General features: G+C 45.9%; 18 protein-coding genes and 4 pseudogenes across 28 annotated transcripts; 5 read left to right on the top strand and 17 right to left on the bottom strand.

Annotated features, from left to right (window-relative positions):
* Positions 1-2,917: 2,917 nt before the first annotated feature.
* On the top strand, positions 2,918-11,821 carry LOC4348694 (serine/threonine-protein kinase EDR1). The gene is made up of 13 exons (XM_015759138.3): positions 2,918-3,430; positions 5,535-5,951; positions 6,761-6,864; positions 7,027-8,225; positions 8,479-8,519; positions 8,676-8,744; positions 8,851-8,951; positions 9,312-9,390; positions 9,464-9,562; positions 9,629-9,697; positions 9,799-9,848; positions 10,991-11,167; positions 11,312-11,821. Exons 1-13 carry the CDS (start codon positions 3,047-3,049, stop codon positions 11,439-11,441), a joined length of 2,919 nt encoding a protein of 972 aa, XP_015614624.1. The 5' UTR covers positions 2,918-3,046; the 3' UTR covers positions 11,442-11,821.
* Positions 11,822-12,730: 909 nt separating this feature from the next.
* Positions 12,731-15,499, bottom strand: LOC4348693 (uncharacterized). The gene is made up of 7 exons (XM_015757382.3): positions 15,360-15,499; positions 15,220-15,264; positions 15,002-15,119; positions 13,957-14,016; positions 13,647-13,755; positions 13,341-13,566; positions 12,731-13,264 (listed from the first exon to the last, which is right to left on the bottom strand). The coding sequence occupies exons 1-7, from the start codon at positions 15,414-15,416 to the stop codon at positions 13,082-13,084; spliced, it is 798 nt and encodes a 265-aa protein (XP_015612868.1). The 5' UTR covers positions 15,417-15,499; the 3' UTR covers positions 12,731-13,081.
* A 2,077-nt stretch (positions 15,500-17,576) lies between these two features.
* On the bottom strand, positions 17,577-23,079 carry LOC4348692 (uncharacterized). 9 transcript variants are annotated; one of them, XM_015757588.3, is made up of 7 exons: positions 22,910-23,079; positions 22,752-22,840; positions 22,549-22,666; positions 19,604-19,660; positions 18,482-18,590; positions 18,176-18,401; positions 17,577-18,017 (listed from the first exon to the last, which is right to left on the bottom strand). In XM_015757588.3, exons 3-7 carry the CDS (start codon positions 22,658-22,660, stop codon positions 17,823-17,825), a joined length of 699 nt encoding a protein of 232 aa, XP_015613074.1. In that variant the 5' UTR covers positions 22,661-22,666; positions 22,752-22,840; positions 22,910-23,079; the 3' UTR covers positions 17,577-17,822. The 9 variants fall into 9 exon arrangements, with proteins under 9 accessions (XP_015613074.1, XP_015613075.1, XP_015613071.1 ...); XM_015757589.3 differs by having other exon boundaries at positions 22,768-22,840; XM_015757585.3 differs by having other exon boundaries at positions 22,963-23,079.
* Positions 23,080-23,368: 289 nt separating this feature from the next.
* On the bottom strand, positions 23,369-27,027 carry LOC4348691 (uncharacterized). Its single transcript, XM_015757843.3, has 7 exons — positions 26,909-27,027; positions 26,746-26,793; positions 26,532-26,652; positions 25,409-25,465; positions 24,321-24,429; positions 24,015-24,240; positions 23,369-23,930 (listed from the first exon to the last, which is right to left on the bottom strand). The coding sequence occupies exons 1-7, from the start codon at positions 26,948-26,950 to the stop codon at positions 23,748-23,750; spliced, it is 786 nt and encodes a 261-aa protein (XP_015613329.1). The 5' UTR covers positions 26,951-27,027; the 3' UTR covers positions 23,369-23,747.
* Positions 27,028-28,171: 1,144 nt separating this feature from the next.
* On the bottom strand, positions 28,172-29,245 carry LOC107279098 (BTB/POZ and MATH domain-containing protein 1-like). The gene has a single exon (XM_015758189.1). It carries the CDS (start codon positions 29,243-29,245, stop codon positions 28,172-28,174), a length of 1,074 nt encoding a protein of 357 aa, XP_015613675.1.
* A 15,159-nt stretch (positions 29,246-44,404) lies between these two features.
* LOC4348690 (probable cinnamyl alcohol dehydrogenase 3) lies at positions 44,405-49,803 on the top strand. The gene is made up of 4 exons (NM_001404019.1): positions 44,405-44,711; positions 48,189-48,302; positions 48,577-49,244; positions 49,329-49,803. Exons 1-4 carry the CDS (start codon positions 44,605-44,607, stop codon positions 49,538-49,540), a joined length of 1,101 nt encoding a protein of 366 aa, NP_001390948.1. The 5' UTR covers positions 44,405-44,604; the 3' UTR covers positions 49,541-49,803.
* Positions 49,804-58,529: 8,726 nt separating this feature from the next.
* On the bottom strand, positions 58,530-59,681 carry LOC136353547 (BTB/POZ and MATH domain-containing protein 1-like). Its single transcript, XM_066304555.1, has 3 exons — positions 59,587-59,681; positions 59,211-59,237; positions 58,530-59,046 (listed from the first exon to the last, which is right to left on the bottom strand). Exons 1-3 carry the CDS (start codon positions 59,679-59,681, stop codon positions 58,530-58,532), a joined length of 639 nt encoding a protein of 212 aa, XP_066160652.1.
* Positions 59,682-65,364: 5,683 nt separating this feature from the next.
* On the bottom strand, positions 65,365-72,147 carry LOC112936578 (BTB/POZ and MATH domain-containing protein 2). The gene is given in 3 exon segments (XM_066304597.1): positions 65,365-65,921; positions 65,923-66,341; positions 71,566-72,147. Coding segments are annotated over 3 exon segments (1,275 nt in total). The 5' UTR covers positions 72,028-72,147; the 3' UTR covers positions 65,365-65,527.
* Positions 72,148-72,569: 422 nt separating this feature from the next.
* Positions 72,570-73,775, top strand: LOC107275510 (BTB/POZ and MATH domain-containing protein 2). The gene has a single exon (XM_066304691.1). The coding sequence runs from the start codon at positions 72,570-72,572 to the stop codon at positions 73,773-73,775; it is 1,206 nt and encodes a 401-aa protein (XP_066160788.1).
* A 3,387-nt stretch (positions 73,776-77,162) lies between these two features.
* On the bottom strand, positions 77,163-79,272 carry LOC107275315 (uncharacterized). Its single transcript, XM_015758186.1, has 4 exons — positions 79,051-79,272; positions 78,564-78,875; positions 77,341-77,796; positions 77,163-77,231 (listed from the first exon to the last, which is right to left on the bottom strand). Exons 1-4 carry the CDS (start codon positions 79,270-79,272, stop codon positions 77,163-77,165), a joined length of 1,059 nt encoding a protein of 352 aa, XP_015613672.1.
* LOC9271421 (BTB/POZ and MATH domain-containing protein 1-like) lies at positions 78,564-82,181 on the bottom strand (annotated as a pseudogene).
* Positions 82,182-84,030: 1,849 nt separating this feature from the next.
* Positions 84,031-85,143, bottom strand: LOC4348686 (BTB/POZ and MATH domain-containing protein 2). The gene has a single exon (XM_066304592.1). It carries the CDS (start codon positions 85,141-85,143, stop codon positions 84,031-84,033), a length of 1,113 nt encoding a protein of 370 aa, XP_066160689.1.
* Positions 85,144-85,600: 457 nt separating this feature from the next.
* Positions 85,601-87,167, top strand: LOC107277148 (BTB/POZ and MATH domain-containing protein 2). The gene is made up of 3 exons (XM_066304554.1): positions 85,601-85,624; positions 86,117-86,641; positions 86,763-87,167. Exons 1-3 carry the CDS (start codon positions 85,601-85,603, stop codon positions 87,165-87,167), a joined length of 954 nt encoding a protein of 317 aa, XP_066160651.1.
* Positions 87,168-88,006: 839 nt separating this feature from the next.
* On the bottom strand, positions 88,007-89,096 carry LOC107279096 (BTB/POZ and MATH domain-containing protein 1-like; annotated as a pseudogene).
* Positions 89,097-93,110: 4,014 nt separating this feature from the next.
* On the bottom strand, positions 93,111-94,184 carry LOC107279165 (BTB/POZ and MATH domain-containing protein 1-like; annotated as a pseudogene).
* Positions 94,185-96,547: 2,363 nt separating this feature from the next.
* LOC4348685 (BTB/POZ and MATH domain-containing protein 1) lies at positions 96,548-97,849 on the bottom strand. The gene is made up of 2 exons (XM_066305034.1): positions 97,215-97,849; positions 96,548-97,052 (listed from the first exon to the last, which is right to left on the bottom strand). The coding sequence occupies exons 1-2, from the start codon at positions 97,847-97,849 to the stop codon at positions 96,560-96,562; spliced, it is 1,128 nt and encodes a 375-aa protein (XP_066161131.1). The 3' UTR covers positions 96,548-96,559.
* A 4,674-nt stretch (positions 97,850-102,523) lies between these two features.
* Positions 102,524-105,654, bottom strand: LOC136353494 (BTB/POZ and MATH domain-containing protein 1-like; annotated as a pseudogene).
* Positions 105,655-107,319: 1,665 nt separating this feature from the next.
* Positions 107,320-108,729, bottom strand: LOC4348684 (BTB/POZ and MATH domain-containing protein 1). The gene has a single exon (XM_015757791.3). The coding sequence runs from the start codon at positions 108,626-108,628 to the stop codon at positions 107,537-107,539; it is 1,092 nt and encodes a 363-aa protein (XP_015613277.1). The 5' UTR covers positions 108,629-108,729; the 3' UTR covers positions 107,320-107,536.
* Positions 108,730-112,759: 4,030 nt separating this feature from the next.
* On the bottom strand, positions 112,760-114,163 carry LOC107279153 (BTB/POZ and MATH domain-containing protein 1-like). The gene has a single exon (XM_015758450.3). The coding sequence runs from the start codon at positions 114,031-114,033 to the stop codon at positions 112,942-112,944; it is 1,092 nt and encodes a 363-aa protein (XP_015613936.1). The 5' UTR covers positions 114,034-114,163; the 3' UTR covers positions 112,760-112,941.
* A 4,973-nt stretch (positions 114,164-119,136) lies between these two features.
* Positions 119,137-124,264, top strand: LOC107275268 (LRR receptor-like serine/threonine-protein kinase FEI 1). 3 transcript variants are annotated; one of them, XM_066304862.1, is made up of 10 exons: positions 119,137-119,492; positions 119,586-119,851; positions 120,538-120,774; positions 120,868-121,003; positions 121,134-121,173; positions 121,284-121,344; positions 121,795-121,836; positions 123,076-123,283; positions 123,413-123,541; positions 123,968-124,264. In XM_066304862.1, the coding sequence occupies exons 3-7, from the start codon at positions 120,681-120,683 to the stop codon at positions 121,830-121,832; spliced, it is 369 nt and encodes a 122-aa protein (XP_066160959.1). In that variant the 5' UTR covers positions 119,137-119,492; positions 119,586-119,851; positions 120,538-120,680; the 3' UTR covers positions 121,833-121,836; positions 123,076-123,283; positions 123,413-123,541; positions 123,968-124,264. The 3 variants fall into 3 exon arrangements, with proteins under 3 accessions (XP_066160959.1, XP_066160958.1, XP_066160957.1); XM_066304861.1 differs by having other exon boundaries at positions 121,108-121,173; XM_066304860.1 differs by lacking the exons at positions 123,076-123,283; positions 123,413-123,541; positions 123,968-124,264 and having other exon boundaries at positions 121,108-121,173; positions 121,795-122,672.
* Positions 124,265-124,302: 38 nt separating this feature from the next.
* Positions 124,303-125,765, bottom strand: LOC107279094 (BTB/POZ and MATH domain-containing protein 1-like). The gene has a single exon (XM_015758179.3). The coding sequence runs from the start codon at positions 125,369-125,371 to the stop codon at positions 124,610-124,612; it is 762 nt and encodes a 253-aa protein (XP_015613665.2). The 5' UTR covers positions 125,372-125,765; the 3' UTR covers positions 124,303-124,609.
* Positions 125,766-132,697: 6,932 nt separating this feature from the next.
* Positions 132,698-135,477, bottom strand: LOC4348681 (BTB/POZ and MATH domain-containing protein 2-like). Its single transcript, XM_015757595.3, has one exon. The coding sequence runs from the start codon at positions 135,475-135,477 to the stop codon at positions 134,368-134,370; it is 1,110 nt and encodes a 369-aa protein (XP_015613081.1). The 3' UTR covers positions 132,698-134,367.
* Between the last annotated feature and the right edge of the window lie 2,672 nt (positions 135,478-138,149).

Here is a 138,149-nt window from a genome sequence, read left to right as displayed (position 1 = left end):
TTTAGTACCAAATTGCCGGTAGCCTGAGTCAGGTTTTGCATCAAGGAGGTATGGAGAATATGCAGGAACATATAGAGAATCGGATATGACAAGCGCAACTCAAGTACACAAGGATTTTTCACCCAAGTCTGAATATTTCAATCCTACTCTTCATTAAGGAACTCCAAGGAGCCGAATCTCGATTGATCCCAAGCCTCACCAAGCTATCAAATAGGCAGAAGCTTTAGCCTTAGTGCAATCACCAACGTTTAGCAAGTTTTCAAGCGACCACCAAGGTTCAAGCTTGGACAACAAGCACCCACCTCTTATAAAGTTTGCTCTACCAAGCAACCTCCTAGAAGCTAGTTCAATTTTCACATAATCTTACCTCTTTCCTTGTGAAGGTTAGATGAACCTTCACAAACATTCCCGGGCAATCCACACTATCGGATCCTCGCGGGTGACGCCTAGCTAGCTAGGTGGAGATCAACCAAGAGTAAAAAGTGTGATGACGATGGCCAGGTGTCGATCCTAAAGTGCTCTTACCCTAGCTCTCAAGCTCACTAGATCCAAAATCTTCTTACTCACAAGGTTTTTGCCTCAAGAATCCAAGTGGAGAAGGTTAGGAACCCTAGAGAAGATATGTGAGTAGGTCTAAAAGGTGTGATAGCCAATCCCTCAAAATGGGAGTTGGGGGGGGGGAGTTAAATACTCACCCATCCTCAAAACTAACCGTTACTCACAAATTCAAACTAGAAGTTTCGGTTGCAAATACCAAACCTCCCGGTTCAACACATAGGCTAGAAGTGGAAAGGGGGAGGGAGGGGAGGGTCACTTTCGTTCCAAAAGACCTAAACTTTGGGTTCGAGGTCTCTATCTTGGTCTAGGAAAAAGGACCAGAACTTCCAGTCTCAAAGACCGGAACTTCCAGTCATCCTTCCAAGTCTGAACGGAGACTTCTTACTTTAAGTTCCGATGAAAACTACCAGAACTTTTTGTGTGAGTTCATAGATTACCCATTTTTCCTTTGAGAGTGTGGTGCATTGTATATCTCTTTACAGGATCAAGGTGACTCTAGAGCAGTTAGACACGAGAAAATTGCAATATTGGGATTGCAAACATGGGGGCTTCGCTGTTTTGACACTCTGTTTGGATGACAAATGGGCCCATCTGTGTCTATGAAATGTGGGTCAAGTGTCATTATAGCAAAGGTTAATGTTTGCAGTGTCATAATTGCAAATCCCCCGTTAGACACAATGCTAGCCATTGACATGAGCCCCTAATGCGGCTTTCCTATGACTCAGATCCAAATAAAAATGAATTTAAACCGCCTTGAGTCAATGCACCACTTCTCATTGATTTGCAAGGGTCTCCATATCATAAGATTATCAACACATGAGCCTAATACCTGCGCTTATCTCATTTAAAGCGATTAGTCCCCTAATTGTCTTGTCATCTATCACCAAAACCTACTGGGGATCTAGGTGCACTTTCAGTAGTAAGTTCCTTGTGTATGTACCAATCCAGAAATACTCCTAGGTGAAAGTATCTTATAGGTATATTGTCTCTCTTACAACGGGAGTAACACGATTTGGTAATCAGAAGGGGAAAGTGAATAAAAAGGGTACACTACTCATTTTGATATGGTACTTAGAAACACATTGATCGGGATGAAGAAGGGATGAGCAACTCCACGAGTTACATACAAAAGGAACCCAACTTCTAAGGGACAAATGATGGAAGTGGTCAACTTTCGTAACAAATATAGAATTTTCTCGCCGAATAATGTTGTGTGCCACTTGCAATAGTAAAGTCTATTACGAATCATCATAAGATATCACAAGCTACATAATTACAACATTTCCTTCGAGTGTGTTCGAAAGAGGTGTTGTGAACATCACCACGCGCACGAAAAATGGGGTGGCTCATTAGCGCATGATTAATTAAATATTTAAAAAAAATGAAAAAGGATTAATATGACTTTCTACAACAACTTTCGTATGGATTTTTTTTTTCAAAAAACACACCGTTTAACAATTCAGGAAGTGTGTATGCAGAAAACGAGGGAGTAGGCGATGCGAACCATGACTTTCGAACACACCCTTATTCTCACTAATGGATTGCCTCATTTTTGAAGTGCCAAACAAAGTAGCAAAAGAAAAATAAACATATACGAGTGATGCATTGTCTATAAAAAGCATGTGCTACATTTCACTGAAATCTAATTTAAACTATCATCAGATGATGATATCGCTTGTAATCAACGAAACATAGCGAGCCTTTGTTTGTCACAGCTACCGAACAAATATAGTTGCCCTGTATAATTTTGGAAGTTAAGTCAACAAACGAACGAAAGCCATGTATACGTAATAAAGCCATATGATATTATAAGAGATATACTACGTAAATATTGTCTAAGGACAAAATTATCTGCCACGCTCCACTAAAATCAAATATGAACTATGATAAGATGACGTTTGTCACCAACAAAGGAGGCGCTACCTTCTATTCCTCACCGGCTCACCGCTATCCTCTCTCCCACCGATGGACTGCTCGGTGTTCTCTCTTGCGTCAATGGCCTGCTCGGTGCTCTCTCTTGCGTCGATGGCCTGCTCGGTTTTGGAACTAGCAAGTATGAACTAACCAGGGATGCAAAATCCATATCTAGATGAAGGCACATCTGTACCCCTGGACCTACCCCTATATATAGCACTCATGTTTGAGAGTAAAACCATTGCCTATCAAACAACAGAGTGTTTAAGTATCCTGGCATAAGCACAAGCAGGTCAGGAGGTACTTTGCACACTCTGTTCGCTGGTAAGCCGCGTTAGCGGGCGTTCGGTAGACAGTTTGTTTCTCTAATCACTTCCACAGCCTGTTTAGCACTCTAATCCCCGCCATTTTTGCTTAAACCCCCCTCCCTTTCCGCGTCTTCTCCGTTTCCACCCCATTTCGCTTCCCGATCACATCACCGAACGAGAGAGCTAGGAAGAGGAATAAGAGGAAGGGGAGGAAATTTTCGAAACGCGAACCCTAGGGTTCGCGGTCGCGGTCGCGGGCGCGGGCGATGAAGATCCCGTTCGTGACCAAGTGGTCGCACCGGTCGCACGAGCCCGCCGCGCCGTCGAATCCGGCGGCGCAGCAGCAGCCGCCCCCGCCGTCCCCGGCGGGGGTGTCATCGGCCGCGGCGGCTGCGGTGGTGGAGGAGGCGGAGATGGAGACGGGAGGGGATGACTTCATCACGCAGGAGGAGGAGTACCAGATACAGCTGGCAATGGCGCTGTCGGCGTCGGCGTCGGTGTCGGCACCGAGCGGCGGCGGGGGCTCGGGGGACACGGAGGGGGAGCAGATCAGGAAGGCGAAGCTGATGAGCCTCGGGAGGGGCGACCTGAGCGCCGCCGCCGATCGTGGCGTGGGCGACTCCGCGGAGGCGCTCTCCCGCCGATACCGGGTGAGCTACTGAGCCTAATGTTAATTTCGCTGCATTAGTAGCTGGGTTTACAGAATGCTTGTGGTCCTTAAGATTGTTAGGGTGGCCTCAGGCCATTTCGTGTTGTAAATAGCATTTTGTGGGCACACTTCGCCACTAGGATATGCCTATGATGCATGCACAACACAATGGCTTAATGCATGGTCATTAAGGATTTTAAGGTAGGGTTCAGCTAGTTCAATGCTTTATAAAAAAGTTTTAACACTTTGGTTGATAATCTCAACAATTGGAGTGAAAAATTGAGTAGTGTGGACTGTGGAGTAGTGATGATCTTGGCAAAATATGGAAAATAAGGTTGTAGCTGAACCACACACTCATTTGCTCAGATGCTTTCACAGTGAGTTCATGGATACTCTGTTCTAATTTTGGCATGCTGTTGGTTTCTAAATAAGGCTGTTCTAGCCCTGCAAAAGGATTCTTACCTTGTAAAGGTAGCAAGACTGACCTTTAAATAAATTAAAAGGTTAGGCCAATATAACTGTCTGTTTACACAGATGATTCAGATTTGCAAATCTAGGTTCTGACACATTTATAACCAGTTCCTATATTACTTCACCATACATATTTTAGCAATGAAGAACAGTTTCATGGTTGAACTTGCACAACAACATTTAAGAAATATGCTAGTGGATACCTGTCCATATTATATAATGTAAAGAGGACCAAAACTTCTTAATTAAGAGCATTCATTAGGAAACTATTGGTCGGAATAAGTGGAAACAATATAATGCCTGCCAGAAGAGATCAAGAAGTCAATCCTGCTGGCCTCCTGATATCCACATTAGGCTTCATCACCATGGAAGCAACAATTATTTGAAAGGGAAAGTCAGAAGTCTGCTATGTGAATTCAAGACTATCAGACTATGTTAAAGTGTTTCTAGTTTTGTTATTTTATTTTGCGTCAGTAGCTTTTTAATAGGAAAATCTGGTACTTTTCACATGGTAGGTTTTTAGTTGGATTTGATGATCTTTAATCAACAAAATCTGAATCAAATGGTAATAGATTTCTCGATGTTGTTGGCAAATATCTAACTAGAAGGCCTGGTCTGTAGTTATAGGGGAGGATGTAATGTTCATATGTATTTGAGTTTCAATTCATAAAACCTGTAAAAGGCTACTTGCCTATAACCACTCAAATGTGGAGTAATCACTAGAAAATTGCATAAATGGACACATCGACACACAATATGCATGCAGGGGTTTATTTGTATTCATGTTATCAGAAGTGCGTTGCAAACCACTAGGCAGTAATATCCTGACGATTCATTAACCGATACATTCATACAAGATATGAATATTATTGGTATTTGCAATAACTACCTTCTATTTAGGGTTTATGGAACTTATATGAAAAGTTATCGGATAATTTTCTATTCTAATTACATGTTCATATACAGTCCAATTCGCTATCTTTTGAATCATCAAGACCAAATTTGTGTATAGTAAAATATGCAGCCACGCACAGACCATTTACTATGTCTTCAATTAATTATTTCAAAATTTAGATAAATAAATATGCTACTTTCTGGAATTAGTAGTTTTGAAATCCAAAATTGTAGATAAAAAAATCCACCTGATATATTTTATGGTTTTTTTTGATCCTATAATTCTAAATTTCTGGATATATACCAAGCTGTACTTGGCATTGAGTATTAATTGACCGTTTCATTATTTAATAATTCCAAAATTCGGAATTAATAATTATCTATTGACTTCACTTGGAGTCTCATTTTTAGTATTCTATTGGTTTAATAATTTCGAAATTTGGGATTAAATGTCGCAGTCGGTTTGGAGTCTTAATTTTAGGACACTATTGGTTTACAATATCTGCGAGTTGTATCTGTCATGAACTCTTTGTTTAATCTAAAACATTATGATCTGGTCCCACGATTCTTGGATGGACAGATCCCTTTGTTGTTCTCCAACTAACGTGCTAATTTCTTGGGGATGCTTAATTAGGGTACTTTTGAATGGAGGTTGTCCACCTCTGATTTCTTTATGTTTTGGCACTAGCTATTGCGATCTATTTAGTCCTATATCTAATCTGTATTCTAACTTCCTTTAGGACTATAACTTTCTTGACTACAATGAGAAAGTTATAGATGGGTTCTATGACATATTTGGACTTTCCGGGGAGTCGGCCAGGCAGGGAAAGATGCCATCGCTTGCAGAACTTCAGACCAGCATTGGAGATCTTGGCTTTGAAGTGATTGTGGTCGACCATAAGTTTGATAGTGCCTTGCAGGAGATGATGGAAGTAGCACAATGCTGCATGTTGGGCTGTCCTGATACTACAGTATTGGTGCGACGAATAGCTGAAGTTGTTGCAGGACATATGGGTGGTCCTGTGATAGATGCAACTGAAATGTTTACGAAATGGTTGGGCAAAAGCATTGAGCAGAGGACATCACATCAGACAAGCCTGCTGCCTATAGGCCGCATTGACATAGGCTTGTCTCGGCATCGTGCCTTACTTTTCAAGGTCAGGTCTCTCCCTTTCCGCAGATGTGTGGAGTGGCAACTACCAACTTTTCAATTGATTTATTGGTTAACATGCCTATTCCACCAAAAAGAAAAATCTAAACCATATTTTTTGCATTGATGATCGGCAATTTGCTGAGGATGTGGAACACTATCTTATATACATATTTTTATCAACATATTGCATCATCTTATCAGTATGTTTGGATCTTGTAATCTGTTTACTGTCTTACCTGCTCTCATGTGTTGGTGCATCTTATGTATTCTGCCATACTGCCCAGTACAGTGGATTAGACTGTGAGACTGTCCCATCAATGCCCAAAATGCAGTATCAGTTCGTATGTTATAAGTAAAGTGCACTGTTGCTCTCTAAACTTACACATGAACTTTTGGGTCTTGAAACTCTAGGATTGCACATTTATGCCCTGATACTAAAGGCATTGATCTTTCTTAAGTGATAAACCTTTTGATGTGATACCTAGCATTGATCTTGGCAGTACTTGGCATAAGTGGGTCAATAAAGGTTCAGATCCTTCTTAAGTGATAATTATAGATGATGTGATACCTAGCATTGATCTTGGCAGTACTTTTCAAGCACTATGTAGACAGGCTTGTAAATATCTTGATGTTTAAAGCAATAATTATTTATCAATGCTTAGTATGATGTGTGAATGAAATTAACATTAGATAGCCAAATCTGACGAGAGAACATATAATGCTTTTGCATAATTATGAAATCCTTTCCACATGTCTTCGCAGTTAGCTTACAATCATAACATGCTCTCTCAGTTCTTATGCATTTTCATGCAGATTCTTGCTGACAGTGTTGGTATTCCATGCAAGCTGGTTAAAGGGAGCCATTACACTGGTGTTGAAGATGATGCTATTAACATTGTAAAGATGAATAACGAAAGGTATTTCCATGTCTAGGCATTATTAGTTGTTCATGGAATCACATTTCTACTATCTAATAATCTGTAAATTTCTTATTCATCCATTTTTACTTTAAATGTTATACTTCAATTTGTTTCTTACCCACTTTTTTTTTTAAATCTTTTTTCTGTGTTGTACTGTAGGGAATTTTTGGTTGATGTTATGGCTGCCCCAGGAACACTCATTCCAGCAGATGTCTTTATTTCAAAGGGTACTCCATTCAACTTGACTAAACCGTTGGTGCAGAATCAGGTGGTTGAATTGGCAAGTAACATTGAAAATGACCCAAGTGCAGCTCATTCTGAGCATGTAGGCAACCGATTGCATATGTTTGGCAATGGTAATTCGTTGTCAGAAAATCAATCAGGGTGTGAAAAAACCATGATAGCTGGAAGTGAGGTTAGTCAACTCTGGACATTGGCACCTCAGATGCAATCTGATCAACAATCAACTTCTGCTGGCGCACATTCAATGCAGAAAGAGGACTTGAAATTAACTCCAGACTCTCAAGAAAATGAAGAGTCTAAAAAGCAAATTTCAGAGACTGATTCTTTCAGGGGTATTGAACTGGGTAAAAGTTCATTGGCATTCAAGGGATTAAACAATAGAAATAATGAATATCAAAGGCATAGAGAGAATATAGCTCCAGCACCTGGAAGATCTCAACAACCATTGGTGATGAAAAACTGGTCAGCTTGTAATGACATTTCTAACAAGCAATACAATATTGCTGAGAGGTTAGTTCGTCGGAGAAACACTAGCGACAATGCTGCATCGTCATCTCAGTTGGCCTGGTCAACTGCAAAGCATTACAATCCCAATGGCAGAGAGCGTAATGATAGGTTATGTGCAGCACCAGGTCGTAATTATGACAATAGAAAAGTTGGTGCCTCAACTACGGCAACAGCTTCTGCCACTGGAGAACGCCTGGATAGACCAAACCTGGCACCTGTTCATTACTATGATGACAAACCGAATGGTATTTCTTCAGTGAATGCAGCTTCTACATCTGGAATCGTGAAGGTTGCAGAAAAGGGCCCTCATGATCTGGAAAAAGTTCCCATCTATTCTAGATTTGACAGTCAAATCTATAGTAGTATGCAAGGGTATTCTCCAGAAGTGAAGGAGAACAAGGAAAACTATGATAGGCATGACAACATGAGGTTACATCCTGATCCAAGAAGGTCCCCTCTAGACAGATTCATGGACACATCAAGGCAGAACTCAGAATCTGTTTCTCCACCCCAAGCTGGGTCAAGCACCGTTGACATGGTGTTGGGCGAAGTTTCTGAATGTGAAATCCTCTGGGAGGATCTTCTAATTGGTGAAAGGATTGGCCTAGGTACACAACTGTTCTTTTGTTTTATCTGTAATATACTAATTCACTCATTGAGCTGATTGTAGGTTGCACTATCCCTTGTCATAAAATGTAAGAAATATTCACTAGCATTACTGCAAAAAATAATTTTTAAAAAATTGCACTGTTATCCTATCATAAGCATGTGTTTTTGGAGTTTCTTTTGTGCATTAGGAGCTCTTGTGTTGCTATATCTTTAAATATATGACAATTAAAAGAGTTTCCTTGTAATTTGTAGGTTCGTATGGAGAAGTATACCATGCCGATTGGAATGGAACTGTAAGTGCACCTATGTCAAAGAATGGTCTATGTCTGTGATGTACTCTGGGATCCGCTATCAAATAATTTTGATGGAGCCCCTTCCTGATATTAAGAAAGTTCTTTTGATATCAACTGATCATTATAATTAAAATGTGACATTTTACTTATTTACAGGAAGTGGCTGTAAAGAAGTTTTTGGATCAAGAGTTCTATGGTGATGCTTTGGCTGAATTTCGTTGCGAGGTATGTGAACATTTTATGATTTTGATTTTTCACAAACTTAATGTTATATTATTACTGTTATTTCCGCTTGTAGTCCCTGAATCATTTGATAATTCTCTTTTAATAGGTGAGGATTATGCGCCGGCTTCGTCATCCAAATATTGTACTCTTTATGGGTGCAGTAACACGGCCTCCACACTTGTCCATTGTATCAGAATACCTTCCTAGGTATAGCAAGTTTGTGTTTTCAAATAAAGTAGGTCATAACATGTGTAGTCAGTCCAATATGACACCAGCTATAGCCGTACAGAACTACAGAAGTAGTAATGCAGTGTTGCATTCATGACTAAAACTAAATGAAAAGATGCTCATTATGATACCTGTATTAAACACGAGTTGTTATTGCTGACTAGCTTTAAAAAAATGGGGGCTATACTATATGAATGTTCAAATTTTCACAGACAAAGTGCTCTGTTAGGTTAGGCTAGACCTGTTAACATGAGTGTTATGGCATTTTTTTTTGTCAGTATTGGATCAAATGGTTCGTGTTTCAGCAATGACTTTAATCAAATTGTTATTTCTTTTTAGGGGAAGCTTGTATACGATTATTCATCGCCCTGATTGCCAAATTGATGAGAAGTGCAGGATTAAAATGGCCCTTGATGTGGTAATGGTTGGATTCTGTATTTTCAATTTTATCATCATGTGCATGCCCTTATTATGATTTATTCACTCTGCAGGCCAGAGGCATGAATTGTCTTCATACTAGTGTACCGACAATTGTTCATCGGGATCTAAAATCACCAAACTTGCTGGTTGACAATAATTGGACCGTTAAGGTATCTATCTGCTTTCGAGAACCAAAGCCTGAAAGCTTGTTGTTAGCTAACAAATTACATTTACAGGTCTGTGATTTTGGACTTTCACGTTTGAAGCACGGTACATTTTTGTCATCCAAATCCACTGCAGGGACTGTAAGTAATTGGCATTCCGACTAGAATGATTCTTTCCTCTTAAAGTTGTCGAAAGCTTCATGTACCCTGTCTTAAAATTTATGGCTTCCCCCTCTTAACAGCCTGAGTGGATGGCACCAGAGGTATTAAGGAATGAGCAGTCAAATGAGAAGTAAGTGATTTTTAACACCATTTTCAATTGTTTTTATTTGCTACTACCTCCATCCCAAAATATAAGAAGTTTTGGGGTTGGACACCGGTATTAAGAAAATAGGTGAAATTAAATAGGGGAATGTTGCGATTAATTGAAAAGAGGAAGTAGGTGGAGAAATTAAAAGATAAAATGTTGTTATTGGTTGAGAAGTGAATCTAGATGGAGAAGTTATGTTTTATGACAAATTTTAAATGCTAGAAGCTGTTATATTTTTGGATGGAGGGAATATTTTTCTGCTTAGGATTTACTGTAACAAATTTCCTGTACTTCATACATGTTTAGCCGAGCTTAAATTTCACTCTCTACCTAATGAGGTTTATTCTATAGACTAATGCAAGCAGTTATTTGACCTATATGGATAAGATACCTTGTCCGAGTAGATAAGCCATCACAGAAGTTAGGCTTAATTGAATATAATCTATTCTGCGATGTCTCTATGTGGAGCATTTTGTGGTTAATTGATAATTGATTATATTTTTTTTAGCTTCGTGTGACTTATCCTAGCTTCTAGAACCCGTACCATCTATGTCATTCATTTTCATTGAAATTGAAATAGGATATTGGCAACCTATACATAATACAAACTGGATAGAAATGTAATATGGCAGGCTTTGTGGATTATGCGGAGCTGCTAATAAGAATGACAACAATTTGAATTTTTAGTTTAATTACATCTACCATGGAATGTTCTGAAATTCATTTACTTCATCCCTGGTGCCTGTCATGTCAATGCCAAGGAGGGTGATGAATTTGAAATGTCATGCAACATGATTGTGCTCCATTTTTTCATACTGACTGAACCCTCTATCCAGATGGCTGAGGGTGCCATTGAATGGTGTGACTGCGGCACATGATTCTATTCCTGCTGCACATAGTAAAAACCATTACTAAATATCAATTACAAAACACCTTATATTGTCTTGTAGAGATCACATCTGTCCTATGCATTGGCATCATCTTTTTTTAGAGAAAAGACTCCATTGGCATTATCTTATTCTCTCTGAAGAATTCAAGTTGAATTTCTCTCCGGCCTTTATTTCTGTTGGCACACTAGACAACACATTGACAACTGCAGCTAATCGTCGTTGAGAGTTTTGCAGGTGTGATGTTTACAGCTTTGGTGTCATCTTATGGGAACTAGCAACACTACAAATGCCATGGAGTGGCATGAACCCCATGCAAGTTGTGGGTGCAGTTGGTTTCCAGGATAGACGGCTTGATATCCCCATGGAGGTTGATCCTCTAGTTGCATCTATTATACAGGACTGCTGGCAGAAGTGAGTTTTTATTAAAAAAAGACATGAAGGCTTATTTAAGTGTTTTGGTTAGGAGGGATATGAAGCCTTCTATTCTTTGTTGTTAACTTTACATTGCAGTTGTACTAATACATGATTTATCTCTGTTACCATTTTCACTTTCAGGGATCCAAACTTGCGCCCTTCTTTTAGCCAGCTAACTAGCTATCTGAATACATTGCAAAGGCTAGTAATCCCTTGTCATCAGGAGACAGCGGGCTCCTATGTACCGCAAGAAATATCGTTATACCGGTGAAACTCTACCCATGAGGTCGTCATACAGCAACTGTGAATAAAGAGCAATTGTGATTTTGCCGTTACATTTGGGCTCAATAGTCTGCAAAGGCATGGCTTGGTTTAGAGCCCCAGTTCCTGTCCAGATAGCAGTCATCCTGCTGTTGCAAGATAAAAAGGCTTGGCAGCGGAGTATGTGTACAGTATAGGTCGATCAGATAAACAGTCGGAGAAGAAAATCAAATGTCACCTGTTTCCTTTTTCTTTTTCATGTGCCCCCCATCCCCATTGTGTCGTCTGAACTGTGGAGAATCCCCAAAAAAAAAAATGAAAGAAGAAAAATGTGTAACTGTATGGACGAGTTTATCTTATAAAGAAGTTAATAGTCTGGAATATTGTGCATATCGCGTGCCTGATTGGTGGCGGCTATGTTTGAGAAATAGATGTTGCTAGTATATCCTTGGAGTAAATTGAATCGTCGGTACACGAACTTGTCAGATAGTGCAATCTAGTATATGAACTTGTAAAATGCTCACTTTGGTATATGAACTTGTCTAGTGCGTGCGGAGGAAGGCGAAAAGGACACTACATGGCTAATCTTATTGATTCAGAGGCCGATTAGGATACTATGTAAATATATATCTGAGAGAAGGTTGCTATTAGATATACACCTCTTCAATAAAATATGGCTAATCTTATTGATTTAGGGCTGATTAGGATATTATGTAAACATATATCTGAGAAGATTGCTATTAGACATACACCTCTTCAATAAAAAATAGAGTAGGATATAGCGATAGTAGAAAAAGATTAAAAAACCAAGCAATGATATAAGGGTTAGAAATATACCAAATTCATCTTTTCCATGATGAAAGATAAAACTAGAGACCAAATTTATAAATATTGCATGTCTTATGCATATTTACTACACGTATGCACGTCATATCTTAATCAACATCAGCTTCGTAAAATTAACATTGCCAAGTTATTTTTATCTTCGTTTGCACTAACTAGATAAGTTCGTTCGTGTACTGAAACAAGCATTTTACAAGTTTATGTACTAAATTACACCCAACTAACAAGTTTATGTACCACCAATACAATTTACTCATATCGTTCATTTACAGCAGGCCGAAAAGCGCTCGTATTTTATCGCCTTCTCAGAGTATAGCATCATGCTGCATGTCCAAGTTTCAGATGTTCATGTTTAATCAACACCTTGCCCTCACTGTCCCATGGTAATCACAGGGGCAATTTCTTGAACAGTTTTATATCGACCCATCCAGCATGAAGCATTTTTCAACCAGGAAAAGAACAAAGGTAAACACATGCTTCAGTTGAACTAGAAGGCTGTAATGCGTAAATGCACCAGCGCAGAACTGCAGACGGGCACATTAGGTTTCAGGCAATTTGCAACGATCAAATTGCAACCCCATATACACATGTTTTTGGAGAAGTTGAACGCTAAAATGCGCCAAACAGAAACTTCCCAGACATGGCAGAAACATCAAACATCCCTATGAAATTCATTTTGCTCGTGGACGCTGATATTCATCCCAGAAAACCTACTCCTATCGGTTGCCTGCGACTGGAAGTCCGATGGATAATCCTACCAGCATTCACAATTTCACACCTCTCAGTCTCTGATATATGTATCGCAAATCATTGGGCAGAAACTTTGTCAGTGTGTCGATGATGATGCCGGTGACTTCTTCTATGAGCTCGCACCTCCCTTCTCTTCACAATAGTACCCGTGTTCTCCGCAGACTTCTTGTTTTCTATGTCGCCGTCTGGAGAACCAAGTATACAAGCCAGTGGATCCTCCATGAGGTCTCCAAATGATCTCTGCAAACATAGACATGAAAAAAGTTTAATCATCTTGCAGGGAGTTACGAAAATTTGGATTCTGGACACAACTTACAGTGTTTGTAGTTCTGTGTCCAGAAATTGAACCAGACCCATTACTTGAGTTCTTAACTTCGATCTCCTTCACCCTTTCCATAAAAGTGCTGTCAACATAAGTATGGCGTAGACGCCACCTGAAAAGTGGCATATCTTGATACTGATCACTAAACAGATGCTCAGCAAAGAAGTGTTGTTTTACAGCTTCAACCAGTGTCTTTTCATCATTATGCTTAGTAAGTATTCTGTTAATGAAACAAGTAGTTAGTTGGAGCACCTGATACACTATCAAATCATATTATTTGATTTATTTCACAGCACATACATGTTAGCTAGCTCCATCTTCATGCGCTCTTCTCCACCTTCCAAAATGAAAATAGGACTTGCTTGCAAGGCGGTATAATATGCAAACTTTCCAACAATCCATGCACTGCCTGGAACATGACACCAGTAAATAAGCATTAACAACGGAGAATATAAAAATAGAACATAATACAAATAAAAAAGAGTCGATCCATCAAATATTTTTGTAGGTTGTGACCAAGGTTCATTCTGAGTTGATTTTACAATATATTGCAAGTTTAAATGTATAAACAAGAGTCACTACAAGATCCAAAAAAGGCCTTGAGATTTACCAGCAGCCATGCCAATTCTTGGTATCCGAGGAAGAGGTGGATTGCCTAATAATTTTGCTCCTGCACAACAGAATATAGGTAAGGAATCATGTGTTTTGTACCTAAAGCAAGCCCTTCAACTGCAAGGGTACTCAATAATGATAGTTTTTCAACTTTAATTTTTATGAAATTGATTCTATTCAAACTTTTTCAACTTTAATTTTTATGAAATTGATTCTATTCAAACTAAACTGTTAGAAAAACATGACTACACAGCATATGTTCAACACCCAGTGAACCCAAATATTAATACAAAGCTGAAATATGTCATAAACTAAGCCAGAATGCTTCATACACATTTAGATAGACATATAACCCCATCATTATCACCGTGAAAAACATAATTGATAATAATAAAAACAACACCACGTCTGGTGCAGAACTTATGGAAGATGTTTGGATAAATGACAGTACTGATAAATTGGCTTGGCTAGAACAAAGGAACAGTAGAATTTCTTCCATTTCAGTTAGATAAACTGTTCATCAGACAGAATGATTATTTAGAAAGTGAAAATGCTACTGTTTTCTTCAAAGAGAGTAAATTATCACGTTCAACTAGTATTGTTGTTTTGAGTTTTGATATAGCACAAACATTTTCTAGGTGAAATTTTAACCACATTTATAATTTTATATTCAATTTGGACATATAATTTCCAAGACTAAAATCGTTCAGATGGCTTGAATTTATGAACTAACCTACATAATACCACAAAATGAACAGCATTTATAGACATGATCTTAATATCCATCCCAACCTTGCATGAAAAAGACATCACTGGAGATTACCCATTCCAATCCAAAATATCATTTAGCAATAGCTAAAGGAGACATCCACTGTACACAATTAGATGGTCAGTCTACTCAAATTCTATCGTCTTCACGTAGAATTCGACGTGCCAATTGGTGTCTCCTACCGACACCAGACATACTACTTATTTTCTCATTTACAGCTACCACAAAAATAATGGCATCTCATCACAGATTCACAGGTTGAGCGCGCGCTCACCGACACCGAGAACATGATACCCGACTAAAGCGGACGTCGCGGTGGCGAAGGCCTTGCACAGGACCGCGGTCACCTTACTTGCATAGATCTTGACCTCCTCACCCTGGGTCATGTCGCCCTACAGCACCAGAAATCTTACTCAGCCACGCAAAAAAACCCCCCACACAATCCACCAAAACCGGAACAAGAACAAGAATCTCCTGTTCCTGAAAAAAAACCTTGGCCCGAAGCGATTCCTCCAGGTCGAGAATCACGGGGGTCTCCTGCAAACACACATCGGGAAGAAAAGAATCCATCAAATCCGATCGGTTCTCACGCACCGGACGAAAGAGGAGGAGGAGACACGGGACGGCCAAACCTTGCCTCGTAGGAGGGCGGAGACCTCCTTCAGCACCTGCACCTGCTGCATCACCATCGCCGCGGTCTCGTCCCCTCCTCTCTCTCTCTCCCCTCCCTTCGCCTTGCGAGGCGTGCGGAATGGGGGAGAAGAGAAGCGGCGGAGATCACACGAGGACGAAGGGTAATTCGGGATCGGCGTCGGAGCGGCGAAATGGGCCGAAAGGCCCATATTCCGGTGCTCCGCGGGCCAAAGGTTGGGCCGGAAACATCGAGGCCCACTAGGATATCGGCCCATGTGTAGATCTGCAAGCATGTGAAGTGGCCTTGTTCGGAACGGGATTGAAGAAAGTTTACTTTAGGTCCTCATGCGGCTCCAGTCACTAAACCAGGAAACCAGGTACGTGAAGCGTCCCCCGACTAATAAAATCAGTGCAAGTTAATAGTTTATCAGGGGAAGCTTTTGGCAGCTATAATTTCTTCTAGAATCAAAAATTTCTCCAAACAATCTAGCTTTTCCTCCTCACAAGAAATTGTTAGTTGTAGAATTTAGAAAATGAACTAGAAGCCGGAAGCTGGAAAACCCAACTTCTCCTAATTCTCATAAGTTGGCTACCAACCAGAAAATTCTAAAAATCTTAGACTCTCTAAACAGGACCTAAATACCTTCCTTGACAATATTAAGGGCGATTTTGGTCTTTTTGTCCCATGTGACTGCTACAAGGGACTAAAAGTGAAAGTAAAAATATATATTTGGCTCGCAAGTCTGCGGGTGTCAAAGTAAAATATAAGGGCCTCATCTTTCGTTTATGTTTATGCTTATCAACCAAAATTTAAATTTTTCAACCTTAAATTTGGAGATGATTTTAAGGTTTTTTTTCATCGAAGTTTAGCTTTTGGCAGCTATAATTTCTTCTAGAATCAAAAATTTCTCCAAACAATCTAGCTTTTCCTCCTCACAAGAAGTTGTTAGTTGTAGAATTTAGAAAATGAACTAGAAGCCGGAAGCTGGAAAACCCAACTTCTCCTAATTCTCATAAGTTGGCTACCAACCAGAAAATTCTAAAAATCTTAGACTCTCTAAACAGGACCTAAATACCTTCCTTGACAATATTAAGGGCGATTTTGGTCTTTTTGTCCCATGTGACTGCTACAAGGGACTAAAAGTGAAAGTAAAAATATATATTTGGCTCGCAAGTCTGCGGGTGTCAAAGTAAAATATAAGGGCCTCATCTTTCGTTTATGTTTATGCTTATCAACCAAAATTTAAATTTTTCAACCTTAAATTTGGAGATGATTTTAAGGTTTTTTTTCATCGAAGTTTAGCTTTTGGCAGCTATAATTTCTTCTAGAATCAAAAATTTCTCCAAACAATCTAGCTTTTCCTCCTCACAAGAAGTTGTTAGTTGTAGAATTTAGAAAATGAACTAGAAGCCGGAAGCTGGAAAACCTAACTTCTCCTAATTCTCATAAGTTGGCTACCAACCAGAAAATTCTAAAAATCTTAGACTCTCTAAACAGGACCTAAATACCTTCCTTGACAATATTAAGGGCGATTTTGGTCTTTTTGTCCCATGTGACTGCTACAAGGGACTAAAAGTGAAAGTAAAAATATATATTTGGCTCGCAAGTCTGCGGGTGTCAAAGTAAAATATAAGGGCCTCATCTTTCGTTTATGTTTATGCTTATCAACCAAAATTTAAATTTTTCAACCTTAAATTTGGAGATGATTTTAAGGTTTTTTTTCATCGAAGTTTATTTTTCAGACTTTACTTTTAGATAGCTAAGAACATATATATATATATATATATATATATAAAAGTTTTATTCACAAATTACTTTTTATTTGCAAATATGCCGTTATGGTGGCTCCGTAAATAAAAACATAAATTGGGCTCGCAAGTATAAGGGTGTTCGGTTAAAAAAATAAAAATAAAATCTCGCAAAAAATAATAAACAAAATGCAGTAGACCACATGTCATCACCTTCTCTTACCCTTACTCTCTCTCTCTCCCTCGCTGCTGTTTCACGTGGCCGCCGGGGAGTTGGCGATGTCGCGTAGGAACAAGCAGTTGGCATCGGATGATCGGAGTGTCTGTGTGTGCACAGTAATCACTAATCAGAGAGACGACATCTTGAACAGTTTTTTTTTTTTTCGCGGGGGGACATCTTGAACAGTTTAAGTTGATCCATCCAGCACGAAGCATTTTTCAACCAGGAAAAGAAAAGGTAGCACATGTTCAGCGCAGAACTGTAGATAGGCACATTAGGTTTCAGGCAAATAATCTGCAGTGGTCAGATCGCAAGTCAAAACCACATGTTCCTGGACATGGAAGAAACATCGAACATCCATATGAGCTTCATTTTGCTCGTGGACGCAAAATATTCATCCCAGAAATCTACTCCTATCGGCCTCCTGCGACTGGAAGTTCGAAGGACAATCCTAGCATTCACACATCTGAATCTCTGATATAGATATCACAAATCACAGCGCAGAAAACTTGTCAGCATGTCGATGATGATGATGATGATGATGCCGGTGGCTTCTTCTGTGAGCTCGCACCTCCCTTCTCTTCACGGTAGTACCAGTGTGCTCAGCAGACTTGTTGCTTTGTATGTTGCTGTCTGAAGAACCAAGTATACAAGCTAGCGGGTCCTCCATGAGGTCTCCAAATGATCTCTGCAAACATAAACATGGCAAAAGAAGTTTGATCATCTTGCAGGGAATCATTAAAAAAATCGGATTTGCTATACAACTGTCGACAATTAACAGGTGTGAAAACTTTCAAATTGTATAGCTACTCCCCTAAAAAAATTTGGATTCTGGCCACAACTTACAGTGTTTGTAGTTCTGTGCCCAGAAATTGATCCAGACCCATCATCCGAGTTCTTAACTTCGATCTCCTTCACCCTTTCCATAAAAGCGCTGTCAACATAAGTATTGCGTAGATGCCACCTGAAAAGTTGCCTATCTTGATACTGATCGCTAAACAGATGCTCAGCAAAGAAGTTCTCTTTTACAGCTTCGACCAGGGTTTTTTCATCACTATGCTTATTAAGTATTCTGTTAAAGAAACAACTAGTTAGTTGGAGCACCTGATACACTATCAAATCAAAGTATTTGATTTGTTTCACAGAACATACATATTAGCAAGCTCCATCTTCATGCGTTCTTCTCCACGTTTCAAAATGAATTCAGCACCTGCTCGCAAGGCTGTATAATATACAAATTTTCCACCAAACCAGGCAATGCCTGAAACAAGGCACCAGCAAATTAGCATTATCAATATGAACAGAGAAGATAAAATCAAAACTAAAATTTTACGAATAAAGAACTGTCAATCCATCAAATATATTTGTAGGTTCATTCCCCTGAATCACTTTGACATCCCAGACGATGAGAAAAGTACTAGCATATTTCATCCACTGCTGAGTGTAGCTAGCAAACAATAGGTTTTGTCAACTATGCCAAGTGATTTTACAATATATTGCAAGTTTACATGCATGAATGGTGGCAAAAACAATGCCATAATAAACACACAAATGGGTTATCTCTATTTCTAAGAGTAGCCAGCCTGGAACCTTCAAATTTGACTTTGCTTTTGGAATATCAAATACACATTATGAAACTCAAATAACATGTACATATAAGTTAATGTTCAAAGAACATATACATATAAGTTAATGCTTTCTACATATTGTTAGAGAATCCCCACCAGTGGTAAGGTGACTATAAGTTAATGCTTTCTACATATCGTTAGTGAATCCCAATGAGCAAGCCACCTGTCTTCCCCCCTCATTCCCTGCTGAATTGTCCGAAAATTGGTACCGGACTGGCAATGTTTCTTGGTCCAGGACTAGAGTAATATAAAACTTGCCTGCAACTCTGCATGGCATTGCGATCATTGATATACAAGAGTCACTAAAAGACACCAAAGGCACCCTTCTTCAGCCAGAAGGAGGGCACTTGCCAAGCTTGGGGCAGCGCCATTAATTACATACCGGTTTTGATGCTTTCAAATTAGGCGGGGCCGCGGGGTCTCAAGGGCTCTCTCTATTGACAGATCTAGAGTCCTAGGGTTAGAGTCAGGTTTGGTCATATTTTTGTGGCATAAGTGTGCTTGTAATCTGAAAGCTAAGGTGTGAGGTTGTTTATGTACTTCGGGCATCTTTACCCTTTTTTCTTCTTAATCTAATGAAACACAAATCTCCTGCGTGTTCGAGAAAAAAAAAAGTCACTACAAGATCCAAAAAACTGAGATTTACCAGTAGATACGCCGATTCTAGGAAACCGAGGAATAGGAGGTTCGCCTATTTTAGGTCCTGCACAACAGAATATTGGTAAGGAATCACACACCTAAAGGCCAAAGCAAGGCCTGAAAGGTTACTCAACAATGATAGCTTTGCAGCTGTACTCTATACTAAATTGTTTTCTTTATTTTAAATGAAAATAGCTTTTTACTTGTTATAAAAACACGACTATACTGACAGCATATGTTCAGGACCCAACAAACCCAAATATTAATATAAAGCCCAAATTTGTCATAAAGTAAGCCGGAATGCTTCATATGTAGCATTCAGGGTGAGAAAATTTAGGTAAGCATATAATCCCATTGTTATTTAATGTGAAAAACGTAATTGATAATAATAAAAATCAACATCCCTCTGGTGCAGAACATATCAAAGGCGATTAGAAAAATGACAACATCGATAAATTGCCTACGCTAATGGAGCAGCAGAATTTCTTCCATTTCAGTAAGATAAACCGTTTTTATTAGATGAAATGGTTATTTAGAAATCAGGGAAATGCTTTTTTTTATTAAATATCATCACTTTCAGCCAGTATTGTTGTTTCGAGTTTTGGTATATTACAACCACTTTTTATGTGAAATTTTAACCCTATTAAATATTTTTATATGCAATTTGCACATATAATTTCCAACACTAAAATCACGCAGATGTCTTGCATCTATGAACTAACTTATATAATACCACAAAATGAAAAACGTTTACAGACATGTTCTTATTCCCCCCCTCCCCCCGCGTCGCTCACGCGTCGGGCGGCTCGGGGGCGAAAAACCCTAGCCGCCCGCGCCTTCTCTCTCTCCCTCCCCCCACCTCGCCGCCGCTGGAGCCCGCCGGCGGCGAAGCCGGCAGTGGGCAGGGAAGGCGGCGGCGAGGCCTTCTTCTCTTTGTAGCGTCTCCCTCCTCGGTGCGAAGGACGAAGACGACGAAGCTCCCCACCGGCGTGGTCCATGGCGGCTACGGCGGCGAGGTGGGGAGGAGGCGGCGGATCCGGAGCCCCCATGGCCGGATCCGGCCCTCCCTCGCCTGGATCTACGCGGCGGCGGTGCGAGGAGGCCTGGGGCGGCGCGACGGCATGCGGCCGTGGTGGCGGCCGGCGGCCGGCTGCGGCTAGGCCGGCTCGGCACTGGCGCGGAGGCGGCGGACAGCTGTGGCTCGGCGTGGAGGCGTCTCGTCAGCGACGGGCGCGGGCGGCGGATGGCCGCGGCTCGTCGTGGCCGGTGGGGTCGCGGAGGCGGCGGGCGCGCGGAGGCGGCGGGCAGCTAAGCCTGCCCGAAGCGGCAACGGCGCCCCCGCTCACTCGCTCGGCCTGGCCGCCCGGCGCCAGCCCATGGCGCGGTGGGTCGTCCAGGCCTCGGTGGCGGCTCGGTGTGGTGGCCGGGCAGCCGGGATTCCGTCGCGGTGGCCAGGTGAGGCTCGGCGGCCGGACTTCGGGGGCGCCGGCGGGTGGCGCCGGTCCGGAGCAGCAGCACCACCGGCGGCCAGATGGCAGTGCAAAGGGAGCTGGCGGCGATGGGCCGTCTTCCTCGTTGCCGGTCGGCACCCTCGGCCTTCGTGGAGCTCCTCCCCTTCTTTGCGGGGAGTTTCTAGGTTGGATTGAGGCGGCAGCTCGTCAGTGGGGGAAGCTCAGGCTGCCGAAGCAATGCCACCTAGTCCCGGGTTCTCCTTCGGCCAAATCTGGCGAGGCGGCCGGCGGGTGGTGGAACGGAGGAGTCCTGGGCCAGCTTTCAGGGGTGGTGGTTCGTTGAAGTCGCCCGACGGAGGGGCGTCGGTGCGGTGTGGTGGATGCCACGTGCTGCCATTTGTCTGTGTGGTGGTTCTGAGTTGGTGGACGGCGATCTGCAGTCAAGGTTGTAGGGCCCCAGGCGAAAGCCTAGTCCGGTGGTTCACCGGGCCGGCAGCGGCTACGTCTTCGGGCGTCGTAATCTCCTTGGAGCGTTGTCGAGGGTTACCCTCTCCCTTTCTTGGCGAGCTTCTCTGGGTGAAAACTACATCTTTTTTGATGGGCGATGGCAGCATCCTGGATGTCGTGACCACCATGGTGGCATCGTTTTCGGAGCCTCGTCTCTGTGGTGTTGCTGTAGGCCTAGCGGCGTTCGGCCACGCTCAACGGGGGTCGTTTGGTGCTAGGTTTCACCCTCAGCGGTTTGTGCTTGGGTGGTAGCGCATGGTGTGTGGCAATGCACCTTGGTGCATTTTGATGTTTTTTCTCTTGTAACTTTTATTCCTTCTTAATATACTCGGTTGGCCTCCTTCGACCTTCCCGGCGAAAAAAGACATGTTCTTATTGCTATTTCCCGTTCAAGCCTTGCATTACTGGAAATACCCATTTCAATCCAACATACCATTTAGCAATAGCTAAAAGAAACTTCCAACTGTCCATGATTAGATAGATGGTCAGTCTAGCCAAATTCTCTCGCCATTTTATAAAATCCAATGTCACTTGGTCTCCTAACAACACTCAGGGGGTGTTTAGATACAGGGGTGTAAAGTTTTGGTGTGTCACATCGGATATTATATGGGGTATCGCATGGGGTGTTCGGGCACTAATAAAAAAAAACTAATTACAGAATCCATCAGTAAACCGCGAGACCAATTTATTAAGCCTAATTAATCCGTCATTAGTAAATGTTTATTGTAGCACCACATTGTCAAATCATGGAGCAATTGGGTTCAAAAGATTCATCTCGCAAATTAGTCGCAATCTGTACAATTAGTTACTTTTTTAGACTATATTTAATACTTTATACAGGTGTTTAAACGTTTGATGTGACATGGTGTAAAATTTTTGTGTGAGATCTAAACAGGGCCTCAATCACAATTGTTTTGATAAATTTTTGTTTGGTGTCTGACTGCTTGACAGATTCACAGATCGAGACGGGCGCGCGCATGCAGAGAAAGCTCACCGAGGCCGAGGGCATAATAACTCGACGCACCAAACGCCGCGGTGGCGAAGACCTTGAACACGCTCGCGGTCATCTTGCTGACCCGGATTGTGACCTCCTCCTCAAGCGTCATGTTCCCCTACAGCAGCAGCAGAATCGGAATCAGCAACTGCATAAACCACACCCAAATCCAAGAAACCAAGGGCGGAAAAGAAAAAAAAAACCAGAAAGGAGTCGCACGAAGAAGAAATCTGTTCATGCCGAGAACCTTGGCCAGTAGAGATTCCTCCAGGTCAAGAATCACCGGGTTCACCTGCAAGAAGCAACATCAACGGGAGAAGAAAAAGAAAAAAAATCCCCATGAAAGCCTCAGTGGCCTCACCGCCGCGCCAACGAAGGAGCTGTCACAAGCAAGCAGAGCGGGGGGTAGCAAACCTTGCCTCGTGCGACGTCGAAGATCTCCTTCAGCTCCTGCAGCCGCGGCATCACCATCGCCGCCGTCTCTCGCCCTCCTCCCCTTTGCAGGCAAGGTCGCGTGTACTGTGGAATACTGGAGAAAGCGGAGGAGATCACTCGAGGACGAAGAAGAGGTGGGGGGGTTAGTTTGGGCTCGGAATGGGCCAGATATGGGCCCGGAAGCATCACGGCCCAATAGGATGTTGGCCCATATGAGAAGCAAATTTACCTCCAAATTTGACCCTGTTCGCGCTGAACACAAACATTGTACAGTGTTTAACAAACTGTACAATGTTATGGCCGTTGTACAGTGTTATAGCCGTGTTATGTGGGCTCCCAATTGGACCTAACATTGTGCATCTTGCATTCTTGCGTGCTAGATTAATTAGTTTCTGCCAACAATTTCTCCATGTTTGAGATATAGATGTTGCTTACATCGTGCTAACAAACTGCAGATGGGCACATTAGGTTGCAACCTGATTGGTTCAACCAGAACTGCAGGTGGGCAAGCAATCTGTGATGATCAGATCGCAAGTCAAAAAACACATGTTTCAGTTAAAGTAGAAGGCCGCATTGCGCCAAGCAGAAACTTCCTAGACATGGAAGAAACATAGAAACATCCCTATGAACTTCATTTTGCTCTTGGACGCGAATAACCATCCCAGAATTCTATTCCTAATAGTTGCCTGCGACTGGAGGCTCGAAGGATAATCCCAGCATTCATACTACTCCACATCTGAAAGCTCTGATATAGACAACACAAATCACAGTGCGGAAAATTTGTCGGCGTGTCGATGATGATGCCGGTGACTTCTTCTGTGGGCTCGTACCTCCCTTCTCTTCACGATAGTACCCGTGTGCTCAGCAGACTTGTTGCTTTCCATGTTGCTGTCTGGAGAACCAAGTATACACGCCAGTGGGTCCTCCATGAGGTCTCCAAATGGTCTCTGCAAATAGAAACATGTAACAAAAAGCTTTTGACTATCTTGCAGGGAATTATTCAAAAAATTTGGATTCTTGACACAACTCACAGTGCTTATAATTCTCTGTCCAGAAATTAATCCAGGCCCATCATTTGAGCTCTTCACTTCGATCTCCTTCACCCTTTCCATAAAGGCGCTGTCAACATAAGTACGGCGTAGATGCCACCTGAAAAGTGTCCTATCTTGATACTGATCACTAAACAGATGCTCAGCAAAGAACTGCGTTTTTACAGCTTCAACCAGTGTTTTATCATCACTGTGCTTATTGAGTATTCTGTTAATGAAACAAGTAGTTAGTTGGAGCAGCTGATACACTATGAAATCATATTATTTGATTTATTTCACAGCACATACATGTTAGATAGCTCCATCTTCATGCGTTCTTCTCCATGTTTCAAAATGAATTCAGTACTTCCTTGCAAGATTGCATAATACATCACCTTTCCAGCAAACCATGAAGTGACTAAAATATGGCACCGGCAAATTAGCATTATCAAGGGAGAAGATAAAATTGAACATAATATGAATATAGAAGAGTCAATCCATCAAATATTTTTGTAGGTTGTGACTAAGGTTCACCGACTTCATTCCCCGAACCAATTTCATGTCCCAGACCATGTGAAAAGCGCTAGCAGGTTTCATCCACTGCTGAGTGTAGCTAGCGAACAACATACTTCATTAACTATTCTAAGTTGATTTTAAAAAATATAGTTTAAATGCATACATGGTGGCAAAAGTCATAATGCACACACAAATGGGTATAGCTATGGCTAGGAGTAGCCAGTCTGGAACCTTCAAATTTGACTTTGGTTTTGGAACTCAAATGCACGTTATGAAACTCAAAAAACAGGTACATATATGTTAATGCTTTCTACATATTGGTAGAGAATCCCCAGCAGTGGCATCCTATTAGGTTTTCAGTTCAATAATCATGTGCAAATCTCAATGAGCAAGCCACCTGTCTTTCCCCCTCATTCCCAGCAGAATTGTCCAAAAACTAGTACTAGTGTGGCTATGCTTTGCTCTTGGTCCAGAAAGAGTGATATAAAACTTGCCTGTGACTCGGCATGCCATCACTGAGTAATTAGGTAGAGAATACTACAGGGATTTTAGACACCAATATTATTTTTTTGTATGTGATAAATTGTTTATCTACCATCCAGTTAAATGCTATATTTTTCATATAAACCTCACCCAACCAAATCAAATACAACCAACCAAACAAAATCTCTTTCAAACTGCATCCCTCGTGTAAGCAACCAAACAAACTCTCATGCTAGCCAGGTCAAATCAATACAATCAACCAAACAGCTGCATGTGTATCACCTTAGCCAGGTCAAACTCAGCCTGTATGAGAGAGATGAGCCAGGCTAAGGGGATGCAAGCAACCAAACACACCCATAGAAGAGTCTCTAAAAGTTCCAAAGGGCCTTGAGATTTACCAGCAGCCATGGCGAATCTTGGTAGCCGAGGAAGAGATGGTTCACCAAATTTAGCTCCTGCACAACAGAAAATAGGTAAGTAACCATGTGTTTTGTACCTAAAGCAAGCCCTGCAAGGTACGACAATGATAGTTTTTCAAATTTACTTTAAATGAAATCGATTCTGTTAAAGCTAAATCGTTTCCTTTCTTTTAAATGAAAACAAGTACACGACTATATACCTACAATAAATGTTCAAGACCCAGTGAATACAAATATTAATAGAAAGCCCAAGCTTGTCATAAAACTAATCCAAAATGCTTCATATGTAGCATTCATGGTGTGCAAATTTTTAGAAGGCATAAAACCCGATCGTTATTCAGCATGAAAATGTAATTGATAATAATAGAAACAACACCACGTCTGGTGCAGAGCTTATGGAAGGTGATTAGAAAAATGACAACATTGATAAATCAGCTATGACAAAGGAACGGTAGATTCTTTTTCCATTTCAGTTAGATAAACTTTTATCAGACGAAATGGTTACTTAGAAAATGGGAAAATGCTTATTATTTTCTTCAAAGAGAAATTTATCAGTTTCAACCAGTATTGTAACTTTGAGCTTTGGTATATCACAAACATTTTTTATGTGAAAAATCATGCAGATGGCTTGAACTTATGAACTAACCTACATAGTATCCCAAGACGAACGACGTTTATAGACATCCTTAAGTCTAATTACCATCCAAACCTTGCATGGGAAATGTCATTATTGGAAATACCCATCCCAATCGAAAATGTCATCTAGCAATATCTAAAAGAGACATCCACAGCCCACAATTAGATGGTCGGTCTAGCGAAATCCTATAGCCATTTCATAATAATTCCATTCTACCCAACAAATACCTTTCTTAATCACTTGTGTAACTGCTGCTCGTGTACAACAACCACAAAATACAATAGCATCCCAGATTCACTCGAAACACAGGTGTATGGTTTTCGGGCCCGGTTTTCTCATAAACTGGGTCAATTCCTTTTTTTTTTTCTCTCTTCTTACTATATAACAGGAACTCACTCTCCTCTTTCTGAGTTTTGCCTCTAAAAAAAAGAAGACGCGTCGCGTGTGCGAGAGAAAAGCTCTCACCAACAATGCCGGGAACATAATACCCCACGGCGGCGATCGCCCCGGTGGAGATGGCCTTGCCCAGGGTCGCGACCACCTTCAAGACCTTCAATGTGGCCTCCTCGCGCAGCGTCATATCGCCCTACAGCAGCAGCAGCAGCAGAATCAGCAAACGCCAAAACCACAATCCAAGAAACCAACCACTGGTTACGGAAGGAGGCAAAAAGAAAAGAACCTTGGCCCGAAGGGATTCCTCCAGGTCGAGAAACACAGGGGGTGTCTCCTGCAACAGCAACAGCGGAAGGAACCGAAAACCCATCAAATCCCATCAGTCTCTCTCACCGCCGCACAGTCGGAGAGAGCTCAAGGGCAGGGGGGACGAGCAGAATCGGCCAAACCTGGCCTCGTAGGACGGCGGCGAACTCCTCCAGCATCACCATCGCCGTGGTCTCGTCCCCTCTCCTCTCTCCTCCCGTTCTTGCAAGGTTTGCGCGGAATGGGGGAGAAGCGGAGCGGCGGAGAGCAGAGCACACGGAGGTGAGGACGAAGGGGTAGTTTGGGCTCGGAACGGTCCAATGGGCCGTCGGGCGGCCCATAGTGCTCCGCGGAAAAGAATTTTTAACATTTTTAATTTTACTTATTAAAATATTTATAAAAATAATGTTTGGTTTTGAAGTTTTACAAATCTACATTTCTACACCCTGGTATGTTTTACCCCCCAAAATGGGATCCATTTACCGCTTTACATTTAGATGTGTGTGCACCTTGTTGCAATTTTTACTTCTTTGTTCAGGGCTTCAGGCACTAGCTCACAATGTGTTGCATAATTAGAGTTGTGTACTCCAGTGCACTAGAAATATTTTGCAAGCTAGGCTTTCCCATTTCTTTTTTGTGTGTAGAGAGATTATCAGTTAATTACATTTGATGTGGAGGCGTGGAGCGCAATTTCTCTTGTAGCAGTCTCTAAAATGCTCTTAGAGTTCAGTCGGTGCCTCATGAAAGTTTCAACAGTAGCTAGCATCCATTTTGCCTGGTTTCCCTGCAAGATGATTAAACTTCTTTTGTCAAGTTTATGTTTGCATATACATGGCACCTAGGTGTAAAAAATACTTTCGTATGGAGGATACTTGGTCAACATAGAAAGCAACAAATCCGCTGAGCACACAGGTACTATCCTGAAGAGAAGAGAGCTGCGAGCCCAGAAAAGAAGTCACCGGCATCATCGTCACAAATTTTCTGTACTGTGATTTGTGATATCCATATCAGGCCATCAGGGCTTCAGGGGTGTTCTACGATTATTCTTCGAACTTCCAGTCGGAGGCAACCATTAGTTATATGAGAATTCCGACATGATTATTCGCGTCCACAAGCAAAATGAAGTTCATAGGGATGTTCTATGTTTCTTCCATGTCTAGGAAGTTTCTGTTGGGTGCATTGCGGCCTTCTACTTCAAATAAAAACAGTGTTTTTGGCTTGCAATCTGATCATTACAGATTACTCACCCACCTGCAGTTCTGGATTAGTAAAATGTATAGATTGTCCCAATCCAATTATCATCTATCTATCTATCTTATAACCTGAAACGGAGGTAGTATTTATTTTTGTTGCTAATAAACCGTACGGATAAATGTAAGCGAACTTGTGATTCTGACAACTAAATCCTAGAGTTGTGAAGCTAGCACCTTGACGACCTCATCCGCCAGAGCACAGTGGTTCGTCTTCAGGTAATCGTACTCTTGTGTCGCCATGGCAGCTGCAAACTTCCCAGGGCTCTTAAGGAACTCGAAGCAAGCGTTCTTCAAGCCGGAGCATCCGTGTTGGTCGGCCAAGATCAGGATACTCGCCACGCTGGCCACCTCGATGTGCTTGCAAAGCTGAGCTTCGCATAGCAGCCTCAGCCGTTCCATCCCGTACCGATCGGCTGCGGCGAGGAGATGCTGCGCCATGGCGCGTCCCTCCTCCTCGAGCTCGCCCTGCTGCATCTGCGGCGGCAGCGAGTCGGTGTAGGCGTACCTGAGCAGTGCCTTGAACACGAGAGGATCCATGTCGTCTATCTTGATAGCGACGCCGCCTTGAAGGCCACCGCCTTCCATCATTGGGCCGTAGAGCGCGGCGGCGAGGACCGGCGACCGCGCCGCGAGCAGGCCCCTGTGGGCGGTGAAGGCCTCGCCGCCGACCTGGAACACGACGTCGCCGCCGCTCCCGGTGTCGAGCAGGCCGCCGAGGTCGCGCCGCAGCTCGGAAGGTGGCACCGAGACGAACACCGGCTCGTCCTCCTGCGCCGTGAAGTGGTCGATCAGGGACACGTCGCACCGTATCGTGAAGAACCCGTCGGGCCTGATCCGCTTCGACCTCGCAAGATCATCCCTCTTCACGAACCTGTGATATCCCCAACAAGCTCCCGGTGCAATGGTGATCACGGGGGCCTTACGAAGCTGCGACTGCTTCTTGGCCTCATCGTCGAAGGTGATCGTCACCTGCAGCATCGCCGGCTTCGGAGAAGAGCTGTCCAGGCACAGGAACACTGATATGAACTCGGCGTTCTCCGGGCGGTTGCCGTTAGGGTAGTAGGAGATTCTCCACTGCCGCCCGCCGACGACGAAGTCGCGGGACGAGAGCGCCCACCCAGTGGGGGATCCCAGGCTGCGGTAGTAGTCTATCCTGAGGCGGTGGTAGCCGCTCGTCGTGGGCGCCTTGATGGCGGACGCCGGCTGCTGCGACGACGGCGACGACATGGGGAGGAGATTCTTCGGTGGGGTTTCTTGCTCGCCTTCTCCTCCCTTCCGACACGAGTTTTGCTATTGGGTTCCATGGGGAGGAGCAGAGGAGGGGAGGGAGAGAGAGAGAGAGGGAGAGGTGGGAGACGATCTATCTCTCCACCCATGCATGCCTCGCGATTTTGCTAAATTGCTATCGCCCAGATTAGGGGTGGAAAAAAAGGTTGGGCTCGTGAGCTCAGCTCGGGCTTGGCTCGAGCTCGCTTACCTCGGCTCGGTTTGAATGCCAAACGAGCCAAGCCCAAGCCTACTTTTCAGCTCGTTCCTGAAACGAGCCGATCCTGAGCTTGCTCGTGAGCCGCTTGATTTGGCTCGTGAGCCTAGGCCATCATGTATTTATATGGATGATTTTATTTTCTAGTAGAGTTATTATTTGTCAATATGTAATTTATTATCTATATTTTGATGAAATGAATATATAAAGTTATTTTAATTTTACATGTTGATGATTTGTTATTATTTTCTTAATGATTGTAAATTCTATAGCTTCAACGGAAGACTCGCAAGCCAGATCGAGCTGGCTCGAGCCAGGAAACAAGCCGAGCCGAGCTCATGTTTTAGCTCGTTTTCCAAACCGAGCCGAGCCAAGCCAAGCCTAACTTGTTACGAGCCATTGCAAGCTGAGCCTTGGCTCGTTTCCAGCCCTAGCAGAGATCCTCGCCGGCCTATGGGTTTCCACGGCCCATTTAGCTGTTCAGAGCCCAAACTTCCCTTCGTTTTCCAAACAGAAAAGGAGGGATAATAAGAGGGGTATGTATATTCATCCCTGGAGGGATATCCCTTCGTGCATACCATCTAAATAATCATCAGGAAATTTAAAATAAATTGATAAGATAGATTAATATCAAATATATCACTTCACAAATATACAAATTAAAATTCAATTTATATAAGTTGTAATAAAAAATGAATATTACAGTGAATATATGTTTTCAGTTTAATTTGATTTTTCGTTGTAACTTGTAGAAGTCGAATTTGGCTTTACATGTTTGTGGAGTGATATATTTCATATTAATCTATGTTATTATATTTTTCATTTTTTTAGAACTACTAGTATTCAAGTATTTGAAACAATGCCATAATAATTTTACACATATTTAAGACATGCTGCTATATACTCCTTGGATACATTTAAAAAAGATTGGACAAATTGCCCTTCTTCTGTAGCGCCCGTTCCGTCGTGGCGCCTAGCGGAAAAATTATCTCCTAAAAACCCTAATTGCGAAATCTGTTTCTTTGCTTGTTGTCTAGTGTCCGTGCCATCTCAAGATCTCAATCCCCGATCTATCGTCGAGTTCAATTCTGAATCCAAATCCTTCCAAATCAAATTCCTCCGCAAAAGTCCATTTTGCCTCCCCCGGGGTCGATGGGCCGATTTTCTCTCGGCCCATCTTCCCCTCTCCCCCGGCCCTTTCCCCTCTCTCCCCGGCGCCCTCTCTCTCTCTCTCGCTCTCTCCCCCGGCGCGCTCCCGCTCCCTCTCTCCCTCTCTCCCTCCGCTCCGCCCCGCGCCGCGCGCGCGAGCGCGCGTCGCCGCGCCAAGTGCCCCTCCCTCGCGCGCCGCGCGCAAGCGCGAGCGCCGCGCCCTGCGCCTCTCTGCTCTGCCCGCGCGCGTGCGCGTGAGCTGCCCGCGCCGAGCCGAGTCTTCCCTCTCCGCTCCCTCGCTACCGCTCCCCGCGCTCGTTCGCGCGCGCGCCCGCGTGGTTGCCGCCCGTGTCGCGTCGCGTCTGCGCCGCCCGGTCCCGCTGCCCTGCCGCCTTCAGCCGCGCAGCCGCTTGGCCCCACGAGCCAGCGCGCGTGCCCGAGCCGCGCCACTCCATCCGCCGCGCCTCCCGTTGCAAGCCGCGCGCGCGTGCCGTGGTGGCCGACCGCCCGGTCGCCGCCGCCGTCAGCCTCTGCACGCGCCTGTCGCCAGTGTCGCCGCTCCGCTCCAAACCGCCCCGCCGTCATCGCCGTCGTCATCACCCGGCCCCACCACTCCGCGCGCAAGCCGCCAAGGGATGGAGGCAGCATCCCTCCTCCCTCTGCCGCGTCGCCCCCGCTCACCTCCTCCTTTTTCCCGAATCGGCAAAGGGGCAAGCCCCCTTTCTCCCCCTCCTTTTCCCCTTTTTCCTCCTCGCCGGCGTCATCCTCCCTGTCGCCGCTTTGGCCGCGACCGCCGAGCGCCAGCTCGCGCCCTTGACCGCGCAAGTCGGTTCCCAAACCGACATTGCCGCCCATTTAAAACCCCAGCCTCCCCTTTCCCTTCCTCTTCCATTCGCCTCCGTGCCATTGCCGCCGCCCTCGTGCTCTGTCTCGCCTCCGCCGTCCTTCGCCGAGCGCCGGGAGAACCGGTGCGTTCGAGGACGCGGAAGGGGACTTCGGCCGCGCCCTCTCCTTCCTCTTCCCCGGCCCGAGGCCGGAGAGATTACTCTCGCGCCGTCGGCCTCTCGTCACAGCACCCCGTCCCGCACGGTAGTGTCTCCCTCCGTTCTTCCTCCTCGCTCCATCTCCCCCCCCTTAGTTTTCGGTGTTAGCACGAGTGGACTCCCCGTAGCTAGCCGGCGCCGCCCCAACCGTTGCCGTCGCTCGCCGTGTGCTCGCCGCCGTCGCCGCTCGAGCTCCGTAGCACCCGCACGTCGCCAGCCTCGCTCGGCGTAGCTCCGTCCAATCCGACGCTAGCATCGAGTTCCCGAAACCGCGTAGATGCTCTCACCGCCGGGAATCGACCCCTCGTGGCCTCGTCGCCGTTTCCCTCTTCCCTCCCCGCCGGTTGTCGCCGCCGCGATTCGCCGCCGTCAAGCTCCCTCCGGTGAATCCGAGCCGTTGGCTCGTCTCCCCTCATCACGAACAACCGCCCGGTGTGCTCGCTTTTGCCCGTATCGCCGTGGTTCGCTCCGCCGCTCGCCGCCGCCGCCCGCCGTCCATTCGCGGCCGGGTCGTCGTCTACCTCCCGCCAGCCCACGTGGCAGCCACGTAGGCGCCACGTCGGCGCCAGCTCAGCCGAGGTCGGGACGGGCCAACCCCGGTCAGTCCCTCCCCGTGCGCGCGTTCCACCGCGAGTCGTGAGGCTGCGCGTGGGCCCGCCGCACCGGCGTCCACCGCGAACCGCGTGCGTGCACCACGTCCATCCTCCACCCTAGCACCGCGCCGCGTGCTCCCTCCGCACGGTGAGCCGAGCCGACAAGCGGGTCCCACCCGGGACTGCGCGTGGTGAGCCCGGTCCACCGGACTCTCTCTCCTTCCTCGGCGCGCGCGCGTCTTGGGCCGCTCTGGGCCGCCTTCTTGGGCCGGCCGGCCCGTTAAGCTCGGCCGAACCGCTCTTTCTCTCGGGCCGCACCCTAGCTGCCCGAGAAAAGTCTATAATCCCTCCCTCTTTTCTTTTCTTTATCTTTTCCAAAAAGGATTTAATTAAATCCTTTTCCTTTAGACCAAAAATCCAATAATCTTAGAAATTCAATATCTTCCCCACCGTAAATCCGTTTGACTCCGTTCAACTTCCAAAATTCCCCAAATCTCGAGATCTACCTAATGGCACACTTAGAGGTCATTAATAAGGCTTTGTTTTCGCCGTTTGTTGAGTTGTCCCGTTTCGCGTGTAGTTTCGGAGCCCGAAGACCCGCAGTGCGAGGATTTCGAGGATCAAGCTCCAGATCTCGAGCAAGGCAAGCCACCTTTGAATATCTTGAGCCTATATTTGAAATTTAATTATATTGCTTGCAAAATATTATGCATTGATAGGATCGCACTTAATCTGTTGTCCCGTCTGCAAGGCAGATTGGCGGACCTGCCTAATTTGTTGCATTTGATCCTTCCTTTGTTAATTGTTATACCATGTCCCCTTGTAACCACCCAATTGCGCCTCGATATTCGTGCACTCTGTGCGAGTATCGACGGTCGCCTTCAAACTTAAAATCTGAAAAACAACTTGGGTAAAACTTGGGTTTTACAAAAGACTTGGAAAACCCGACACCTGGGTCGGTGCTTGCGAACTAAATGAATTTCTAAAACCGCGGACCGGGGAACGTACCGGGTGTACGGTTTTCCCACTCCCGCACTTAAGGACCGATTCCTTGGAATTTCATCCGAACATAAGACAAGTACGACCACATGGGTGGAATGGGACACCCCTGGCTGAGTAACTAGCTTATCAGGAGAGCCATGATGCCGAGAGACATGTGGATTCACCGGGGTGGTGTCGGAGAGGACCCCCCTGGGCTTCCTGGCACAGTATGGTCTGGGACCTAACCTGTTGTTGGTCTGGGACCCCTCTCGTCGGCATATGGTAAGCCTGTGTCGGCTTTGGAAATGCCTTGTCATGAAAGCTTGGAGGTCTCCCGACGTGGCTGATCCCCACGGGCTGGGTGATCCGGGTTAGTAATGTCGTGTGGGTAAAGTGTACCCCCTCTGCAGAGGTTAACAAACTGTTCGAACAGCCATGCCCACGGTCATGGGCGGATGTGAGGTGATTCCTAGCGTAGTTTTGTTTGACAACTGCTTGTGAAATTACTGTTGTGAAAAGGGGTTCGATGTTTGAAAAATCAGCAGCTGACGGGATCAGCTAGGCCCGGGTGGCCGTTTGAAAAGTTGTTGGCCCGGGTGGCCGTTTGAAAAGTTGTTGGCCCGGGTGGCCGTTTGAAAAGCTGTTGGCCGGGTGCCAACCTTGTTTTAAGATCTAAAGATTGTTGCACATACTCCGACCGGACGGGACGCACTGTCTCAACCGTGTCGTTTGAGAAGCACTCACCTAGATGTTTTTAGAAAAGAGTTCAAATAAAATCAATTACGAAAACAACAGCCTTTCCTTGAAGCCTGCATTAAACACTTATTTCCCCTGGCTTGCTAAGTACTCCCGTACTCACCCTTGTTCTATATAAATATTTCTCCCCCCCAGTTGCTGATGAAGATGAAGCGGATCCTGCTGATGAGGAGTTCTTCCAGGAGCAAGCCGGTTACGATGAGTTTTAGGGTTTCGGCCTAGTTCCCAAGTCGCGCCTGTGTTGTTTGGTCCAAGTCCCCGCTTCCGTTTCCCTTTTGTAATGCAGTTGTGAGCTCGGGATCTGTCCGCAGCCCAACATGGCTGTACTCCTACTCTATAATAAAGAGACCTCTGTTGCTGTGATATTCTATCTTCCTGTGATACCAGCACTGTTTCTTGGGACTGGTATCGATTAACAGGTTAATTTGGAGCGTCACGGGCTAATTCCAGTCGGGACTAGCTCGGGGCATGACAAGAGATGGTATCAGAGCACAGGCTTGGCCCTAGGGCGAAACCCGACGCTTAGGACGACCCTAAGGATACTAAGTTCAAAACTACTTGCGAAAAGCTAAGGTTTCTTTTGTTTTCTTTATTTTCAATAGTTTGCTTCTAAAATGGTTACTGATCTTTCTCCCTCTTTCAAAATTGTAGATGGCAGTGAACGCCAGCTTCAGTTCCCACGGTTTTGGTGAGGGTCACCACGTCGCTCAGCTTCGTGACCTCGCCCGTTTCCTTGGCTTCTCGTGTCCCGAGTACACGGGGTACTCCGTGGACCGTGTTCCCCCTCACTGTGAGCTCTCCGTGTACCTCTACCCTCGTGGAGGTATACACGGAGCTGGCCTTCGCCCCCACCACTTCATCGTGGCCAGGCCCACTCTCCAGATCGCGTACCAGGACCTTTCCTGGACTGCGCTTCGTCGCCTGGCCCACGACTACAGCCACCGTCTCGGAGGCTCCGCCTTCCGGCAGCTTCCACGCCTTCCTTCTGGCCACTCAGACGCCAGGTACCCTTGTCCGTACAGCGAGTCTCAGCCAGTGTTGACTCGCATGGTTGAGCTTTCGGAGGCTCAAGCCACTCAGCACGACCTACTCCTTAAGGCTTACCGCTCCCTGGCCCGCCGCTACGCCGCTTTGGAGGCCCGTCTGGCCGAGGAGGGTGTCACCTCAGTTGACACTATCTCCTGGGACTCAGGCCGCCTCTGCCACGCCAGCCACCTGTCCTCCCACAGCTCCCGCGGCTCTGCCCGCACTCCCAGTGGCCCGCGCTCCCCCAGCTCGCGTGCGCCGTACTCACCAGTGTACTCCCCCTACCCACACCCAGTTAGCCCTTCCTACACCCCCGGACACACCCCAGTTGCTTCCTCCCGCCGTGGTCCATGCTTTATCCGCACTGCGCGGAAGCGTGTTGTTGGTTCTTCCACCGTGTTCCGTTTCCACCACCTAGCTCCCCCACCGCCAGCGGTCCGCGCTGCTGCCGGCCCTCGACAGGTTTCGCCGGTCCCTTCGCGTCAGCCGATCGACGTTTCTTCGACTGAGGAGCCGACTACAGGAGGCAGCCAGGCCAACGAGGAGTAGAGGAGGCAGTCTTCAGCAGCCGTCCGTGTGTTAGGCCCTTTTGTTCCGCCGCCAACTCTTTTGGAGTCGTGGCGAGGTAGTGCGTGCGTGTGTTTGATTGTGGGTGTTGTTTGGTAGTCTGGTTCTCCTAGGTGGTGTGCGCACAGTCAAGCTCGGCGTAGCTCTGTGACTTGTCCACACCCGTTGTATCAGGTGTTTTTATGATTTGAAAAATCCAGTTTATGCCTAGTGTGTGCTATCTGAGTTGCTATTTACTTTGCTCCTTGCCCTCCTAAGTGCTTATCTGACTCTTACCCCGCCCTCTTCTGGGAGTTTAGATGGCTAGCCGCCCCCGCCGTGCAGCTTGTGCGCCAGCCCGCTTCGGTTTTGAAGAAGGTAGAGTCAAACCAGAAGCAAATCATGAATCAGCTAATGAGCAGTCTCACCGCAGCAACCGTTCGCACCGTACTGTTTCCCGCAACGCAAAAGTTGAGCAACCCTGCCGTAGCAACCGCTCACATCGCACAGCTTCCCGTGATGTAGAGATGGAACAGTCTCACCGCTCTCACCGCACTGCCAGTCACAATTCTGGAGAAGAATGCCTCCCTTCCCCACATCATGTGGAAAACAACATGCAACACTTAATGGCAGTTCAGACACAAATCTTGCAAGGAATAGCCGCAGCCGTAGCCGGTTATAAGCATAATTCGCATGGAAATGGCCACCCTCACATGGGCAACAATAGATCCAAGCTGACAGATTTTCTGAGGTCACGTCCGCCAGAGTTCTCTCAGACCGTCGAGCCCGTCGAGGCTGACGATTGGTTGAAAGATGTTGATAGAAAACTCAACTTAGTGCAGTGTACTCCGGTCGAGAAGACGCTCTACGCCTCTCACCAGCTAAGAGGACCTGCTGCAAATTGGTGGGAGAATTACTGCAATGCACACCCTGAACCCACTAACATTGCTTGGGATGAGTTTGCTACGGCTTTCCGTGCAGCTCATGTGCCTGAAAGCACCATTGACATGAAGAAAGAAAAATTCAACAGACTTAAGCAAGGCAACAGCAGTGTCAATGAGTACCTAAGTATGTTCAACAAGTTGGCTCGGTACGCCCTTGAGGAAGTGGACTCAGATAAGAAGAAGATCAGGAAATTCTTGAAAGGAATCGCAGTTGGAATGAGACTCCAGTTGCTAGCGCATGACTTCCCCACTTTTCAACATATGATCAACAAGGCACTTCTACTTGAGGATGCCAGAAAAGAGGCTACCGAAGAATACAAGAAACGCAAATCTAACCACCAGGGGAATTCCTCCCGAGGCGCACCTCGCCCTCGCTACGGTCAACCCATGCAATACCACCAGTCGGTCACTCAGGCTAACCGCCAGCCAGGCTACGCCCCTCGTCCTCAGATGAACCGCTCGGCACCCCAGCCACAGCAGCATGCCCCTAGTGGCAATACTGCGCCAAACAGTGTTACCTCTTTCAAGTCACCACAGGGACCGTCGGCAGTTCAGTGTTTCCGGTGCAACCAGATGGGTCACTATGCTAGACAGTGCCCTCAGAATCCTACCAACACCAACTCAGGGCATGCTAATGGCAGCACTGCCAGAACTCCTACTCCAGCGGCAGCTCAGTCTCGTCTTAGCACTCAGGCAAGTGGACAAGGTTCACGTGCTTCCAACCACTTTGGTCGAGGCTGTGTGAATCACATTCGAGCTGAAACCGCTCAGGATGCTCCAGACGTTGTGATGGGTATGTTCTCTGTCAACTCCGTACCCGCAATAGTTCTGTTTGATTCGGGAGCTTCCCATTCTTTCATATCACAAGCTTTTGTGAAAAGAAATGGTTGGAAAACCCAAAATTTACGTGTACCAATGATAGTACATTCCCCTGGAAGGAATATAAGGGCAACTCAAATATGCCCGGAAGTTAACCTTAGAATTGAGGAAGTTGACTTCCTAGCCAAACCGATAGTCCTAGACTCGCAAAGCTTGGACATCATCCTAGGGATGGATTGGTTGGCTAAGCACAAAGGACAGATAGATTGTGCCGAAAAGTCCATCACCTTGCAAGGACCTGGAGGAAAGCAAGTCCGCTTTACCCCTAACACTCCTACCGCAAGTCGGTCTATCTTAACCTGTTTACAAGTCACCTCCTTGGAGTCGGTGCCCATAGTTTGTGAATATCCCGACGTATTTCCGGAAGAATTAACAAGAATGCCACCAGATCGAGAGATTGAGTTCGCCATAGAACTGGCACCAGGCACCGCACCAATTGCAAAAAGACCCTACCAAATGGCAGCTAATGAGTTAACAGAAGTTAAAAGACAAATCGGAGAGCTGGAAAGTAAAGGTTATGTACGACCTAGCTCATCCCCTTGGGGAGCCCCAGTGCTTCTGGTTAAGAAAAAGGATGGCTCTGAGAGAATGGTAATCGACTATAGAGCCCTGAATGAAGTAACTATAAAGAACAAGTACCCGTTGCCACGGATCGACGATTTATTCGATCAACTTAAAGGAGCAAGAGTTTTCTCAAAAATTGACTTGAGGTCAGGTTACCACCAACTGAAAATCAGATCTGAAGATATCCCAAAGACCGCTTTCTCAACGCGTTATGGTCTATATGAGTTCACAGTAATGTCCTTTGGACTCACCAATGCTCCAACATTCTTCATGAACTTAATGAACAAAATCTTCATGGAATACCTGGACCAGTTTGTCGTGGTATTCATCGATGACATCCTGATATACTCCAAGAACGAGGAAGAACATGCTGAACACCTGAGGTTGATAATGGAAAAGCTCAGGGATCATCAACTATTCGCAAAATTCTCGAAATGCGAATTCTGGTTAGACCGAGTAGCATTTCTTGGACACGTGATTTCCTCCAATGGTGTCGAAGTAGATCCCAGCAAGGTTGAAGCTGTACTTGCTTGGAACCCGCCCAAGAATGTGTCAGAGATTCGCAGCTTCCTCGGCTTAGCTGGATATTATCGAAGATTCATTGAAGGATTCTCTAAGCTAGCCAGACCTATGACCGAGCTGTTAAAGAAGGAAAAGAAATTTCGATGGTCTGCAGCCTGTGAAGACAGCTTCCAAGAAATGAAGAAAAGGTTGACCACTGCCCCAGTTCTCACCTTGCCAGATATCCGAAAAGATTTCGAGATCTTCTGTGATGCATCAAGACAAGGCTTAGGATGTGTCCTAATACAAGAACGAAAGGTTGTGGCCTATGCATCTAGGCAGCTCAGGCCTCATGAAGTCAATTATCCCACCCATGATCTCGAATTGGCAGCCGTGGTTCATGCTCTTAAGATCTGGAGGCACTATTTAATCGGGAACAGATGTGAAGTATACACCGATCACAAAAGTCTTAAGTATATCTTCACACAGACCGAGTTAAATATGAGACAGAGAAGATGGTTGGAACTAATCAAGGATTACGATCTTGGAATCCACTATCACCCTGGTAAAGCCAACGTGGTCGCTGATGCGCTAAGTCGCAAGACCTATTGCAATGTAGCTCAAATACGGCCTGACCAAGATCACCTGTGCAGAGAATTGGAGAAGTTAAGGCTGACCGTGGTACAGTCAGGTGTCCCTGCCAGCTTGACAGTACAGCCTACCCTAGAGTCGCAAATCCGGGAGGCTCAGAAAGACGACGAAGGGATAAAAGAATTAATAAAAAGAATACAGGAGAAGAAAGACACCAATTTCTCCATAGACAACCAAGGCACAGTTTGGTGCGGTCCACGCATCTGTGTACCGGCCAAGAAGGAGTTAAGAGATCTCATCCTAAAGGAAGCTCATGAGTCCGCCTATTCCATTCATCCAGGAAGTACGAAGATGTACCAAGATATCAAGGCATACTTCTGGTGGGCTGGAATGAAGCGAGATGTCGCAGAATACGTAGCCCTGTGTGACATTTGCCAAAGAGTCAAGGCGGAACATCAGAGGCCAGCTGGTCTGCTGCAACCCCTACCGATTCCCGAGTGGAAATGGGAAGAGATCGGAATGGATTTCATCACCGGTTTGCCAAGAACCCCTAACGGGTACGACTCCATCTGGGTAATCGTGGACCGACTCACGAAATCAGCTCATTTCGTGCCAGTGAAAACCACCTTTGATGGAAAGAAACTAGCAGAACTCTACATGACCCATGTCGTATGTAGATTTGGCTGTCCCAAGAAGATCGTGTCAGATCGAGGCACTCAGTTCACCTCAAGGTTCTGGAAACAATTGCATGAAGCCCTCGGAACCGATCTAAATTTTAGTATGGCCTACCATCCGCAGACCGATGGTCAGACTGAAAGGGTAAACTAAATCCTAGAAGACATGCTACGTGCGTGTGCCCTGGATTTCGAAGGCACTTGGGATCGTTGTTTGCCGTATGCTGAGTTCTCATACAACAACAGTTATCAGGCCAGCATTCATATGTCGCCGAATGAGGCAATGTTCGGAAGAAAGTGCCACACCCCCTTGTGCTGGAATGAGGTGGGTGAAGCGCTGGTATTCGGTCCTGACATACTCAAGTCAGCAGAAGAACAAGTTAAGCTAATCCGAGAACGTTTAAAGACAGCGCAGAACCGTCAGAAAAGTTACGCTGACAATCGAAGGCGTGACCTTGAGTTCGAAAAAGGAGATCATGTGTACCTGCGGGTATCACCCCTCCGTGGTATGAGGAGGTTTGGGATGTCCGGCAAGTTAGCACCCCGCTACATCGGCCCCTACCTCATAACCGCCAGACGTGGCGAAGTGGCTTATCAGCTTGAGCTACCTGAAGATCTCGCAGATGTGCACAACGTGTTCCACGTATCCCAGCTAAAGAAGTGTCTTCGAGTTCCGGAAGAGCAAGTTCCCCTGGGTAATATCGTGCTGGAAAAGAATCTGACCTACAAGGAAAGACCGATCAAGGTTCTTGAAGAGGCAGAACGTCAGACTCGAAGGAAGACCATCAAGTTCTACAAAGTCCAATGGAGCAACCATTCTGAAGATGAGGCAACCTGGGAGCGAGAAGATCTTCTCCGCGCCGAGTTCCCGGAGCTGCTCCCTTAGGTGCTGAATCTCGGGGTCGAGATTCTTGTTAGGGGGGTTGGTCTGTAGCGCCCGTTCCGTCGTGGAGCCTAGCGAGAAAATTATCTCCTAAAAACCCTAATTGCGAAATCTGTTTCTTTGCTTGTTGTCTAGTGTCCGTGCCATCTCAAGATCTCAATCCCCGATCTATCGTCGAGTTCAATTCCGAATCCAAATCCTTCCAAATCAAATTCCTCTGCAAAAGTCTATTTTGCCTCCCCCGGGGTCGATGGGCTGATTTTCTCTCGGCCCATCTTCCCCTCTCCCCCGGCCCTTTCCCCTCTCTCCCCGGCGCCCTCTCTCTCTCGCTCGCTCTCTCCCCCGGCGCGCTCCCGCTCCCTCTCTCCCTCTCTCCCTCCGCTCCGCCCCGCGCCGCGCGCGCGAGCGCGCGTCGCCGCGCCAAGTGCCCCTCCCTCGCGCGCCGCGCGCAAGCGCGAGAGCCGCGCCCTGCGCCTCTCCGCTCTGCCCGCGCGCGTGCGCGTGAGCCGCCCGTGCCGAGCCGAGTCTTCCCTCTCCGCTCCCTCGCTGCCGCTCCCCGCGCTCGTTCGCGCGCGCGCCCGCGTGGTTGCCGCCCGTGTCGCGTCGCGTCTGCGCCACCCGGTCCCGCTGCCCTGCCGCCTGCAGCCGCGCAGCCGCTTGGCCCCGCGAGCCAGCACGCGTGCCCGAGCCGCGCCACTCCATCCGCCGCGCCTCCCGTTGCAAGCCGCGCGCGCGTGCCGTGGTGGCCGACCGCCCGGTCGCCGCCGCCGTCAGCCTCTGCACGCGCCTGTCGCCTGTGTCGCCGCTCCGCTCCAAACCGCCCCGCCGTCATCGCCGTCGTCATCACCCGGCCCCGCCACTCCGCGCGCAAGCCGCCAAGGGACGGAGGCAGCATCCCTCCTCCCTCTGCCGCGTCGCCCCCGCTCACCTCCTCCTTTTTCCCGAATCGGCAAAGGGGCAAGCCCCCTTTCTCCCCCTCCTTTTCCCCTTTTTCCTCCTCGCCGGCGTCATCCTCCCTGTCGCCGCTTTGGGCGCGACCGCCGAGCGCCAGCTCGCGCCCTTGACCGCGCAAGTCGGTTCCCAAACCGACATTGCCGCCCATTTAAAACCCCAGCCTCCCCTTTCCCTTCCTCTTCCATTCGCCTCCGTGCCATTGCCGCCGCCCCCGTGCTCTGTCTCGCCTCTGCCGTCCTTCGCCGAGCGCCGGGAGAACTGGTGCGTTCGAGGACGCGGAAGGGGACTTCGGCCGCGCCCTCTCCTTTCTCTTCCCCGGCCTGAGGCCGGAGAGATTACTCCCGCGCCGTCGGCCTATCGTCATAGCACCCCGTCCCGCACGGTAGTGTCTCCCTCCGTTCTTCCTCCTCGCTCCATCTCCCCCCCTTAGTTTTCGGTGGTAGCACGAGTGGACTCCCCGTAGCTAGCCGGCGCCGCCCCAACCGTTGCCGTCGCTCGCCGTGTGCTCGCCGCCGTCGCCGCTCGAGCTCCGTAGCACCCGCACGTCGCCAGCCTCGCTCGGCGTAGCTCCGTCCAATCCGACGCTAGCATCGAGTTCCCGAAACCGCGTAGATGCTCTCACCGCCAGGAATCGACCCCTCGTGGCCTCGTCGCCGTTTCCCTCTTCCCTCCCCGCCTGTTGTCGCCGCCGCGATTCGCCGCCGTCAAGCTCCCTCCGGCGAATCCGAGCCGTTGGCTCGTCTCCCCTCATCACGAACAACTTGGGTAAAACTTGGGTTTTACAAAAGACTTGGAAAACCCGACACCTGGGTCGGTGCTTGCGAACTAAATGAATTTCTAAAACCGTGGACCGGGGAACGTACCAGGTGTATGGTTTTCCCGCTCCCGCACTTAAGGACCGATTCCTTGGAATTTCATCCGAACATAAGACAAGTATGACCACATGGGTGGAATGGGACACCCCTGGCTGAGTAACTAGCTTATCAGGAGAGCCATGATGCCGAGAGACATGTGGATTCGCCGGGGTGGTGTCGGAGAGGACCCCCCTGGGCTTCCTGGCACAGTATGGTCTGGGACCTAACCTGTTGTTGGTCTGGGACCCCTCTCGTCGGCATATGGTAAGCCTGTGTCGGCTTTGGAAATGCCTTGTCATGAAAGCTTGGAGGTCTCCCGACGTGGCTGATCCCCACGGGCTGGGTGATCCGGGTTAGTAATGTCGTGTGGGTAAAGTGTACCCCCTCTGCAGAGGTTAACAAACTGTTCGAACAGCCGTGCCCACGGTCATGGGCGGATGTGAGGTGATTCCTAGCGTAGTTTTGTTTGACAACTGCTTGTGAAATTACTGTTGTGAAAAGGGGTTCGATGTTTGAAAAATCAGCAGCTGACGGGATCAGCTAGGCCCGGGTGGCCGTTTGAAAAGTTGTTGGCCCGGGTGGCCGTTTGAAAAGTTGTTGGCCCGGGTGGCCGTTTGAAAAGCTGTTGGCCGGGTGCCAACCTTGTTTTAAGATCTAAAGATTGATACATTGCACATACTCCGACCGGACGGGACGCACTGTCTCAACCGTGTCGTTTGAGAAGCACTCACCTAGATGTTTTTAGAAAAGAGTTCAAATAAAATCAATTACGAAAACAACAGCCTTTCCTTGAAGCCTGCATTAAACACTTATTTCCCCTGGCTTGCTGAGTACTCCCGTACTCACCCTTGCTCTATATAAATATTTCTCCCCCCCAGTTGCTGATGAAGATGAAGCGGATCCTGCTGATGAGGAGTTCTTCCAGGAGCAAGCCGGTTACGATGAGTTTTACGGGTTTCGGCCTAGTTCCCAAGTCGCGCCTTTGTTGTTTGGTCCAAGTCCCGGCTTCCGTTTCCCTTTTGTAATGCAGTTGTGAGCTCGGGATCTATCTGCAGCCCAACATGACTGTACTCCTACTCTATAATAAAGAGACCTCTGTTGCTGTGATATTCTATCTTCCTGTGATACCAGCAATGTTTCCTGGGACTGGTATCGATTAACAGGTTAATTTGGAGCGTCACGGGCTAATTCCAGTCGGGACTAGCTCGGGGCGTGACATCTTCTCCCTTCCTCCCCTTCTCTCTTCTTCTTCCCGCTCAACGGCAGCGGTGGAGCTGGAGCGAGGAGTGCAGGAGCAGTGGGGATGGCAGCGTGAGCAGCATTAGGAGCGGCGGGGACAGTGGCAGAGCGAGCAATGGCGAGCGCAGGGGTGGCGGGGACAGCGGCGGCGGAGCAAGCTGTGGCGCGCGACAGGAAAAAATGGCAGTGGAGCGAGCGGCGGCGAGGGCGGGGGCGGCGGCGGAGAAGAGAGAGAGGCAGAAGACGGGGAAGAGAGAAGTAGAAGATGATGGCATTTTCGTCCAAAACATACATAATACGTATCTGAGTAGCACCACTCAGATTACAAATAAATATCAATGGCATCGTTACAGATACGCGAATAGTAATAGTATATTTTAAAACCAATAAATTTTTAATGGTATGGATCTAATTAACCCTTATTTTTTAGGTTGCGTTCATTGTGGGTGGCTAGGAACAAATCTCTTGCACACGAAAAATGGAATGATCTATTAGCGCATGATTAATTAAGTATTACTTTTTTTAGAAATAAAATAATATGATTTTTTAAGCAACTTTCATATAGAAACTTTTTAAAAACCACACCGTTTAACGCTTTGAAAAGCTTACATGCGGAATAAAGGGAGAGGGGTTGGGTGCACGGAGCAACGAACACAGCCTTAGACAGTGGAAGTACGGAGTATTGTGGTAGGTACAGTTCGTAGGTACGCCTAGGTTCACGTGGACGTGGACGTTTACGCGTGTGTTGTGTGCGCCAGTGAGGACGGCCACGCACGACGCCTCTTCTCCTCTCGCCGTCTCGCGCAATCGCGCGGCCACAAATAACGCCGCTCCACCTTTTCGCTCCCGGCTCCTCCTCCTCCTCTCATCCTCTCCTCTCCCACTCCACACCCAGGCACCCAGCTCGAGCGCGACTCGGCAAATCCATGGCTCCCACGGCGGCGTCGGCGGCGGCGGGGGAGGAGCAGCAGGCGGTGGGGCTGGCGGCGCGCGACTCCTCCGGCCACCTCTCCCCTTTCGCCATCTCCCGGAGGTACATATGCAACCATATACGTCACCATCGACGCCCTACCTACCTAGCTAGCTGTCGTCGCATGCGTGCGCCGGCCTCGTCGCCGCCGCTGCCGTGGTGGGACGACGGTCGTCGGCGTACGGACGGCGGTGGTCTCCGGCCACTTGGGGCGCTCTGTCCGTACGTACGTACGGTGGTGTGCTTTCTCATGTTTCTGCCGAATAGTATATATATAGTGTTTATTTGTTCCCATGGACTTGACGTCTAGATAACGATATTTTGGCCGTGTTTAGATCCAAAAACTTTTTCTTTAAAGCTTTCAACCTTTTCATCACATCAAAACTTTCCTACATATATAAACTTTTAACTTTTCTATTACATCGTTCTAATTTCAACCAAACTTTTAATTTTGATGTGAACTAGGATACGGTTTATCAAAAGTATTGCTGGAACTGGAACCTAGAGCCTCATCGTTTGGCATATTCATATGCTTATCAGCCAAAATTTGAATTTTCAACGTTAAATTTGGAGCTGATTTTGGGTTTTTTCGTCGAAGTTTATTTTTCGGCCTTTACTTTTAGATTGGTAAGAACACATATATAAAAGTTTTATTTACAAATTGATTTTCGTTTGTAAATATACCTCCGAAAATATGCCAAACGGTGAAGCTGCTAGTTTCTCGTGCAAATTTCATATGAATTTCGCTGGTAACTACTGTGACACTTTAATTTGCAAATTCCTCTAAGTTCACCTGTGAGTTGATTAATAATTAATTGGGTGCTCATTTTGGAATCTATTACTCCCTCTGTCCCAAAATATAAGGGATTTTGGAGAGACGTGACATATTCTATTACTACTAATCTGGACAGACTATATGTCTAAATTCGTAATATTAGGATATGTCACATCCCTTATATTATGGGTAGTTCCCTAAAAGTTTTTTTTTTTTGAAAAACATCACATCGAACCCTTGAAGACATGCATGGAGCATTAAATGTAGATGAAAAAAACTAATTGCACAATTATGATGGAAATCGCGAGACGAATCTTTTGAACCTAATTAGTTCATGATTAGCCATAAGTGCTACAGTAACCCACATGTGCTAATGGTGGATTAATTAGGCTCAAGAGATTTTTGTTTCGCGGTTTCCAGCCGAGTTATTAAATTAATTTTTTCATTCATGTTCGAAAACCCCTTCCGACATCTGGTCAAACATCTGATATGATACCTAAAAATTTTTATTTCACCAACTAAACAGGCTCTATGGGACGGAGGGCTAGCTAGTTTCATTAATTGCTTGCATCTATTCTGCTCTGTTTCCTTCTATTACAAAGAATATTTGAATAATAAAATGATATGTTTAGGTGAATATAAGTAGTCAAGTAGTAGTACTGTTGATTGCTGCTGCCTTCAATTATGTGTTCCTGTCTGGGCAAATCTCAACTGCAGATAACTGTTCCATGTAGCGCAGGCAATTGCAGGAATTTGCATGCTCTATATATAAAAGGAAAAAGTACGAATTACCCCCCGAACTATCGCGGTCGTCCGAATTACCCCCTAAACTATAAAACCGGACATTCTTCATCCCCAACTATGCAAACTAGACGAATTACCCCCCTCGAATTAATTTAGAGCGGTTTTGTTCAACGTGGCGCACACGTGGCAATCCAGTCAGCGGTTTTTAATTAAAAAATTGTGGGACCCGCATGCCATACTCTTCTCTTCTTCCTCTCTCTCTATAGAGCTCTCTCGCTTTTTCTGTCTCGTGGCTCGTGGGGACGGCGAGGATGGCGACGGCGGAGGCAGCGGCGGCGGCGGCGAGGCGAGGCGGCGGCGGAGGCAGCAATCGCGGGGAGGCGAGTGACGGTGCAGGGCGGCGGCAGAGGCGAGCGGCGGCGGGAGCTCGCACTGCTCGCGGAGGAGGCGAGGCGGCGGCGGCGGCGGCGGAAGAGGCGAGCGGCGGCGGGGTGCAGCGGAGGAGGCAGCGGCGGCGGCGAGGCGAGGCGGTCGGCGAGCCCGGTCGAGCTGCGCCCCCTCCACGGCGAACCCACCGGCGGTGACACCGACCGCCACGCCTCTTCCCTCCCCCATCTTTCGACGCCGACCGCCACGCCTCTCCCCTCCCCAATCTTTCGTCGGCTGCCGCCGCTCGCCTCCTCCGCCGCCCTGCCCCGCCACTCACCTCCCCGCGCTCGCTGCCTCCGCCGCCGCCTCACCTCGCCTCGCCGCCACCGCTGCCTCCGCCGTCGCCGTCCTCGCCGTCCCCGCGAGCCACGAGAGAGAGAGAATAGAGAGAGAGGAAGAAGAGAAGAGTATGGCATGCGGGTCCTACAATTTTTTAATTAAAAAAACGCTGACTGGATTGCCACGTGTGCGCCACGTTGGACAAAACTGCTCTGAATTGGTTCGAGGGGGATAATTCGTCCGGTTTGCATAGTTGGGGGTGGAGAATGTCCGGTTTTGTGTTTTAAGGGGGTAATTCGGACGACCGCGATAGTTCGGGGGGTAATTCGTACTTTTTTCCTATATAAAATATACAATCATTTATGTGGGCCTTCTCATCTTTGTTTAGCCTTTTCAAGTACCTATTGTGACTTGTGTGGTCAAAATCTTTTTCTAAATTTATGTGGGAAAAGAACTGAATCCTGTAATGCAAATATGCACGTGTTCCGACTTGTGAGTTCTTGCTGGTGGATTAGCATGTTTTGGCCGTCTCTTGTTACTTCTGCTTGCCAAAGCGTTTACGGAAGCATCAAGGTGTTTATAAGAATTACTATTTACAAAATTACAAGGTTTTACATTTCGATGACAAAAGTTACATCCACCGAAATTTTTAAGTTTCCAATGTTTTGATAAATTATTTTTGAACTTCTTAACAAAATTTGATCAGCTACGAGGCCAGCACATACTACTAGCTAGCGTTGTGCATCTCAATTTTGGAAATTTCAAACCTTAATTCGCTATTTTGGTTGGGCATGCATGTTTGTCCTGTGTCGTCGAACTGTGCAGCCATGTTTTTCTTTTGGGATTTTGTGAGCTAAAATCCATTCTGGTTCTTTTCATCAATTGGCTGGCTAGTGGCTCACTTTTCTGGCAGCTGGTCGGTTGCAGTACATTCACAACCTTGAAATTTTGTGATAGCTACTTGGCTGCACTGCATATGGTGGTTGATGAGTCCATACTTTTCTGGTCCTGAATAATTTGTCTTTTCCAAACGGGTAGTTTGAATTTGCTTTAGTTACTGGTTATGGTTGTAATTTGCTGAATCTCTTTTTGCGGTCATATTTACTAGTATGGCTGTATCGATGGACAGCTTTGGACGATCTGCATGAACGAAATTCATAAGTCAACAGAACAGGGTTAAGTCAACTAATTTGTTTGGTTTCAGTTTGGGGTGTATACTTTGCATATAGGATCATCTGAATCAAAATCTTTCTTCTGGCTGCATTACAATTATGCATTGTAGTAGTTTCTGATAATTACTTGCAATTCTGCAGGAGCACTGGAGATGACGATGTGGCGATAAAGATTCTGTTCTGTGGAATCTGCCACTCTGACCTGCACTGCATCAAGAATGAGTGGAAGCACTCCATCTACCCACTTGTTCCTGGGTAATGGAATTTCCGAAACCCCGCACCGGCACGCTCAAATCTCGTCCGAAATTTTCTGTTTTTTACATTTTTTTTGTGAATTTGGTCTAATTTTATTTAAATTCAGTCAAATTTTCAAATAATTTCGTCTCGAAATTTCTAAAATTTTGGCAACCCCCGGCATAAAATCCAATTTCAAAATTGAAAACCCTGATCAAGCCTATATCCATGGCTATCTGCTTCTGAAAATTTTAAACAAACACAAGCTTGAACCTCCCGATCGACGCGTATGCAGGCACGAGATCGCCGGTGTGGTGACGGAGGTGGGGAAGAACGTCACCAGGTTCAAGGCCGGCGACAGGGTCGGCGTGGGGTGCATGGTGAACTCGTGCCGGTCATGCGAGAGCTGTAACAATGGCTTCGAGAACCACTGCCCGGAGGGCGTCTTCACCTACAACTCCGTCGACAAGGACGGCACCGTCACCTACGGCGGTTACTCGAGCATGGTGGTGGTGCACGAGCGCTTCGTGGTCATGTTCCCGGAGGCGATGCCGCTCGACGTCGGCGCCCCGCTGCTGTGCGCCGGCATCACCGTGTACACCCCCATGAAGTACCACGGCCTGAACGCGCCGGGGAAGCACGTCGGCGTGCTCGGCCTGGGCGGGCTCGGCCACGTCGCGGTGAAGTTCGCCAGGGCGTTCGGGTTGAAGGTGACGGTGATCAGCTCGTCGCCGGGGAAGAAGCGGGAGGCGCTGGAGCGGCTCGGCGCCGACGCGTTCGTCGTGAGCAGCAGCGCCGAGGAGATGGAGGCCGCGAGGTCCACCATGGACGGCGTCATCAACACGGTCTCCGCCAACACCCCCATGGCGCCGTACCTGGCGTTGCTGAAGCCCAACGGGAAGATGATCCTCGTCGGCCTCCCGGAGAATCCCCTGGAGGTCCCTCCCTTCTCTCTCGTCCACGGTAAGCAAGCTCCATCGTCGAGATCGAGCTCGATCGCCACCGCCACGGCTAGCTGCACCTTGATGATTTATGATGATGATGCAGGGAACAGGACTCTGGCAGGGAGCAACATCGGCGGCATGGCGGACACGCAGGAGATGATCGAGCTGGCGGCGAAGCACGGCGTGACGGCGGACATCGAGGTGATCGGCGCCGACGACGTGAACACGGCCATGGAGCGCCTCGCCAAGGCGGATGTCAGGTATCGCTTCGTCATCGACGTCGGGAACACCCTCCACGCCGCCGCCGCCGAGTGATGGCATCGCCTGCAAACTATTCGTGTGGTCTGTAATCTGTATGAAATTGTTCATGGTACGTACACGATATATAGATTGTGGCGTGTCATGGCGTATAGGAATGAACCCGATCGAGGAAGCTATTGTTGGTAGTCTGATGCTAGTCAGCTCAGTGTTTGACTGTTTGCATTTACGGATTGAAATTGAGCTTTGTGTGGCCTAAGTTTTATTTTCTAAAGATTTCAAGTGAATTTCGTTTTATTCGAATGAAATTCCAGATCTTTATCTCTACTTCCGGAAATGCTAACTCAGCGCCTAGGCGGTAGGTCACACATAGGTAACGCACACGCGGCGCAGTTAGGTTTCTTTTTTCTTTTTTTTGGGATTCTTTTCCGAAGGCACGTACATCTAAAGTAACTAACCCGGTTAGTTTTAGATAAGGATAATAATTAAGGTAAGATTTGTCTTTTTTCGAAGATTTTTTTAAGTAATAGATTAAAAAGAAATCTACATGTGAAGTCAATTTTTAAAAACTTTCAACTCAAAATGTGAATTTTTTAAAGTCAAATTTTAAAAACTTTCAACTTTTCATTTTAAATTTAAAAAACTTTCAACTTAAATTTTAAACTTTCAACCCAGATTTGAAAACTTTCGACTCATATTTAAAAACTTTCAAATTAAAATTTGAAAACTTTCAACTCAAATTTTAAAAACTTTCAAGTTAAAATTTAAAACTTTCAATTCTACATTTGTAAAGGAGTGTGCGAAATATTGGAAAAAATAGGAAAGAAATGGCAAAAAAAAAAGAAAAACGCGCACGGAGGCGCCAAAATGGGAAAAAAGGTCGGTAAGTCAAACTCAATTTCAATAACTACTGTGAACACACACGCTGTCCTCTTAATTGTACCACAAGATCATTACACTTGACAGCCGCCATCGGTCGAGCTCGAAGGTCGCGTCGGCGCAGACCGCACGTTCCTTGTTTGACAGTCGACCGTACACGTGTAGCTGCACATCGGGAGGCGGGGCGACGCCGGCGACGGCGCCGGGCGGCGGGGCCTGCTCTCCGGCGCCGCCTCCGCCGTGCGGCACCCCCTGAACACCGTCACGGCGAAGCGGACGGTGAAGCGGTCGTCCTTGGCGCAGCCCGCCTGCTCGAACGCGTCCCTCCTGATCACCATGCTCTGGCCCCTGCCGTCCACCGCGAAGCTCAGCACCCTGCCGGTGCCGGAGCAGACGCCCGCCTGCGGGCTCCCGCCGTCGCCGAGCAGGTCGAACCTGACCTGCGCCACCACCGCCGCGGCGGCGGCCTTGGCCTTGGCGGCACGGCGGAGGCGGAGGAAGAACTGGATCATGTCGGCGTCGCCGGCCGCGGCGAGCTTGCCGTTGGGGTAGAAGTCGACGCACCACTCGTGCCCCCCCGCGGTGAACGGCGGCGACGTCGCGCATTTCCCGGTGGGCAGCATCGCCTTGATGTGGGAGTAGCCGTCGATGGTGAGGTCGAAGTGCTCGCTGACGGTGTCGGCCACGATGGCCGCCGAGCCGCAGCGGCGGCGGCGTTCGCCGGAGCTGGACGCGGAGGCGCCCATGCACGCACGCGCGGTGAGAGTACTACTACCTGAAGAATTGATGTTAAATTTGTTAATATAACTGGGTAATTTTGATCTTAAGTTCTTAATTAACGAGATATATTAACGACGCGCGTGTTAGTGAGGGAACGAGGAGGAGAGCCAGCCACTGTTGGTCGGACTCGGAGACTAGCTGCGTTCTCCAAAAAAAAGACTCGGAGACTTGTTGGTATCGGACAAGTTCTTAATCAGATGGATCAATTAGGTTAATGCTTCGGATAAGATGACAAAACTATTAGGCAGAAACCGGGCCGGTCTGGTTGGGCCGTTTATTAGAACAGAACTAGCGCGCGTCCAAATCATGGTTCAGCAATTCCGATTTAAATTTTGGAAAAAATATTGTAAACTCTTGGCAAAATCGCTAATTAGCGATTAGTCGCGCGCCACTCCCCCACACGGTGAGACACGTGGGGCGCGTGGAGGGGAGGGGCGGGGGGGACATCGCAGGGGAGTGGACACCTGTCCCCCCTTTTCCGTTTTCTTTTTATTTCTTCGGTTATTTTCTACGTTTTTTTCCTTTTTTTTTCCTTCTTTTCTTTTCGGTTTTTTCCTTCCTTTTTATTTTTTGCTTTTTTATACCTACAGGATACAAAGTTTGTATACGTGTATATATATTTGTATACGCGTATACAAAATTTATATATATTATGTATTTTCTAGTTTTTTATTTTTTTTAATATATACATATATAAAGTTTGTATATGTCCTATATAAACTTTGTATATGCGTATATATTTTTTATGTATTAAAAATATATTCATAAATATATATATATATATATATATATATATATATATATATATATATATATATATATATATATATATATATATATATATATATATATATATATATATATATATATATATATATATATATATATATATATATATATATATATATACACACACACACACACACGTATGTGTATATATAATATATACATATGATGTATAGATACGTGAGAGAGGACTAAAAGAGGGCGACTGACTGCGCGTGGCTGATCGCGAATGGGGCATCTCTTTTATTGGTTTATGTTACTTTAAAGGTATGATTTTTTTTTAGAAAAATCAATAAGATTGATTAATATGTGATATATCAACCCATAAAAATTCAAGGTATGATTTAAATTCTACGTGTTGCAATGAAAAAACAAATTTAACTGTGAATATACGTTAACTAGCTATAGTTTAATTTTTTTAAAAAACTTGTATAAGTTAAAAAAAAATTTTGACCGTAAAGAGAGATTTTATTAATGATAAAACATAGGATTACATTCCTGATTTAACAGCTCTAGAATTTCAGTCGGAGCGCATAACCTCCACTCCGCTTCAACTCCTGAGGTCATAACCATCTGAGCTAACATAAGAGCTATCCTCTATTTGAATCTCTCTTCACTTTGTGCACTTGCACCTGCAACAAGCATTGCATTGCCACTCTTATCTCGGCAATTATGCCTCCCCATTCTGCTCTTGACGCTTGTGTTATATTCAGTCCAGCAACGACATCGGCATTGTCAGATTCAAGTATTATTGGCATATGTATCCAGTTCGTCGCCAACCGAACGCCCTCCAGGCAAGCCAAAGCTTCAGCCTGGGTAGCAGAGCTGCATCTTGGAAGCTTCTTACAAGCTGCAAGAAGAACCAGGCCCCTGCAATCTCTGACAATTATTCCAGCACAAGCATCACCCGTCTCCTTCCTGAATCCAGCATCAATGTTTACCTTAGCCACACCTTCCGGTGGAGGTTCCCATTTAGCAATTTGCACAGCATTGGCATGCACTTTTTCTGTCAGTTCCTCAGACATTGGTCGCTTGCCCTTCTTGTCATCAATCTGTTGTCGGACAGGCAACAGACATGCTTCATAGTTAACCAAGAAGTTGATAGAGACAGCTATAGGATTGGAATCAGCACCATGTACCATCTCATTTCGAAGATGCCAAGCACGCCAAAACATATATAATTTGTATAAGTTAAATTTTAACTTGCATATTTGTAGAGTGATATATCACAGATTAATATTACCATTTTTAAACACTTGTATTTTGATAGGCAATCGTAGTATTTTCAACTGTTTATAAACCAAATCATTTTATAACCAATATGCTTACTAACAGAGCATCGGATCCGTTCTATTTTTTTCCTTGTCACAAGGTAGAGGCGTGTGAGAATTGTTGAACACTAGCACCTTTTCCACATAATCGCATAAGTAAACAATATATACATAAAATATTGGGTGAAACTCTCTCTTTATTAGATCTGATATCATGGTATTTTTCTTGCCTACCAATTTCCTTTTTTATAACATACAAGAAATAGTTATTTTGGGATGGAGGGTGAACCTTCGTTCTATTTTACTTGTTATTTTGGACATCTACAAGGTCTCCAGTACTATAGGGTCCCTCTTGGTTGCCTATGGCTGATAATAAGTTGTAACGGCTTATTAATGATAAAAAATAATTTATGCGTAAAACTTTTACACATGTGTCCTTTGATTTAAAAACAATTCTAAAAAAAACTATGTTGAAAAAATGGGCAATTGTATCAGTGCCCCCACTTTCGAAGCCAATTGCTGTTTTACCCCCATTTTTTAGGGTTTGCATTTTTACCCCCACTTTTTTTAATCTGAAGCAGCCGTATACCTCCATTTCTAACAGCCGGTTTTAACAGTGTTAGTTGTAGAGAAAAGGACATTTATACCCTCGGCTGTTATTGCAATTTTGCCCCCATTTTTTTTTAGTTTTGTATGATTTTGCCCCTACTTTTGTGACTTAAGGTGTAAATAATCGAAACGTGAGAATCTGCTGTGATGTTTTTTATTTTATTTTTTTAAAAAATCACAAAAACTAGACAATTACAAAATTTGACCGAAATTTAAATAAAATTTAGACAGCATTTCGACATAATTTTCACACAACTAGCACAAGTCATATATAAAGCAAGCATTACAAAGTGTCCCATAGAAATAAGCCACCATACATATAAAAGTCATCGACACAACCATTACCAAGTCACGACATCGATCCTCTTCCTGGATTCTGAAACCGATGGCTCTTATCTCATCTCAGAAACTGTTGGTAGAGATGCAGGTAAAAAAGATGGCCATTTCAAGCTCGGAATCTGCTCCATTTCTGTCAGAAAGTAGCAGTAGCAGATAAACAACAACCGTTTCTTCGCATTTAGTTGTTGAACCGGTTGCTGTCAGAAAGGGCCCGGTTGCTCTTGCGAGCGAGCGCCGGCGCACGCCCTCAGCCGCGGCCTCGCGCACCCGCGGCCGCCGCCTCGCGCGCGCCCGCGGCCGCCTCCCCGCCACGCGGGCTCCATCACCGCTGCCTCCGCGCCGCGCCGCCGCCGCCGCCGTTGCCCCTGCGCTAGCTAGGGTTTCGACTCAACCACCCTCAGGGAGACGCACGGTTCAAAGATGGGGATGACCCTATCCATTCCCTTTCCCTTAGGGGTACAAATGTCATTACATAATTTATAAAACCTTTTTTTATTTTCTTTTGTATTTCTTTAACACACAATGTGGGACCTACCAAACGGCTGTCACAAGTAAGGGTAGACGGCTGCTTCATATTCAAAAAGTAGGGGTAAAAATGCAAACCTAAAAAATAGGGGCAAAACAACAATTGCTTTCAAAGTGGTGGCACTGATGCAATTGTCCCTTGAAAAAAAATCAAAATCAAGTCTTAAAGTTCAAAATTTAGCAACGACTTATAAGCCATGCTGTCAGGGTTATGGATACCACATACCTAATAGTAGTTGACTAAATCTCGGCAGGATCCACTACATACCATGTCTTATACGGAAACTGACTTCGGATATGGAGGGAGTTCCGGATAAGGAAGGACAACCAGAGTTCTACATGGAAACGACAAGGACTACTCGAATTGTATCCATATTAGTTTTCCTAGTTCTACTTGGACAAGGGGACACCCATGTGTATAAATACAAGACCCTCTAGGTGGAGAAGGGACACGAGACAATCAACAAACACGGAACAACAGAAGCCACAACATACAAGCCAACATACGCCAAGACAAGACGCCGGATATCGACTTCAGGGATAAGCACGGCTAGTCCCCTACGGTGTCTCCGGATACTGTCAGGAGAGACGAAAGCGTTATCTCTGATCTTGTCGGGCACGGATTCGAGGAGGAAGACTACCCTGTTGTCGACTACGAGTCAGACCTTCAGACAGCCATGTCGACAACAGTTTAGATAGGCTACCCCAAATATTGTACTAGTGTGATAATGGTGAATAAGAGCAATACCGGCTTCGGCCAACAGGATGTAGGGCTATTACCTGACAATTCGATCAGGGGCCCGAACCTGTATAAAAATCCATGTCTCTGTCTCTTTTATCTCAGTCTCGCGTATACCCTAGTACCGACGATCCCCATACTATGCAAATACCGGAATCACGACATCAAACGTCGACACATGCATAGAGCAAACCATGAGAGGCCCTTGATTTTTCATCCCTACTTTTGACTATATGTGATTATGAAAAGCTACCCCTCTTTTTTTTTGTTGATTACTCGATATATGTTTGACCATTCATCTTGCTAAAAAATATATGAAGTTGTTTTTTTTGTGATTTGTTGTGTTATTAAAGGTACTTTGAGCACAAATTTGTAAAACATTTTTAAATAAAATAAATGATCAAACACATTTCTTAATGTCAATGGCATAATACATTATATGCCGCAGGAAGTATTAAAAGTATTACTATATGAAGGTACATTTCATGACAAATCTACCCATATCATTCCTCATGTCAAATTTAATTAATTATTTAAGGTTTGACTACACATTAAATTCACAACAGAGCTAACAAATAATAATTTTGAAAAAAAAAGAGAATACACAGCTGAATATACAATGTATCACGTGAAGAAATTTGCAAGTTTAATAATTTTGCTGAGTGATATATATATCACACATAAATAAATTGTATTAGTTAAATTTTTTTTACGATAATTTGGATGCAATGTCACGTAAAAGCGAGAAGACATCCTCCTACGTAGTACGGTACGAAATTACTTTGCCCTTCTGCATCCACAGTACTGTTTAGGGCGTTGTACACGCTCTGATCTCTTCCGTGCCCGGGAAAGGTAAAACAAACGCAGCAAGGCAAACAACCGGGCTGAATCCATAGTTAAAAGGTGAAGATAAACAAAAGAACGCACATCGATCTAATACCATTTTGTAACGTCCCGCCTTCCCCCAGGCCGGGCCCGCTTACATCTGATAGCTTTTATAGGTCATAGACTGCCCTCACATACTAACACATGTCTTTTCTGCACACTTTGTCCTCACTCGTGTGCACCCGGGAAGAATTTCCCGGTCGGTCACCCATCCCAAATTGCTCCAGGCCAAGCACGCTTAACCCTGGAGTTCTTTGGAGATTGGCTTCCGGAAAAGAAGTTGCAATGAGTATTCTATTAATCCTATTAAGCCCTAGGCCGGGATGTTACACCCTCACCCCCTTAAGAGTGATCGACGCCCCCGTCGATCAACCCCAGGCCAGGAACGTCCTCTCTTGGCCACGTCCATGTGTCCAGTGCCAGCGCATGTGCCATGCTGTGTAACCACTCCCGGTCTACACCAGCCATGCGCACCATGCCTGCGCAACTGCGACACGCGCCCGTGAAACCGCGAGAGTCGGCTCTGATACCATCTCTTGTCACGCCCCGAACTAGTCCCGACCGGAACTAGCCCGTGACGCTCCAAATTAACCTGTTAATCGATACCAGTCCCAGGAAATAGTGCTGGTATCACAGGGAGACAGAGTATCACAGCAACAGAGGTCTCTTTATTATAGAGTAAAAGTACAGTCATATTGGGCTGCGGACAGATCCCGAGCTCACAACTGCATTACAAAAGGAAAGCGGAAGCCAGGACTTGGTATAACAATTAACAAAGGAAGGATCAAATGCAACAAATTAGGTAGGTCTGCCAATCTGCCTTGCAGACGGGACAACAAATTAAGTGTGATCCTATCAATGTATAATATTTCGCAAGCAATATAATTAAATTTCAAATATAGGCTCAAGATGTTCAAAGGTGGCTTGCCTTGCTCGAGATCTGGAGCTTGATCCTCGAAATCCTTGCATTGCGGGTCTTCGGGCTCCGAAACTACACGCGAAACGGGACAACTCAACAAACGGCGAAAATAAAGCCCTATTAAAGACCTCTAAGCGTGCCACTAGATAGATCTCGAGATTTGGGAAATTTTAGAAGTTGAATGGAGTCAAATGGAATTACAGTTGGGAAGATATTGAATTTATAAGATTATTGGATTTTTGTCTAAAGGAAAAGGATTTAATTAAATCCTTTTTGAAAAAGAAAAGAAAAGAAAGAACAGAGGGATGGAAATTAGACTTTTCCTCGGGCGGCTAGGGCGCGGTCCAAGGTAAATGGAGCGGCTCGGCCGAGCTTAACGGGCCGGCCGGCCCAAGACGGCCCAAGCGCGCGCGCGCGGGAGGGAGGAGAGAGAGTCCGGTGGACCGGGCTCACCACGCGCGGTCCCGGGTGGGACCCGCTTGTCAGCGGCTTGGCTCACCGTGCGGAGGGAGTACGTGGCTCATGCGCGCGGGCGGGGAAAGGACGCGGTGCACGCGCGCGGTCCGTGGTGGACGCAGGTGCGGCGGGCCCACGCGCAGCCTCACGGCTCGCGGTGGAACGCGCGCACGGGGAGGGACTGACCGGGGTCGGCTCGATCCGGTCTAGGCTGAGCTGGCGCCGACGTGGCACCTACGTGGCGGCCACGTGGGCTGGCGGGAGGTAGACGACGACCCGGCCGCGAATGGACGGCGGGCGGCGGCGGCGAGCGGCGGAGCGAACCACGGCGATACGGGCAAAAGCGTGCACACCGGGCGGTTGCACGTGACAAGGGGAGACGAGCCAACGGCTCGGATTCGTCGGAGGTTGCTCGACGGCGGCGGATTGCGGCGGTGGCAACCGGCGGCGGGAGAAGAGGGAAACGGCGACGAGGTCACGAGAGGTCGATTCCCGGCGGTGAGAGCATCTATGCGGCTTCAGGAGCTCGACGCTAGCGTCGGATTGGGCGGAACTACGCCGAGCGAGGCCGGCGACGAGCGGGTGCTACGGAGCTCGAGCGGCGACGGCGGCGAACACACGGCGAGCGACGGCAACGGTCGGGGCGGCGCCAGCTAACTATGGGGAGGCTACTCAAGCTACTACCGAAAGCTAGGGGGAGGAGATGGAGCGAGGAGGAAGAACGGAGAGAGATATCACCGAGAAGAGGAGGGGCGCTGTGACGAGAGGCCGGCGATTAACACAAAAGAACACACAACGATCTGATAGTTATTGTTTCGTGTTGCTATTAGTGAGAACATAATCTGTACAATCTATTCCTCATTCACGGATGGCAAGCTTGTTGGACAATAACAACTCATTCACAAGGTGATCGAACGCTTCCGTCGCCATGATTTCACGTAGAACTTTCGGTGTTTTTCGGAGGTACTCAAAGCATGCCTTCTTGAGCCCCTGGCAGCTAGGGCGTTGCTGTTCGACCAATGCCAGCATGCTGGCCACCGTGCCCTTGTTCACGTGCTTGCACAGCTCATGCTCGCACAGCAGCCTCAGCCTCTTCAGGTCGTACCTGTCCGCCGCGACGAGCAGCTGCTGCGACATGGCCACCGCGTCGCGCTTCCTCATCCCGGGCAGGGCGTCGGTGTACATGAAGTCGAGCAACGCGTCGAACACCTGGGGGTCCATGTCGTCGATCCGGATGACGCGCCCGGCGTCCCGCTCCACCATCGGGCCGTACAGCTCCGCCTCGAACACCGGCGACCGTGCGGCGAGCACGCACCGGTGCGCGCCGAACCGTCGCGCGCCGGAGCCGGCGCCGACCTGGAACGTCACGTCGGCGCCCACCGCGCGCGAGCGGAGGGCGCCGAGCTGGTGCCCCAGGTCGGCCGGCGGCACGTGGACGGACGACGCCACGGAGGCGGCGGCGGCGGCGGCGTCCGTCTTGGCCGTGGCGTACCGGCCGACGACGCCGACGTCGCACCGGATGGTGAGCACGTCGTCCACGATGCGCCCCGAGCTCTCCAGCTCGTCCTTCTTCCAGAACGCGTAGTAGCCCCAGCTGTTCTGCCCGGCGCTGAACTCGTGCACCGCGGCGGCGCGCACGTCGTCGTCGGGCGGCGGGTCCATGAGGTCGTTGGAGACCTTGTCGACGAGGCGTAGGAGGAAGTAGGCGGTGACGGACTTGGGCGGGTAGCTGTCGATGACATAGTCGAGGTAGACGGCGGCGTAGTCGGCGGCCTCCGCCGTCTCGCCGCTGGGGAAGTAGCGGAGGTACTACTTGTGGAACCCTCCCGCCATGAACACGGACGAGCTGACGCACCGGCCCAGCGGGGTCATCGACTTGATGCGGGAGTGGTTGCGGATCTCGAAGAGGTGGTACCCGCGAGACGTGCTCACGGCGACGCCCGAGCTGGAGCACGGCGGCGGCGGCGGCGGCTTGCTGCGGCCGGCGGACGACGACGCCGAGGCGCCCATGGTGTCTAGATACGCCGGAATTGGATGTTGTAAGCGATCGAACGATCTTGCCCGCTTAATCACTTATTAAAGGTCGCGAATAGATCGAGATTTCGTCTAGTGTTCGTATTTAGTTTAGTCATCTGATTTGGACTTTGGTTGCGATCACGTACGTGCAGCTAGGGGGCGAAATCGGGTTGGGTACGGTCACCGTATTTTCGAATCCTTCACATATTTTCTTTCACATTCAGAATAGAGTACGGGTTGTCAGGTAGTAACATATTACTCACACCCGTATCATAATTTATTTTTGTTCTCAAAAATTAGATTTAGGAACGGATATCAATTAGCATATCTAATTCATGCATATTAAATCTAGGGAGACAATTAAAGTGTTATAGGTTTCAAAAAAATTAAAGTGTTATAAAATATATCAAAGAAAAAAATATGAAATATTTGTGAGCTTGTATAATCGTGATTTACCAGTCTTGTAAAATAAAATATTGTATGTGTTTGATAATATATGGGACATACGAGCAAATATGACTCTTTCCGTATTCTAGCCTTTTTTTAAAAAAAAAACTCGGATATTACCGTATATCCCACGAGCCTCAGGCCAGGTGGGTCGGCGGAAAAGGGAGTACTAGCATTCGAAGGAAACTAAAGCAAGAAGAAGATGGATAGTAGTGATCGTGTGAAGGAGGGCATGCTTACTAATATGAGAAATCCGTTGATACATTTTTACCCTTAAAATTTACAAATGTAACTATAGTATATATTATAATGTAATGGAAAAAGTACGAATTACCCCCTGAACTATTGAGGTCGACCGAATTACACCCCCGAACTCGAAAACCAGACATTCTACACCCTCAACTATTGAAACGGAATAAATAAACCCCCCAGCTCAATCGGCGGTGTTTTTGGTCTTATATGGCATGCGCGCGGCAGTCCAGTCAGCAATTCTTTAAAAACATAGTGGGACCCACTCTCAAATCTCTCCCATCCTCTCTCTGCCTCTTCCTGTCCTCTCTCTCTGTCTCTCACCGACACCGGCCACCGGAGGCCACCGAGGTTAGGGAGGGAGGATGGAGAAAAGTGGCGGAAGTTGGGGACGAGACGCGCGATGGTCGCCGGTCTCGGTGAGGGTGGAAGGGAGAGGAGCGATGGCCGCCGGTCCCGCGCGAACAATATCGTCGGCACAACCTTCTCCCTTTCCGTGCGACGCCGTAGGAGAGCCGAGGTAGGGGAGCACGGGAAGAGAGCGACGGGGGAGCATGGGGGAGGGTCGGAGCCGGACTGTCGTCACCTCACAGCCGCCGACCACACATGCTTGCTCACGCGTTGCCGTCGCCACCGCCGAGTGGCCCCTCGTGCGCGCGCGGCGCCGTTAGGCATGGAGTGCGGCGGCGTGGTCCGGGCATGGACGACGTCGATGAGTAGGAGGGTGACGCGCGTGGCACGTACGGCTGAAGGAGCTCCGCCTCTGCCGCCGGCCGCTCGTTCTGCCTCCGCCGCCGACCGCCCCGGGAGCTCTGCCTCCGCCACCCGCCGCCCGGGGAGCTCCGCCTCCGCCGTCGGCCGCCTGCCCGCTCCGCCTCTGCCACCCGCTGTTTGGGGAGCTCCGCTTCCCCTCAGCCGCCCACTGCCCGGGAAGCTCCGCCTCCGCCGTTGGTCGCCCTCTCTGCCTTCATCTCTACCGCCTGCCATCTACCGCCAGCACTCAAGCAAGCTCCGCCTGCTCCCGCCCTTGCCCACCCGCCGCCAGTATCGGTGCCGCCATGCTAGTGAGCTGGTGAGGGGAGGGAAAAGAGAGAGGGGGGAGAGATAGAGTAGAGAGATAGAGAGGGGTGGGGAACTGACAGGTGGGATCCAGCAATTGTTATTAAGAGAATTGCTGACTGGGCTGCCACGTAGAACAAAAACAACCATAGATTGAGCTGGGGGTTATTTGTCCGGTTTCAATAGTTGGGGGGTGAAGGATGTCCGGTTTTATGGTCGGGGGAGGGAGGTAATTCAGTCGACCGCGATAGTTTGAGAGGGTAATTCATAGTTTTTCCTAATGTAATTACATTTGTAACTGCAACATAACTAATTACATTCTAACTTTATATGTATTCCCTCCGTCCCATAATATAAGGGATTTTAACTTTTTGTTTGCACTGTTTGACCACTCGTCTTATTCAAAAAATTTTATAAAAAATGAAAAATTGTGCTTAAAATACTTTGGATAATAAAGTAATTCACAAATAAAATAAATAATAATTCCAAATATTTTTGGGAAGCTGGGACTGATTGATCCTTTTTCGGGAAGCTGGGACGAGGATTTATTGCAACAAATATTCTGGGAGGAAGATGTACAAGTCATCAAAACAATCCCGGTGCACGTGGAGCTGGAGGATACATTAGCTTGGCATTTTGATCCGAGGGGCTGTTTCTCAGTTAGATCTGCGTATAAAGTGCAGAAAGAGGCTGAAAGGAGAAGTAGAAGGAGAGGCAGTGCAGGAAGTTCGAATGGGGAGAATGAGACGGGGGTTTCTTGGAGGAAGCTTTGGAAGATGGGCATACCGGGGAAGATCAAACATTTTCTTTGGCGCCTCAGCCATAACAGTTTGGCCATGCGTTGTAATCTGAAGCGCAGAGGATGGAGATGGATACCAGGTGTGTGATGTGTGGGCGAATGGATGAAGACGCGGGTCACCTGCTTTTCAATTGCAAGCTTGTTAAGAAAGTTTGGCAGGCGATGAACTTGGAAGACCTGAGATTATCTCTAGCTCAACAACCTAATGCAAGAAGTGTGCTGGAGACCATTTGGGGATGCCCAGAGAATATACAGATGAGAGCTGTCGTTTGTATGTGGCAATGGTGGAAGCAGAGGAATGAAGTGAGGGAAGGAGGAAAAGCCAGAGACCCAAGCTGAATCGGAAAGAGGGGAAGTTGAAGGAGAGGAGTATGGCAAAATGGAGAAAACCCATCTTTGATGTCCTGAAAATTAGTTCGGATGGGGCCTTCCGCAGCAGCACCAAACAAGGCGGATGGGGATATGTTGTTCGGGACCATCATGGATGTGTGGCCCAGGCTGGAGCTGGCGGAGCTGATCACCTGATGGATGCATTCCACTCTGAGATTATTGCTTGTGCAGCAGCTATAGGGGCGACAAGTGAAAGGGGGATAATGAAGGTAGAGTTTGAAACAGACTCGCTTCTGCTGAAGTCTGCACTCCAGGAGAACTCCTTTAATCTCTCTGCCATGGGGGGTGTGATTCTGGAGATTAAGAATGTCATTTCTAGCAGGTTTTTTTCGTTCTCGGTTAATTATTGCCCCAAGGAATGTAACAAGGTAGCGCATGAATTGGCGAAACTGGGTTGCAATTTGCTTGACCCTTGTAGCTGGGCCGGCACTCCACCGGGCCTTGAGTATTTGGTGACCAGCGATTTGGCTGGCATGCCTCAGTAATAAAGTTTTCGGTTCCCATAAAAAAAAAGGATTTGGCTCCCTCCTCTTTGTTCAAAACTTGCCAAGCGAATAAAAGCTCCGTATATGGCTGGAGTAATATACGTACGTGTACATGTCTAAACTGAACTGCATACTGTTGATAATAGCAGGTATAGAGTTTCAGTCGGCAATAATTTTTTCCACACTGGTAAAATTGATGAGTTCGAGAAGAAACGAGTAGAAAGAGGGTGTGAGTCGGCTATTATTTTGCCGCTTACTACACACAGTTTCTGAGCCTCTGAGTTACTTACTTCCTCCGTCCTATATTATAAACGATTTTGATATTTTATTTATACTGTTTGACCATTTATCTTATTAAAAAAATTATACAAATATAGAAAATAAAAATTTTTTGCTTAAAGTACTTTGGATAATCGAGTAAGTCAAAAAAAAATAATAATTCCAAATTTTTTTAAATAAGACGAATGGTCAAATAATACAAGCAAAATGTAAAAATCCCTTATATTAGAGAACAGAGGGAGTAAATGCATAAAAAAAGAGAAAGATAATACTAGATAGGTGAGAGAACACGATTAAATGGCTGGATTCATTAAATAATGAAACGACGAGCCCCACTACGATGATATATATCTGTTGATAGTAGAGAATAATTTGAACCTTGATCTCATTTAATCGAAGGGTTCAAATCAATTTATACTACCACTTTAGTTAGCGGTAGTAGAAACGTATAGGTGTATTATTATAAAAAAAGTGCGAAGTAGTATAATCGTTATTTAGTAGTGACTAAACATTTTTTTCCTTCTATTTTGGATTATTTTTCATTGAATATGAGCGGTGCCAGTGTAATGGATGATCATAGATCAATTTAGCTGGGAAAAAACATAAAAAGCAGTTACTCCTAATCATGTTATTATAGTAAAAGGGCAATTACAAATTTACCACTACTTTAAATCGTTATTGTAAGAATGCCACTAGAAAATTACAAAAATGCCACTAGAACTATCATTTGAGTGACACCCTTGCAAAATTGAAAAAACCGGTTGCAAATTTGCAAATGCCCCATAGTAAATTACCAATTCACTTCTAATAATACTTATAGTATAATACTACCAATAGATAGCACCGGAGTATAAACGACTGAATAGGCTACGGAGCACATGTAAAAAATTGTGCACAGTTGAGGTATAAGAGCTCACATATATAATTTTGGAGCTAACAACAAGCTACACTATTAACCTTGCTCTCCAATAACCTAGCTAGCTTGCTCTCAAATGGAACAAACTGGTTAGCGATGCCTGCAACCCCTCACTAATCGATAAGATTCGTGAACAAGGTTATCACTTTATCAATCTTCAGTTTGATCTTCGAAATATGGCAGTATGTGAAGGCCTTAGTGACTTTATGGCTCGACCCAGTTTCATATTTTGCCCTGTTTATAGTGTTTGAAATCACACGCTATAATTGGTTGGAAAAATCAAGTTAGTTCAAATATAGCTTACATGTTGCAAATGCGTGCCAAATATGCTTAGGTGAACACTAATCACACTAGAATAGTTAGATAACGTGTTACGTGGTTTTTCCATATCAATCCTATATAATCTGGACTAGGACTATTACCTGATAAGAGGTCTGTACCAGTATAATTCTTATCTCCTGTTTGCTTGATATTGAATTACGTAGATCATCGTTCTAATATATCCCAACCAAACTCATCCGGTTTACGAGTATCACTCGTCGACAGGGACCATCAATATACCATTATAAAAAAAGGTTTTCCTAGGCTATCAAAATATATAGATTTTTGCGCACGGCCAACCACGTTGCCTGCACGTGAAGGCTGACGAAATTCATGTATTTTTACAGGTGGCCGTTCGGCCTCCTGCGAAAATCAATTTTCGTAGTCAGTTTAGTTATACCATTTGCTTGGAAAAATAATTTCCGGCAAAAAAAAAATCCCCTGCATGTAGCTGGCCATCTGCATGCTAATCATTTCCATATATTGACCCACATATCAAGGAAAAAACTTCCTAGATAGATCCACAAATCAAGCAAAAAGAGAAAGAACAATACATCGATTTACAAATCAAGCTACTCCATAATACTTCCTCCGTCCCAAAAAAAGACAAATCTTGGTTTCCGTGCCCAACGTTTGACTGTCCGTTTTATTTGAAAAAATTATGAAAAAAATTAAAAAGACAAGTCACGCATAAAATATTAATCATGTTTTATCGTCTAACAATAATAAAAATACGAATTATAAAAAAATTTCATATAAGACGGACAATCAAAGTTGGACACGGAAATCTATGGTTTGCCCTTTTTTTTTTGGGACGGAGGTAGTATTTTGTATTCACAACTCCAACCAAGAGTCAAAACAATAACAATAAGTAGCAAATGCAATCAAACCACCCCTACAGCCACCCGTCGACATCGGCCTCCTCACCCCCTACCTCCCGTTCAACGAGGCTAAGTCTACGAACGTTAGAAACATTTGAACTGTCAGAAATGTTTGACATCACGATTGCAAATTTGCCGATGAGCTCCTTAGTAAGAGAGGGGAAGTTCTCGATCACGTGATCCAAGCCATAGCCGCCGTCAGGTTCCATCACCTCGCGCAAAGTCCCATGAGATGATAGGAAATCCAAGCACGCGTCCTTGAGCACGCGGCAATGGTGGTGCTCCGCTAGGATGAGCATGCTCTCCACCGTCCTCTCGCTAATGTAGTCGTACATCTCCTCCTCGCACAGCAGCTTCAGCCTCTGGAGATCGTATCTGTCCGCGGCTACGGTCAGTTTCTGCAGCCATGTCGCAATCTCCTCCTCCCTCGTCGTCGTCGTCGTCGTCGTGCCACTCGTGCGCTTCGTCGCCGAGGTCTCCTTGGTCGGGCAGCACGTCGGTGTAGATGAAGCTAAGAAGTCCACGGAACACCTCGGCGTCCATGTCCTCGATCCGCACGACGCTCGCCGCCGCGCCTTCTCTCATGGGGCCGAAGAGCTCCGCCTCGAACACCTTGGACCGCGCCGCGAGCACGCACCGGTGCGCGGTGAACGTCTCGCCGCCGACCTCGAACGTCACGTCGGCGCCCTCCTCCCTGCCGAGGAGGCGCCCGAAGCTCTCCACCGCGCCGAACAACGACGATGACGGAGGAGGAGCGGCGGCGGCGCCGGCGAGGATGACGATGTCGCACCTGACCGTGAAGCAGTCGTCCACGAGATACCTCGACCGCTCCAATGTTAGGAATTTCCCCAGCGATCGCTAGCAGGAAACCAGACGAACACAACTCACGCGTACTGTGGCTAAACCTGCAAATTCGCAGAACAGAGGAAACAGAGCAAATTTTGTGCAGCGCTTAACTCAGCTGCTTTTCTGTTTACTTCCATATATAAAGGAACGAATACAACGGAAACAACTAACCACCAAGACCACTTCTCACGCCATGCTCTAGCTGCGTCCATCCCCACAACCACACGACGTGATCCGAGCTCCCAGCACAAGACGCGGGCAACGAGCTAAACTCGGATACCCTCATAACAGACTCCACACGATGGCTATCACACAACACGTGAGCTCATGCGTTTATTCGAAAAAAAAACGGAAACATGCAGATAACTAATCAACTAACTAACCGTGGCACACAAGATTACTGCTAACAAAACTCTCCCTAAGCTTGATGTGCCGATTATACAGGAAACATACCAATTTGTTCCCGCAGCTCCTGAAACTTGATTCGAGAAAGCGGCTTCGTCAGGATATCTGCAAGTTGCCCTTCTGTGCCGATGTAACTCGGTGTGATTTCCCCATTCTCCACGGCTTCACGAATGAAATGAAATTTTGTTTGAATGTGCTTACTTCGATCGTGAAAAACAGGGTTCTTCATCAGGGCCAGAGCGGATTGGTTGTCCACCCTGAGATCGACGACTTCAGTTGCTGCATTCCTGAGGTCACCGAGGAGCCGGGCAAGCCAAATGCCCTGGCATGCAGCTGTTGCAGCTGCAATATACTCAGATTCACAGGAGGAGAGTGCTACAACTCTCTGTTTTTGAGACTGCCAGCTAACAGGATTTTTGCCGAGAAAGAAAATTACTCCTGTGGTGCTCTTGCGAGTGTCAATGTCTCCAGCCATATCACTGTCACTGTAACCCTGCAGTCCTCCTTCACCTTCCTTCACATAGCGGCACCCAAGATGAATGGTACCAGCAACATACCTTATGATGCGCTTCACTGCCGCCAAGTGTTCGTCCGTGGGTTTCTCCATGAAACGACTGACATAACCAACCGAATATGCAAGGTCTGGTCGGGTGTTCACCAGATAGCGCAAGCTTCCCACTAGACTTCTGTATTCTGTCGCATCAACTAGCGATCCTGCACTTTCCTTGCTCAGCTTTAGACGTGGTTCCATCGGTGTTGCACAGGGGTTGCAGCCGGTGAGCCCAGCCTTCTCCACAATACGCGACACATACGCTGCTTGCTTTAAAGTGATGATTCCAGCTTCTTGATGTACCTCGATCCCAAGATAAAAACTCAAAGGACCAAGATCACTCATCTTAAATTCAGCCTTCATCTGCTCTTTGAATCCCTTGATCATGCCACTATCACCCCCGACAATTACCAGATCATCCACATACACACCGACGAGCAGTCGCCCACTGCCATCGCCGCGCGCGTACAGCCCATGCTCCAACGGGCTCTGCTTGAAGCCAAGTTTCTTCAGTGTGCAGTCTAGCTTGGTGTTCCAAGCTCTGGGTGCTTGGCGAAGACCATACAGCGCCTTATCAAGCCTGTAAACCTTGTTCTCCTGTCCATCGATCTCAAACCCCGGTGGCTGAACAACATACACCTCCTCAATCAGTTCCCCATTGAGGAACGCTGATTTAACGTCCATATGATGCACCATCCAACCTTCCTGCGCAGCGAGAGCGAGCAACAAACGAACAGAATCAAGACGAGCAACAGGAGCGAATACCTCATCAAAGTCAATTCCAGCCCTCTGCACGTAGCCCTTTGCCACCAATCTCGCCTTGTGTTTGACGACGACGCCCTGAGCATCTTTCTTCAGTTTATACACCCATTTCAGCCCAATTGGCCGATGTCCCGAAGGCAGATCGACGAGCCTCCAGGTCTTGTTCTCCTCTATCGAAGAGATTTCATCGAGCATTGCCCGACGCCAATCCTCGTCGCGTTCAGCTTGACCGAACGTTGCCGGTTCTTCTCCGCTCACCATCATCAGCTCTTCCTGGACCTCACGATTAGCGAGACCTGGCAGCATGGCCGGCCCCAGCACATTGTCCATCGTGCGGAAACGGAGTGGTGCGTCGTCGTGGTCTGCATCAAGATTAGCAGCTGCTCCAGTTGGTGGCGACACAAATTCAACCGCCAGCGCATCGCCATGCACCGAAGGTGTTCGGCCGGCTGTCGGTGAGTCTGATGGCGTTCGCGGCGATGATGAAGATCGAGCAGGCGGCTCCCCAGCGTCTTGGCGTGTTCCTGACAGCGAGCCAGGATGGTACACCGTGGTGTACTCAACGACGAAGTCGGTGTCGAGATCAGCGGCCGCCTCAGCATCCCAGTCCCACTGGGCCGCTTCGTCGAAGACGATGTCACGGGAGATGTGAACACGCCGAGTAGCCGGATCATAGGCGCGATACGCCTTGGACCCCGGCTTGTAGCCGACAAAGATCATTGGACGACTCCTGTCATCCAGTTTCTTCAGGTTCGGGGTGGTCGTCTTCACGTGTGCCACACACCCAAACGTGCGCAGATGGTGCACGGCCGGCGGAACGCCGTTCCACAGCGCGTACGGGGTCTTGCCGCCGATACCCTTGGACGACGACCTGTTGAGCAGATACACGGCGGTATTTATCGCCTCTCCCCAAAACATACCTGGCAGCCCCTTCGCCTTGAGCATACTCCGCGCCGTGCCCACCACGGATTGGTTTCGCCGCTCGACAACGCCGTTCTGTTGCGGAGAGTAGGGCGCCGTGAGCTCGCGCCGCATTCCCAGCTCGGCGCAGTACTCGGCGAACTGTGTAGACGTGAATTCTCCCCCGCGATCCGTCCGCAACGCGCGGAGCTTGCGTCCACTCTTCCTTTCTGCCGCCGCCTGAATACGCTTGATGGCAGCCGGCGCCGCATCTTTGGTGGAGAGGAGGGCGACCCACATGTACCGGCTGTAGTCGTCGACGAGTAGAAGGAAATAGCGGTTGCCACTGGGTGTCGCCGGCGTGATCGGTCCACAGAGATCTCCATGTAGCAGCGCCAGCGGCTCGTCAGACCGGCAAAGTGCCTGCCGCGGGAACGGCGACCTCCGGTGTTTCCCGGCGAGACAGGCCTCACAAACCTGATCAACCTGCGACAAACATGGTAGACCACGTACCAGCTCCTCCTTGCCCATCTTGCAGAGCGCCCTGAAGTTTATGTGCCCGAGGCGAGCATGCCAGCGCCACGCGTCTTCGTCGGCGTGTGCCGCCAAACAGACCGGGCGCGCCAGGTTGATGTCAAGCATGTACAGTCGCCCTGGGGTGCGAGGGATCCGGGCAAGCAGACGCCGCTGCTCATCCCAGACCCGCATGATGCCATCCTCCGCCAGCACTTTGAAGCCGGTCTCATCCAATTGCCCAATGCTGATAATATTGGCAGTAAGACGGGGAAGATAATAGGTGTTCGACAGAGTGCGGTGCTCACCATTCTTGCAGGCAAAGAGAATTGTGCCCCGTCCTGCGATCCGGACCACGGATCCATCGCCGAGTCGCACGTTCCCGGTGATGTTCGTGTCGAGGTCGGCGAACGCCATCCTGCTGCCCGTCATATGGTTTGACGCTCCGGAATCCATAATCCAGCGCCCGGGATCATGGTCAGCCGCGTCGTCGAGCGCTGCAAATACTTTCATCTCCACGAGTTCCACCACGGCTTGGTGGGGCGGTGTGGGCGTGTCGCCCTCCGGCGCCGCCGCGTCGACCGTGTCAACGCAGCCGCCGGTGAGCAACATCAAGGTGTGCTCTTCTTCATCCTCCTGGGCGACGTGAGCCTGTTCTTCGCGCTTGGACTTGCTCCTGCAGTCCTTCGCCCAGTGCCCAAGTTTGCCGCAATTTCGGCATTTGTCTCCCTTGCGCGCCGAACCAGAGTTCGTGCTCTCGGGGCTCGCAGTCCCGCCGCCACCAGTGCGCCCTCTCCCGCCACGGCGCTTGCCGCGGCCGCCAGAGCTGCCCGAGTCACCCCGCTTTGCCTCTTGATCCTTCTTCTTCTGACGTTCAGCCCACTCCTCCTCAGTTAGGTACAGCTTCCCATCGGCGGTGTGCAACGAGGATTGCCCAGAATCCTCAGCGGCTTTCAGTCTGCCAGTAACTTCCTCCATGGACAGAGTAGAGATATCGAGAAGAGTTTCAATAGACAAGATGAGTTGATTGAACCTGGGACGAGCTACCCGAAGGTACTTTTCGACGACTTTATCAGCAGGTTCAGGATCACCGAGGGTTGCAAGTTGGTTGACGATGGTTGTGAGCCGTAGAGCGAAATCTTCCACGGTCTCGTCACCGCGGAACGCAAGCGATTCATACTCAGAGCGCACTTTCTGTGCACTCGCCTTGCGAATCCGGTCGTTGCCGACTCGCATTGTCTTGATGCATTCCCAGGCTTCCCGGGCCGACGCTTTGGTCGCCAGGGTGCCAATCATCTCCGGCGGCACGGCACTGCAGATAGCGTCAAGAGCCATCCGGTCCTCATGTAGAGGGACGTCCACGCCGTCGGGCTCGATCGCCGCCCACAGGCAGCGAGCCTGCAGCTTGATCTTCATCAGTAGCGCCCAGTCGTTGTAGTTGGTCTTGGTCAGCAGCGGGTAGTTCACCGAGCCGCCTCCTTCTTTCACCACGCGGTGGATCACCAGCCCGCGGTCACCCCCGCCGCTGCCCGTGGCGCGGCCGCCGGAGTCATGAGGAGTGCGCACGATCGGTGACGACGAGCGACGACGCGGCATGAAGACGCCTTCCAATGCGCGGTCACGAGTCCACTTCCTAAACCGTGCTCTGATACCAATTGTTAGGAATTTCCCCAGCGATCGCTAGCAGGAAACCAGACGAACACAACTCACGCGTACTGTGGCTAAACCTGCAAATTCGCAGAACAGAGGAAACAGAGCAAATTTTGTGCAGCGCTTAACTCAGCTGCTTTTCTGTTTACTTCCATATATAAAGGAACGAATACAACGGAAACAACTAACCACCAAGACCACTTCTCACGCCATGCTCTAGCTGCGTCCATCCCCACAACCACACGACGTGATCCGAGCTCCCAGCACAAGACGCGGGCAACGAGCTAAACTCGGATACCCTCATAACAGACTCCACACGATGGCTATCACACAACACGTGAGCTCATGCGTTTATTCGAAAAAAAAACAGAAACATGCAGATAACTAATCAACTAACTAACCGTGGCACACAAGATTACTGCTAACATCCAACACCTCCCTCCGCACGAACCGCGTGTCGCACCAGCCGGAGGTGCCGGAGAAGTCGCACGCCATGGACACGAGCACGCGCCTCGCCTCGTGCTTGGCCGCCTGCTCGGCGAAGCTGAACTCGAACTTGACCTTCAGCGGCTGCACCTTCACGGCGTCGTCGCCATCGTCGTCGTCGTCGTCATCGTCGTCACGGACGAGCCAGAAGGACACGCAGTCGGAGTTGGTCGAGTCGTCGCCATTGGGGCAGTACTCGGCGTGCCAAGTGTGGCCTCCTAGCATGAACTGGCCGGACTCGATGGAGTCGCCAGTGGAGATGGTTTCCTTGGTGTGAGAGTAGTTACTGATAACAAGAAGGTGATACCCGTACGTGCTGCCGGCGGCGGCGCCATTGTTGGCCGGAGAAGAACACGGCGTCGTCTCGCCATCCGATATGAAAGAGACGCCGGCGAAGGACATGACATATACGGCGACGACGGCGAAGTATCGGTCGATATGATGGACCGTACCCGTATATGAACTTGTAGCTTATCGCTGTTTTATAAGCTATAAACTCTGCTGAGATCGATCTAGGCTCGAATACTATTCTGAATAGTAGTAGACGTCGGACTATTTGTAGACTCTTCAGGAAGAGGATTTTGATCCCTCGAGGGGATAACTCTGAATATACGTTAACTAGCTGCGGTTTAATTTGTTTTTTTTACGAGATGTAGAAGTTTAATTTGAACTTGCATGTTTATGGAGTGTTATATCACATGTTGATATATCTTCTTAATTTTTTTCAAATTTTTTCATAACCATTTGAGTGACATACAAATAACAACGAGAGGATATCCCCTTGAGGGATTAAAATAGTTCCCGACTCTTCATATGTTTCTCCTAGTTTGAATCCATCACAATCCTAATCCAAGTCTCCAACACGATTGATTAAATATAAAGCAAACGGAAAATTAAGAGTGCATACCTGGACACGATCGATCGACGAAATATCTCTCTCTCTCATGTCGTTCGCTGGCGTATCTTTCATCTGCGACGGCGTGCACGTGTGTTCTTCTCCGGCCAATGGCGCCGCCGGCAGCGCCGCCTATGGGTACCACCTCCTTGTCATCAACAACTACACGCGCACGAAGCAAGCCATCCCCAATGGATTTCGCATCAAGTCCGGCAAGTTCAAGCTAGGAGGCCACACTTGGCACATCAAGTACTGCCCCAACGGCGACCGATCGACCATCTCGGGCTTCGTCTCCTTCCACCTCGTTCTTGATTGTGACGGCGGCGATGGCGCCGTGGCGGCGGAGCCCGTGAATGCCAAGTTCGAGTTCAGCTTCGCCGACCAGGTCGCGAAGCATCAGGCGACGCGGCTGCGCGCGACCAAGGTGTGCGAGTTCTCCCGCGACTGCAGCGCGTGGCACGTCGGGCGGTTCGTGCGGAGGGAGGCGCTGGAGCGGTCGAGGTATCTCGTCGACGACTGCTTCACGGTCAGGTGCGACATCATGGTCGTCCACGCCGGCGCCGGCGCCAATGGCGTGGCCGCCGCCACGGCGGCTCCATCGATGGCCGGCGCGGTGGAGAGCTTCGGCCGCCTCCTGGACACGAAGCTTGGCGCCGACGTGGCGTTCGAGGTCGGCGGCGAGACGTTCGCCGCGCACCGGTGCGTGCTCGCGGCCCGGTCCAAGGTGTTCGACGCTGAGCTCTTCGGCCCCATGAAAGAAGGCACGGCGGCGAGCGTCGTGCGGATCGACGACATGGACGCCGATTTGTTCAGGGGACTCCTTAGCTTCATCTACACGGACGAATTGCCCGAGAGAGAGGACCACGGCGGAGAAAAGGAGACGAGCTCTGACGACGACGACGACGACGACGACGACGACAATGGTGCTCAATCGGACCAAAAACACAAACAATTTACATGGCTGCAGCAATTGATCGTAGCCGCGGACAGATACGATCTGCAGAGGCTGAAGCTTCTGTGCGAGGAGGAGATGTACGACCACATAGGCGAGAAGACGGTGGAGACCATGCTCATCCTCGCCGATCACCACCATTGCCGCGTGCTCAAGGACGCATGCTTGGGTTTCCTCGGGTCTCATGGCAACCTGCAAAAGATGATGGCGGCTGATGGCTTGGATCGTGTGATCAAGAACTTCCCCTCTCTTACCAAAGAGATTATCGGCAGATTTGCAGTCGTCATGGCAAACAAATCTTAGGGTGTGTTTGAGGAGAAGGGGATTGGGGAGATTGAGAAGATATGCAAAACGAGGTGGGCCATTAGCATATGATTAATTGAGTATTAACTATTTTAAATTGCAAAAATGGATTAATATGATTTTTTAAAGCAACTTTCCTATAGAAATTTTTTACAAAAAAACGCACCGTTTAATAGTTTGGAAAGCGTGCGCGCGGAAAACGAGGAGCTTTCTCACCCAATGTCACTGGAACGAACACAGCCTCAGTGTTCATAGGTTAGGTTCATAAATTATATGAAGTCATCAGCTTAAGGTGTGAGCATCTGTCCAAGTAATTAAGCATCTATGGCCCAGTTCTTTTCTCTAACAAAAGTTGGATTAAAATTAAGATTTTCGTGACACGCTTTTCAAACTGCTAAACGGTGCGTTTCGTGCAAAAAAAATTCTATATGAAAGTTGCTATAAAATATCATATTAATCTACTTTTCAAGTTTGCAATAATTAAAACTCAACCAATCATACATTAATACCACCTCATTTTGCGTAAAAAAATTAATTTTAATGTTCATCTCAATCTTCAGGAGATACGGTTACAAGCACTGTAATTAAGGGTGGTGATCATCTTTAGCACCTGTCAACCATCGTTGTTTCATAGAACATCATTGATTTATTAGGTTCTCTCACAGTGGCCCTTTTGTTTGTTTATCGTGTAAACACAAAACATTTGATTTATTTCTCTCATCATAGTATTTTTGGACAAAATTTTGGCTTCCTTGTTGTGAAATTAATATAGTATTGTTATTTATTAGTCGTCTGTTTTTTATTATTTTCTGTTAATCACTTAAACTTTCAATAAGACATTGCACAAGCACGAGCGGTAGGCTAAACTTAGGCCGCGTTCGATAGCGTGAGATTGAGGGGATTGGGTGAAAGCAGCACTGTAGTCCACCGAATAATTTACTCCATCGTGAAATGCAGTCCAGACTGTCCAGTGACAGGTGTTAGACAGCAGTAGACGGCGCCGTTTGCTACTGCACAGATGCCATTCATTTGGGCTTAGGTAGCTGTAGCGTCTTTTTTTTTCTACTTGCAAGATGATAGATATTTTTGCTGTGTCAAATAGTAGTTACAGCGTTCTATTAAAAGTAGTGACGACAAATGCAGAAAAAAAATATTGCAATTTGACATATGGGAAAAAAATTGTTGGAAAAATAAAATATACTCCCTCCGTTTTTTAATAGATGACGCCGTTGACTTTTTCTCACATGTTTGACCATTCGTCTTATTCAAAAAATTTACATAATTATAATTTATTTTGTGATGAGTTGTTATATCACTCATAATACTTTAAGTGTGATTTATATCTTATACATTTGCATAAAATTTTTGAATAAGATGAATGGTTAAACATGTGAGAAAAAGTCAACGGCGTCATCTATTAAAAAATGGAGGTAGTAGCAATTTGAGCAACGTAATGAAAAAAATTATTGAATACGAGTTGGCACAGTCCAAAGACTTGAATGCAGTACATAATACATATATCCATCACGAAATGGATTTCTTATTAAATCGTACATCTAATAAAAAGCTCGTACACTGTACAGGAGATAGTTCATGTACTTCTACAGGTTCTCCACCGAATTGGCAATGGCATCACAGTATGCGTTCATCGCTTGTGTGCTATTGCCGGCGTAATACATATTGGAGAAGGGGGGTGCCATTGGTGCTATAGGATTACCATTATACAGAGGGTTATTGGCCTGGTAGTCATTTTGCTTGCTGTCGATTCGGAAGTTGTGCAAACAAAACGCTGCCAATATTATGTCGCTCTGGACATTCTTATATGGGTTGTACGGTATGCCTTTTAAGATTTTCCACTGTTTTTTCACAATTCCAAATTGCCTCTCAATTATATTACGCAGCTTGGCATGTATGTAGTTGAACTTCTCTTCCCTTCCTTCTGGCGGTGGAGCGCGTGGCCCCTTGAATTGATCCTTGTGGTACCGTACACGTGGGTACGGTGCCAGGAAGCCCATCCTACTCGGATATCCGGAGTCAACAAGAAGATATTTTCCTACAAAATAATAAGGAAATTATACATGAAAACTATCAGTGCACAATTAATGAAGTGCTATATGGTGTACAAATGTAGTACTTACGAAAAGGTAGTCTTGGAAACTCCTCTGGATAAGAGTCAATAGCTTCGTTTAGGACTCGATTGTCATGCACTGATCCTGGCCATCCGGCATCGGCAAATATAACTCTACCATCGAATCCAACAATTGTTAGGACATTTTTTGTTGTCTCGTCATGGCGATTCATGTGTTCTATGGCACTATCCACACCAACAGTGACCGGAATGTGTGTGCCGTCAACAGCACCTACAGCAAACTGGAATGGTCCAAAACGACTATCTTGTAGTAGGCGACGAGGGATGTCCGTAAAATTCGGATCAATTGGCTTGAGTATTTTCGACCCTAACATAACTATTTGGCTAAGAACCCTTCAAAAATAGATAGACACCGTCGAGTTCGACCGGACCCAATGATTGTTCGACTCCCTTGCAGAATTATTTCCTGCCATTGTGAACAAGAAGATTCCTAGTGCCTCCAAAGAACTTACATCATTACTCCCATGCAGGTTGTAAGGGGCATTTTCCAAAATTCCATGTAGAGTGTATATCTGATATTCCGTTAAACGGAAAATCGCACGGCACTGTGCAGGATTCGCCATTGTCTCTAGCATCCAAGTTATTCCAAATTGGGTTGGGACACGACGAGGAGCTCTTGGAGGAGCAGCTAAAATCTCTTGCATCATTGCAATAATAGCGTCATCCTCATCGCTCGTGTATTGCCCTTCAGTACCATCCGAACTCCACGATGAACCGTCGCTCATTGTGTGATTCCTTCGAAACAAGAAAAATATATAGCTTACATTAACCATTACAACATTATTTGTAAAAAAATGCACGCATGGTGTTCAATAAAAAAATTAACTGCATAAAAAATTTCACAGTGACATACCACAATTACTAGTTCAGACTACAAGCATTAGAAATGAGTAAAGCAGATGCTAAAAATCATACAACAAGATGCTAAAATCATACAACAAGAGGGTACAAATCATACAAGAAAAAAACAGTTAAGCAGATGCTAAAATCCTACTGCAAACAATATGGTGAGCATTATTTTTTATGCCTCTCATATGAATCTCCTCCTCTCAGTGAGCTCCAGGCAACTGACCAAGCAAGAGCAACTCAATAGAACCCATTACCATCTACGCTACCAGGACCCCCACCTCCACCAGGGCCACCCCCCTACCAACCTCCAAACCCTGTATGACCTCCTGAACAAGTTGGCGGGGGTACTCCTCCACCATAACCCTGCTGGCCAGTTGGCGGGGGTGCTCCTACACCATAACGCTGCTGCCCAGTTCCTCCTTCGTATCCAGGCTGTCCACCTCCTTGGCCACCAGCTCCTTTTCCGCCAAATTGCTTTTGCCATGTCTGTACTATGTAATGGGACCGTGACTCGGGTGTAGGGCAGTAATCAATGAACCATTGACGCCAATAAGCACGCTCAAATACATCCAGTGCCATAAAGAATAAATCACTCCATGGGTTATGTCCATCAGCTACCACCAACTGGATGCAAGCTGCTGCACTTCTAGCCCTGTCCTCTTCCACCTTCCGGGAACAGCTCTCCATCGACTCCACTCGCAAATCAGCTAGCCGGTGCAGGGCATCACCGGCTGAGTCACTTCGACTCTTCTTTGAAGCCGATCCCCTCGAAGTGCCAGCTTCATCTGCTAGCCTCTTGCCTTTTCCTGCACTTGAAACTCCTGGAGTCGCAATGTTTTGTTGTTGAGCTAGCAGCTGTGAGATATTGATGTTGGGCCTTGGAGTTGGCTGCTGAGGAGGTGCTGGTGCTGCGCCTGCAATAGCAGAGTGGTTCCCTACCACTGTGCACCCCGAAAAAATAGCACAGTGAAGGTTGATGTGCTTGAGAGGGGAATCTTTGAAGACACGAGCTCCGTCCTTTTTCTGCGAAAATGGTTGAGTAACAAAATAAATTTACATTGAAATGAACATAAGTAGTTTCTTAAATCGATTTTCATTTTTGCATTTTGTTGACGCTTTTTGAACTAAAAAAAAGACAGCAGCATACAAGTACATAACTAATGTACGCAGCAACATAGCTATTATTGGTGGCACCATGTTTTAACATCTGCAGACTGCAGGTAACATTTTACCTAGATTTTACGGTCTAACTAATTCAAGAAAATGGAGGAAGTACTATATGATATTGATATGCATTGACAATAATAGCAGATGATGAGCAGACTAAAAATCAAAAAACTTTATGCCATGTAAGCAATGTGACATGTCACATAGAGGTTGATGTCATGTCAAACTATGGCATCAACAATAGCATAGGAATACCAAATATCTCAAGATATGGCTCAGTTTTGTTGAAAAGACCTACAAGAGAATAATAAAAATAGTACCAACCATGCATTTGCTGCTTCCTAATCAATTTATTGGAAGGTAGTGAATGCAGCAGAGAAATTGTACCCCCATTCATTATAGCAAAAAAATTACATTCTGATTTTGTAGCCTAGAAACACAAGGTTTTACAAAGGTACATAACACTTTCTATGAACAATATGTATGATTATACCTAAAAATAGATAACTGTGGAGATTTCATGAACTAAACAAATGTCATGGGTCCTTGTGTTAATGCAAATCAGTATGGAAATCACTATCTTCCTAGTTCGACCGAACACAACATAAGGGTAGGTGACATACCTGGTCCTTGTCTTCCCACCAATCGTCGTCAGCAACAATGGCTTGAGTTATCGGGTCACGGCCAATGCCGGTAGCCTTTGATTCCAGCCACGTCCAAAGCATCCACCTTTTACGACATTGACGCCATGTGTACTTCACCTGATCCTTGGTGAGGTTTCTTCCGATTCTCTCCTTCATCTTCTGTATGAGGTTCTTGTAGCCTTGCGGCTTTGGACAAGTGGATGTTATGGTCATTGCGGACAACTCCTCCAAGCATGCCTCAAGAAATATGCCAATTTCATCGTCGCTCCATCGGATTTTACCCTCCGCCATCTACCACCCAATGTTAACAAAGCACAAATGCAATGGATCAAAAACAAATTACAATGGGCATTACCTTTTGTGGCGAGATGGGCCGGATCAGGTCCAAATCGAGGGACCGAACAACCGTCGCCGGCGACACACGACGGACGAAAGAGCGAACGCCTTTTGGGGAGGTCGCACAAACGGCTGTTAGGAAGCGGGCGGCCACATTGATGTCATTGTCACAAGGAGGGGCAGAGCTGGCGTCAGATTTGCCAGAGGCGCTCGACCCCGTCCCCGAATCCAGATTGATGAGCAGTCCGTGAGGAGCCGGTGCGGCGAACGCCAAAGGCACAGCCTGCCCCTTGGCTGCAGTCGACGGATGGATGTCCTCCCCTCTCTTCCGCTTTGTTCCCCTGGTGCCCATTGTCCACCCGGAGAAGGAGGCCTCAAATAGGAGGCCGGAGGCGAGAAGAAAGCTTCCAACTCTGCCGAATCTTGACGACACTGTGACACCCGAGAGCGCTCCACCGAGTACAGCCGCATGCGGCCAAAGCTGCAGAGCCTGATGAGCAGCTAGGTGACGCAGACAACACCGGCAGCGCTCCCCGACTTCCGCCTGGCTTGATGGTAACTCCGCCAGAGAATCCCCTTTCTCCGGCCTCGATTCGCCTTTTCAGCAGCTCCCGTGACGAGTGGTCGATTTCTCCGCGTGCCTAACAGCCCCAGGCTGACCACGACGACCACCGGACGAGGCTCAGCAGTAGGGCACAACGATTCCAGCCACGGCGACCGCGCGTGGAGCCGTCGACGACCGAGCACGGCTGCTTGCGCTGGTGGTGGGTTGGGGACGGATGGGCCGACGAATCGATCCATCCAAATGCCGTCTGTACAGGTGCCACGTTTAGTCACCAACGCCATTTAATATGCAGTAAATTATTCAGACATGTACAGTGCTGAATAGTGCACAATTCACCAAATCCCCTCGATCTCTCGCTATCGAACGCGGCCTTACACAACATAAAAGAGTGCAACTTTACAACAAATGAAGTGTACCGTTTAGTTTACTTTATTTTTTAATTATTAGATTAACGTAGATAAATTACTACAACTATTATGCTTATATAAGCCATAATTTTTTGTATTTCATACTGGTAAGAATTTACACTAAGTACCTTTTTTGTAGATTAGAGCATTGGTTGCTTCACTACAAGAAAAAGAAAATACAGGAACACGGTTAATACTCTGCCAGACTGCCACCCAAATTCTTTTGAAGTTCTCATAGCAGTGTGGTAACAAATTCATACCTCATTTATCTGTTGAACTGTAGAGATCAATGAACTAAAAAGCAGAGAAAATTTGATCAATATGAAGGCCTGGTGGAGTTTCAGTTATCATGGCTCTCTGATAACAAATTCATTCTTGATTAATCTGTAGCTATTGTAGAGATGCTATCAAACATGAACTATCATTGCAAAAACTATCTGATGGCAAAAATATGGAGTCACGGAGCTAAGTTACCGAGCAATCAGACATCAATTTAATTAGCAGTATCCTAGGGACACAGTCAACAAGCATAAAACATGTCTAGAAAATAGGAATTAACATTGCTTAAACTGCCTGATGAAAAAAGCCTACAAACCATGAGCTACCATATTTGAAACGGAGTATCACTCAATACAGAGTGGGTCTTTGTAAATGTACATTCTACATTATTGGTGGAGGTGCAATTAAGTTTCATTGGCTGTCCTTTTAGATTTCGGTTGAAAACTTGAGTCCAACTGAAGTGATGAAATTAATTCCACAACAGAGTAATTCTAGTTTACCAGCTAACTAGCTAACAGCAAAACATGATTATTTATTTGCGTATGTCCTTAGCAAACCAAAGAATTCAAGGCACATAAAGGCAACATCCAACCAACATAAAAGCCCATAGGAGATTTAGTTATCATTCTTCTATCCATAGAGTTGTAGAGATGCAATGAACTAACAAAACAGAGAATTTGGCAACCTTTTCACCCCGATAAACTATGGTCAATTGGTCATCTGCCCACCCCCATTTTAAGGGGTTTCATAGAATAAGTTCAGAAACAGTAACCATGATTGCTAAAACTATCTGATGACAAAAGTGAGGATATATATCACTAAAACTCGGTCACGGAACAAAGTTACCGAGCATGGCAATCAACTCCTTCATAAGAGATGGGCAGCTTTTACTCAGATCCTCGATGCCGTCGCCAGAAGCAACTGCTTTCAGATTCACCGCGGAGCTGAGGAAATCAAAGCATGCCTTCTTTAGCCCTTCGCAGTGGTGTTGCTCAGCCAGCGTCAGGATGGTCGTCACCGTGCCCACATCAATGTACTTGCACAGCATGTCCTCGCAGATGAGCTTGAGCCTCTCCATGGCGTACCTGTCCGCCGCGACGAGCAGATGCTGAGCCATGGTGTCTTGCTCCTCCTCTTCCGTCTCCGGAAGCGAGTCGGTGTACACGAAGCGGAGCAGCGCCTTGAACACCTGAGCCTCCATGTCGTCGATGCGGACGACACCCGCGGCGTCGCTCTCCTTCATCGAGCCAAACAGCTCCGCGCTGAAGACCGGTGACCGCGCCGCGAGCACGCACCGGTGAGCGGCGAAAGTCTCGCCGCCGGCCTCGAACACCACGTCGGCGCCCTTCTCGTTGTGGAGAAGATCCCCCAGATGCCGCTGCAGATCGGACGGAGGCACGGAGACGAAGTTCGCCTTCCGTGGTCTTTGCGCCTCGGCCGTCTCCTCCTCCGCACGGAACCCGGTGGTGACGATGATGTCGCACCGCACGGTGAAAGAATCTTTCTTCAGATGCTCCGATTTCTCCAATGCTTCCCGCTTGATGAACTTTGTTTCCCCCAACCGCCGCTACCGAAGACGCGTACTTGCTCTGAGGTAAGAGAAGGCGGCGGCTTGTCATCCAACTCGTCCAAGAAACGAAATAGGTACTGCGCTTTCACCTGCTTGGTGACTTGTCCGTCGTCGAGATGAAGAAACAGGGATATGAAATCCGAGTAATCTGATTTGCTGCCGTTGGGGTAGCAATGGATGCGCCAGCGATATCCCCCCACGGTGAAGGCGCAAGATTTGAGGGCCTCGCCGGTGGGTAGGCCCTTGATGCGCGAGTAGCCGTCGATCTTGAGGAGATGGTACCCGCTCGCGGCGCCTGCGACGATGGCGGAGGCGGAACGCGAATGCTTACAGCCGCCAGCGGTGGACGCCATGGCTGATCCAGCCAAGTAGGATGCACGCGCAGCGCTCGCGCTGTAGCTAGGGTTTAGCGAAGAATTGGGGGAAAATGGAGCGGAATCGAGAGGTTGAAGACGATGGGGTGGCTTCCTTCGGACGATACGTCTTGTGGGCCGTTGCTATCCTAAGCTAATGGGCTCGTAGAGTTATGTGGGTCCCATCTTTTCAGATTGCAGCTGCAAATGCCTGTACAAATATGATTTACAAGGAACAAGTCCACCTTATATCCCTCGTCCTACCTCGAGTTGGAACCGCGGTACCAGAAATCTTAACCACCAATATGTAAAACTGAATTAAATTAAGTCCTCTAATAGTTGATGGTCGGTATCGTTGATGTGGTAAGTTAACCCGATCCACTTGTACTAACTAGACGTTAACGTGACAAAAACAGAACGGGTCCTATATATGATCATCCTCACTCTCCTTTCCTTTTCTCTCTCCCTTCTCTCTTCCCTCTCTTTTCTCTCCATTTCTCCCGCTCATTCCTCTAGAGATCGATGCATTGAGGCTAGCAGTAAAGGGTCAAGATTTATAGTATTACGGCTCAGGGATATGATTTTAACTTGACAAAAAGAAAAGGGACACAAAGTAAACTTAATTTGATTTACAACTTTTTTTCTTCTAGTACTACTAATATGCTTGTACGGTGTGGATCAGGTCCATATAATTAGGAATGGGCTATACGGGTAATTAAGTAGTTACGCAAGCGGCATGTAATTAATCAAGTAACATTATATCCTGTTGTTATGCAAGGGACATGAATGCGCTGTGCTTTTACGGTAATAGAGACGACAATTTTTTTTCATAACCTTGCTGTATCAAACAAGTTTACAAATACCAACAACATAATTTAGGGTGTCAGATCATCAAAACATGTTCTTTTTTTAATAAAAAGAGGCCATTGTAAATTTACCACCATTTTCAATCTTTGTTGCACCAAAACCACTTTACCAATAGCATTCTTGCAAAATATAGAAAACTTTTTTTTTGCAAACTCGCAAATACCCCTTTTAAAAATCATCATATATGTATATGTTTATGCGATAGAACATTTGCTTATGATCTTAGTGCATAAACACATATTGTCTTGGTGTCTTGATTGATTTATCTTGTTAACCAAGGGAAAAACTTATATTTTCTAATTATTTCTCTGTGTTTTACTTGAAAATAATAAAATAATAGTTACCGTATCCTCTAACAAATTAACAATTTTGTTGTGTCCTCGAGCTGTTTCACGTTTTTATGGTGTTTAAGAACAAAAAATCATAAATATATGTGTCCTATAGTAAATTTTTTCAATATAATAACATGCAGCTCTAAAAAATTAAACACCTCAACGTAGTTACTACTTATAATCTCTCTGAAGTCCAAACAGAGAAGAATTAATTAATAGAACAGACAATTCATGAAACTGACACAAGCTTCTCTGGCTCAGCATATTAGAGCACCCGCAATGGTTATCTATAGGCTCTCTACAAGACATCCATATCAGCATATTTTTCTACTTAGAAGAGATTAAATGAAGAGAGAGAGCAAAGCTATTTACTAATCTGGAGATAGTCTATAGAGAAAAACGAGGCAATGGATTAGGGCATCCGCAATGGTTATCTATAGACTCTCTACAAGAGATCAGCATATTTTCCTACTTGGAAGAGATTAAATGAAGAGAGAGAGAGCAAAGCTATCTACTAACCTGGAGATAGTCTATAGAGAAAAACAAGGCAATGGATTAGAGAGGTATAGATACCCATGTAGACATACCATTGAAGTGGTTTACTATTAATCTAGTCTATTACTGAGATGTACATGTTTTATAGATAGCACCTTAATTTACCATTACGGGTGCTCTTACTACTAGGAAGGATAGGCGATCGAGCACATCTGACATCTCTCTGAGCTCACAATCACGAATCAAACCTGAGTCCTGAGCAGAGCAAGCTTCGCAATGAGCTCCACGAGAACTGACGGGCATGTTCCCACGACGTCCTCCAATCCGCCATGCTCCATTACTTCTTCCAGGTTCGCAGGAGAGCTGAGGAACTCCAGGCACGCCTCCTTCAGCCCGCGGCAATGGTGCTTGTCGGCCAGCAAGAGGATGGTGGTCGCCGTGCCGACGCCGATGTGGCCGCACAGCTTCTCCTCGCATATCAGCTTCAGCCTCGGGAGATCGTACCTGTCCGCCGCGACGAGCAGGTGCTGCCACATGGCGACCTTGCCGTCTTCGTCTTCCTCCGTCTCCGGCGGCGGGGTGTCGTTGTAGATGAATGCAAGCATGGCCTTGAATGCTTCGGGCACCATTTCGCTGATATGTACGCTTGCTGTCGTTGCGCCCTCCTTCATGGGGCCAAAGAGCTCCACCATGAAGACGGTGGACCGCGCCGCGAGCACGCACCGGTGCGCGGCGAACGTCTCGCCGCCGACCTGGAACGTCACATCGGCGCCGACCTTGGTCAGGAGCAGATCGGTGAACTGCCGGTGCATGTCGGACGGTGGCACCGCGACGAGCGGCGCCGCCACGTCGTCGCCGGTGGTGTTGCTGCCGTCCTTCTTCAGGATGATGTCACACCTGATGGTGAAACAATCATCCTTGAGATGCTTGGATTTTTCTAGCTCCTCCCTTCTAATGAAATTGGTGTAGCCCCAACGATTGTCATCAGAGAAGTCGAATAATGCTTCCGAACAAATATGTGTCGACTTTTGTCTCTCAGTTTCGTCGATGAAACTAAACTCGTAATGCGCCATGAAAGGCCGTTCACTATCCTGATCAAGCTGAAGAGAAACTGAGATGGAATCGGCATCATCCGAACTTTCGCCATTGGGGTAGTAGTCGATAACCCAGCGATAGCCTCCAACCCTGAAAGGACGAGACCTGATGAAGTCGCCATTGGGGACGGTGTCCTTGGTTCGCGAGTAGCCTTCGACCACGAGGAGGTAGTACCCGCTGGTGGCGCCGGAGGTGATGGCTGACGACGAAGGCGACTGCAGCCTCCCGTCGCGGACGAGAGACACGCCGGCGAAAGACATGGCATGCAGGTGTTTGTGACTTTGTGTATTTGCTGGTTAGTTCATGTGTCACTGACGTACGTCGACGAAAATGTAGCGCTTGGTGGAGGAAGCAGAAACGACGCACTCTACGTATCAACGACTCGTCGTCTCCACGTACGAATCGCGACTCGCGAGCGCGCGACTCTTCGGGACTTGGAATTGTTCGTGGAACAGCAGCTGAACCGATCGACGATGGCTTCCGTTTCCGGTTTCCGAGGGCGCTGAATTGAAGACAAGGACGTAGTGTAGTAGTACTACCACGCGTCGACCAGCTCACAAGGGCCGGAGTTGATAAGGTTAGGAAACGATAGACAAAGCATCCTCCCAAAGCAGAAGACACTAGATTTAACGTTGAAAATCCTGCCAAAGCATAAGAGAAAAAACCATGGACACCAGCCAATAAAATATCTTCACTCTATCTAGGCTGAGCTTACAAATGCTGCACGGCGGCTTACAAGAGGTATATATATGTTGGAACCTAAAAGGGATGACAATCCGTACCGCGGGGGCTTCGCCCCAGCACCCCCGGGCGTCCCCAGGTGCCTCCAGCCCAAGCCTCTCGGTGACAGGTTTCCGCTCCACTACGACAGAAACTGATCTTTATTAAGTGCAAATAAATTTGGATCACAACTCAATAGACAGGATGCGTCTCGTTGTAGAATACCAAAAGAACAAATTGAGAAGACGAGAAGTTCTTCTCGCAAGTCGCAAAGCATGCATTCACCAACTAATGTAGGCCAGGAGTTGTGCATGCACAAGTGTATAAAATCGTAGCTAGTCATTCATACGTTTGATTTCAGTACATTTCGGCGTTCCCACCTTCAATTATGTACTCTTGCGGTGTGTCTTTCGTCGGCGGCGGCGGATCGGCGCCATCGGCCGTCACCGCCGGCGACGTGGCCACCGGGTTCCACCTGCTTGTCGTGAACGGCTATTCTTACGCACACGTGAGAACACCCCCGTTGGCGAGTGCATCGAGTCTCGCCGGTTCACCGTTGGAGGCTACCGGTGGTTCATCGAATACTACCCCAACGGCAAGTCCTCCAGTGTTTCCAACTGCATCTCAGTTTATCTCGTCCTCGACGACGACGGCGTCGCCGAACCTGTTCAGGCGCAGTACCAATTCAGGCTCGTTAACCAACTTGAGAAGGAACAGTTGCCATCCATTCCTGAGGTCATGAATTATACATATTTCTCCAACAGTTACCCTAGTTGGGGTAGATTGATCAGAAAGGACGTTCTTGAGCAATCGAAGTTTTTCTGGGACGATAATTTCACCATCCGTTGCAGTGTGATCGTCGCCAAGAAGCTCAGAAGCAAGAACCAAGAATCGATCGTGGTGCCGCCGTCCGACATCCGCCGGGATTTCGGCGATCTCCTCCGGACCGAGGACGGCGCCGACGTGACGTTCCAGGTCGCCGGCGAGTTGATCGCCGGTCACCGGTGCGTGCTCGCCGCCCGGTCCAGCGTCTTCAAGGCACAGATCTTGGGAGAGACGAACGACGGTAGTCAGAAGGCCGACGCAAGCAGACATGGAGCCACAGGTGTTCAAATCCTTGCTCACTTTCATTTACACTGACTCGTTGCCTGAGTTGGAGGACGAAGAGGAAACTGAATCCGATCGAGATGAAGAAGAAGATCAGGAGAGTGAAGCAGATGGAGTACACGGAGAAGATTACGATGACGATGACGATGATGATGATGATGACAATGGTGGTGATGAGATGTGGTCACCATTGCTCGTAGCGGCAGATAGGTACGATCTCCAGAGGCTGAAGCTGATATGCGCGAAGAAGCTGTGCGAGCGGATCGATGCGAGCACGGTGGCCGATAATCTTGGGCTCGCTGAGAAGCAGCATTGCCGTCTGCTGAAGGAGGCGTGCTTGGAGTTCCTCAAAGCTCCGGCGAATTTGAAGGTTGTACTGGCGAGTGACGGCTTGGATCACATAACTGCAACCTGCCCCTCTGTTCTGAAGGAGCTCCTTGCTAAGTTTGCATCTTAAGTTCAGATTACTGCATGCATGATTTCTATCCATTATCTAAAAAGATTAGTGCAAGCATGGTCGTAAGTTTGATGTGTTGTTTAATTACTCGTTTTGTCAAAAGTGTGTGGGTGCTTAGTCTCTTATTTTGTCTTGCTATCGTGTGATCGCCAAGGGTCGTCTCAGTGCTTGCAGTATGCATACTGAGCTTGGAAGATTGTGTTACCATGTTAATTGAGCATCTGAACTGCATGGGCCCTATGATTATAATGCTATTGTGATCTGCATTCAGAAAAACCTTGGCTATATTGTGCATTAGTGCTCTGTTTTCACCGAATTCTTTTTAGTAGAGAAAGCAATCTCTCTGTTTTGAAATACTCCACTGAACACTCGTTCTTCCTTTAAGATGAACTCATGCCTTTAGATGATTAATCAGAACAATCTTGTGTCAGTCTAATGTGATTTACCCGTATTGCATTGTACTGCTAATTTGCAACGTCGAATTAGCAACGCCGGTCAGATCTATTCACAAACCATCGCCATGCTAGTCAATAGTCATGGCCTGGTACAAGAGTATGCAGCCTCACACACTAGGCCTGGTACACTAGTCTATAGTTGTGAAATTTATATAGCATTGTTATTTATTAGTCGTCTGTTTTTTTTTCCTTTTCTGTTAATCATCTAAACTTTCAATAAGGCATTGCACGAGCACGAGCCGTAAGCTAAACTTACACGATAGAGTTATTATTCGGAGGGCTTACAGAAGCCATTCCCATGAGCCCATGACCTAGCTACACCAAAACAGAGACATGGTTTATTTGTGTATCATCTTAGCAAAGAGATAAAGCAATCCAAAGGAATTAGTGCAAAGAAAGCAAGAACCAACCGATATGCAACCGTTTCAGGAGAGAGAGCCAGCTCCTGCTCAGGCTAAAATTGACGCACGCTTTCTTCAGCCAGTAGCAATGGTGTTGATCAGCTAGCACCAACAAGCTCGATACCGTGTGCACGCTAACGTACTGCTTGCACAGCGGGGATGGATTCTAATAGCTCGAGTGGACGTCCACCCGTTTATTGCATGTCAACTAAATGGCTACGAAAAATTTTCAAAAAAATTGGCAAGATAGATCAATATGTAATATATCACTCCACAAACATACAGGTTAAAATTCAACTTCTACAAGTTGTAACAAAAATAACAAATTTAACTGTAAATATACATATAGTAATTTGAGTTTTGTTTGTTATTTTTGTTACAATATGTAGAAGTTGAATTTTAACTTGTATGTTTGTGGATTGATACATTACATATTGATCTATTTTATTCATATTTTTTCAATTTTTTTATAACCATTTAGATGACATGTAATAAGCGGGTGGACATTTACTCGAGCTGTTAAAATAGTTTCCCCTTGCACAGCTTCTCCTCGCAGATCAGCTTGAGCCTCTCCAGGTTGTACCGATCCGCCGCAACGAGCAGATGCTGGCACATGACGCCTTCCTCCTCCTCCATCTTCGGCAACGAGTCGGTGTACATGAAGCGGAGCAACGCTTTGAACACCTGCGCCTCCATGTCTTGGACGCACACGACCCCGGTGGGTTCGCTCTCCTTCATCGGACCGTAGAGCTCCACGCTGAAGACCGGCGACCGCGCCGCGAATGTCTGGCCGGCAACCTCAAACACCACATCCGCGCCCTTCCCGGTCTCCAGCAGGTCGCCGAGCTGCTGGTTCATGTTGGATGGGGGCACGGGCATGATCAAGGCCTCGCCGGGGAAGGCGATCTCCGTCGTCTCCTCGCGACGCGGATCTTGCAGACGACGACGATGTCGCACCGGACGGTGAACGAGTCATCCCTGAGATTCTTGGACTTCTCGAAATCTTCCCTTTCGATGAAATTGCTATGACCCCAAGACATACAACCCTCACAAAATGTTTTTACTTCCGACATTGCAAGCGAATTAGGCGGATTATCCATTAATCCGGAACTTCAACCGTGCTTGCACCTTCACATCCTTGGTGGATTTCTCGTCGAGCCATAGGAAAAGGGACATGTGATTGGCGGACTAGGCGAGGTTCCCCTTGGGGCAGAAAGTATTTTTTACACCTAGGTGGCACCTAGGTGTATGCATGCAATTTAAATAGTTATATAAAAATTTCATAAAATTTGATAAGATTGTCCATGGTAATATAAGACACTATGCAAACATGCAAGTCTAAATTCGATCGATATATGAAGAAACAAAAAATAACAAATTTTATCTGCACTGTATGGGTACTATTCATTGTCTGATTTTATTATTTTTGTTTCTCTAGTTGTAGATCAAATTTAGTCCTGCATGTTTGTGTATAGACTTGTATCATCACAAACGATGTTACTAAATTTTTTCAATTTTTTCTATAACTATTTGAATCGCATATAAATAATAGGTGCCACGGCACCTAGATGTAGAAAATCCTAACGAAGTGGTACCCATTCGCCTTGTCGAACACGATGGCGGAGGTCGACCGCGACGAGTTGCAATATGGCCGGCGACGGAAGAAGACATGGCAGGCAGGACGTACGTACACGACTTGACGCCGGGTTTTTTTTTTTTTAGGATAATGGCAGGAGCTCTGCCTATTCATTAAAGGAGAAAGAAGCAGTTTCACGTACAGGAACACCTCCAAGTGGTGTCTTCAGATTTAGACATTGGAGGAATTACAACACTTTGAGAAAGTGCAAAGCCACTAACATCAAAAGACGGCATTTTAACATCTAAACAGTTTGCGCTTCATCGAAAGCTTTGCACATGTTGATGATGGAGTCCACTACATGTGACACTGTACCATAGTCATTGTTGAAAATTCTTGCATTCCTTTGGAGCCAAATACCCCATGTCGTGTAGATGAATAGGCCATCAAAGTTCCTTCTCTGCTCTTTGATCCACTGACTTATTACGGCGGAGTTTGAAACAATGAAACCGATGGGAATCTCGTGGGGTTTTGTCATGCCTCTGTTGGTTACTGGGCCTCCAGGAAATAAAGGGAAAGTAAAAATAATCCTCTCAAAGGTAAAACTAAAACTGAAGCAATCCCAAAATAGAATATGTGATGGATTGATAAAGGGAGACGTGAGAAAAGCAGATCGATGTGGACTGAACCTTAAGCAGAATCACAATCTTCTTCTGCCTATTTGATAGTCCTGCTCACACACGGTTCGTTTGGACAATTGGAGTCAAGAAATTCTCATCCGTTAATTTCTCCGTCCTATTTCCTCCTTTTGCACTCTGAAAAGTTATTTCATATCGTCCATCTTCTCTTTTCAAAGGAAATTATCCTAGTAATACGTTAGTGACGACACATTCAAGCAGAACAAGCATGGCGCCGCCGCCCATCGGCCATCTCCCTCTAGCTGGAGTTGATTTTCACCTGAAGACTCCCGAGCAGTATGGAAACGGACGGAGCTCCTCTAACGTAAAGTCAGAGGGACGTGGGTCCCTGACAGGTGGGGCCCACCTTCATGGGCCTACACGTCAATGACCATGTCCTTCTCACTTTATGTCGGAGGAGCCTCTTCCGTATGGAAACACCGCAACGTACGATGCATGAAGGCATCACTGTTGCTAGTACCAGCAAACTCAAGCCCGATTCACTACACCCACTCAAAAAGACGCTGTCGCTGATCCGACCTGTATAACCATCCACGGGGACACCAACGCGACGACGCCCCATCGTTGGGCAGCCTCTACTCGCCCCTCCACGTGGGTGTTACAAACTAGTAGAAAAATGATTTTTTATGACAGTGTCCTATTTTTTTCGTTGGCGGTCATATGAGTAATCCGCTTGTGAAATTCTAACGAGGGATAGAAGGTTTAGGACTGCTAGCGAAAATTCGTTTTCGTTGATGGTAGGTTAAGAAGTCCACTTGCAAAAATAACCCTCTTTTCGCTATTTTTGTTGGCGGGCCTCCTATCCTACCGCCAGCGAAAATCTGAAGAGCGTCGCCCTTGAAAAAATCACGCCATTAAAAAATTCAACCCCACCACTCCTTATCTACCTATCTGTCATTATCCTCTCTCTCCTCCTCCCTCCATATCCAACCCTGTCCTTCTCCCTCTATATCCAACCCTCTCCCTCTAGATCCAACATCTCCTCCTCCCTCCACGTCCACCAGACTCCACAGGCGGCAGCTGCTCTGGTGGCGACTTCGGTGGCGGTTCTCGGGCGGCGGCGAGCTCAGGGCGTGGGCAGTGAGCTCAGGGACAAGGCCGTTGGTTGCCATCACAAATCCACCGAGCTACCAAACCTATAGAAGCCCAAATGGGCTACCTGGCCCGGGCATGGCCCAGGCACAATAGGGCCTGGGCCAAGGTCAATCGTGCCAGCATGACCTGACCTACACACCGGGCGGGACCGTGCTTGCTCATGGGCTACACCCACGGCCCAGGCACGGCCCAATAAGACTTGGACCATGCCGGGCCAGTCCAAAGGCAAAGAGTCCATCGTGCTTCTCCATAGAACAAGTCTATTTTTCTTCCCTCATCTCTTTGGGTTGTATCTTATATGGCAGAATAAGTCTATTTTATATCCAAATTCTCTTTGGATAGTGCCTTGTAAGGCTAGATTAAGTCTATTTCAATTATTTTCTTTGACACTGTTGTGCCGGGTCGGCCCATCGTGCCAAGGCGTCGGCCCAGGCCTTATGCCCATCTACTGGCCGGCATGGGCCCGACATCAGTCATACCGTGTTGTGTTTGGGCCAGGCCAAATGGCCGTGCCATGGGCCGGTCCGTCAGGCCTTATGGCCATCTATAACCAAACCCTCTATGCCTAAGCTCATGGGTGGATCTAGATGGTGGTAATGGCAGGCGATTGACCATCCAAAAATACCCTACCCCAAGTCCTAGGTATATAAAAAAGAGGGAAAAAAAACTTGTATGAAGAGAAAAAAAGATAGAAAACACACACTTATTCATATATCATGATACAATTTTGTTCATTCTACACTAGTATTGTATATTGACATGTTTTGCAGTATTTTGAAGAAATTATGTAAGTTGACCATCCGTACAAAAATCTTACACACGTAATTGCAGCCGCATGAATGTTCGTTGGCCTGCTTTGACGGTGGGGAGACTAGCTGGAAGTCTGGAACCGCCTCGCAGCCACCGGTCTGCTGGGCACCTACCTCTGTGCAGATTTGGCCCCTCCCGCCGGGACGACGCTAGATCGGAGACACCGACCGAAGCCTGCAGCCTCACACCGCCGTCAGACCGCTTCCAAACTTCCACAGCCTCCTTCTCCTCCTTGCTCACTATAGCTGTTGCATCAGGCGTCTTGCCACGCTTGCCTCTGCCTCGTTAGATCTAGCGAGGTGTCCTGAGTATTAGCTAGTCTATGTTTTCTCTGCTCAATCAATATACAAGAGGTAAAGTTTTTACCCTCTTTTAAACAAAAAATGTTATAAAAGTTAGTTGATATAGCGGAACAACGACTAACTTTCTCGATCGCTTCAGTCATTGATCACCTAAGAAAACATGTGGTAATGTAGCTAGGAAAACATGATATTTGTTAATGAAGTTCAGCCGAAACTTACATCTTCGAGGCTTTAATTATGGGCGCTCCTCCCCAATTAACATAGCATCCGCTACGAGTCCATGACCACGCCGCCATCATCTCTCTGCGTGTCTACGCTACATTATAGTCATCATGATTATATTGTGATGCCCCCTCTCCGACTCTAACTTCACTCTACACCTATTTTAATTCCAAGTCCAACTTTTAGTAGGACTAGTATATTTGACACATATTCTAATAAAAATAATGTCATATATAATAGCTTAGATAAAAAAGTGTATCTGTATTACTGTATACTTTCTAACTACCTGATCGATGACAATGGTTCAGAACAAAGCAAGGTTTGCCTTCGTTTCAATAAAAACAATGTTTCAGAAACCATAAATTACAAAGCACCAGTGCTACACACTAACTCAATTTAATTTGGAGGTGCCAACATGGCAACCAGCTCTTTCATAAGAGGGGCAGCTCCTGCTCAGATTATCGAAGCCACCGGCGGATTCTCCGATGAGCCGAGAAAATTGAAGCACGCCTTCTTCAGCCCATCGCAGTAGTGCTGATCAGCCAGTGCCAGGATGCTCGCCACGGTACCCACGCCAATGTACTTGCACAACTTCTTCTCGCAGATCAGCTTGAGCCTCTTCAGGTTGTAACGATCCGCAGCGACGAGCAGATGCTGGCACATGACGTCTTCCTCCTTCATCTTCGGCAACGAGTCGGTGTACACGAAGCGGAGCAACAGCTTGAACACCTGAGCCTCCATCTCTTCGATGCGCACGACTCCTCCGGCGGCGGCGTCGCTCTCCTTCATCGAGCCGAAGAAACTCCGCGCTGAACACCGGTGACCGAGCCGCGAGCACGTACCGGTGCGCGGCGAACGTCTCGCCGCCGCCGACCTCAAACACCACGTCGGCGCCCTTCCCGGTCTCGAGGAGGTCTCCGAGCTGCTGCTTCAGGTCGGATGGGGGAACGGACACAAATGTTGCTTCCTCAGTGCGAATCTCACGCATGACGACTATGTCACACCGAATGGTGAAACAGTCGTCCCTGAGATATTTAGACTTTTCGAATTTTCTCCTCCTCATAAACTTTGGGAAACCCAGGACCAAGAATCGGCACGACCAAAGGTTCTTACTGGCTTGGATATCAGCGAAGGTTGCTTCTTCTTCTTCTTCACCCTATCGGCCAGCTCAATCTGGTACTTCACCTTCACCTCCCCGCTGGTGTTCTTGTCTAGCGAGAGGTAAAGCGGTATGTAATCGGCGGATTTCTTGCCTCTCCCGTTGGGGTAGTACTCGATTCTCCAGCGGTAGCCGCCGACGGTGAACTCGCCGGATGCGATGGGCGTGCCGGTGGGGGTCTCCTTGGTGAACGAGTAGCCGTCGATCTTGAAGAGGTGGTGCCCGGTCACCCTGTCGACCACGATGGCGGAGGTGGACCGCGTCGACGAGTTGCCATGGCCGTTGGCGGAGGAGGGCATGGCAGAACACTAAGTTGCCGGCCGCCGGCTTGGCTTGCCGCTGCTCCGGTAGGGTTTAGCGCGGAGTGGGGCTTACGGCGCCACGGCGGCTTGGTTGCCTTGCCTCGCTGGTTTGGGAGTTTGTGAAGGACACGGAAATTCATGGGGGCCTTTCATATGGTTACTGGGCCTCCAACAACTAGCAGGACGGGAAGCAAAACAAAACAAAAACAATCCTCTCGAACAGAAGCTAAAATACAAGCAAAAAATAATTAAAAAAAACATAGCGTGTTGGAGACCTGGAGATGCCTAATCCATTCACCGTACGGATCCGGCTCCTCTGCCTTTCGGTGCTAAGGGGAGAGGAGCATAGTAATTTATGTCTTGTGCTACTATAACTATATTGTGTAAAAGTATTGTTCATGTGTTACTGTAATATGTTGTAGTGATCGATCCCGTGCGTTTGTTATAAATCGGATGGCTGAGATTACCCTAAAGTCACCGCAATGTGCTTCTCGGACTTCTCAATCCTCACCTTACACCGTTGGATCCTCTCCGGCGAAATGATGTGTTCTCCGGCAAAGGGGCAATGCTGAAGAGTGAGGACGGTGCAATTGGTCATCTACACGTCAATGCTCCGTTAGTCAAGAAAATTTCAACCAAATCCATCCATGATTTAGTCAACAGAACCGACGACTGCTAGTCAATATGTCATCTACTGAAGAATCAGAAGAACCAAAGACTGTAATTTGACCGCATCAATGGTTCATAATTTAGTCATACGTTTACTGTAATCTGGCTCCATATATACTCCCTTCGTACTCATAAATAAAGTCGTTTAGGACAATGTTTAAGTCAAATCTTGAGAATATAAATCATGAATAACTCTCAAGTTGTTGAGTTTGAAAATGTAAAAATTATATGAATAGATTTGTATTGAAAAATACTTTGATAAAAGTATACATATACCAATTTTCAATAAATATTTTTATAGAAATAAGAAGTCAAAGTTGTATTTTGAAAACCGTGTCGCTGTCCAAAACGACTTCCTTTACGAGTACGGAGGGAGTACTTGTTTTATGATTCAGTCATGGGTGTGCTAGCTGTAACGTACCAGCATTGCACTCTGCTGTAAGATTTACTCCCTTCAGTTCTATATTAACTGATGTTATGGGTTAATGCTATTTGGATGGCAAAATCTGACGTTTTAGCTTTCTCCACGGCTCTCTCACTTATAATTCTCCAGAATACCCCTCATGCATGCATGCAAACAGTAAATGCATGCATGGAAAAGTCATTGGTATTTAATAAGGGTATAACAGGAAATATGGTGACTAACTAATAAGTCATTGGTATTTATAATGTTGTCTAAAACGTCGGTTAATATAGAATTAGAGGGAGTAACTTCCTAAGGTAACACTTATGTTGCTCAATTGCGCCTTTGTTTAGTTTTGACTCATACGAAGGAGGATACGAGCACGACAATAAGAAAACTTGCCGAACCTGTCAAAATGCAATGAACGATCAAAACTGAACCTGATATATATCTGGCAAAGCATTTCTTGGATCAACATGAGCAGAAGATAGAGATTTCTTGGAGAACATGGGAGAAAAGGCAAGACAATGACGATTACATAAATATCCATAGGTTTCTTCGTCCAGAAAAACAACTGAAGAAATTGCAATAGGACACCTGAAGAAATGATAAACGAATCTTCAGAACAACGAAAAGACACTAGTGTTGGACCCCTGCCATCCTCATTTCTTCAAATTATTCTCTAGTCCAGACACTATTCTTCATCAAAAGCCATAAAAAAAACCTTGGCTTCAAGGAAGTTTGGTTTTCCAGATACATTCAAAAGGGAAGTTAGCATAACTAGTTTTTTTTTTTTTTTTTTGCGCCGCACAAGCTCTGAACCTTGGTTTATTTGAATCATCGGACTAAAATTATCTGACAGCAGGTATCTCACATCGAAACAATATCAGAGATAACATGAAGTGACATCAAAACAGAGATGGGACTTCTTTGACTACTCTTTCAAAAAGACATAAAGCACAAATGCTTTCATTACCATATATGCTTACATCCAAATCAAGCATGCCAAATGTAAGTTTAACACCAGGCAACAAGTGACAATCCAATGAAAATTAGAAGTGAAGTTGCACAGAACGCAAAAATGCAGACTAAGCGAAGTAGTAGTACTTTCTAACCCCAGTTCCCCAGCTAAGGATGGATGTCAAAATTTCTCATACAACTGATAACAAAAGCCTATAACAGGGAGTATGTGCATGCCTCCAATGCTAAAAAGAGAAGAGAACTACTAGATGACAAAAGTTCAGATTCTGAAACTACACAGGCACAAACTGCTATTGCAAGAACACCAAACACCTGAACACTAAATCACTAAAGCATGACTCAGCAGAGGCGCCAGCATGGCAACCAGCTCTTCCATAAGTGAGGGGAAGCTCCTGCTCAGATGCTTGAGGCCATCACTGGTGATGACAGCATTCAGGTTTCCCGGTGAGGCCAGAAAATGAAAGCATGCTTTCTTCAGCCCGTCGCAGTGGTGCTGATCAGCCAGCGCCAGGATGTTCGATACAGCGTCGACGCTAATGTAGCTGCACAACTTCTCCTCGTAGATCAACTTGAGCCTCTCCAGGTTGTACCGGTCCGCCGCGACGAGCAGATGCTGGCACATGACGTCTTCATCATCATTCCCCATCTCCGGCAACGAGTCGGTGTACACAAAGCGGAGCAGCAGCTTGAACACCTGCGCCTCCATGTCTTCGATGCGCACGACTCCAGCAGTGTCACCCTCCTTCATCGAGCTGTAGAGCTCCGCTCTGAAGACCGGCGACTGCGCCGCGAGCACGCACCGGTGCGCCACGTGTTAGAGTATATGGTAGTTAAAGTCATATTAGGATAGGATTGATTTGTGTGGACTCCTTCTATATCTGTAATCTTTCCTTATCTCCTCCCCATGTACTCACATATATATCAGCCCCCTGAGGCTCAATATAGTGTGTCTAATATTCGTAGTATACCTCTTCAACGTCTCGCCGCCGACCTCGAACACCACGTCAGCGCCCTTCTCGGTCTCCAGCAGGTCGCCGAACTGCTGGTTCATGTCGGATGGGGGCACGGACACAAAGGCTTCGACAGGGAGTATCTCGGTCGTCTCCTCGGCGCGGAATCGGCGGACGACGGCAATGTCGCACCGGATGGTGAAAGAGTCATCCCTGAGATTGTCGGACTTCTCAAAATCTTCCCTTCTAATAAACCTGTCATAACCCCAAGACCAAGAACCATCAGGTCCAACACCAAAAGTAGTACATGCTTTCGCCGTTGACAACGAAGGCGGCTTATCCACATTGCCAGTGTAACCGATCTGGAATCTCCAGCTCGCCCGCACCTTCACATCCTTGTTGGCCCTTTCGTCCAGCGAGAGAAAAAGCGATATGTAATCGGCGGAGTCCGCGCAGTCTCCGTTGGAGAAGTAATCGATGCGCCAGCGGTAGCCGCCGACGGTGAACTGGCTGGATTTGAGGCTCAAGCTGGTGGGGATGCCCTTGGTGAGCGAGTAGCCTTCGATCTTGAGGAGGTGGTACCCGGTGGCCGTGTCGACCACGACGGCCGAGGCGGAGGCGGACCGCGACGGGTTGCCGCGGCAGGCGGCAGGGGACATGGCAGGAGACACTGCTCGCCGCGGCAGAGGATAAAAGGGCATGTAGCCTATTGGTTTGACTGAGTAGTATCCCGAGATTTTAAGTTCAAATTTTTCTATTAAGTGAATTTCAGATTGGATTGTTTGACCAGATAAAAAATACCATTCTCTAAAAAAATAATAAAAAAAAACGGAATTGCTAACTATCATTTGACAGATTTACGAGCCTTCTATCATTCGTTTTTTAAGCCGTTAGATGGTTTTTGAGATCTGCTAACTATCGTGCTAGCATCTGCTTCAGTTGCTAACTAAGTCTACGTTGCTGTTCCCTGGTGTCTGAGCCCAAATCAGCAGTTGCCAGTTGCCGACTCCATCATTTATCGATTTGAGGCGTGTTTTTCAATGCTACTTTGTTTATGATCCTACGTATACTAATTACATCGTACTTACGCTATAATTATATATGTAATTTTTAAACTTACAACATAAATACACTATAATTACATATGTAATTTTCATACTTACATTGTAAATACATTATAATTACATATGTAATTTTCAAACTTACATAGTAAATACACTATAATTACATATGCAATTTTTAGACTTACATCATAAATACATTAAAATTACTTATGTATTTTGTTTGTGTATATTAATGTCATCCGTTAGATGTTGATCCAAAGGGTAAGAAGCATGATAGAGGCTAAAAAAATCTGTCACATGATGTATAGGCAGTCCCAAAAAAAAAAGCTGTAGGGTTTACCGCGGATTTGGGGGGAGAGATGGAGGGGGCGACATGAAACGGAGGAGACGAGCGACGCGACCAAACCGCCGCCGTAGGGGTGAAAGTGGTTCGGATAGTTTCCGTTCGTCCGGACCATTTTTCGGATTCGGATAGTTTTGGTCGGAACTATCCCGAAATTCTCGGATTCAGAGACGAATTCGGATTTTTTTTCTCGGAAACAAAAACGAATATCCGTCGGAATCGGAAAACGGTCGGAAACTATCCGGATTTTTTTTGGATATCCGCAGACATTGAGGAAATTTTAGAAAAAAACACGTATATATACATAACTTTTTCATACGGAATCAGATGGAGACAAACTTTATATCAACATTGTAGAGCTCAATGAGATCTACAACTTTCTTATTGACTATTTTCTTATTTGAGGTCATTTAAGGGTCTAAATATTCATTATAATATACCATATTAATTTTTACAAAATCTCAGATCTACAATTCGAACGACATCTGATGGAGATGTGTTCCATATCAAAGTTGTAGAGCTCAACGGGATCTACCACTTTGTAGTTTATAACATTTGTATTTGAAAGCATTTAAAGTATAAAACAAACATTACAAGTTTCGAAGATGTGAAGTAAAATAAATAACATCTCCAATTTATACAATGCTAAGTAAGTTATACATCTAGTAAAAAGTCTTGGGAATAGAAAATGATAATCATATTTGCATATGGATCTCTAAGAAGAATAGCCATGAAAATCGATTTTCACATACTGTTGTGGACCGTATACAAAATTGATCATATAAATGTTGGAGATGTTGAACTAAAATAATAAGCGATATCTCTTCCTTGATCAAGAAACTCAATTTGAGGGTTTTTTATATACCGGTAAATATTCGCTACCGTATTCGTTCCGTCTCGTACTCGCTCCGTATCTGTATTCGATAATATTCGATTTCATTTCCGTATCCGAGTTTTCGATTCTGATTCCGATTCCAAAAAAAAATATGAAAATAAATATGATAAAGCTAGTTTCCGTCCTTTTTCATCCCTACGCCGCGGCCGCTTGGTTGGGAAAGGAAAGGAGGTGTTTTTACGTCTCGAGTGGATTGGATTGGACTGGAATCCCATAATTTGTGTGGGCTCTGGTAGGGCCTATTTACGTGGTGGCCCGCGTGACGGGCCGAGCACTGGATGGAGGCTTCTAGGAGAATTTACGGCCCATGTAGGTTCAGAGCCCAGCGTGGGACTGTGGCAGCGTGTGGATTATCTAGATCGGATCGCGGGCAAAAAAGCACCGCCATACGATTTTGCTCGTCATCTGTCGTAAATTTTTTCCTGTTATTTGACGTTTTTTATTTGCCGCAAGATCTTTGCGCCAAGATTTTTGCAGCAATTGCCGTTGATTGAGCCTGTTTGGTTGGTGACCTGAGCACCATGCCTGAGAAAAATCCGTGCCTGAGTGTTGCATGAGGTGGGAGTGGTTCATGCCTGAGAGACATGCCTGAAAGAAATCTGTTTGGTTGGTGACCCGTGCCTAAGAACACTTAAAACTAATATTATCTATTATCTTTATCTTTTTAAGCTTGGAGTTTAATAGTATTACCTCCGCTTCATATTATAAGTCGTTTTGATTTTTTTTAGTCAAACCTTTTTAAGTTTACCAAATTTGTAGAAAAATCTAGCAACATCTATAACACAAAATTAGTTTTATTGAACCTAGCTAACGTTGAATATGTTTTAATACTATGTTTATTTTGTGTTGAAAATATTACTATTTTTTTACAAAATTGGTTAACCTTAAACATGTTTGATTCGGAAAAAAGTCAAAGCAACTTATAATATGAATATAGGGAGAATTTTTGTTTTACAAATCTCTTATCATATCTTTAGCAAATCAAGTGGAGAGCAGTTCGACACATTTTCCAATCAAAAGATAGTGCATGCAAAAGAAGCAACCAGCTGCAGCGTGAGAGAATTACTCTAATTCAAGAATTAGTACAGAAGTACTTCAGCTAATCAAGAGGCCTGGCACTGCATGCAACTCAGGCCACCAATTTTGGTCGCCTGACTGAGGCTGATTGAGCTGCCGGAGAGCTCAGGCCAGGGAAGGTATGGATTGCCTCAGGCACCAACCAAACAAGATATATTTTTTCTCCGGCTTGTCTCTGGCCAGGCATATTTGTCTCAGGGTGGCAACCAAACAGCCTCAAGTCGCTAGAGAGTCAGCATGGGCCAGTATTGTCGTGCGAATAAAATGCATGAAGTATGTAATTTCCATAGGTCAGATTAAGAAATATCTCTATGTTAATTTACATGTCAAATTAAGTATTAATTGATACAGCAAATTTAACGTATGTTAAACATCTAAATAAAAATTGATTTATTTAACGGTTGAAAATTAAGACATGTGAAACTAAATAAAATATAAAATTATAGTACTGTAAACTAAAATTATATTTGTAAATTCAGTTGATGTAAGTGTACTGTAATTTTGAAAAAAAAATATTATGTAAGTAAATATGTATTTGTTATTTTCTTTAAAATATAAAATTACAGTCCTATATAACTAAAACTGCAATTGTAAATTCAGTTGATATGTCATGTAAGTGCATTGTAATTTTGATAAAAAAATATTGTGTAAGTAAATATATATATTTTATTTTCTTTTGTTGTTTGTTGGATATAAATCTAAGGGTAAAAAAACCTAGGTGGTTTATTTTAGAAATCTCACGATAAATGGATAGGCAGTTCCCTGCCATAGTATGCGGGAGTGCGACCGAAGTTTTTTAAAATAAGAACTAATGTCATCGACGTCACTTTTTTTATCATCATATAAACCACAATACATCTGCACATAGGATCCATATGTCAGTTTCATATTCTTCCTCCACCCTCCCCAGGTGGTAAGATGATGCGGCCGCGGGCACGGACAAGCACGAAGGCCTGGATATCTGCTTAATTTCAGTGCAGGTCCTAAATATATTGATGAGATGCGAGCGTGCTATTCAGTTTGATCATGCAACTGACAAGATAAATGAATTGATAACCAAAGAGCGAATCGACCAATAAGCCGATGTAGCAATACTAGCCGATGTCGATAGGGTTTTGAGCAATCGGATATGCATTCGATGTAGATTCTAACAATTTAATAAATAATGATATAAAGGTAATCAACTGATGATAATATGATGAAGTAATGAATCAATTGGTCGATATTGATGTAACAAAGTAAATATTAATTAAGTGTAGGCTCGATGGTTAACCTATACATCGACTGAAATTTCTGTGTCAAGATAACTTATCTGCTAGTACTATGATAAAATGTTATCATGAACCTATCGATTTAACAAGATTTAGATTATCAACAAAAATCTAGTAGGTCAAACCTAACCGATGCAGCACCATATTGTATATAATAATCTAATACACAATGAGCCGATAAATCGGTCTAATATGATGGATATAATAAATCTATCTAAAACAACATTACGATTGTGAATATATATTGACTAACTCAGAGGATCAGACCTAATCGAGACAGTCCCAAGTAAACCGATGCGTCTCTAAACACAATACAATTAGAGACAGAATATAAATATTGGATCGGCAAAATATATTAACATAACTAGAGTGATCCAAGAGGTCGAAGCGATGCAGCCTCGAACAACACCAATACAGCTGATACAATTTCTATGGCCGGTGGAAGTTAGGACTTACCCCTTCGCTGGAGATCGAAGGTGACACAACCCCGCGTCAGGTGCCGAGTTCCATCGATGATAAAAAAAAAACCTTGGAAAAGAGGGAGATAGATTACAGGGACCTCGGATGTACATATTTATACTCATGGATAGATACTAGTCCTCATTGGACACGACACAAACTTTCCTAAAGATATAGTAAACAACCTTTCCTAAAAATAAAAGGAAACTAATGACTTTATCGAATTAATAGATAAATTGCTATGTTACATCCTGTCATTGAAATCAAGCGTGTCAAATAGAAGTTCAATACCAGGTAAGATGTGAAAATCCATTCCAGATTGAATACTGAAGCTGCAGAGATAGTAAAAAAGCAGAGATGAAGTGGAAGTACTTTCTAACTTCTGCTTAGGATAGATGATGTAGTCATAAGACCTAAACACAGGGAGTTCAGCTGCATATGCCTGCATAAAAGAAGAGAAGCCAACTACCTGATGACAAAGGTTCCGATTCAGAAACCAAAAAACTACCATTGGCCATTGCAATAACACAGGTCACTAAGCTTGAGTAGCTGGAAGTGCCAGTTTGACAACCAGCTCTTCCATAAGAGAGGGGCAAATCTTGGACAGATGCTTGAAGCCGTCACCGGCGACGACAGCACTCAGGTTCGCCGGTGAGCCAAGAAAATTGAAGCACGCTTTCTTCAGCCCGTCACAGCGGTGCTGATCAGCCAGCGCCAGGATGTTCGACACGGTGCCCACGCTAATGTACTTGCACAGCTTCTCCTCGCAGATCAGTTTGAGCCTCTCCAGGTTGTACCGGTCCGCCGCGACGAGCAGATGCTGGCACATGACGTCTTCCTCCTTCATCTCCGGCAAAGAGTCAGTGTACAGAAAGCGGAGCAACACCTTGAACACTTGCGCCTCCATTTCTTCAACGCGCACGACTCCAGCAGTGTCGCCTTCCTTCATCAGGCCGTAGAGCTCCGCTCTGAAGACCGGCGACCGCGCCGCGAGCACGCACCGGTGCGCCGCGAACGTCTGGCCGCCGACCTCGAACACCACATCCGCGCCCTTCTCGGTCTCCAGCAGGTCACCGAACTGCTGGTTCATGTCAGACGGGGGCACGGATACAAAGGATTCAGCAGCGGGGAGTATCTCGGTCGTCTCCTCGGCGCGGATCTTGCGGAGGATGAGAATGTCGCACCGGATGGTGAACGAGTCATCCCTGAGATCGTCAGACTTCTCGAAATCTTCCCTTTTGATGAACTTCTTATAGCCCCAAGTCCAAGAACACCCACGAATAAAAGTTCTTACCATAATGTATTTTAACGAAGGTTGCATCTTCACCTGGTTAGCGAAACTAATCTGGTACTTCGCCTGCACCGAAAAATCCGCGTTGCTCTTTTCATCTAGTACGAGGTAGATCAATATGTAATCAGCGGCGTCGACGGATGCCCCGTTGGGGTAGTATTAGATCCGCCAGCGGTGACCACCGACGGTGAACCGGCTGGAAGTGAGGAACGAGCCGGTGGGGGTGCCCTTGGTAAGGGAGTAGCCATTGATCTTGAGTAGGTGGTATCCAGTGGCCGTATGGGCCAAGATGGCGGAGGCGGAGGCTGACCGCGACGGGTTGCCGGCGGGAGACATGGCAGGACACTGCTCGCCGCTGGCCCGCTGCTGCTGTAGGTAGGGTTTTACTTTTGCCGCAGGTTTAGGGGGGGAGGAAGGGAGACGCGAGACGACTACGAAGGAAATGAAGGGACGTGTTTGGAATAAGTTCACCGGAGGTCCCTCAACTTAACAGCGAGATTTTTTTTAGGTCCCTCAACTATAAAACCAGAAATATTCGCCCCTAAACTTATTCAAACCATTCACCGGAGGTCCCTCGGCAGTATACGTGGGTGGTTTCGCTGACGTGGTATCCTAGTCAGCAAAAAAAAATTAAAAAATTTTTGTGGGGCCCACATGTCAGCTACAGTTTATTTTCTCTTCTCTTTTCTCTCCTCTTCTCTTTCCTCTCCTCTCCCTTTGCCGGCGGCGGGCGGCGATGGGCAAGCGCACGGCTGGAGTAGGTGGAGGGGCTGCGTCAGCGCGCTAGAACAGGCGGAGCGGCGGCGTCTCTAGGCGAGTGCGGCTGCGGCAAGCGGCGGGCGAGTGCGACGGCGGGCAAGCGGCGGCTCCGAGAGTGGGCGGTGCGCGGCCGGAGCAGAGGGACGGGGGACGCCGGGGGGGGGGGGGGCGGCGGGCGAGCGGCGGCGAGGCGTCGCCTCTTTCCCCCTCTTCCGCCCGGCCTCCTCTCCCCCTCTCCGGCGGGGCGCGGGGAGAAGGGCGGTCACTTGCAGGCGGCGTGGACAGGGCCGACCACCTGACTACCCGAGCCCGGAGCTCCGTCCGCTCCCGCCGCTACGGCGCACCACCACGCTAGGCTCCTCCGATGAGTACGATGGCAGCGGTGGGAACCAGCGGCGAGAAGAACAGTGGGCAAAGCGACCTAGGGCTAGGAGTAGAGGTGCGTGGCATACCCGCTCTCCACTCCACGTCGACGGCGCCGTCGATCTGGCCGTGCTGGTGAAGTTTCCCGTCGCCCGGCCGTCGCTGTTGCCGTCTGGCTTCTGATTCCTCCACCACCGGAGGATGATCCATCGACTCAGGCATTCGACCGCCACCCCCTTCTGATTCTTCCGCCACCGGCGGCGACATCTCTGTTGGCCGTGGGGATCCCCTCCCGGAGCAGGAGCCCGTCTCGGATCCCGCCCCCACCTCCCGTCGCGGTCGCCCGCAGTCCGCCGCCGCTCTCGCCGGCCGTCGCCCTGCTCCTGCCTGCTTCACCTGCCGCGGCCGCGCTCGCCCTCCGCCGCCGCCACTCTCGCCGGCCGTTGCGCTGCCCGTCTCGGCTCGTCGAAGAAGACGGGAGAAGAGAAGAAAGGGGAAAAAAAGAAGGAATGTGGGGCCCGCACCGTTTTCTCTCACTTACATGTGGGCCCCACGTACTTTATTTATTTATTTTTGCTAACTAGGATGCCACGTCAGCAAAACCACCCACGTATACTGCCATAGGACTTTTTTGCACGGTTAGTGAAATTTTAGGGACGAACATTTCAGTTTTGTGGTTGAGGGACTGTGGGCTCTAAAAATCCACGTCTCGGATCCTGTGGGCTCTGGTGGGCCTACCCTTGGAGGCTGCAAGTAGATTTTAGAGGATCGCTGGAGAAAATGCTCTGCCGTATGCTTTATGAGAGAAGTTTAACAGTATAGCTCACTAGTACCAAATCATCTATAGCCAATGTAATATTTAATTTATATAATAGTTGTTTACTATACAATTAATACCTGGTCCCACCTGTTATACACACATCATGTCTTGTAGTCCGTGCTATAACTGGCTACAGATCTGTAGCCCGCTGCTCTTCTCTCTCTTTCTTTATCTCTTTAAAATATTTTTATAGCTGGCTTATAGCATGCTATTGTTCTCTTTCTTTTATCTCTTTAAAATATATTTATAATTGGTTTATAGCATGCTATTGTACCTGCTCTCATGATGCATTGATGCGGTCAGATACTCGGATTATAAGCGACTAATTTGTGCAGCTGGATGCAGCAACAAACAAGTTTAAAATGCTTCAATTTCTGGGATAAAAAATGCCTTGTTTTAAAACAAGACCAGGGAAAAAGTTGGCACCGATGTTCCAACAATGCAAGCTCACATTAGCTAGGGACATTTTCCCTAGTTAGTATGTTCCAGAGTACAGAAAATTGTTGCACAGCCAATTATAACCATCGTTTTATGTTTCAGAATACTAGAACCTAACCAAGATCCTGACTAGCTTGGAGAGGTATAAAGTGCAACATGACGCCTGAAGAATAAAATACACATACCCTTCATCAGAACGACCAATAGATGCTGGACTCTTTTCCTCAAAGTATCTCAAAAATAGAGCCATAAGGGCACCTTAAAATCTCAAAAGAAATTTGGCTTTTCAGATAGATTTAAAAGGGAAGACGGCAAGACTCATTTTTATGGACCCTGCACAAGGACTGAACCTTGAATGTTGTCCCACCCTGATACCAGGAGGGTTTATCTGAAATTCTGAATCATCATGTTTAACACCAAATCCTCCAAATCAAACATGCCAAATGTAAGTTTAACACCAGGTAACAAGTGACATCTTTTCAGATTTAAAAGTGAAGTTGCAGCGACAACATAAAAGGCAGACAAAGTAGAAACAATCTCTAACTTCTGCTTAGGATGCCATACGTTACCTGATAAGAAAAACATATGAGAAAATTTACAGTGATTGAGAAAATACCTTGATGTACCTAAATTTTATAGTACAAATTTTGGTACCTAAAGGTACCAAGTTTTATACTAGAAAATGATACCTCCCGGTACCTTTTCAAGGATGATAAAACTACCCAAAGTATATACACAGAGGGTTCAGCTACATGTTTTGCGTACTAACAGAAGAGAACTACCTGATGACAAAAAATCAGATTCAGAAACCAACAACTACAATTGCTAGAACACTAAGATATCATTAGCTGTCCTAACTCCTAACAGTTATCTTTCATAAGAGGGCTTGTTCCTGGCTTCCTGCCAGTCTCTTTCCCTCAAATTATCGCTACTCGATACACTATTCCTGATAAAAAGCCATGGCAAAAAATTGATATTCAAAGGAACTTCGCTTCTCCAGGTAAATTTTACAGAGAAATTAGCATGAGTCAGTGAGTGTTATGAACCTGTCCAAGGACTAAACCTTGAGGGTCTATCTGAATCATCAGTCAGAAACAACAGGTATCTAACATCAAAACAACCATGGAGATAACATACTCTAACACAAAGAGAAGATATGAAACTTCTTTGACTACTACATTAGAAAAGAGATAAAGCACAATTGCACAAATGCTTTCACTACTAGTCTACTACTCGTGCATCGAAATCAAGCGTGCTAAATAGAAATTTAATTAATGCCAGGTAAGATGTGCAAATCCATTTGAGATTGAATAATGAAGCTGCAGAGATATTAAAAAAAAAAACAGATATGAAGTGGAAGTACTTTCTAATTTCTGCTTAGGATAGATGATGTAGTCATAATTTCATATATACATGATAAAAGGCCTAAACACAGGGAGTTCAGCTGCATGCCTGCATAAAAGAACAGTAGCCAACTACCTGATGACAAAGGTTCAGATTCAGAAACCAAAAATCTACCATTAGCCATTGCAATAACACATGAACACTAGAGGTCACTAAGCATGACTAGCTGGAACCTGGAAGTGCCAGTACGACAACCAGCTCTTCCATAAGAGAGGGGCAAATCTTGGAAAGATGCTTGAAGCCATCACCGGCGACGACAGCACTCAGGTTCGCCGGTGACCCAAGAAAATTGAAGCACGCTTTCTTCAGCCCGTCACAGTGGTGCTGATCAGCCAGCGCCAGGATGTTAGATACCGTGCCCACGCTAATGTACTTGCACAGCTTCTCCTCGCAGATCAGCTTGAGCCTCTCCAGGTTGTACCGGTCCGCCGCGACGAGCAGATGCTGGCACATGACGTCTTCCTCCTCCTTCATCTCCGGCAACGAGTCAGTGTACAGAAAGCGGAGCAACACCTTGAACACTTGCGCCTCCATTTCTTCAATGCACACGACTCCAGCAGTGTCGCCTTCCTTCATCAAGCCGTAGAGCTCCGCTCTGAAGACCGGCGACCGCGCCGCGAGCACGCACCGGTGCGCGGCGAACGTCTGGCCGCCGACCTCTAACACCACATCCGCGCCCTTCTCGGTCTCCAGCAGGTCGCCGAACTGCTGGTTCATGTCGGATGGCGGCACAGATACAAATGTTTCGACAGGTAAGATCTCCGCCGTCTCCTTGGTGTGGATCTTGTGGACGACGAGAATGTCGCACCGGATGGTGAAAGAGTCGTCCCTGAGATGGTCGGACTTCTCAAAATCTTCCCTTTTGATGAACTTCCCATAGCCCCAAGTCCAAGAACCCTGACGATGAAAAGTTCTTACTGTCCTGTATTTCAGCGAAGGTTGCGTCTTCACCTGGTCAGCGAAACTAATCAGGTACTTGGCCTCCACCTTCAAATCTAAGCTGGCCTTTTCATCTAGCAAGAGGTAGATCGATATGTAGTCTGCGGAGTCGGCGGAGTCCCCGTTGGGGTAGTATTTGATGCGCCAGCGGTGGCCGCCGACGGTGAACTGGGTGGAAGTGAGGGACGAGCCGGTGGGGGTGGCCTTGGTGAGGGAGTAGCCATCGACCTTGAGGAGGTGGTACCCGGTGGCCGTGTCGGCCACGATGGCGGAGGCGGACCTGGACGGATTGCCGCGGCGGGCGGCGGGGGACATGGTGGGAAGGGAAGGGACGCTGGTTTAGCGCGGATCGGATTTGGGGGAAGAAAGGGACGGTGCGGTGCGGTGCGGCGCGGAGGAAACGAGGAAGGCGAAGCGACCGAACCGATGATGGTTGGGGAATTTATTTGCGGGGTGTGTTTTTCGTTTCCATGTCTCCAACCAAAACTTTACACCTACTGTTTTCAATATCAGAAATCTTTCCTCCCAAATTATACAAAACGTACAGCTTTGGTTCTACAGCAGTATCAGCAGCTGGTTTCACTAACATGGAATAGTAGTTAGCAAAAATAAAAATAAAAACATACAGGCCCACATATAAGCGAGAAGAAATAGAGTATGTGGGGCCCACTTTTTTATCTTCTTTTTTTTTCCTCACCACGTACACGAGGACGATGGATCGACGGCACTGGTGGAGGCGGCGGCCTCAAGTCCGCAAGGGGGGTGCGCTGGTGGAGATGATGCAAGCATGCAGCGGCAACGCGACGCTCTAGAGCCTCCTGCTCCGCCTGTAGGAGCACGAGCGTCCATAGAGCAGACACGGGATGCAGTGTCGTCGTGGTCGACTCTGTTGTAGTGGCGGAGGATTTGGTTCCTAGCGCCGCATTCGGGTGTCACGCCGGCGATGGCTGTGCTGCTGCAGCCGGTTTGCTGGAGTAACGAGACGAGCTGCCTCGGCAAGCGTCCGAGACAGAGCCCGAGGAGGAGGCTCCCAAGCGTGTTTGCGGGTTTAGCGGCGATGATGACGGCGGAGGATGGCATGTCGTTGGACAAGCAGCTACGTCGGTGGTGGTGGCAGGACGCCGGCCTACCCGAACATCTCCTGGTCTTGTAGGAGTCCAACTCTCACTCGTTTCCGGGGAGTACCATGAGGCATATATGCCGTCATCTTCCTTGCCACCGATGCCGCTTGGTCTCCGTTTCCCCAGCTTGTGGCTCCTCCTCTTGGAGCATATCATGTCAGGATGAAAGCGACGGTGGCAGGCTGCCGAAGAGCCAGTTTGGCGCCGACATAGATGTGCGTTAGCCTGGAGTATGTGCAATAGCCGTCCGTTGCTATTGCACGGTTCGACCTTCACGTCCCACATGAGACCGTGCGCCCTCTGCGCGTTGCCGGTGGCTCATGGTGAAGAGGAGGGAGGCCAAGCCGATTTCAGAGCGGCGATGGTGTAGATGGGTTGTCGAGGGTAAGCCCGAGATCGAGGCCACCGGGCTCCACCTTCCACCGCCCGCTCTAGCCTCCCCGCCTCTTCTCCCGCGATCGCCCACCCTAGAGAGCTTGATGGAACCCTTTAGTTCGGCTTAGGAACCGGCGGTGCCAGCCTTGCCTTGGCAGCGGCACGGCTCGTCCACGCCGCCTCCGCTGGGAGAATCTGCACGAGGGCTTCATGGCTATTGAGGAGAAAGCATCTCCCTCACCGCCTCCGTCGCGTGCCAGAAGGGCTCCCTCTTCCACCAAGTCGTGGCCGCTGCAGACCTGCTAGCCCCCGTCCTGAAGCAGTGCTCATATCACTGTGCGGTGCTCCCCAACCTCTGCCACAACCTTCCTCACCACGCCTCTACTCAGCTTCCGCGAAGTGGTGATGGCAGCAGCAGTGGTGTGGGGGCGAAGGGTGTTCCAACATTGGTGGCGTGTTGCCACCGTGGTGGTGGAGAGGTGGGGGTCAGGTTAGGAGGCACCGTGCCTAACTAGGAGGCCTAGACATCTGCCATGTCGGCAAAACATGGAAAATAGGATCTATATTGGCTTGGGGCTTAGGTTGCATGGTTTTGAACACTTGAGGGGTAAAGATTTCTGGCATTAAGGAATAGAAATGTCAAGCAAGCTCGACGTAAAGTTGAGGGATGGCAATTGAACTTATTTCTTTCCATGGTGGCTCTCGCGACGGGCCGAGGTAAATAAACAGACGGCCCAAGCCCAGCGTGTGGGGCATCGTGGATGACCCAGATTGGATCGCTGGACAGCACACTCTGCCATATTACTACATACGGCCAGATTAGCGACTAAAACAAGTAATTTGTGCAGCTATTCTGGGATCTGGACGCCACAACAAACAAGTTTTCAAATACTAAAATTTCGAGAAAAAAAAGAACTGCCTTGTTAAAAAGCAGAAGTCCAGCGACAAATTTGGCACTGATGTTCCAACAATGCAAAGCTCACGTAACATTAGCAGCTATAGACATTTTCCCTAGTCAGTATGTCACATATTCCACAATATTATTTTTTAGATGAAAGGCTCAATGCCCTGCTTTTAGGAGTAGAAAGCAACATACTGGGACTCTTGGGATCTTCAGCTTGCAAATGAGCGCACCCTTTTTAAGCCGTTTTTTTTACCAACACAGACGTACACCTGACAGCATATGACAGGGACAAGGAGCAGCTAAACACCAGAAAACCAAACCCAAACCACATCCACTCGGGTGAGGATCCTCCACCATAATATCACTACCGTTATGACCACTAGTATGTCTGTATGTGGGTCACACTCTCCTATTGTCCCACATGTCAGTGTTTGTAATGATAGTGCTATTGTGGTCAAGGATGTGAACCCCATCCACTCAGCCACCACCAAGCAAAAGAGCAAAATTAGCCTGCACCCGTCCTAGGCGACCTGAGCTTGTTTGCAGCTTCAAGGATTGAAGATACCATCACCTAAAGCAGCGACGTCTCCTTTGGTAGTTGGGTTTCAGCAAGATCGTCCATATCATTCCTGGTAATCAGAGTTGCCAGCACACAGCTGTAAGAAACAGCATCTTAACTCTATTCTCCTGACTTTTGATATCTCCTATTACATGTTCAAAGAACCGGTCAAAGTTTAAAGGAGCCTTATTCCAGAATCCAGACGCATCTCTACATATGCACCATACAAAATCTAGCAATGGGGCAGATAAAAATCACATGGTTGGCATTTACTAATTCACAAAACTCAGAACCTACCAAAAATCAATTCACCTCCCACGAAAAACCATTTCCTAATTTGCAAGAGATCTCACCAGAATCATGGGAATATTGTCGCACAGCAAGTTCTTTTTATGTTTCGGAAAAGAAGCCAGCTAAGCTAACCAAGGTCCTGACAAGCTTGGACTTGGAGAGAGGTATAAACCGCAACATGATGAATGAAGAATAAATTACTCTTCCTGAACCACCAAGAGATAAATGTGCTGGCAGATGCTGGCCTCTTTTCCTCAAATTATCTTTAGTTCAGATACTACTATTTTTGATCAAACGACATAAGAACACCTCAATCTCAAAAGAAATTTGACTTTCCAGATAGAATTAAAAAGGAAGACAGCAAGACTCATTTTTATGGACCTGCTGCACAAGGACTGAACCTTGAATGTTGTCCCACCCTGATACCAGGAGGGTATATCTGAGATTCCGAATCATCAAGTTTAACACCAAATCCTCCAAATCAAGCATGCCAAATGGAAGTTTAACAACAGGTAACAAGTGACAATCCTTTCAGATTGAAATGTGCAGCTGCAGAAATAGCTTTAAAGGAAGACAAAGTAGAAAATATCTCTTCACTCCTGCTTAGGATGTCATAATGTCATAGTACCTATGATGTCTACCTGATAACAAAATCATCTACACAGGCAGCTCCAGCTAAGGTACTCGAAGACTTCGCTGGGACCTTGCCAGCCTTTTTTCCTCAAATCATCACTAGTCGAGACATAGTAAAATTCCTTTGAATATCAAGATTTTACTATGGCTTTTGATATTCAAAGGAATATCAAGACCTTTAGAAAAGAAATCTTGATATTCAAAGGAATTTTTCTTCTCTAGGTAAATTTAAAAGAGAAAGTAGAATGAGTCAGTGAGTGTCACCTGTCCAAGGACTGAATCTCGAAACTTGTCCTGTCTGATACCAGGAGGGTCTATCTGAATCATCAATCAGAAACAACTTAGAACAAGTATCTACATAAAAACAAACCACAGAGATAACATAAACCAACATAAAGAAAAGAGATGAAACAACTTTGACGAAAGCCAAAGGCTTTCACTATTCCTGTCATCAAAATCAAACGTGCCAAATAGAAGTTTAATACCAGGTAACAAGTGACAATCCATTGAGATTGAATAGTGAAGCCGCAGAGATAGTAAAAAGAACAGAGACGAAGTGGAAGTACTTTCTAACTTCTGCTTAGGACAGATTTAGTCATAATTTCATATATACATGATAAAAGGCCTAAACACAGGGAGTTCAGCTGCATGCCTGCATAAAAGAAGAGAAGCGAACTGCCTGATGACAAACAGTCAGATTCATTAACCAAAAACTACCATTGGCCATTTCTAGAACACAAGAACACTAAGCATGACTCGGCGGAAGTGCCAGCTCAACAACCAGTTCTTTCATAAGAGAGGGGCAGCTCCTGCTCAGATGGTCCAAGCCATCGTCGGCGACGAAAGCACTGAGGTTTGCCGGTGAGCCAAGAAAACTGAAGCACGCCTTCTTCAGCCCGTCGCAATGGTGCTGATCAGCTAGTGCCAGGATGTTTGACACCGTGCATACGCCAATGTACTTGCACAGCTTCTCCTCGCAGATCAGCTTGAGCCTTTGTAGGTCGTACCGATCCGCCGCGACGATCAGATGCTGGCACATGACGTCTTCCTCCGCCTCCATCTCCGGCAAAGAGTCAGTGTACACGAAGCGGAGCAGCATCTTGAACACCTGCGCCTCCATGTCTTCGATGCGTACGACTCCAGCAGTGTCGCCCTCCTTCATCAGGCCGTAGAGCTCGGCTCCGAACACCGGCGACCGCGCCGCGAGCACGCACCGGTGCGCGGCGAAGCTCTCGCCGGCGACCTCGAACACCACGTCGGCGCCCTTCTCGGTCTCCAGCAGGTCACCGAAATGCCGGTTCATCTCGGACGGGGGCACGGATACAAAGGATCCAGCGGGGAGTATCTCGGTCGCCTCCTCCGCGACGAACTCGCGGACGACGACAATGTCGCACCGGATGGTGAAAGAGTCGTCTCGGAGATCCTTGGACTTCTCGAGAACCTCCCTCCTGACGAACTTCGCATAGCCCCAGGACCAAGAACCATCACCAAAAGTTCTTACGGCATGGAGCGCCAGTGAAGGCTGCGCCTTCACCTGATCGGCGAAGCGAATCTGAAACAGCGCCTTCACGCTCCTGGTGGCGTTGCTCTTCTCGTCTAGAAAGAGGTACATCGATATGTAATCGGCTGAGTCGGCGCGGTCAGCGTTGGGGTAGTAGTGGATGCGCCAGCGGTGGCCGGCGACGGTGAAGCGGGTGGATTTGAGGGGCGAGCCGGTGGGGGTGCCCTTGGTGCGCGAGTAGCCGTGGATGCTGAGGAGGTGGTACCCGGTGGCCGTGTCGGCCACGATGGCGGACCGCGACGGCGGGTTGCCGCGGCATGCGGCGGCGGGGGACATGGTGCGGAAGGGAAGGGATGCTGGGCTTCAGCTACTGTAGGGGTTTAATTAGCGCGGATCGGATTTGGGGAAGAAAGGGGCACAGTGCGGTGCGGAGGAGACGAGGGAAGGGAGAGATTTGATATGAAGGCGCAGCGACCGAGCCGACGACGCCGCTTTTGGTTTGGTTGGGGGAATTTCCGTGGGTGACGTGGCCGAGGTGAAGAGACGTGTTCGTTGCTCTGTGTTCCCAACTCCTGTTCGCTCGTACATTTTTCAAACGGTGCGTCGTAAGTTTTGTGAGAGAAAACTTTCAAATCTAATTATAGTGTATAATTTCACTAGAACTACATTATAACAATAATAATAACGTGTATATATGTATTAAAATAATAAATGCAACTTTATATATAACTAGGAAGGAAGCCCGCGCAGTTGCGCGGGCAATTTATTTTTTATTTATTAAAGAACTACTGAAAAAAAGTCATATATCATCATAACTAACCATAGATTACCTCATATCCTTACCGTAAAAGAAGGAAGTATTTGTACCGTGAAATATTCAAAGGTGGGTGTGCACACGTTTATATGCTCGCTTAGGATTGCCTTTTACATTATTAGTTAAAACAATATTTTCAAGAAAATTGGCGAGGGTGTCATGAAGCAGCGCTATGGCAGTGTGGCTTCTTCGTCAACCTCGTAAAGAGTGGTCGCTACATACATGTATAATTTGAGGAACACCTTAGGGCTACGAAGAAAGAAACAGAAAACTACCAGATGGGGTGAACCATATATGCACTCTTCTTTTTTGTTTTTGGCATCTCTTGTGTATGTACGTGCATAGAGAGGGATTAGCTGGTTTTAGGAGCGAGGCTTACCTGAATAAATCTAATTGAATGGTTGAAAATAATGGATTCACCGGTTTAAGTGCAAATCGATAGCTAGATATTTTGTTTTTTCTTACAATTTTTTTTACATTTTCTCTAATTTATTAGAGCATCACATGGCATCTTCCAAGTATTAGAGCCTAATTTGAATACAACTCGAAATTGCACATATTTTTACAACTTAAAGCATATTTAATTAATAAAGGGTTTAAATTATTATTTTGGTTTTCCATCTAATCTAAATGAGAAGAAAAAAGAAAAAATAAGGATGTGAGACCCGGTGTGTGTACGTTCATAGTACGATACATAGGTACATATTTTTTCTTAAGGAGGAATACCTGCGTACGTACTGTACGTACGTAGGTACGTACTTTTCTTAAGGAGGAATACCTAGGTAGCTATGTGCATGTATATTGGCTGGTAGTGGCAGTATGACGTGAGCCTTTTTACAAATAAATTTAATTATTAATTTTTAAGATAGATCTAATGGTTGAACATAATGGGTCCACCAGAATAAATGAAAATCGATGGTCGGATGTTTTATTTTTTCTTACAATTTCTATGATTTATTGGAGCGCCACGTGGCGGTCTAGGAACGCTTATAGGGTAATATGTGGTGGATTAGAAGCGTTTGTAGGAAGTTTATCCTCTTGATTACTTTTTCTCTTTATGAAAATATTTGCAACAATAATTTTGGAATAGTTCGTAGGAAGATTATCCTCTTGATTATTTTTCTCTCTTTTCTCTTCATGAAAATATTTGCAATAACAATTTTTGAATAACCACAACCTTCTAAATTAAATATTTGTAACAATATTTTTTAGATCGTCATAACTTTTAACTTTAAATCGCACGTTCACTCTTTATCTATTTGGACCATTGTGTTATTTATGATAAAAATCATAATTAGAATTTATGACATATGTTGTCTACTTCGCTCGTAAAATGTATATTCTTCTAAGTTCTATTCATTCAATCATATATAAAAATATATATATATAATTGTGACTACATATTATTTTATCCTGTACCACTTCACTTGCATGCATAAATAAAATAGGAAGTGACTATATATATTGTTAGATAGATCTACTTTTGAAAGTCTCACCTTGTAAGAACAATGCCCGCACAGCTGTAAACATATATTTTTAAATTATACTTTTTATCATATTTGTGGAGTAATAAATTTTGTTTTACTACTATAAAATATACTATTTTATAAACCATCTTTTTTCTAGCGACGTAAATATATTTTTTAGGTCTTATAGCTTTTCTTTTTACTCGTGTACGTACGTATTTTTTTCAACTGAAACAGTACCTTTTTAATAGATTTTATATAGTACGTAAGTACGTTTCTTTAAATGAACAGTACATATAGGTTTTTTTTTAAGGTCCGCGTAAGTACGTGAGATTTTTCCTTTTTTCCATTGTGCGTATGAACGTGAGAATTTCCGGTATAAAACGGTTTCACTCGAATTCACACGATATCAATAGAAAGCAAATAGATCTAATCCAATGGTCTAAAATAATGGGTCCACCAATTTAAATGAAAATCGATGGTGAGATTATAAAATGCCACATGGCAACATAAGAGTGTTTGTAGAAACGCCACATGGCGGCTTAGGAGCGTTTGTAGGATAATTAATGGACTTTTAGTATATAATAGATAATAGATAGATAGATAGATAATAGATTTATATAGAGATAACAGTTACAGTGCAATTACACTACAGTTACAATATAGTTACAATGTAACTAGCCCGCAACTATGATGTAACATAGATGTAACTTTAACAAATCTACGATAAACATGCGATGGTGGGACTGGCTAGTGCCACCAACTTGTGAAAAGAGAATTTAGATCCGATAGCAAAATATCTCAGTACAAATCTTAGCGTGGTATCATCGGCTAAAATATTGTCCCGAAATCTGTCAACAACTAGCTAGCAGCTGAAGTTTTTATAAGAAAGTTGCTTAAAATAATAGTATTGGTTCTTTTTGAAAAAAATAGCTAATACTTACTTAATTATGTGGGAATAGACTGTTCCGTTTTTCGTTGTTTTCCAACCACCCACAACGAACGCATAGAACCCAACGTGTGTGTGAGCGTTTTTCGCTCATATGAAATGGCAGAGCGTTTTTGGAAAAGAACTTTTGAAAACTAAGCAGGCCCTTACCCTCTCTCCCGTGTTTAGTGGTAGGCGGCGCCGCAGAGGAGGCAGGAAGGATGGAGCCGAGGTCGGCCAGTGACGGAGCAACGCACAGAGAAAGCCGGCGGGATGAAAATGGTCGGAAATGATAAGAAACGGTATCATTATTTTATTATTTTTAAAACAAACAGAAACGGTTGAGAAATTTTCATATTTATAAATTTATCAATTTAGTATCAATTTTAATGCCACGCTGACGAAGATTAGATGAACTAAATTTTAAAAATGTTAACCATAAGTAAAAATATTATTATTATATTAGTTTTGCGAAAACGATATCGGTACGGTCGGGCCAATAGCCACCAACAAGTTCCATGGTTGGCCCGAACGTCGCGGCGAACAACAACAGCATGGCGGTGGCACCACTCCTTCCATTCCACATTTCCACTGTGGGCAAGCTGCTTCCAAACATTGAAAGAGGGGGAAGTGGTAGTCCGCGACGGCTTTGACCAGGCATGAAGAATAAATTACTCTTCCTGAACCACCAAGAGATAAATGTGCTGGCAGATGCTAGCCTCTTTTTCTCAAATTATCTTTAGTTCAGATACTACTATTTTTATCAAAAGACCTCAATCTCAAAAGAAATTTGACTTTCCAGATAGAATTCAAAAAGAAGACAGCAAGATTCATTTTTATGGACCTGCTGCACAAGGAATGAACCTTGAAAGTTGTCCCACCCTGATACCAGGAGGATATATATGAGATTCTGAATCATCAAGCTCAATACCAAATCCTCCAAATCAAGCATGCCAAATGAAAGTTTAACACTAAGTAACAAGTGACAATCCTTTCAGATTGAAATGTGCAGTTGCAGAAATAGAATAAAAGATAGACAAAATAGAAAAAAAAACATATACACAAGGAGTTCAGCAGCATGCTTTCTGTACCAAAAGAAGAGAAGAGAACTACGTTATGACAAAATTCAGATTTAGAAACCACTACAGTTGCCAGAGCACAAGATTCGGTAGGACTTGTTGGGAACAAATCTCCTCCACACGGAAAACGGAGCGGTCCATTAACACGTGATTAATTAATTATTAGTTATTTTTTTAAAAAAATAGATCAATATGATTTTCTTTAGCAACTTTTTGTACAGAACTTTTTTTTTTGCAAAAAAACACATCGTTTAGAAGTTTGAAAAGTGTGCGCGTGAAACACGAGGGAAGAGAGTTAGAAAAACATGCTGCCGAACACAGCCATCAAAAACAAATTAGAACAAGTATCTACGTCAAAACAAACCACAGAGATAACATAAACCAATGTAAAGAAAAGAGATGAAACTACTTTGACGATTCCATTAGAGAGGAGATAAAGCCAAATGCTGTCACTACACCTGTCATCGAAATCAAGTGTGGGATGTGGATTTTCATCCCTCGAAGGGACATCATCTCGTTTGTTTGCATGTCGTATAAATAGTTATAAAAAAATTTGAGAAAAATTGACAATATAGATTAATATGAATTATATCACTCCACAAACATGCAAGACCAAATTCAACTTCTACAAGTTGTAACAAAAAACAAATTAAACTGAAAATAATTGTCGTACACTCGCAGCTATATTTGTTATTTTTGTTACAACTTGTAGAAGTTGAATTTAAACTTGCATGTTTTTGTGGAGTAATATATTTCATATTAATTTATATTGCCAATTTTTTATGACTATTTAGATGGCATGAATGAAACGAGGGGATATATTTCCCCTCGAGGGATGAAATTAGAAAATATTAAGTGCGGCAGATGGGGAGAGCTCTCGGCGTGTCCACGTAGGATAGGAACAGTGCGCGGGGTGGCGATTTTGTGAAAAAGTCCTTCGATTTTGTGTAATTCGATATAGGTCGCTAGCAAATAGTACCTATGAGACGATATTTTGCGCAGAGGTTCTTATAAAGTACGAATATTTCATGTGAAGGAAAGAAAAATCACGAATTAGGACTGTGCTCTAAAAAGTGGAAACTGAGGGGCTTTTTCGCAAGAAGACGCCACTAACCCTACCACCCATAACCCTAGCCGCCGCCGCCCGTTCTCCCTCGTCCTCCCCTCTTTCTCTCCCTCTCCCGCTGCCGCCGCCTCCGGCTTCCCCGTCGCCTCGCGTCGCCGTCGCCGTCGATCGCCCCTCAAACCCTTGCTGCCGCCGCCGCTCGCTCCCCCTCGTCCCCCACTCTCTCCCTCTCCCGCCGCCGCCGCCTCGCGCCGCCACCTCCGCCTCGCGCCGTCATCGCTGTCGCCTCGCGCCGCCACGGACGTCGCCGCCTCCGGCTTCCCCGTCGCCGTCGACCGCCCCCGCCACCATCGCGGGCCCCCGAAACCCTAGTCGCTGCCGCCCGCTCCCTCTCGTCCCACCCCCTCCCTCGATGCTCCTTCTCCCGCGACGACGTCTCGAGGTCAGCGCCCAACTACTACTGCTCGTCATTTTGGTTTTGGTTTTGGTTTGGGTGGTTGATGTGTGGGTGGTGGTGGTGGTGTGCCTTGTGTAGGTACGTGGTGCTGAGCACGGCGGTGAACTGTTGGGGGAGGTTGGGGGGGGGGGGTGAGCATCGTGCTGGAGAAGAAGGCGTTCGTGGTGGAGCTGTTCGACAAGTATGTCAAGACGCTCGGCTCCGGGATCGACGTGCTCGCCCCCCTCGTCGACCACATCGCCTACGTCCACTCGCTCAAGGAGGAGGCCATCCCCATCCCTGACCAGTCCGCCATCACCAAGGACAACGTCTCCATCCAGATCGACGGCGTCCTCTGCGTCAAGGTTATAACTCGCTCCTCGCCTTAAGCCGTTTTTGCTTTGCTGCATTTCCAATTGCTGGTGGTGGTGGATTTAATGAGTTGTGTTGTGCGCGATCGAGCTTGCAATTTTGGGCGGCTCAAACTGGTGTGCTCGGTTTAGTGTCAGTAGCGTCGCGGAGGCTTGTGGATTGGGTTGTGGCTGTACCCTACTTTTGCTTGGTGGCGTCGGGGCCGGCAGTTGCGGCGGCTTTAGCTCTGGTCCTCCGGATGACTAGATGCGTCCTTGCATTTTGGTGGTTGCGAGCTGGAATTAGTAACTGCTTTGTTGTTTCTTCGGCTAACTAGGCTGGTCCCTTTTTTCTTTTTCAGAGGTAACTGAAAGATTGGGGTGACTAAATTGTTTTTCAAAACAGTAATTGGGGTGACTAAATTGTTTTTCAAAATTAAACGCTGTCCAAATTGTTTTTGTTAGAATTTTTGGGGAAATTTCAAATTGCATGTTCTAGGTAATTCAATTACCCTGAAACAATTTTGTGGAAGCACATTGAAATTCTTTTATTAATAAATTGTCATTCCTGGTTCTTATGGTCATCCATTTTGCTAAGGTAGAGCTATAAGTGTGTCACAGTGTACTGCATTTGATTATTGCTGCTCTGTTTATTTGATAACTTTGCATGATTGCTGATATGTTCCTGTTTTTACTTACAGTGCCAGCAATTTGCCTCCCTCATCAGGGCCACATCTACATGTGGAGTTCATCTCCCATAAAAGAGGATCCACATAGTATACCTCACACATGAACTCTGTAATAAGCTGTGGTGATCTTTATATGCTTCACCAACTGGTGACCAATGGGCTCTTTTCTGAGAAAACAGCCCAGTTTCCTCTTAATTTTGTTAATTTTGCACCTTGGTGCTCGTGAAGCAAGTGCACTAAGTTCAGATGGTATGTGACAGTCCATAGTTATGGTTGGTATTTGTGTGGTACATTAGACAATCTGTGCTCATTTACTATGATTCTTTTGACGGTTTCCTACAGATGAAGCACATCTTGCCTTCAAGAAGGCAGTTACAACTTCTGATGGGATATTCCTCAACTGGCGTGAACAAGATGTGTATCCTTGCAATTGGAAGGTTGTTAGATGTCACAGTCACACCAAGAGAGTAATTTATCTGTAAGACCAAAATAAACCCTACATAAATATTGTGAAATACTTAAAATTTCAACCTGGCTATTATTTTTTTCCCTTTTGAATATGGCATTTTGTAATATAAAAAGTTCACCGCCATCTTCGACATTGGCAGCTCCAACCTCTGGGTGCCATCAGCCAATTGTTACTTCTCAGTGAGTCCCTGTTCGATGCACTGTTCAAGGGAAGTTCTCTTAAGAGTCTGTCAATTGCGACTTGTGCAGTTGTGCTAATGATGGATTTTTCCTGGTGATGATTGATGCAGGTTGCGTGCTTCTTCCACTCTCACTACAAGTCTGGGCAGTCAAGCACTTATCAGAAGAATGGTCTGTGTCTTAAAACTTTCCCCAACCGTGCTATTATTTGTGTTGTGAGTTTGCAACAATTTGGCTATCAGTCTATACTATTACATGGATGCACTGAAATCTTCCCCCTGTTTTTTTTTTTGTTATTTACTCTACAGCTGGTGGCATATCTTGTATTGTATGTTGAAATTTAACCTTTTAAAGCAAAATTGGATTTGGTCGAAATGATGCTAGATGGTGGTTATTTGGATTTAGTTATAAGGATGCTAGATGGTATGTTTGGATTACAGTGCGAATCAAATTAGGAGGTTGAAGCTAAGAGGTTTTTATTCGAGTTAATGTTTTTTTTTATAAAAAAAATCTACCAAAAAGATATATATTTGATTTGCATATATGCATTGAAAATTACACATTTGCTTGGTGGTTATACCGTTAGTCCTTCTGATGTATATGATGTATGTTTACCTGTAGGATGTTTTCCTCCGTTCCTCTATCATCATTCCCTATGACGAGGTATGGCTGCTTCACTTTCTGTGTTGGTCTTGAATGATTCTGATTCCTAATTATTTTGGAAGCTTTTCTCATAAACCAAAATGGTTTTCTAAACCTTTCCACGAGCAAATAATTGTTTGCAATGCCCTTAAGACTAGATGAATCCATTTTTAGCATCTATGTTGCTACATCAATTGAACAATCACCACCTACCGATGCATTTCCTTAAGTTAATGAATGACCGATTCAAATAAAAGCGAGAACTATTGAAATTCTTTTAAATTGCAACCTTGCCACTGCCAGTGAGTGATAGAATCAAGATGATCAATTACTCCAAAGTGATCTTTAGAACATATGTGGCTCTTTGTTCAAACTTCTCCTAATTTCTCTGCAGTCCAGGTGATATCTTCAATAAATGTCAAAATCATTAAGAACAACCCACAGTTGAATAGGCAGGATAAACGGTTGGTGCTCCCATGTGGCGATCGTGGATTAAAGTAGGAACAATGGTTTAATTGGGTTATTCACGGAGAAGTGATATTCGTTGGTTGTCATGGTTGCCTGGAAGGGAATTACAACATTTGATTTTAAGCTTTAATAGCTTAGGCAGCGTTTGGGCTCACTAAAGTGCTTCCTTTTTCTTATCTTTTAGACTTCCACTATGAATTATTTAACACCCATAAAAGAACTTTCCTTGCATGATTTTCTTTATTATGAAATCAACATTTATATTGACAAACCTGCTTAGCTTCAGTTGGACAATGATACGCTGCAGTAAGGCATCTCATTGAAGGACATTGGTGGATTCTGCACTGCTGTTCTATTACTTAACTTCAGTAGAGAATATATTTGCCCTTTTGCTTGACTTCATATGGTGTTATATTTCTCATTTTAGATGGACATTCGTCTAATTTATCTGTACCGTGATCTTTTTCTGAAAATATTCTCTGCAAAGAGAGGTCATCTGAAGCATTGTTAAAAAACAGTAAGTAGCAAAAAAAAATCATGGTACAGGCGTCAATGGTACGCAGTAGTGAAAACATAGTTAGGAGTTGCATGTTATGTTGATTTGCTATTCCAAAACGTGTTTGAACTGTAGCAGGATGTTCCTATTTAAACTAGAGCTTTTAGCCATGTATTACCTTTTGTAGCTTCCCTGCTGATTACGTTCGAAGAAAACAAAAATAATCCTTATTGAAATATGCACATTGTAAAACAGTAAGGGGTTCTTATACTGTTTTCTTTAATTCCACAATACAGTAAAAAGAGTGAGATCATATGGCAACATTCTTTGTGAAAGCAACACATCCATATCTGGATGTAGTGGTTGCCATAATGGAGACAAGGAGCTGTTGAATGCAGTATTGCTTGATGTTAAAAGTGGGTCACAATTTCCAGTGTTGGAATCTAATTCAGTACATGGCAATGAAATTTCATTGACCTCTGAAAGTGAGGTATCAAACTTAAGGTTGGTTTCTATTCATTCAGGGTTTTGACCTTCATTCTTCTCATACAAGTATTTTCCTAGAAAATCATGAAAAAGCATGGTGTTTTAAATAGTGGAGTACTAACATTCCTCTCTCAAAATTCGCTACAGGTATACTCCCATGGTACCTCAGATACATCATGTTCTAGGTGTTGAAACTGAAAGTTGCATTCATTCTGGTGATTCAAACTTTCTGGATCTTGAATGGCTTTCAGCTTCAGGCAACTCAAGCGATGAAAGGTGTTTACTTTTGCATTGCTATTGTATTTTTTTTAGCGTTTTTGACTGACAGAATATCATCTTCTCAGTGACAGTCAATTTGATTTACACATTTTTTTTGCCTTAGTGTAGGAAAAAGTGAAGGATAATTATTAGTTGATTATCCTGTAAATTTCTTACCCTTCATGCTTAATTCCATATCAATCTATTCTAGAGTTCTTTTGCTCTCACTGCATTTCCATGTGATAAACACAAATCTGTAGTATCGTGCTGTACCACTTGATATAACTATCTGTATTGAGAAGTAAAATGGAAATATTATGTTGCCACGCTTCCTAAATCCAATTAACAAGTGTCTTATGAGCTTCCATTGATACTGATTTGAAAATATCCTCCGAAACATTTTTTTTAAAACTCATTGAATGCTGATGGATTGTGCTTGAACAGGTCCATTGCAATTAGTACTCCAGATGTGAACCTTTCAGCGGAGAATGTTATTGCCACAATGTCTTCTTTTGACTGGTAGATTTGTATGATCAAATATAGTTGTACCATCACCATGGACACATTATTCCGATCATTATGTAAAACTTTATTTTCATTTTTTATATGCATTGGTGCTTCATCTTTAGATTGTAATGTGTAAGAGTTTTGTTCTCAGCAGAATCTGTACAACGATGTATGCAAAATTACTCATCAACAGCATCCCCTGCAAATGTATTCGTGGGTTTTCTCCTTACATAATCATTGATTCAGCCAGAAAACAAATGATTAGTCTACAGTAATCAACCAATCTATGTGTAGGCGGCGCGCCATTGGCGCGCCCCAGCATCTAGTTAAGTTTAATACCAGGTAACAAGTGACAATCCATAGAGATTTAATAGTGAAGCTGTAGGGATAGTAAAAAAAACTGAGACGATTTCTAACTTCTGCTTAGGATAGATGGTAAAAGGCCTAAACACGGGGAATTCACCCGCATATCAGTGTGCTAAAAGAAGATAAGCAAATTAAACTACCTGATGACAAAGGTTCAAACTCAGCAACAAAAACTACCACTGGCCATTGCAAGAACACATGAACAGTAAGTCACTAAGCATGACTCCCTGGAAGTGCCAGCGTGACAACCAGCTCTTCCATAAGAGAGGGGCAACTCCTGCAAAGATGCTTGAAGCCATCACTGGCGACGACAGCACTCAGGTTTGCCAGTGAGCCGAGGAAATCGAAGCACGCTTTCTTCAGCCCGTCACAGTGGTGCTGATCAGCCAGCGGCAGGATGTTCCATACCGTGCCGACGCTAATGTGCCTGCACAACTTCTCCTCGCAGATCAGCTTGAGCCTCTCGAGGTTGTACCGGTCCGCCGCGACGAGCAGATGCTGGCACATGACGTCTTCCTCCTCCATCTCCGGGAGCGAGTCGGTGTACATGAAGCGGAGCAGCACCTTGAACACGCGCGGCTCAATGTCCTCGATGTGCACGGCTCCGGCGGCGGTGCCACCCTCCTTCATCAAGCCATAGAGCTCCGCCTTGAAGACCGGCGACCGCGCCGCGAGCACGCACCGGTGCGCCGCGAGCGTCTGGCCGCCGACCTCGAACACCACATCCGCGCCCTTCTCGCTCTCCAGCAGGTCGCCGAGCTGCTGGTTCAGGTCAGACGGGGGCACGGTGACGACGGCGGCTGTGGTGGTGGTGATCTCGGTCGACTCCTCGGCGCGGATCTCGTCGATGACAACAATGTCGCAACGGATGGTGAAAGAGTCGTCCCTGATGAGCTTCTCAAAGTCACACCTTCTGACGAACTTTTCATAGCCGAAAGACCGAAAGCCCGCACCATCGAAAGTATCCGCTTTCATGGTTGCCAACCACGGTGGCTCATCCACCTGGCCGGTGTAACTGATCTGGAAGTCCGACTTCGCCTGCACCTTCACCTTCTCGTCTAGCACGAGGAAAAGCGAAATGAAATCGGCGGAGCTGGATGAGAACCCGTTGGGATAGTACCTGATGCGCCAGCGGTGGCCGCCGACGGTGAACTGGCTGGAGATAAGGAACGAGCCATTGGGGGTCCCCTTGGTGAGCGAGTACCCGTCGATCTTGAGGAGGTGGGACCCGGCCGCCGTGCCGGCCACGATGGTGGAGGTGGAGTCCGACCGCGGCGGGCTCAGGCGGCGGGCGGCGGGCGGCGGGCGGCATGGCCGGAAACTGCTCGCCGCGCCGCTCGGGTAGGCAGGTAGGGTTTAGCGCGGATTTGGGGAAGAAAGGGGAGAGTCGGGAGACGACGCGGAAGAGACGAAGCGAGAGAGCATTGCGTTTTTCCTTGGGCCCACCTATTTATAGGGCTATTGTGGGCTCACCCGTGTATATGGGCCGAGAAATTCGGTCCAATGGACGGACGGCCCATGCTTGCTATGGCGAATTGTCGATCAACGTTATGCCAGCTTTACCACATACGTGATGATGATGCGGTTAAATTAGCAACTGATCTGCGCAGTTATTCTTGCTGCAGCAAAAGGTGAGTAGTTTCCATATGCCTCAATTTTCAGGAGAAAAGGCCTCGACTGGAGAATAAAAGGTTGCATATTTACTTGGCTAGCATATAGTATAGGCTTAAAAAATAAAAAATGAGTTAATATGATATCCCATAATAATTGTATTTCTAATATTTGATTTTGTTCCAAAATAATTGTCACAATAGAATACTAAGGATAGCATTAATCACCTCTCATCCAAATTTATCTCTATTTTACCCTCAACAACCCTCCACTCTTAATATAAACCATTGCTACGGGTATTATAGTTTTTTTTTTCAAACCTTAATATATGATAACAACGTAAAACTACAATTAATTTAGAACAGAGGTAGTATTTCAAAGCAACTTTCGTATAAATTTGTTTTAAAAAAGAAAACCCTATGTAACACTGCCTCAAAACTTTTTCGGACTGTGGTTTATAATTTTAATCATGGGTTTGCTACTGTAAGCCTGTAACGCTGATATTGTCAATGCTCAATCAACCAAACTAACCTATTAATCGCATTCGCGCGACTCTAATTACTCTTTCTATTTAAATGTCATTACATGTTATTTATGTTTAATACTCCCTCCATCTACATGTTATTTATAGTAATTAGCTTGATGTGAAAGTTGAATTGAACTTAAATGTTTGTGGAGTGATATATCATATGTTAATACATCTTCATAATTTTTTTCATAACTATTTAAGTGACGTGCAAATAACGAAGGGACATCCCCTCGAGGATTAAAATCTACTCCCAGGATACTAGCAAGTGTAGGAAAAAATTTTAGAAATATACGCATTTTCTGTAGAATTTGCAAGAAAATACTGAACGCGTGAAGATTTGCAAAAATATACCGCCGTCGCGGTTTCATTGAGCGAGACCACGGTCTCACAAGATCGAGGCGCGAGAACGAGAGCGGTATCGCTCGTTCGGTCTGCGAGGACGGAGCGCACACGATGGCCTAGGCGGTCATATAATATCGCTTTGCTAATTAGGGAGAGCGCACGGTGTCGCACTCTAAGGGTGAGTTTGAGGAGAAGAAGATTAAGAAGATTAGGAAGATACGCAAAACGAGGTGAGCCATTAGCGCATGATTAATTGAGTATTAATTATTTAAAATTTTAAAAATAGATTAATATAATTTTTTAAAGCAACTTTCTAATAGAATTTTTTTAAAAAAATGCACCGTTGAGTAGTTTGGGAAGCATGCGCGCGGAATACGATGGGCTTTCTCACCCAATCCCCCAGGAACGAACGCACCCTAAAAGTGCGAGAGCAAGTCGGTGGGTCCCGGAACTGCTGCGATGCGCGATCTCGCACGAGAGGAAAGCGAGAGCGCTGGTCTCACGCAAGAGAGATGCGAGAGCCCTGGGGCCGGCGACTGCAACCCAAGCAGTCTCACGCTACAGGAACACGAGAGCGGTAATTAGTGATTAATTACCATAATTAGTGATTATTTAATGATTATTAATGATCAATTAGTTGCTAATCAAGGTGATTAACACATTAATCACTGGCCCTGTGGCAGCCATGCCGTGCGGTCTCGCACATTGTTTGTGCGACACCGTAGGCTCTAGCACCGATACGTCACATTGCCTTCGGTCTCACAAAACCAACGTGCGAGACTGCGGGCCCCCATGCGCAACATCGCACTCCCACTTTGCGATACCACAGCTGCCTGATCTCCCAGCAAAAAAATTCCGTGGGGCCCACTCCACAACCGCCTTTGCGATACCACGGCTGCCTGATCTCCCAGCAAAAAAATTCCGTGGGGCCCACTCCACAACCGCTATCGTGCTCTGAAAGAGCGATACCGATGCCGCTCTCGCGATTCGGGGGTGCGAGACCGCGGGCCAGCGCTGCCAATAAGCGAGACCGATGGCGTCACTCCACCTGCGTCGCACCCAAATCGGTACAACGTGGCGCTCTCGCTCCGTGGAAATGCGATACCGCGTCGATATCGCATAACCAACCAGCGACACCGCCAGCTTAAATCTCCTCGCCCATTCGATGCGCGAGACCGTCACGCTCTCGCGCATTGGTAATGCGATACCGTGGCGATATCGCGCTTTCCCGTAGCGAACCTCGGTATCGCGCTTTCTAAACGCGATTTCGATGGTATATTTATGCTAATCAAACCACATCCGGTATATTTATGAAAGAAAGATCGATGAATAGTATTTTTTCAAAAAATTTTCGCAAGTGTAGCAACGTGTTTGACGGGATACTAGCATGTGTACGCGTCAATTAGCATCACCCGACCCACGATGATTAACTTTTCTAGCAGGTGCAGTTAGCATCTCTTCTCTATCTTTCACGTGATTAAGTTCACATCATTTATATACACAGTGTATGAAAAAAATGAAATTAGAATGAAATTTCTACTGAAAATTTAATACTTTCAACTCTAATTTCAAAACTTTCAAGTCAAGATTTAAAAATTTTCAACTCAAATTTGAAGCTTTCAATTTAAATTTGAAAACTCAGTCAAGATTTGAAAATTTTCAACTCGAATTTGGAAACTTTCAATTGAAATTTGGAAACTTTCAACTCAAATTCGAAAACTTTCAAGTCATGATTTGAAAACTTTCAACTCAAATTCAAAAAATTTCAACTAAACTTTCAAAACATTCAATTCGTATTTTAAAATTTTCAACCCAACTATTTTATTTATCATTTTATTAAAAAAATCAATTTGTGCAAACCGCTAAAAATTAGCACTAACACAGACATTAGCAGCAGGCTCGGAAAGTGCGTCCCATGCGGGAAGAGCGAGTCGCGTGGGAGCAAGTGCGCGTACGCGCCAATTAGCATCACCCCTTAGGCCCAAGCACTTGAAGCAACATCCTTGGAGCCAGCGGGGCACCGTCCTTGGCGCCGTGAATGCGCCCCAAGCGTTGGTGGTTGGGGCGTTGCTCGACCACCATGAATGCGGTCTGACCTTGCGCCGAACCTCCGTCCAACGCCCACCCGCATCCACGTCCTCTTCCTCGGATGTCGGCTGCCTGGCGACAACCTGATCACTCCACGACAACCTCCTCAAATGCGACATGTTGGCTCGAGCGAGACAGGGGAAGTGGCCGCCGGCGCCGGAGTGGCCGCTGCGGCCGGAGTGACCACTGGCACACTTTCACTCTCTCACACTCTCATCCCTCAGTCGAACTCATTTACTTCCACATGGGGACATTTTTGTCCTCACATTATAAAAACCTCTTTGCAAGTAGCGTACCACGTTCCTCGATCCTAATCCTTGAACCCATTGATCTGGGAACTTTGTGACTATGCCAAATCCTCTAAATCAAACATGCCACGTGGAAGTTTAACACCAGGTAAGAAGTGACAATCCTTCGAAATCTAAAAGTGCAGTTGCAGAGATAGCATAAAAAAAAAGACAAATTAAGCAGTAACAATCGCTAACTCCTGCTCAGTATAGGGCAACAACAATGTATATAGCAAAAGTAGTCCATATAGATGGGACCCACACATATAGACTATAACTATTGTTATCTTCACAATGTATATGGATAGCAACTAGTATTAGGAGGAGAGAGGAAATAGAGATAAATAACATATTTTATCCTCTATGGGCAGCCCATATGCTTATGGGTGGCTTTTGCTATTTTCTTGCTATGTACTAGTTCCACAATGTTGTTAGGTGGTTGAATAGAATATTTTATTGCTTATGGACTGGTTTTATACTACATTGTGGATGGCCAATGTCATGTACCTTATAGCAAAATCAGTTGGAGAGAGTAGCTATATTTATGGCGCTATATTTTTTTTTCACTAAAAAATAATCGGTATATATTTATATTGTAAGTTCTTAAATTACATATACAATTTCATTGTATTTACAATGTAACTCTAAATATTACATATGTAAGTCCTAAAATTACATATGTAAATCCTAAAATTACATACTAATTACATATGTAAGTGACGTGCAAGTGGGTTTTACTACGTAAGTGGTGTGTAAGTATGATGTGTATAAATTCGTATGAATATATAAATAACTGTCTACCTAGCTAGCTTTAATTAGCTAGCCAGCTTAACGCTGCTCCTGCACGATTTGCAGATCAGAGGATCAAGTTGCTGAAAAAAAAATGATTTTAGCTAAACCGAAATCTACACACAAGGAGTACTGCAGCATCACCTGCTTTTTGGGTAGTGACGGATCCACCATGGGGTCTCTAAACCCCACTAACCATATTGTAACCATGGGAGATCCCATGAAGACCTCACTATTTTTTTTTTGTCATACATCTATTAGAAGAGGGGTTATAATTTTGTATAGTTTGTTCAGACCCTCCTGTTAATCTTTTCTAGATCCGCTCCTGCTTTTCTGGGTAAAGTTTCAGAAACCAACAATTACCATTGCTAGAGTACACGAACACTAATCTATACTAATATAAAAAGGAGGAGTTGCCCCCTTACAATCCTACTGGTGAAATCATCCTATCCCATCTCATCCGTCCGTCCATCATCTCATCTAATCTATCCGTCCATTCACCATCTGATCTAATCTAATCTATTCTCAATCGTTGTGCCAATACCAGCGATTCGACCTCCGAAACGAGATGATTCCGCCCCCGAGCGCACGATGAGTCCGCCGCACCAATCTCCGCCCCCTCCTCCGCTCCTCGCATCCTCCCTCCTCTCATCTCATCCACGCGAATCCCCGCCGCCTCACTCGCTCCACCCTATTCCCCGCTGCCGCCAGACCAGCCGCCCCCTCCTCCTCAGCCGAGCGAGGAATCCCCGCCGCCTCGCTCCGCCTGATTCCCCAATGCCGCTGCAGTCCACTGCCGGACCAGCCACCCCCTCCTCGCTCCTCCTCCCTCCTCCTCTCAGCCGTGTGAATGCCCGTCGCAGTCCATCGTTGGACCAGCGCCGCCGCTACCGCGCCTCCACCGCCGGACCACCTCAATCGCTGCGCGCCTCCTCGTGAGTCCCCGCCGCACGCCACCGCATCGTGTGCCCCTGCAGGCGCCGTGGTGGTTCCCCTTCCCTAACCCGTCGAAGTTCACCGGAGAAGCCCGGCCCCTTCTCTCAAACTCGCTCACCGGAGACAGAGAAGATGAATAAGCGCGTGGAGAGGAGAGGAGGAAGAGGGTGAGTCGCATGCTGCCTGCTCCGATTCCCCTCCGTGTGCGCGAGTTCTGGCATCACGGCATGAACTACCTCTTCGGCCCCAGGGATCTCATGCCTGTTGTGAATGTGGTTGTCTGCATCGGTTGTGATCCGTTCACGGACTGGCTTCTTGGTCCTTTCTGAACTCTGTTTCTTGAATAGAATCCACATTCTCTGATTTTTTTTTTTTGGTCTTGTATCTATGTAGGACAGCACGAGAGAGATGCTGCAGTCCACCGCTGCCACCGACGGAGCCGGCCGTGGCCAGAGCCGATGTTGTCCCCAGTCGCTGCCGAAGCTGAGGTCATCCCCTTCCGCCGCCGCACTCCACCACTGACCCCGCTGGAGCCGAGGTCTGCCAGAGCCGTGCTCTTCCCCATCCGCCGCCGGAGCCGATAGCGTAATGTTAATCATATTTTCATATTGTGTGAAATATTTTGTTGTATAAATTAATGTATGGAGTCATGAGCAATATGCTCTAGAAATACATGGTTATGATGCTACCTTCAACTTGCTGCTGCTGGCCTGATCTTCCCTTGGTGATGAACAACAGGATACATGGGAGAATGGCTCTGCCAGCCAACATTGTTGACAAGGACAGGTAAATCAGATTCACTATGTTGCAACTTCAATCCAAAAATATTATATTGCACACACAATTCACATATGGTAAATCAAATTCCCTTGCCGCCGCCGAACTCCACCGCTGCCACAGGTTTTGCCTCGGAGGTGTTCGACTGAATGCCACTCAACCAATATGGTTTCTATTTATTCCTAACCATTGCCTCATATATTTTATTGTTCATAGGTCTATCTATCTCCTTACAGTGGAGGGATACATCGTTGGGCTAGGACTAACAGCTTGCAGCTTGTTCACCATTCAGCTTTAAGAAAATATTGTACATGGTTTATCCAGTTGACGATGATACATGTTGGTTGGTTTTCATACTACTTTAGTTGTTGCTCTATTAACCTCCAGGGAAGATCAAGGAGGTTGTTCCTACGAATACAAATCATGCTCAGACGCTATTAAATCAGCCACTGATTCACATATTCACAAAGCTTATTTTACATGGGTACATACTCTCTAGCATTATTCAGCAAACTATCTTTTGGTTGAACAGAGACTATTGATGAGGCTCTTCAAGACCTGGATGATTGCCTAACAATTGTGATTTTGTTTACAACTACTAGGAGATGATGGTGTGTGAATTGAGAATCCTTAATTGTCATCGGTTCAGCGCTATAAACTCCCCTATAAAACTTACCATGAGGCATATTTTCAAGAATTAATCATGAGTTTAACTCTCAATTGTTCGCAATGCTAGCACAGGTGCAGTAATGACATATGACAATGAAGATTTGATTCGGCAATGGAGGCAAATGCAGTCCTTTTCCCTTCCCGTACCTAATTCATATGCTTTCTATTTAATCCTTGCAATTGCCTCAGAAGTTGAATGAATCTAATCTTGTTTTCTTCCTAGGCTCCTCGGTTATCTTATTGGTTTGTTGTTTGCTTGTTAGGACTGAGTTGACGACAAATCGAACTGAAGAAGAATTTGTGGGCGAAAAGTGCTACTGGTACTGTTATTAAGTGTTTTCAGTCGTTTTTCACCGATCGATACCTATTCAGTCATTGATTTCAATCTTGATGGTTTTCCACATGTACTTTTAGCATATTGTTTCTTGCATGTGACCTTCTTTATGATTGTATTGCACAACTACATTCTTCTTGTGAGCATTCATTTATCCAATTCTCAAGAAGTCAACCAGGCTCCTGTTTTTTAATTTATTTCTACATATCTGTGTATTTATGAATAATTGTTCCAATTCTTATTTGGTTACCACTGCTTCAATCTTTTTCAATTTTAAAAATGATTTGACTAAGGTAAGGGCACTGAGATTTTGGAAAACAATATCATCGAGAATGACATGAAATCTGGTTTGTTCTTACACATGGTTTGGGCATGATTATCAATTTTCGGCTGTACTGATATTTGGTTTTGAATTTAATTTGTGTCACTACAATCGGTATTTGTTAAATGCAGCTATGGTAATGTACAGTTCTAATTTGAAGTTGGAAGATTATATCACTCCCATTTATTGAATGTTTTTCAAATGAATACTCTATTGTGCTATTTTAATTAAGTATATGCATGTCAAGGGGTAATGCACGTGCAATGTGTCACTGTATCAACTGAATAAACATGAACGTGTAAGGACATTAGAGCTGTATAACCAAATTGTTTTCTATATCCAATGTGGTGAAAGTTAATTATATAAAGCAAGGATTACATGATGTCAATGTAATTGTATATTTAGTTACATAGACTCCCTCCATCCACTAAAGTTACACCTATTACTTTTATCACCATGACCAAGAAGAACTTAATTAATCATGCATATAACAAAAATTAAGGAGCGTATACACGTATGCAGCTACTGAATATTAATATTGCTCCTTGGGTTCTAATCAAAGATTTAATTTACCTCTCTATTTCAGTTTTCTTGCATAGAAACTACAAATAGGAACAAATTATTTAGAAAAACTAAAATATGAAATATGGCTAACTCTTGGGATGGAGTGAGTATATCTATCTATTATATATTAAAAATCTATTAAACTTCCTACAAATGCTCATAAGTTACCATGTGACACTTCTACAAACACTACTAGGTCGCCATGTGGCACTAGGAATTCTATAAAACAAACATCTAGCCATTGATTTTCATTTAATCTGGTAGAGCCATTATTTTTAACCATTAGATCTATCTGATAATAGGCTATAGTATTACTCTGCAATGCAATTCTACAAATGAGAAAAATGAGATGCTAGCAGATCACTTTTTTTCCAGTTAGAGATGCTAGCAATCTCACATAAGTAGTGAGCATAGTGACTCTCAGACAAAGATACTTCAAAGTTGTTTCTGTTTTTATATTAGTGAAATATTTCTGTGTAGTTATCTTTTTGTCCTCGGGAGCATTCCTAGAGTGACAATATAAGATGCAATGCACCATCCGTCTTTATTAACAGAAATTCCAAAGCTCCATATGGTCTATGAAACTCAATTTTTACGTGAAGAATTTATATGGAGTGTTGCATAAAAAAGTAGCATTTATTATTCTACTTCTGTGTATATAATGTCAAAACGTGCCTTACACGTGCACGATAACTAGTTATCTAAAAAAAGAGCACACGAACACTAAGCATGACTAGGCGGAAGTGCAAGCATAACGACCAGTTCTTCCATAAGAGAGGGGCAGCTCCTGCTCAGATGCTTGAAGCCGTCGCTGGCGACGACAGCACTCAGGTTCGCCGGTGAGCCAAGAAAACTGAAGCACGCCTTCTTCAGCCCGTCGCAGTGGTGCTGATCAGCTAGTGCCAGGATGTTCGACACCGTGCTTACACCAATGTACTTGCATAACCTGTTCTCGCACATCAGCTTGAGCCTGTGCAGGTCGTATCGATCCGCCGTGACGAGCAGATGCTGGCATACGACGTCTTCCTCCGTCTCCATCTCCGGCAACGAGTCGGTGTACACGAAGCGGAGCAACAGCTTGAACACCTGCGCCTCCATGTCTTCAATGTGCACGACTCCATCAGTGTCGCCCTCCTTCATCGAGCCGTAGAGCGCCGCCCTGAACACCGGCGACCGCGCCGCGAGCACGCACCGGTGCGCGGCGAACGTCTGGCCGCCGACCTCAAACACCACATCCGCGCCCTTCTCGGTCTCCAGCAGGTCGCCGAACTGCTGGTCCATGTCGGACGGGGGCACGGGTACAAAGGATTCGACGGGGAGTATCTCGGTCGTCTCCTCGGTGCGGATCTCACGGACGACGACAATGTCGCACCGGATGGTGAAAGAATCGTCCCTAAGATCATCGGACTTCTCGAGATCTACCCTTTTGATGAACTCCACATAGCCCCAACCACAAGAATCCTCGAGATTAAATGTCTTTATGGGCCTGTATTTCAGCGAAGGTTGCTTCTTCACCTGGTTAGCGAAACTAAACTTGAACTTGGCCTGCACCGTCAAACCCATGTTGGTCTCTTCTTCTTCTAGTACGAGAAAGAAAGATATGTAATCGGCGGTCTTGACGTCATCTCCATTGGGGTAGTATTTGATGTTCCAGCGGTGGCCGCCGACGGTGAACGGGCTCGAAGGGAGAAACGAGCCGGTGGGGGTGGTGGCCTTGGTGAGGGAGTAGCCGTTGATCTTGAGGAGGTGATACCCGGTCGCCGTCTCGGCCACGATGGTGGAGGAGGAGGCTGACCGCGACGGCGGGTTGCCACGGCCTACGGCGGGGGACATGGCAGCACGCTAGCTGGTCCTGTAGGGTTTAGACCGGGGAAAGTGTTTTCACGTACTCTTCCGGTCTTCCCTTGTTTTCTCAAAAGATCGATGAAAAAGAACATGTAAAGAAAAATCCGAAATTAATAGTAGTCGAATTGGGTTTATAGCCCAGCGTACATGACCTGCAGCCCCATCGTTTGGCCTAAACAGCCAAAGAATAAGCCAAAATTTGAATTTTTGAACTTAATTTTGAAGTTGATTTTGAAATGCTTTTAACGTAATTTTTGTTAATTTTGGCTTTTAAGTCGCTACGAACAAATCTACAAAAGTTTTACTTATAAATTAATTTTAATTTTCTAATAAGCCAAATAAGCCATTTTAGGTAAAATGGCAACTGATGGGAGCCCTGGAATGTGGATCGGTAATCCAATTCCAATCATCTACAGGGATGGAAATTTTGGAAATTGCCGAAATCCCCCCTCCCCCCTCCCCACCGGCAAGCAAATATTTCGAGCGAATTTTCTAGATTTTTTTTCAAATATTTATGAATTTGGTCATAATTTGTTCAAATTCAGTAAAAATATGTTAATTTTTTTTAAAAAAAACCGTTCAAAGTATCCGAAATTTCGGAATTTTGATGGCCGCTGAAATTATCTTGCTTCCCGAAATGTAAAACCCTGTTCATCTATACAAGGACGGCCGGCCAGCGTCACCAATGACCGCTGGCGTTGATCAGGGCATGAGCAATGTATAATGCTCAAGTGGGCCCCAGGTGGGTCCCATTGAGATATAGCACCCCTCTCACAATGTATATGGCTAGGAGGGGGTGTTAAGATGGGTCCCACCTTCTACCATCTCAACTACCAAGAGTGTGCTAGGAGAGAGATGAAAATTATTTTTTTATTCCTTATGGCCAGGCATTAGCCATATGGGTAGCTCAACCAAAAGACCTCTATAAAGATCACTCCCACGATGTATATAGACTAGTGAGGAGGCTTAAGACCCCCTCTATTCCCACGTTGTGGTCGCCCTCAATGTTATGCAGCTTGCAGCAGCTGGACAAAAAGCTCTACAATATCGACGATGCGGTTGAATTAGCAACTCAATTCAATTTTCAGGAGCAAAATTGCCTTGTTTCAAAAAAAAAAAGGAAGAAGAGGAAAAAATATAGCACCCTGCACCCCATGTTCCACAATTCATGCTCACAGTTGTTAGGGATATTTTCCATTCTCAGTATATATATGAACCTCGACCGAAGAATTAAAGACTGCCTATTGATTTGATTCATCACTTAATCATTGGTTTCATGACACATGACTTAATCATGGGTTTGCTGTAAGCCTATAAATCTGAGCTGATGCTCCAATTTGAGCTCCCTAAACTAGTTAGCATGAGCATGACAAACAATAACTAGTTTTCTCCGGGAACAAATAACTTGTTTTGTATGTTCTGTTTGACCCAGAAAACTGTTGCACAGACAACAAGTAACCAGTTTTTTATGTTTCGGAAAAGAAACTAGCTAACCAACATCCTGACAAGTTTGGAAATAGTAGGTACAAACTTCAACGTGACGCTGAAGAACAAACTATTCATATACTCTTCACATCTTTAGAACCACCAAAAGATGCATTTTCCTCAAATTATCTCTAGTCCAGACATTAATTATTCTTGATCAAGAGACATTAAGAACACTTTAAATCTTAAAATAAATTTGGCTTTCAGATAGATTTAAAACGGATGATAACAAGACTCATTTTTATGGACCAGCACAAAAGGAGTCGAGGACTGAACCTTGAATGTTGTTCCACTTATCTGAAACGCTGAATCATCAAGCAAAAACACATGAGAAAAGGTATCTAACAACAAAGTTATCATGGAGATAACATAAATTAACTCAAAACAAGGAGATAAACACTTAAAAAACCAATTTCGCCGTCACATCTTTATTTTTAGGGGCAATTAATTATTTGACCCTCCTTTTAAAAAACGAAGCTCCTCTCGGCCCAAGAGGGATCGAGAGCGATGCCACTTTTCCGGCCTAAGCCCAGGTTGCGGCCTGGGGAGGGAAAGTGCGCCCGCCCATGCGCAAAAGGCCATGGGCCGACCGGCAAGGGCCGGAAAGAAGTCTATTTTAGGTCCCTCGGGCCGAAGAAAAAGAGAAAAAGTTCATTTTTAGTACTTCATTTTTTCAGAAGCATTTATAATTATAGTTATTGAATGTAATGTATTTATTTCGAAGCAAACCTAAAAGGAGATTTTCTTTCTTTTTCCAATTAAATAATTGTTAAATGATGTTTGTATTATTAAAATTAGCAATTAAGCTGTGAAAATTACAAAAAAATTCCAAAGAGCGTTACTAATCATGGAGAATTTAATAAAATTAAATTTAACCATGTTATTTTATTTCTCACACTTGCTTTACTTGTAAATTTATTTAATTATACAAATACCTACTTAAAAATTCCAAATATTTCAGCGAATTTGTATTTTAATTAATTGCATATTTTTCTGATCTGTACGCTTCCCGTTACAACGCACGGATACTTTTACTAGTTAAATTAAAAGGACGCAGTCCCCTCCTCGGCTCTCCTTCTCGTTCCTCTCGACTGCTCAGCACCGATGATGCCGCATCAGCTCCTCTTTCCCTTCTCGTTGACGGCGGTGGCCTCGGATACCGCGAATCCGCCGCC

The sequence above is a fragment of the Oryza sativa genome, chromosome 10 (genome assembly GCF_034140825.1).
Source record: "Oryza sativa Japonica Group chromosome 10, ASM3414082v1".
In the NCBI taxonomy this organism is placed as follows: Eukaryota; Viridiplantae; Streptophyta; class Magnoliopsida; order Poales; family Poaceae; genus Oryza; species Oryza sativa.
This window is presented reverse-complemented; position numbering and strand designations above follow the sequence as displayed.

What these genes read in the sequence shown, in the direction of transcription:
- LOC107279094 (XM_015758179.3), bottom strand. Translation starts at nt 125,371, where the DNA reads ATGAAAGCGGATACTTTCGATGGTGCGGGCTTTCGGTCTTTCGGCTAT.
- LOC136353547 (XM_066304555.1), bottom strand. Translation starts at nt 59,681, where the DNA reads ATGGGCGCCTCGGCGTCGTCGTCCGCCGGCCGCAGCAAGCCGCCGCCG. An exon ending in GCCGTGAGCACGTCTCGCGG is followed by an intron (nt 59,238 to 59,586) that starts GTACCACCTCTT and finishes TTCTGGAAGAAG; the next exon opens with GACGAGCTGGAGAGCTCGGG. An exon ending in TGGAGAGCTCGGGGCGCATC is followed by an intron (nt 59,047 to 59,210) that starts GTGGACGACGTG and finishes GCGCGCGGTGGG; the next exon opens with CGCCGACGTGACGTTCCAGG.
- LOC107275315 (XM_015758186.1), bottom strand. Translation starts at nt 79,272, where the DNA reads ATGGGCACCAGGGGAACAAAGCGGAAGAGAGGGGAGGACATCCATCCG. An exon ending in CCGCCCGCTTCCTAACAGCC is followed by an intron (nt 78,876 to 79,050) that starts GTTTGTGCGACC and finishes ATTGGGTGGTAG; the next exon opens with ATGGCGGAGGGTAAAATCCG. An exon ending in TATTCTTTATGGCACTGGAT is followed by an intron (nt 77,232 to 77,340) that starts GTATTTGAGCGT and finishes TTGGCGGAAAAG; the next exon opens with GAGCTGGTGGCCAAGGAGGT.
- LOC4348684 (XM_015757791.3), bottom strand. Translation starts at nt 108,628, where the DNA reads ATGTCCCCCGCCGCCCGCCGCGGCAATCCGTCCAGGTCCGCCTCCGCC.
- LOC4348686 (XM_066304592.1), bottom strand. Translation starts at nt 85,143, where the DNA reads ATGTCTTTCGCCGGCGTGTCTCTCGTCCGCGACGGGAGGCTGCAGTCG.
- LOC4348691 (XM_015757843.3), bottom strand. Translation starts at nt 26,950, where the DNA reads ATGGTGATGCTGGAGGAGTTCGCCGCCGTCCTACGAGGCCAG. An exon ending in AGGAATCCCTTCGGGCCAAG is followed by an intron (nt 26,653 to 26,745) that starts GTTCTTTTCTTT and finishes CTGCTGCTGTAG; the next exon opens with GGCGATATGACGCTGCGCGA. An exon ending in GACAGAGAATTATAAGCACT is followed by an intron (nt 23,931 to 24,014) that starts GTGAGTTGTGTC and finishes TTCTATTTGCAG; the next exon opens with AGACCATTTGGAGACCTCAT.
- LOC4348681 (XM_015757595.3), bottom strand. Translation starts at nt 135,477, where the DNA reads ATGTCCCCCGCCGTAGGCCGTGGCAACCCGCCGTCGCGGTCAGCCTCC.
- LOC4348694 (XM_015759138.3), top strand. Translation starts at nt 3,047, where the DNA reads ATGAAGATCCCGTTCGTGACCAAGTGGTCGCACCGGTCGCACGAGCCC. An exon ending in GTATCAGAATACCTTCCTAG is followed by an intron (nt 8,952 to 9,311) that starts GTATAGCAAGTT and finishes ATTTCTTTTTAG; the next exon opens with GGGAAGCTTGTATACGATTA. An exon ending in AATGAGCAGTCAAATGAGAA is followed by an intron (nt 9,849 to 10,990) that starts GTAAGTGATTTT and finishes AGAGTTTTGCAG; the next exon opens with GTGTGATGTTTACAGCTTTG.
- LOC107275510 (XM_066304691.1), top strand. Translation starts at nt 72,570, where the DNA reads ATGTCGTTCGCTGGCGTATCTTTCATCTGCGACGGCGTGCACGTGTGT.
- LOC107275268 (XM_066304860.1), top strand. Translation starts at nt 120,681, where the DNA reads ATGGGCTCTTTTCTGAGAAAACAGCCCAGTTTCCTCTTAATTTTGTTA. An exon ending in ACCAAGAGAGTAATTTATCT is followed by an intron (nt 121,004 to 121,107) that starts GTAAGACCAAAA and finishes TAATATAAAAAG; the next exon opens with TTCACCGCCATCTTCGACAT. An exon ending in AAGCACTTATCAGAAGAATG is followed by an intron (nt 121,345 to 121,794) that starts GTCTGTGTCTTA and finishes GTTTACCTGTAG; the next exon opens with GATGTTTTCCTCCGTTCCTC.
- LOC4348693 (XM_015757382.3), bottom strand. Translation starts at nt 15,416, where the DNA reads ATGGTGATGCAGCAGGTGCAGGTGCTGAAGGAGGTCTCCGCCCTCCTA. An exon ending in AAGATGGAGCTAGCTAACAT is followed by an intron (nt 13,567 to 13,646) that starts GTATGTGCTGTG and finishes TTTCATTAACAG; the next exon opens with AATACTTACTAAGCATAATG. An exon ending in GACACAGAACTACAAACACT is followed by an intron (nt 13,265 to 13,340) that starts GTAAGTTGTGTC and finishes CTATGTTTGCAG; the next exon opens with AGATCATTTGGAGACCTCAT.
- LOC107279098 (XM_015758189.1), bottom strand. Translation starts at nt 29,245, where the DNA reads ATGTCGTCGCCGTCGTCGCAGCAGCCGGCGTCCGCCATCAAGGCGCCC.
- LOC4348690 (NM_001404019.1), top strand. Translation starts at nt 44,605, where the DNA reads ATGGCTCCCACGGCGGCGTCGGCGGCGGCGGGGGAGGAGCAGCAGGCG. An exon ending in CCTTTCGCCATCTCCCGGAG is followed by an intron (nt 44,712 to 48,188) that starts GTACATATGCAA and finishes GCAATTCTGCAG; the next exon opens with GAGCACTGGAGATGACGATG. An exon ending in TCCCTTCTCTCTCGTCCACG is followed by an intron (nt 49,245 to 49,328) that starts GTAAGCAAGCTC and finishes ATGATGATGCAG; the next exon opens with GGAACAGGACTCTGGCAGGG.
- LOC107279153 (XM_015758450.3), bottom strand. Translation starts at nt 114,033, where the DNA reads ATGTCCCCCGCCGCCGCATGCCGCGGCAACCCGCCGTCGCGGTCCGCC.
- LOC4348685 (XM_066305034.1), bottom strand. Translation starts at nt 97,849, where the DNA reads ATGTCCCCTGCCGCCTGCCGCGGCAACCCGTCGCGGTCCGCCTCCGCC. An exon ending in GAGGTCGGCGGCGAGACGTT is followed by an intron (nt 97,053 to 97,214) that starts GAAGAGGTATAC and finishes TATACTCTAACA; the next exon opens with CGTGGCGCACCGGTGCGTGC.
- LOC107277148 (XM_066304554.1), top strand. Translation starts at nt 85,601, where the DNA reads ATGCTGCACGGCGGCTTACAAGAG. An exon ending in TGCACGGCGGCTTACAAGAG is followed by an intron (nt 85,625 to 86,116) that starts GTATATATATGT and finishes CGCACACGTGAG; the next exon opens with AACACCCCCGTTGGCGAGTG. An exon ending in CCCGGTCCAGCGTCTTCAAG is followed by an intron (nt 86,642 to 86,762) that starts GCACAGATCTTG and finishes CCTGAGTTGGAG; the next exon opens with GACGAAGAGGAAACTGAATC.
- LOC4348692 (XM_015757583.3), bottom strand. Translation starts at nt 23,019, where the DNA reads ATGGTGATGCCGCGGCTGCAGGAGCTGAAGGAGATCTTCGACGTCGCA. An exon ending in TCGACGTCGCACGAGGCAAG is followed by an intron (nt 22,841 to 22,962) that starts GTTTGCTACCCC and finishes TGCTTCTTGCAG; the next exon opens with GTGAACCCGGTGATTCTTGA. An exon ending in TAGAATCGGCGTATCTACTG is followed by an intron (nt 18,591 to 19,603) that starts GTAAATCTCAGT and finishes GCCTTGTTTCAG; the next exon opens with GCATTGCCTGGTTTGGTGGA.